The sequence below is a fragment of the Phaseolus vulgaris genome, chromosome 10 (assembly GCF_051622355.1).
Source record: "Phaseolus vulgaris cultivar YP4 chromosome 10, ASM5162235v1, whole genome shotgun sequence".
Lineage (NCBI taxonomy): Eukaryota > Viridiplantae > Streptophyta > Magnoliopsida > Fabales > Fabaceae > Phaseolus > Phaseolus vulgaris.
In genome coordinates this window covers 11,484,858-11,628,163 of record NC_143507.1, presented here as the reverse complement: position 1 = coordinate 11,628,163, position 143,306 = coordinate 11,484,858, and the positions used below count along the sequence as shown (strand labels likewise).

Sequence of the window (143,306 nt, the reverse complement as noted above, 5' to 3'; positions counted from 1 at the left end):
CGATGATAGAGATCCTGGTCAATAAGAAGAAACTGAGCGGTCTGCTGTCTCATTGTCTTTTCTGATTGTGCTCCATAATCCCCATTTGTTAAAATCTGTTTGATATGTGTCATCCAGTTTGGTTGTACATCAGTCGTCATGCATTTGTCTGAACTAATGCTGGGATTCTTCAGGGTAACATAGATGATTGAGTGATGGTTAAATGTGAAAGCATATCGGCTCGGGTATTATGCTCCCGACAGATGTGCTCGATTGTTATTATGAACAAAATAATAGTATCTATGGAGCAACGATTCCTTGACCTCGAATTTCCATTGAGCTGACCGACAACAAGTTGGGAGTCACTTATGAAAATAAGCCTTTTTACTTCCAAATCTAGGGTTAGATTGAGACCAGCTATAATGGCTTCATACTCACTTTATTGTTTGATGTTTTGAATTCAAAATTTAAGGCTTGCTCGAGGAGAACGTCACCTGGTCCTTCGAGCACCATCTCTACATCGCATGATCTATTGTTGGAGGAGCCATCAACATGCAAGATCCATTGAGAGTCCTCCTCTTCGGTCGGATGAGGGCTGAGCTTGGCTGCAAAATTGACCAAAACTTGTGATTTAGTTGCCCCCCTAGGTTGGTACTCGACGGCCCATCCGATCATCCGACCGACCAAATCTGGCTTTGCTATTATCTTTATTATCGGATAGTTGGTTTTGACTATTATGCGATGTTTCTTAAAATACACGCGCATTCTCTGTGTTGTTATCACCAAGGCCAAGGCTACCTTTTCAATCATCTGGTAACGGACCTCAGCGTCGTGAAGTTCCCGACTGATAAAGTAAACTGGTCGCTCCTCCTTTTCAACCTCTTGAACCATTGCTGCACTAATCGCGTCTTCAGAGATAACGAGGTAAATAGTTATGGGCTTCATGGCGTTTAACTTTTGAATAATCGGGTAGACACTAAAAAAAATTCAATTGAAGGAAAATCCTTTCACACTCGTCCGTCCATTGGAACTCAGCCGCCTTGTGTAGTAATTGTACGATGAGCTTGGTTTTCTCTCCTAGCCTTGGTATAAATCTAAAGAGGACTGTAAGTCGCCCAATCAGTCTTTGAATGTCCTTGACATTCTTAGGGCTCTGCAAATTGATGATTGCCCTACATTTCTCAGGGTTTGCTTTTATGCCACGGTGAGTGAGCATACCCAAAAACTTTCCTCCTTCAACCCGAACACACATTTGTTAAGGTTGAGCCGCATGCCATGGTCGCGAATGGCTTGAAACACTTCTTGTAAGTCTTTGATACGTTGTTGGCATGAGTCGGATTTGACCACAATGTCGTCGACATAGACTTCAAAGTTTCAGCCGAGCATCCCCTTGAAAATGTAATCCATCAATCGTTGATAAATGGCACCTGCATTTTTAAGGCTAAACGACATGACTTCATAATAGAAGTTATTATAGTCGGTCATGAACGCTGTTTTTTCTATGTCTCTCGGATGCATCTGAATTTGGTTATATCTAGAATATGCATCCAAAAAACTTAAAATGTTGTGGTCGGCCGCTTCGTTGACGAAGCGGTCGATGCTCAGTAGAGGATAAGAATCTCTTGGACATGCTTTATTGAGGTCAGTATATTCAGTGCACATCCTCCACTTGCCATTTTAATTTTTGACCATGACCACATTGGCCAATCATGTAGTGTAGTGTGCTTTTCTGATGAAGCCAACTTTCACCAACTTCTCGGTCTCTCGTCGTACAGCTACAAACTTTTCTTCGCACATCTTTCATTTTCTCTAGGGTACTGGTTTGGCTTCTTTGTAAATGGAGAGACGATGTGTAATAACATACGGGCTCACTCCAGGCATATCGACAGTTGTCCAAGCAAACAAATCAACATTTTCAATCAAAGTTTGGCTTACCAGCTTGCTATCGTCCAGTTTAACAAAAGTTCCCATGTGTGACGCATGCTCATCATCTCGTAGGGATAAAGGGTGAAGGTCCTCGCCTGGTTCAATACGGCTTTGTCAAGTCGAGAATCGAGATCGAAAAGGGCGACCATGTGCACTTTTGTTCTTCTCTCTCGGGATTGTTACTTGGTTATTTCCTTGCACCTTGGAGAGTGTCCCCTCCATCCTATAGACCGTCCGTGCGATGAGGTGTTGTATAACCGACTAGTCGATTCAACTTTCAAACTCGCGACATAACATTCAGGAGCTATCTTTTAATCGACAAGGATTGTTACGATGCCACCGGGTCCCGATGGGAACTTCATTGTGAGGTGGGGAATGGATAGTATTGCTTGCAGGCGATTTATGGGCGACTGTCCAAGCAATATATTATAAGAGGTATTTCCGTTTACAATAAGATACCTGATTTTTATTGTCTTGCAAAGATACCCCTCTTCCCTGAACGTAGTGTACAAATCGATGAATCCTATTATGTCCACCCGCTTCGCGAAAAATCCAACAATATGTTTGTTGCAGGGCTGAATTTTTTATTTTCTCGTTGTTTTGAAAGTCTTCTAGTATAGAATATCGACCGAGCTGCCCTAATCCACCAAAACCTTGGTGATGGAAAATTTATCTATATCCATGGTGATGACCATGGGGTCGTCACGGGTTGGGTCTGTGGTAGTGAAATTGTCATATGTGAAGGTGATTGACGATATCCTCGGTCGACTCTTGGTGGTTACCGGTGTTGAACAAGGTGCTTTGATCTCTCTAAATCCAAGTGGAAAGCTTGAAGACCCTACTGATGTGTGTGTGTTGTTTATTTGTTTGAAAGCATGAAGACCCTGCTTGAAGAATACTTAAGATGATCCAAGGTTAATTGAATCTTTACCTTTTTGAAAAGATGAGTTTCCTAGAATGGTGTAAAATTTCAACCTGTTGAAATGTCGATTCAACTTGTTGTTTGAAACTTAGTGGTTTTTAAAATGGCTTGGAAAAGCTTAGCTTTGCTTTGGCTTTGCTGTCAAACAGATTCAACCTGTTGTTTTGATAAATCATCTGGTTGTTTTTTTTTTTAAAACCTTAACAAAATTTTGTTAAAAGGTTTTAATTTGTTTTAAATGATTCCAACAACTTTTGGTTTTTGATTTAACTGCTTTGACCATTTGATTGAGGCATATAAAGATGGTTATATGCTCCTTTGCACTAACTAAGAAAGAAAGATGAATAAAAAACAATATTCAAAATTTCAAAAAGCTTTTGGACCATTTCAAGTGTGGAATAGGATTGAGTTTTGTACTTCTAAACTTTAAGCTTTGATTTACCTAGCCGTATTTTGTTCCTCTTCTTCCTTGAACATTGTATTTTTGTGTGTTCTAGTGTGGTGCAGTTTCAGAAGGTGTTTCTGGAAACTGAGTGGTTTGCCAAAACTAGTGTGTGTTCTTAAGGGGTTCAATATCATCACTTTTGGTGTGTGTTTTGTAATCTAGGTTTGATTACATAGTGAATTCCCAGTGGTTAGTTGAGGATTAGATGTTGCTATTGGTTAAGAGTGAAAGGATGTAGCACTCTATCCCTACACTCATTAAAATGTTTTAACATTTTTTTTCAAATCTGTTGGTATAAGCAACCGGTTGTTTCATGAAAATAATTGGTTGATTTTTTGGAATCAAACTTAAAAACAATTTTTTTTTGGTTGAACATAATTTTCAATTGATTGATTCTTCATAAATTTTCATTCTACCTTCAATACTTGCGAAAATCTTTCATAAACAATTCACCCTCATCTTATTTAAGACCTCTAATTCTAGCAACCGTGATGAGAATCAAATAAAGGAGGCTTTTATTAATGGAGGAAGAGGACATCCACCCTCACATTTGAAGTTCTTCCTTCTAGTCTTCTCAAAATTAAAAGAAGACATAAAATAAAGATGAGGCCCAAGCCCAAAGCCCAAGCCCAAGCCCAAGAAGGCCAAAGCCCAAAGAGCCCAAGTCCATCCCATGAGGGGCAAGGCCAAGCTTTGAAATACTCTTGTATAGTTTTAGGAGGTGTGGTTATTAAATAAAGGTGTGTGAAAATGTAAAATAAAGTCACATTGTCCATGTGACTTAGGAGAGTGGTGTAGGTGTAGTTTTTGGGAGGTGTCATAGTAGAAAAAGGTCACACCTCCCATGTGACTTGTTTTTGGTGGGAATTTCAAATGAGTTTATTTGAAATTTCCCACCTATTTTTCAGCACCTTAGGCTATAAATAGAGGTGCTTCCTTTGTAAAATTCAGATTTGAATTCATCTAAAGAAACTATACTCAAAATTGGAGTGAGCATTTGGAGAGCTTTTGAGCTTCTACTCTAGTCTTATCTTGAAGGACCATGGTTTCCTCAAGTGGCGGCTTGCACACTCATCTAGGAGCATCCATACTTCTAGTGGCGTGATCATCCAACCATTCTTCCATCTTCATGAGCATTCTCTTCTCCTTCCTTTCTTCTTCTTCAATTTGTTCATGTTGCCTTGTGTTTTGAGTTGTTGTTTCGGTTCTTCTAATTTTCCAGCACCTACATTCTGTTTGTTTCTTAATTCTGTTCGGTACATTTGATTTTAATTCAATTCTGTTCGGTCTCTTCTTTTTAAATTCCTTTGTTGATTCGATTTGACAATACTTGGTTCATCCAAATGAGTTTGGGATTTGGTACTTGTTATTGGTGAGTTCTTGACTTAGAACCATGATCCAACTTCTAAGAAAGTGCCTCTATATTTTCCAGCTCAAGGTGATTCCTCAAAGTGTCAAGAATCTTGTTCTATGTGGCTATTGGAATCACATCATGTTGAACACTTGGTGATATCTTTGGTCACGGTTATAGCTCTCTTCATGATAATGATGGTGATGCCTCCTTCTTCTATGTTCTTCTTCACCAAGGACTGAAGCTTTGGAAGGAGAATGCTGTTTGTAAGATGCACCACTTGAATAGCCAGCCATTTTGCAAATAAAAAAACAGCAAACACACAAAAACAGCAAACAAGTTAAGAAACAAAATTAGCAAAAACAGTGAGCTTGGCAATGAAACTGCCGAAGTGAAATGAGGCTGAAAAAAGAGATCACTCTCAAAGAAATAATGTTCTTGCACCAATCTGATCTTGAGGCCTTGGAATCCTCAAATGAAATATGTCAAAGCAAGCACACCAATCTCAAAAGCAACCACCACAAAACCAATGAAACAATAAAGACACACAAGAAAAGGTATAAGCAAGGAAAGGTAATTGCAAAAGGAATACTATATGTAAGACAAACTCAAAGAGTAAGAATGAAAGACAATCAAGAAAATAAAGAACTCAATGAGAAAAGTAGGCACACAAAAGAATACTTAAGGAAAAGCACTAGAGTAGATGAAGAAAACAAAAAATTAGCTACTGGAATTTTTTTTTTTTAAAATGCAAACTGTGCTTGATATTCACTGATTTAACTGGAACGTTGTAGAGCGAACTGGATTATGAAATTTATACCACAGAAACTTCAAGATGTTAACTCAAAAATGGCACTGGAATCAATTGAAAACAGTAAGCCAATTGAGAGAAATAAATTTTTTAAAATCACTGCCAGATTACCGTATTTTTTTCGGCAGGAATGTACACTTTTTTTATTTTATTTATCATTTTTTGTGTACTTCATATTTTTGAATGATTCTTTTTTCTATTCTTTTCTAACACTTTGAATATCTCAAATCCAGAATTTCAGAATTTTACAGTACGTAAATCAGTTGCAATAAGGAAAAACAGTAAGCACTTTTTTTCAGAAACAGAGGAATCCTAATAGGAATAAAAAACAGGATGATGAACTAGCAAAGACATAATAGAAAATGATGTATTGGAACTTGTATAGGTCTAGAATACAAGTATGAACTCAATTCTAAAAAGAAAATGCACAAAGGATCAACATCAATTCAGAAAATTATATGACACCAAAGCAAGAAACAATCAAAACAATAAAAGTACTACTAGAAGTAATGACATATATGGAATAACATGACTAAGACAAACCTTGACATGATTCAAAAATTAAAAGACACAACACAAATTGTAACAAGTGAAAGGAAGCTTAAGGTAAACTCTAGGAAGGATAATGCCATTCCAAAAGAGCAACCATACTCATAAGAATTATGAGTGCCATAAACCTTTCCTCAAACACTTGGAGCAAAAGAAAAAAAAAACAGCAAGAATACTCAAATAAAATTCTAAAACAGAAACTTAAATTGCAAGAAATTAAAGAGCTCTTGAAATTAAAGTGCACACAACTCAACAATTAAACAAGAATGAACCTAAGACTCATGATACCACATGATGTGATTCCAATAGCCACATAGAACAAGATTCTTGACACTTTGAGGAATCACCTTGAGCTGGAAAATATAGAGGCACTTTCTTAGAAGTTGGATCATGGTTCTAAGTCAAGAACTCACCAATAACAAGTACCAAATCCCAAACTCATTTGGATGAACCAAGTATTGTCAAATTGAATCAACAAAGGAATTTAAAAAGAAGAGACCGAACAGAATTGAATTAAAATCAAATGTACCGAACAGAATTAAGAAACAAACAGAATGTAGGTGCTGGAAAATTAGAAGAACCGAAACAACAACTCAAAACACAAGGCAACATGAACAAATTGAAGAAGAAGAAAGGAAGGAGAAGAGAATGCTCATGAAGATGGAAGAATGGTTGGATGATCACGCCACTAGAAGTATGGATGCTCCTAGATGAGTGTGCAAGCCGCCACTTGAGGAAACCATGGTCCTTCAAGATAAGACTAGAGTAGAAGCTCAAAAGCTCTCCAAATGCTCACTCCAATTTTGAGTATAGTTTCTTTAGATGAATTCAAATCTGAATTTTACAAAGGAAGCACCTCTATTTATAGCCTAAGGTGCTGAAAAATAGGTGGGAAATTTCAAATAAACTCATTTGAAATTCCCACCAAAAACAAGTCACATGGGAGGTGTGACCTTTTTCTACTATGACACCTCCCAAAAACTACACCTACACCACTCTCCTAAGTCACATGGACAATGTGACTTTATTTTACATTTTCACACACCTTTATTTAATAACCACACCTCCTAAAACTATACAAGAGTATTTCAAAGCTTGGCCTTGCCCCTCATGGGATGGACTTGAGCTCTTTGGGCTTTGGCCTTCTTGGGCTTGGGCTTGGGCTTTGGGCTTGGGCCTCATCTTTATTTTATGTCTTCTTTTAATTTTGAGAAGACTAGAAGGAAGAACTTCAAATGTGAGGGTGGATGTCCTCTTCCTCCATTAATAAAAGCCTCCTTTATTTGATTCTCATCAAACCGAGTGGACCGATTGAATGGCTCGAAGATGCTTTTTGTGTGGGGAGCTGGAATATCTGCCTCCCGCGAATCTTCCAGCGATAGTATTTACTTGGCCCACGGTGTATTTGTGGTCTCGGTTCTCCAGGGAAGGAGTGCTCCGACCGACGTTTTCGAGTGGAATCGAACCGACAATGGTGTTGTTGACCTCCCAGGTGCTATGTCTTGATCGATCGTTCCTTTGAGGACTCTCGCTTCATGGTCGAGTCCTATGCACAGAACTTTCAGTCCTTCTTCTCTGCTTAGCTGGATGTTGGTTATCGTCAAAACGACATGATCTCGTCCACGCTCTGTGTACTGCTCTTTCTGATCCTTAGCAAGGTACCTCTCCCTTTGTGGGGATCAGTATGAGTTAGCGTTTGATTGGACAAACTTGCACAGATGACCGACTTGGACAAGTTCGTCTATTATGCCCTTCAGCGCTTGACACCTCTCGATTGTATGGCCAAAGTTGCGGTGGTACTGACAATGCTTGGACATATCGACATTTCTTGGAATTTGTAGCTGTTTTAGGGTTGGGATCAGTTTGGCTTGTAGTGCCTCGTCCAGAATTTTATCCCTTGCAGCATTCAATGGGGTGTAATTAAGAAACCTTGGTCCTTGATTTTATCTAAATTTGTTCGATCCACCAGATGTAGGTGGACTTCCTCTGTCCTTTTCCTTCCCTTTATCTCCTCCATTCTCGGATCAAACACTTTTGTGGAAGTCGCTTAACTCCTTTATCGGCATGAATTTTGTTGCTCGGTTCCTCAATTCATCAAGATCGTTGGCTGGTCTCCTGATCAAACTTTCGGTGATCGACCTAGTCAGATTCCCGAGACCAGGTGATGCATGGCTATTTCTGGCATGAAATTTCTGATAATCATACAAACTTTACTGAACCTTTCCATGAATGCCCGTAAAGATTCCTCCTTCTCATGCTTTACGTTAAGGAGGGCCAATCGACGACGTATGATGCGGTCGACTCGTTGCGTATTGCGTAGTAAATTTAGCCGCCAAGGCTTTGAATCTATCCACCGAATTAGGTAGGAGCCGGGTGAACCAACTAAGCGACCATTCTTTAATAGAGTTGGGGAAAACCTTACACAACATGACCTTGTTCGTTGTGTAGAGGTTCATCTGTGTCTTAAAAACATTCAAGTGCTCGTCAGGGTTTGTGGAACTGTCATAAATCCTGATAGTCAGTCCCTTCCATTTGGAGGGGAGTTGTGCTTCCATTATTTCATACGTAAAAGGATGTCCTTTCGGATCGTCATCGGCACGGTGGGACTGCTCGGTTTGCCTGGAGCTTTGATGAGTACGCGTTTGCGCAATTGTCTTTTTGGTGTGAGTGTGATCACACGATCGGGATTTCTCCTCTTGTCTGAATTTGTTGAGTCAGTGTTTTAACTCTTTATTCTACTCCTTGAGAAGGCACACTTCCTGAAATTGACACCATTGTTGCTAGTTTGGAGTTGATTTGAAATTGACTACTCTCTCGGCACCACGATGGGTGCCAATTGTACCTGTATAGGCAAAGAGGGCCTAGATAGTATACGAGATTGTTGTTTCTTATTCCTTCCTTCGAGTCTCCTTCCTCAAATGCTGATGCTCGGTCGGGGGTTACCTGAAAAAAGGTACTTTGACGATCAAGTAAGTATTCTATATAAAGAGTGTATATTTGTAATTGATAAAAGCGTCCCTTACACCTCTATAAAGGGTTCATTTATAGTGTTGATTATGGACCCTTGTTGTGATGGGTTGAACATCATTTATTCACTAATATTCATTGTTATCCCTGATTTGGAGGGAGATATGTTACTATATAAATATGTTGGGATATATGAAGACTATTTGTACCATCTTTCAGTTAATTAGTATTTAGCTTATTTGTCAAAGATATTTTCTGCATATTTCAAGATATGAATGTGACTCATTCAGTGTTATTGTAACTGTCGTTACTATTATTTATTGCATACCTTAAAATATTCTTTGACTCGATCTGTCATCATATTCAAGACTAATTCGTCCGGTATGATATATATTAAACACTTATAATAAAAATGGCACGTAAATATAGTATTAAGAATAGGAAAGTTTTTTTATATAAAAAATTCATACCTTTAATAGACTGAGTGACATATCTAAATTATAAAGAGAAAGTTTAATTTGGAATATTATGAGAGAACTTTTTAGAAACTATTTACTGCAAATAATTTTAATTTAAAAATTCAATATAAATTAACTGATACAAGTATATGTAATATGGAAAACTGTTATAAAAATAATTTTATATTAACCAAACACATAACAGAAGAAATAGTATTGGAAACTCCCTTTCTCCCAAAATTACTTGACATTATTAATATTAATAATAATTAGAAATTACCTGACATTATTAATATTAATAGTAATTGGATAAGTTAAGGAAGACAACTTCGCACACCCACTCCAGATAAATATTTCTTTAAAGAATTATGAAGATAAAAATTCTGATAAAAGAGAATTTCCAAAAGACATACAACAAAGATGCTCATAAGAAAAGAAGAAAATAATTGTAGGGAACTATGTGTTTTTTTCCCTTACTTCTTCCATTAGTTATTTTATTTACTTGTTCGTCTTGAATATTATTTATTTTTAATATTTTTAAAGAGCTTAATTCTTTATTCATTTTCTTTTAAGGCTGAATTAACACCTCAACCTATTTTTAAATTTTTTGTTTTGAAAATTTAAGAGTTTTAGTAAATATTTTTTAAAGATTTTTGAGAAACTTTCTTAGTATTCTTTTCTTTCTTATTATAGGTTATAAATATTTTATGTACCTGTATAGGCAAAGAGATGAGATTGGTTATACAAATGCTGACATGTCGATGATCCTCTTATTCTTTCCTTTGAGTCTCCTTCCTTTAATGTTGATGCTCGGTCAGGGGTGACCTGAAAAAGGTACTACGAAGATCAAGTTAGTACTTTGTGTAAAAAGTGTATTTTGTAATTGGTAAAAACGTACCTCATACCTCCACAAATGATTTTATTTATAGTATTGGTTATGGGTCCTTGTCATGATGGTCGGATATCAGTTATTGACTGATATGCATCATGTCCCTAATTAATAGGGAGATACAATGGTATATAGGAATATCTGTAACATCTTTTAGTTAATCAATATTTAGCTGATTTGTGAGAGATATTTTCTGCATATTTTGGGATACGAATTATGAATCATTAAGTTTCGCTGTAACTGTCGTTAATATCATGTATTGCGTGCCTTGATGTATTCTTTGACTCGGGCGGTCAGTCACCGAGGCTAAGACTGGCTCATTCGGTATCGGTACACTAGCCCCCAGGTTCAAAGAAATTCATTTCTGAAGAGTCAGGAAATGACCATTGGAGTTCCCGAGGCGAGATGTTACTGTTGAATGCATTAAATGCTTAGCAGAGATGTGACGTTTGCTTTTTTAAAAAAAGTTGTCATTTGGTGGGTACTGTTCAATTGGAGAGATCTAATGGTTGAAATTTTGTGTCGTTTCACATGTCGAGTGATACGAGCCATTGGATGAGTGCTGATCCAACGATGTCGAGCGATTCACATGATAATCTCTTTCCTCTTTGGTTTTCTATAAATAGAGCCTCATTTGAACGAGGCAAGGTTTATGTCTTCATCACCGCTTAGCTTGCTCCAAGTGATGAGTCTACCATCTTTCTTTTGCTTTCCTTGCACCAAGGTTAGTAATGGCTTCCTCTACCAATTTTTTCGATAGTATATTAAATATTCAGCCTTCTGCGCTGACTCGCACAATATTTGGTGGTGCAAGAGACGTGAGTAACTCGGACGACAGGATCGGTCCTATGTCAGACGGTCCGAGCTACAAGTGGGTTGATCCACGCGTCTTGGATATCCCTACTTACTTTAGAGGTCCGAATGATTTGGATAAGTTTTTATCCAAAGTATCCTTCTTGAAACCTGATTCGCCCTTAGACGCGGTGGTTGTCGATATTTGCGGCTACACCGACCGAGTGTGCCACGGTTTGGATAGCGCACCCCAAGACTTCTCTTTTGTCTGTAACACATTTTTTACCGACTTACATGTTACACTTCCCCTCGATGAATTTACCATGGGAGTCCTTCGGATCCTAAATAAGGAACCGACCCAGTTGCATATCAACTCGTGGGCAACCCTTCAAGCTTTTAGGATTTTGTGATATTTTCAAGCTACTGCCCACTCCTCAATTTTTTTTTATTCTATTATAACTCTCGTTTGATTACTCTAGTGAGTTGGCTGTCTTTGTCAAGTTGACCAGGGAGTATTCAATTTGCGCCCTACACCTCGTCATATAAAAATTTCAAAGAAAAGTATTTCAAATTTTTTGTAGAGATAGACGGCAGACCCTATTTTTATGACGCGAAAGAAATTTTTATGTTCCTGACCAGCTCCAAAATAAGTTACCTACTCGGGAGTTGGTAGTGTTGTATGCATCGTCCAAGAGGTGGACGAATTTTACTGGTATGTAGACTTTTTATGTACCTGGTTGTACTCATTATGTTGACGAGGTGTTTAATTTGTTTGAGTTTTGTAGCCATCATTTCTCGTGTGGACCCATAGTCGGCACACTACTTGAAACAGTTGAGGAGGCAAGCGACCACCAAAAAATTAAGTAGCTTTGATGGGTTGACGTTGTGCCGCCGAAAACAACCGTGCCGCCGATGAACCTACACAACAAAGGTCAGAGGCAGGGTCACCTTCTCGTCACCCAAGTATGTTGGTCTATATCTGTAGCTGGTCCAAGGTGTTCAAATTGCTTTGACTCTAGAAGAAGAAAGCATCTTGGCGACTGTCCCAATGCAGGACTTAGTGACAAAGCCGACTGAGCTTCATAGTCGTGGCATGGTTATTGACCAGACACTTGGGGAAGAATTAGATAGGAACTCGGCCACTTTGGTGGCGAAACTAAAGGCGGACCCTAACGAATTGTCTAATTCCCTCAAGACTACCCTTGATGTCATGGGGGAGTTGGATGAAAAAATGTGCCAAGTCACCAAGGAGGCCGACGAGGCGAAAAGGGAGGCAGCTATGTGGAAGGCCGAGGCTGAGATGGGGAAGACTATGCTTGCTCAACACCAAAACGATGTCGCGGAGAAGGAGAAGGCATTATCCAACGAGTTGGAAAAATGTCAATCTTTTATCTTGCGTATAAGCAAGAACTACTTCTATCAAGGCCTTCCTCACGCGGCCTTTTTTCATGGAACTCCTCTGGAAGACGATCGATATGTCATGAACAAGGATGTCGTAGATGGCTAATTACTGTTAGTCGACGAGGGTGAAGAAGATGAAGCAGAGAATGCTGAAGGCCAAGGTAATAACCTAGGTGATGATCATATGGAAGGCGAAGTCTCCGTGGCAGAAGTTACAAGACCTTTATAAATATATTTGGAATATCCTGAGCTCGGGATGTGGGTGCTGAAAAATTTACTTTCTGCACTTTTACTTTAAACACTATATTATTTTTTCGTTTGCCGATAAAATCTTTAAATCTCAATTGCGCATATCTTCGTAATGATGTCTGATCGAGCTGTTTTATAATCTATCTTCAAAAACTTATAATGATCCGATCGGTCATTGGTAGTCGATGACGTCAGCAGCAGAGGACCACGTGGACCACTCGCAGGGTGACACGTGGACCAGGTGACAGAGAGATCAGGGAGACGATCGCCCAGAGCGGTGATCGGGGGGTCCGTAACCAAGTGACCACAGACAGATCAGGCGGCAGAGAGGTCAGGGGACAGATCACCCAGAACGGTGATCGGTGGTCAGTAACCAAGTGGCCACCAACAGACCAGTTCCCATACGAACGCCTGGGGGCAGAACGCGAGAAGCAATAGAGCACTGATCAGTCATCGGGGTCTTGTGTTACACGCAGTTAAGCTGGGACTGAGGTTCCCAGCGAGAGCGTTACACATGGACCTCGCATGAGCACATCTCAGGGAATCACGCACGAGAGTGGCCTGAGGGAGCTAGTAAACCGATCAGTGATTGGTGACTCCCTCAACCCATTACGTGCGTGAAGGGTAAGTCGTCTACGCAGAGAGCAACGCTTGGTGAGTGTGCCTAGACCAGCCACACCTGGCGTTCTCCTGAGAGCATGCGATTTGCCCAGATGGAAGAAATATGCTAAGTTACTCCGCAAGGGAGTAACTTAGTACACAAAGAGAAGCGCTAGAGCCCTTCAAGTAGTGACACGTGTAGGGTCAGATGTGAGTCGCATGCCTCCACGTGTCATCATCTGAGAAGGGCGCGGTCCAGACAAAGGTGCACTCCGTACCGCTAAAGGTACAGACAAGCGCAGCCAAGCGCAGAGACGCGCGGACACGCACAGACACCCACACTCTACTGATTCTGGAGGTACATTGTCTCAGAAAAGCATAACAGGGTTCTGACACATGCCAGAAAAGCATAACAGAATTTTGTTAGGCCCAGAAACAGAGAGAGACATAAAATAGAATCAGGGAGAGATTGAAGGGGGAAAAAAGAAGAAGGAGAGAGAGCAAGAGTTTTTTCACACACACTACTAGTTTTTCTCATTTGGTGGTTCTGTGGTCTAACTTGATCGTCGGAGTGCAAACGGCCGCTAGAGGCGCCGTCTGTGTGTTTTGCAGGTCGCGTTTGGAGATCCAAGAGAAGGTTCTGAGGGTGACTTTGCAGAAAACACAGTCGCGTAGACGGGACAGAGAGTGCTACAAAGCGATTCCTCCACGTTCGAGTTGTCGGCAGGATCATATAACAAAAGCTATCAATGCTTTAAAATCATTAGTAGTGGCTAACCGAGCCTTTATTTTTTCTGAAACAACTTATTGTTGTAAACACCTCTCGTTAAGCCAAGACTCAAGAGTAAAATAACTTGAATTATTATAATCCAAATAGTTTTAGCTTATCGTTAAGGTTAATGCCAATCCAATTGCATGATGAATGCTAGACTTGACCAACTAGGTTTGAAAATTGATCGATGCCATATAACTTCTAACGATGAGAATTTATTTAATAACCTGGCCAAATCCGAAGTGAGGACTTCGATTTTATTGTGATCGTGATAGATATTCGTTCTAATCGCGTTAAAGATAAATTATCTTGGTCGACAAGTTCAGGTGCAGTTCTTAGTGTATTCTGATCGCGTTCGGCGATAGTTTGTGAAATCGTATTGGTCAAGAAAACATTCTTCATAAGTGCAGAGGAATTCTAGATAATATACTTCACCGAACGCTGTGTCTGAAATACGTAAAGGTCCTTCCCAATTACTTTAGAATTTGTTTTCATTATTTTGAGCATCACTACGCATCACCTATACCAAATCTCCCTTTTGGAAGCTCCTTGGTTTCACCTTCGAATTATACCTTCTTGCCGCCCGAACCTTGCATGTTTTTTCTCTTATTCTAATTTTGTCCCTAAATTCATTGATCAGGTCAAGTCCGACCAACAAACTTTCCTTGTTAACATTCAGATCCAGAATTTGTCGTCGTGCAAAGGGCTCTCTGACTTTAACTGGGATTATGGCTTCCGTCTCATAAGTCAGGCTGTATGGGGTTTCCTGCGTAGTTGATTGTGGTGAACACCGGTAAGCCCACAAGACTTGACCAAGTGGGTTTGCAGGTGCTCCACTGAACTTGTGATATGTTTGATATCAAGCTTTTCGTAAAACTCAACCAGTCCTGGTTGGTAAATTCTCTACCATTGTTAGTGATGATGGCATGTGGTATTCCAAAACAACATACAATGCTTTTCCAAACAAAGTTTTGGACATTCTGTGTTGTGATGGCCGCCAGGGGTTCGACCTTTATCCACTTGATAAAATAGTCTATTCCCATCAATAGATGAAGTCTGATGATGTCCATTCCCCATTTCACAAATGGCCATGGAGAGAGAATATAGTGAAGATTCTCAGGCCTTTGAAGAGTAGAGCTATCATATTCTTGACACTTAATGCATTTTCGCACAAAATCTGTATAGTCACCATGGACGGTCGACCAATAATAACTTGCCCGTAATACTTTAGCAGTCATTGTTCTTGCTCCTGATTGCGTATCACATACTCCCTAGTGTATTTCCTGCATGACATAGTCGGCTTGGTCAGAGGTGATACATTTTAAGAGTGGTCGAGTGTATCCTTGGCAGTAGAGATCCTGGTCGATAAGAAGAAATCGAGCAGTGATGGCAGAGCCCCCAGCTACACCCAAGCACATAATAATGAGGAAGAAGACCTAGAGGTTGTTTATGGATTTATTTGCACATATGGGTCTAATTGGGCATTTTTTTTTGTAGGCCCAATCAAGAGGAAAACTCTAGGGTGAAGGAAGGTACAAACATATCCAAGAAGACCTCCAAGTCATCAAAACATAAACTACAGCTTTGACCATAAGAACACAGGAAAATTGAGTTTTTGTTGACTAGTCAACATTATTTTTAGGCCAAGCTTAAGCTTAAATAAATTGTATAAAGTTTTTTAGGATTTCATGGGCCATGTATTGGGCCTAGTAGCATAAAATAATTGGACCAAATATTTGGGCCTAGTAGCATAGGGTTTTGGGCTTGTATTTGACTTTAAAATTGGTGACGTAACATTCGCGGGTTGTCTTTTGATCGACATAGACTATTACAATATCATCGGCTACTGATGGAAACTTCATCGCTAGGTGGGGAGTAGAAGCTATTTGCTTTTACCAGTAAATACCTGATCCTTGTCGTTTTACTAAGGTATCCTTCCTCCCCAAACATAGTATATAGATCGATGAATCCCCTTGTGTTTACCCACTCTCTTGAAAATCCGACAATCTGTTCATCATAAGGCTGAATTTTTGACTCCAGAATCCTCATTTTCTTGAAGGTCTTCCAATACAAAATATCAACCGAGCTGCCCTGGTCCACCAAAACCTTTGGAATGGCGAACTTATCTATCTCCACAGTGATTACCATGGGGTCGTCCTAAGTTGGGTCGATTGCGGTAAAATTGTCGTTAGTGAACGTGATCAGAGGCATCCTCGGTCGGGTTCTGGTGGTTACAAAATGGACCGACTAGACAACCCGAAGGTGCTTCTTTCTACCATAATTAGAGCAACCGCCTCCAGCGATTGTAGTCACTTGTTTTGCTGTGTTTTTGAGGTCTCGGTCGGGGCTTCCGAATGGGATCAGACCAACTATAGTATTGATAACCTCCCAGGGGTCGCGTCTCGTCCGATCGTTTCTCCTAGGACTCCTGCTTCGTGGTCGAGTCCTTCATACTGGGCTCTCACTCCTTCTTCTCTTGGTTAGACGTCGGTTATCCTCCAAACGACGTTAGCTTTCTCGGCCTCGCTAATCGTATTGTTCCTTACGATTCCTGGGTGGGTACCTTTCCCTTTGTGGAGATCGGAATGAGTTAGTGTCGGTCTTGAGAAATTTGTGCAAGTGGCCTGCTGATACAAACCAAGTAGCTATGAAGATGACCAAAGAAGAAAAAGACAAAGCATGTGGCGAGCAGTCATCTCAGCAAACAATTCAAGACCCCACCAAGGATCTTATGGACCCGACCAGAGGAGATGGGCATAAACCAAAGCACCAACTATTTTTCCTTTTGGTCTTCTTAAGAGATAGAATATGTTGTAAATAATTTTGGGCTCACTTTAGGGGTCAAAATAGCAAAGATAGACTAGAATAATGTGCCTTTAGCATAAAAGGGATGAGGTATCATTTTAGCTTGTTCCTAGCCCTTTACGAAAGGCAATTTGACCCAGTCTCTAGAAGGACAAGCCTAGGATGCGGGTTTGACTTAGTCAAACCCTAAGGCTGCCCATTTTTTCCCTTTTCCCATCCTACCCCTCTTGCTTGTTTTCCAAGGCTCTTTCACCTATAAATAGGAGGCCTACCCATTGTATTTTACATGTTGAAATTGAATAGAAAAGTTACTCTGCACAAATATTGTGAGAGCTTGAGTGAGTATTGTCTCCTTTTCCTTTTGGTTTTATCTTGAAGAGAATGAAACTCTCAAGTGGCGGCCTAACTCTTATCTTGATGGTTTTCACCCACCAAGTGGCGTGACCACCCACCACTATCTCCATAAGTTTTTTCTTCCATTTCCTTCATGTTTCCTTTCCATTGATTTTTCCTAACTTTCTTCTTTATTTTCGCAATTTGCATACATTCTCACCATACATTGTCTTTTTATCTTTGCCTTTGGGAAATGCACCTTCACACCTACTTAACCACTTGGTTAAGTTAGTGTCCAGTGAGAATTTTCCTTAGGTCTTTACATCTAATTTCTAAAATCTCAATCTTAAAGTAAAGTTTCACCTAAATGAAAACATCTAAAAATCAACTCACATCACCTGCTTGAATGAGTTCTTTTATCATGTCCTTCAGTTCCCGACAACCCTAGGTCGTATGGTCATAATTGCGGTGGTACTGACAGTGTTTAGGCATGTCAGCATTCCTCAAACTCTGTGACTGCCTTAGAGCCAAGAATAATTCGGCTTATAGTGCCTTTTCCAGAACCTTACCCCTTGGAGCATTCAATGGGGTGTAACTAAGAAACCAGGGTCCCCAATTTTCTCTGACGCAGTCGGATTGACTTGATATAGGTCGACTCTTTTTGTCTTCCCCTTCTTCTCTTTATCTCCATTCATGGACTGAATGCTTCTATGATAGTTTGTGTGTTCCTCTATCTGCATGAACTTGGTTGCACGATTTCTCAACTCATCAAGATTTTTGGCCGGTCTCTTAATCAAACTTTTGATGAACTGACCATGTCAAATTGCCGAGATCAGGTGATGCATGGCTATTTCTGGCATGAGGTTTCTAATGCTCATGCAGACCTTACTGAATCTATCCATGAATGCCCACAAAGACTCCTTCTTTTCTTGCTTTATGTTAAGGAGGGACATGGATGAAGTGTGATGCGGTCGGCTTGTTGAATACTGAGTGGTGAACTTAGCCGTCAAAACTTTAAAGCTACCCACAAAATTAGGAGGGAGCTAGGTGAACCAGATGAGTGTCCCTTCTTGGAGAGAGGTGGGAAAAACCTTACACCATACTACTTTGTTGGTTGTGTAAATGGTCATCTGTGTCTTGAAGACATTGAGGTGCTCGTCCGGGTCGGTTGAGCCATCATAGAGTTTAATGGTCAGTCCCTTCCACTTGGAGGGGAGTTGTGCTTCAATTATCTCATCCGTAAAAGGATGTCCTCTCGGGTCTTCATCGTCGTTAGGCAGAGGGGTGTGTTTGAAACTTTGATGAGTTTGTGTTCGAGACTGTTTTTCTCGTTCACACCCATCAAGTTGTTGCTTTAACTCTTTATTCTGCTCCTAAAAAGGAGTACTTTCTCCTCATTCTGATGTCATTCCTCTTCATTTCACAACTGATCTTCAATGCCTTTTTGTCGTATCTCCTCCATTTGTGCCTAAAGGGCTTGGATTAGTGCAATCTGTTCATCCGCCATTTGATCGTTGTTAGTGTTGTTCCTTGTTGACAACATTGTTGTTGGTCTATTCTTGTTGCTGAAATTGACTACTACCTCGACCCCACGGTGGGCGCCAATTGTACCTGTATAGGAAAAGAGGACCTAGATAGTACCTGAGATTGGATGTACAATTGCTGAAGTGTCGGTGATCCTCTAATTCCTTCCTTCGAGTCTCCTTCCTTTAATGCTGATGTTCGGTCGGGGGTGACCTGAAAAAGGTACTTTGATGATCAAGTTAGTACTCGGTGTAAAAAGTGTATTTTTGTAATTGGTAAAAACGTACCTCATACCTTTGCAAAGAGTTTTATTTATAGTATTGATTATGGACTCTTGCCATGATGAGTCGGATATTAGTTATTGAATGATATGCATCGTGTCCCTAATTAATTGGGAGGTACATTGGTATATAGGAATATATGTAACATCTTTTAGTTAATCAATATTTAGATGATCTATCAGAGATATTTTCCGCATATTTTGGGATACGAATTATGAATCATTAAGTTCCATTGTAAATGTCATTACTATCATCTATTGGATGCCTTGATATATTCTTTGACTCGAACGATCGGTTATCGAGGCCGAGACTAACTCGTCTGGTACCGACCAATACATTTTGAATATGTTTTATATTTATTTTTGAATTGATCCTATGAAGTTATTTATATTCTTTTATGTGTTCAGTAATTCATTATTTTGAAATTAACAGAATATATTATTGGCTTAATTTGATATGAATTTATTTTTCTACTGTTTTAACTGTGTAATTTTCTTTAAATACATCCATGATAGTTGTTTTTCTGTCTTATAATTATGCTTGTTTAAGGATTTCGCAAAATCTTATCCTACAATTTTACTACTACTATTAAACTACTTTTCTTCTTGGTTTCATTTTTTCTACCATTTCTAATGCTAACTTGGTTTTGGCTTTTATGATATTTATTCTATATATACAGTCACAGTTTTCTCTTCCATCGTGGTTTACCTTTTCTTCATCGGAGCTTATTAACTCTTCATTAGTTGCTTTTGTTAAGATTCTAAGAGTAAATTAGCTCACTCGTCTTCATATTTTATTTCTTCACTGAGGCTTAATTCATTAATCGTTTTTTGTACCTTTCAGTTTCGTTTTACGTGTCCTACAAAATGTTGATGCTAAATTATTAGTGTTTATGCTTTTTTGTGTATATTTTTTGGAATGGGAAGTATTCTTAGTTAGCATCGACTTTTTTTTTTAGACTTTTGGTTCACTTTAATTGTGCGTTTTCTTGTGACAAACTAACAAAACCTAAAGTACCTATCATGAGTTACTTGAAACTAATTTTCTCACTTTCCGGAGGAGATACGTGAAAATTTGAGAGAATGAATTGTTGGAGATCCCACATCGACTAGAGATAAGGACATTTCATAATATATAAATGGGTGCAGACTTTAAGCCTAACTCAACCCCATAAAACCGGCTCATAGGGTTGAGGTCTGCACCCATTTATATATTATGAAATGTCCTTATCTCTAGTCGATGTGGGATCTCCAACACACCCCCCTCACGCCGAGAGTGATAGATAGAAGCTCGTGCGTGGGACTATATATTTTGGGTGGTCCGATAGCGGCTCGATAGCGGGTGGCACGATAGGCCCAACAAATACTCGCTAGGATAGGCTCGAAATGGCTCTGATACCATGTTACAAAGTGGACTTTAAGCCTAACTCAACCCCATAAAACCGGCTCATGAGGTTGAGGTCTGCACCCATTTATATATTATGAAATGTCCTTATCTCTAGTCGATGTGGGATCTCCAACATGAATTTAGAATGATTTGAAAGAAAATGTGAAGAAAGTGGAGTTGTTTGAATTAAGGTACTAAAGTGTATTTGTAGATATTTATTGAAGTCTTGTGAGTGATGTGATGATTATGATTTTTTTAATTTATTTAAAATATTTAAATATAAATTTATAAATTTGTCATTTTCTTTAAAAACATTTGTATAATGAAATATGATATTTTTGTGTAGATTTAACTTAATTAAAACTTTCTAAATTATATTTTTTTTTTAAAAACTAAGAGTTACTTATAATTGTCGATAGAAAGTTTTCATTAAAATAATTTTTTTCATTATAAATTGAATTGTAATATTAAAAATTTTAAAAACAACATTTGAAAAATAATACATAATAATGGATTACCTCATAAAAGTAAGTCAAGATCAATTATTTAATCATTATTAATTATTTAATTTATATTTATTATTATTATTAATTTAAAAGTTTATTTAAATTTTATTATTATTTTATAATTAATATTTATATTAATAATACTAATAATTTTCTTATTGTGTATATACATTATTATATAAATATATTTATATTATTTATATTATATTATTATATATTTAATTATATAGTTAATTACATATTATAACGCATAATTGATTATGTTAATTTTTTTAATAATTAATTTTTTTTTGGTAATTATTACAGAAGAGTGGACTTTAAGCCTAACTCAACCCCATAAAACCGGCTCAATAAGGTGAGGTTTGCACCCACTTATATACTATGAAAGACTCTCATCTCTAGTCGATGTGGGATCTCCAACAGTAATTAATATTTTTAATATTTTTTTTCATAATTTTTATTATATTTTTTATATCTAGATTCTGATTTGACGATTTTTTTATTAAAGTTTGTTGTAATTGTAGTTATATTTTGTTAAATGTAAATGTGGCTTTCTAGTTTTTGTTTGCATTGATGTTGTCAACAATACTACTTCACGTTCACCCATTCACTCGCTCTTATTTCTTATAAAATTAATATATTCAAACGTATTTTTATCGTTTTATATTGTCATCGATTAAAGTAAATATGCTTAACCAAACACCGTGTAAATTACCTATCATGAGTTACTTGAAACCAACTTTCTCACCCTCTGAGGACACAAAACCATCTCATATGAACCAATCTCAAATCACTATGTGAAACATATAATCTATATACTTATGCTCATCGGTTGACTCGAACGACAATCTCTGCCCCCGTCTCTGCCTCAGAATCGAACTTTCTTAGTTGAAGAATCTCTCACCTGCAAAGACGAAGGGCGCCTTTGTTAGAATATATGGCCTTAAATGAGAGAGGAGAGGGGGGCGGGTGAATTGTTTAAGAGAGGTTTTTGAAAACTTTTTCAGCTTGAACAAAATCCTTTGTGTGAATCCAGATCAGAATTTCAATTAGCCAAGAATTTAACCACAAAACAACAAAACACCAGAAAAACAATCGGTTGTTTATACCAGTAAAACAATAACAACTGAATTTAAAGGAGTTCAAGGGAAGAAAGAGATACACAAACAGTTTATACTGATTCACTCTTAAACAAAGAGCTACATCCAGTCCCTAGAAGCCACTGGGCAATCCACTAAGCAATCAAAACAAATTACACACAAACCACCAAAGTAGTAACCTTGAACCCTTCAAGAAACACACTCACTTTGGCACAACACACACCAAGAATGTTGATCTTGACCACCTCAAGAGCACACAACACTTCTTGGCAACAACACCAGAAATTACAGAAGATTCAAAATGAATTACACTTGTTTACAGAACAATCTGAAATCAATATAGATGCAATCCTATTCAACTCTTTCTTGAGAAAATCCAAAGCTTGATGTGAATGTTCAAAAACTTGAAAGCAATCTTTTTCAAAACTGAAAACTCAAATCTATTTCTCTTGTTTGTTTTAAAACATAAACAAACCATTTATACTTTTCAAAGATTGGTCAAAGCATTTAATAGAGGAGCGTATTCAGTTGGAAAACATTTAAAGCACATTCAACCACCAAAACAGAATTCTGTTAGGATTTTCAAAGAAACAATCGATTGAAACCACGAAACAATCGATTGTTTTGGTTTGACAGCAAGTCAACCAACCAAAACAGTTTTCAACCTTTTCAAAAACACCTAAGAGTAAAACAATCGGTTGTTTCGACAAAACAACAAGTTGTTCTTCACTTAGTTTGAAAAACACTTAATTTCAAAAAGGTTTTAAAAACACATTAGCTTTAGATTCAGCAAAGAGTGGATTACACTTTTAAACTACCCAGATACTACCCTAAACACAGCAGCAACTCCAGCCTTGCATCAAACACATTGGATTTGGATTCTTCAAAGCCCTTGATCACTCTTGATCAATAATCTTCCCCTATTTGATGAAGACAAATCCCTGGTTGCTTGTGTTGGACTTTGTTTGAATCTGAAGCAGTTCCTGCAAAACAAAACTTATGCAATACAAAACATCTATAGCAGTAGGTTAGAATATCACATTTACTAAACATTGTATCAGACAAACAACCGGTTGTTTCCTCGATTCAATCGGTTGTTTCTGTCAGCAAAAGCAGGAAAACAGTTCCAATTTCAGAAATTAGAGAGATTTAACAGTTTGAAACATTTTATAGAGAGCAGGCAACACAAAAACCAACTAATTCTCCCCTATTTGTCTTCAGAAATAGACTTTAAGTATAAAAAATAGTTTAAGAGAGATTTTGAGAGTCAAGAATGCCTAACTCATTTCTTAAGAAGAAAAACCTTTCTTTTTGTAGAGGTTTTGTTAATATATCAGCTAGTTGCAATTTTGTTTCAATGAATTTTACTTCACAATTGTTCACATGATCCCTTATGAAATGATGACGAATCTCAATGTGCTTAGTTCTTGAGTGCTGAATCTGATTTTTGGTGAGATTTATAGCACTTGTGTTGTCACAAAGCAAAGGAACCTTGTTGATCTTCAATTCAAAATCTGCAAGTTGTTGTTTAAGCCAAAGTATTTGTGCACAATAGCTCCCAGCAGAAATGTATCCAGCCTCTGCAGTAGAAAGAGCTACACAAGCTTGCTTCTTACTATGCCAAGAAATGAGACTTGATCCAAGAAGATGACAAATGCCACTTGTGCTTTTTTCTGTCCAGCTTACACCCTGGAAAATCAGAATCTGAATAACCAATTAAGTGTATAGGAGAGTGAGAAGGATACCATAGACCAACATTGGTTGTTCCTTTGAGATATTTAAGAATTCTCTTTGCAGTTTTGAAGTGAGATTCCTTTGGATTTACTTGATATCTTGCACAAAGACATACGACAAACATGATATCTGGTCTACTTGATGTGAGATAGAGTAAGGAACCAATTAAACCTCTGTATTTTGTTTGATCTACCTCTTTTCCAGCAGCATCTGCATCCATATAACAACTTGAAAGCATAAGTGTGCTAGCTTCCTTGCAACTTTCCATTTCAAATTTCTTGAGAATTTCTTTGCAATATTTTGATTGGCATAGAAAAATTCCATCCTTTGTTTGCTTGACCTGCAATTCTGGAAAGCTCCCCCATCATAGACATCTCAAACTCACCTTGCATAGCAGCCACAAATTCTTCACACAAATTATCTTTGGTACCACAAAAAATGATGTCATCAACATAGATTTGCACCAAGATAATTTCAGAATTTGACTTCTTGATGAAAAGAGTTTTGTCAATCATTCCTCTTTCATAACCATGAGATAAAAGGAAGTTGCTAAGCCTCTCATACCACTGCCTTGGAGCTTGCTTAAGCCCATACAAATCCTTTTTCAACTTAAAAACATGATTGGGATGTTATGATCCTCAAAACCCGGTGGTTGCTCAACATACACTTCTTCATTGATAAAGCCATTATGAAAAGCACTCTTCACATCCATTTGAAAGAGTTTGAATCCACTCATACAAGCAAAAGCCAGCAGCAACCTCACAACTTCCAATCTTGCAACAGGGGCAAATGTTTCACCATAGTCAATTCCTTCCTCTTGATTATAGCCTTTGGCAACTAGCCTTGCCTTGTTTCTAGTAATTACTCCAGCTTCATCTAGCTTGTTTCTGAAAACCCATTTAGATCCAATGATGTTCATCTCATCTGTCTTGGGAACCAGAAACCACACATCATTCCTAGCAAACTGATTCAGCTCTTGATGCATAGCTTCCACCCATTTTTCATCTTTAAGGGCTCTTCAATAGACTTTGGTTCAACTTGAGAGACAAAAGTAGTGTGCCTACAAAAGTTTGAGATAGAGCTACGTGTAGAAACACTCTCCTTTATCTGCCCAATGATGTTCTCCACTAACAAATCTCTTGGTATTCTCCACTCTTTAGGCAACTCACTCTGCTGTAGAATTTCAATTGGTTGTTTCGATGAATCAACCAGTTGTTTTAATGCACAGCAGTCCAATTTCTGCAAATTGATGTTCTCCTCATCCTCTTTTGTGTTGTTCTTTGAGGCTTGAATGTTTTTGTGATCAACTTCATCAAACACCACAGGAACAGATTCTTCTACAATCATGAGCCTCTTGTTGTAGACCCTATAGGCACGACTATTTAATGAATAACCAATAAAGATGCCATGATCAGCTTTTTCATCAAACTTTCTCATATTTTCTTTCGCATTGTTCATAACAAAACAACTGCATCCAAACACTATTAGGTGACAAATGTTTGGCTTCCTTCAATTGAAGAGTTCATAGGGAGTTTTCTTCAAGATTGACCTTATTAGCACTCTATTCATCACATAGCAAGAGGTGCTAACAGCATCAACCCAAAAGTACTTGGGTAGGGAGGATTCACTTAGCATGGTTCTTGCTAACTCTTCAAGAGATATTTTCTTTCTTTCAACTACACCATTCTATTGAGGAGTTCTTGGTGTAGAGAAGTTGTGCAAGATCCCCATCTTCTCACAGAATTTGCTGAATTTCTCATTTTGAAATTCCCCTCCATGATCACTCCTTATAGAACCAATGTTGCTGTTTTTTGTGTTTTGTAACCTTCAAGCAAGCTTTTTGAAGGCAGAGAAGGCATCACTCTTTAATTCCAATAAGAGTGTCCATGTGTACCTAGAGAAATCATCCACAATAACAAGAGCATAATAGTTGCCACCAAGACTCATGGTTCTTGAAGGTCCAAATAAATCCATGTGGAGTAGCTCAAGGGGTTTTAAAGATGAAACAACATTTTTTATTTTGAAGAAATTTTTAACTTGTTTTCCCTTTTGACATGCTTCACATATGTGGTCCTTCTCAAACTTAAGCTTGGGCAACCCAATCACAAGATCTTTTGATATTAATTTGTTTAACTGATTCATATGAATGTTCTTCTATGCCATAACCAAGATTCATCATACTTAGAAAGAAGACAACCAATAGAACAAGGAGAAGAAATATCCAAGAGATAGACATTGTTGATTCTCTTACCAATCAACATTACCTCTTTTGAGTTTGGAAGGCAGATTTCACAAGAGTTTGTCTTGAAGATTACTTGATAGCCTTTGTCACATAGTTGGCTAATGCTAAGTAAGTTGTGTTTTAGTCCTTCTACATACAAGACATCATGAATAAGCAAGATACTCTTGTCTCCTATAGAGCCTCTTCCAAGAATTCTTCTTTTGTTGTTGTCTCCATATGTTACATGGCCTTCTTGTTTGAAGATGATGCTCATAAACTTAGATTTATCTCATGTCATGTGTTTTGAGCAGCCATTGTCCAGATACCACTGCTGCATGCTTTCCATCAATTTTCCACTGCTTGCATCATCTTCCTTTTTTACCATGAAACACAAATTGAGACATTTTTTATTTTGCCTCCTTTTTCTTCTTCCTTGACTTCTTGTCTTTGCTTTCTTTATTTCAATGGTACTCTCATGAGTTGCTTTAAGTGTATCCCACATTTCTTTAGCAGATTCACATTCTGAGATCCTGAAAAATTCTTTAGAATCCAAGGCAGAAGTTATTATATTCTTGGCAATGCAATCAAACTTGGCATTCTCACTTTCTTCATTAGTCCATTGGGACCAAGGATTTTTAATAAAAGATCCATTTTTTTTAATTTTAGGAATGAAAGGGCCATTTTCAATTGCATCCCAAATTCCTTGATCAATGGATTCAACAAAGATTTTCATTCTAGCTTCCCAATACTTATAATTCAAACCACAAAACAGAGGTGGTTTGTTAATTGAAACACCCTCCTCAAAAGGTAGTTTTCCAGCCATAGAAAAAAGGTTTTAGGATCACACTTGAGTATTTTTCAAGTACCACGAAACAATCGATTGTTTTGTTTGATAGCAAGTCAAACAACCAAAATAGTTTTCAACCTTTTGAAAAACACCTAACAACCTTTCGAAAAACACTTAATTTCAAAACGTTTTTAAAAACACATTAGCTTTAGATTCAACAAAGAGTGGATTACACTTTTAAACTACCCAGATCCTACCCTAAACACAACAACAACTCCAGCCTTGCATCAAACACATTGGATTTGGATTCTTCAAAGCCCTTGATCACTCTTGATCAACAGCCTTGATGAACGTTTGCACTCCGACGCTCAAGTCTGTACTGGGGCAAAGAAACAATAAGTGTATAAAGTAGTTTCAGTCTCAGTTTTGATTTGGGTATGGTCAGCTCGACTTTGGGCCCAAAAGCGGGTCATGGGCTCGACCCAGTTTCGTTGGTAAGCCCGATAGAAAATAATATAAAGTTTTGTCATATATTAATAAGTTTTGTCTATAATTAAAATAGAGAAAATAATAAGTTTTGTCATATATTAATATAAAGTTGTTAGTTAAATATAAATGTTGATATACACAGAGCTGTTAGTTAAATAAATATATGCATAAAGTTGTTAGTTGAATATATAAAACTATTAAATAAGTACATAGCACCTGAGAATAATGGTGCACAAGATTCTCTTCTGTTGTTAGCACCGTGACTAAAGGTGTTAGTGAACAAAATATTTTCCTGTTGTTAGCACCCAAACATGAAAGGTTCACGTGAGTAGGTGGTTTTTTGTTATTATTTTATACTTTCAGTAGAGATTATATTCTCGTGCGTGAAAGCTGTTAGAGGAATAACTATAAAAGGGGCTTGAGAGCCCCGATAAAGAGAGGTTGTTTTCTAAGTACTAGAGACTAAAACTTATTATTATTTTGTATGTTCTCACTGACTTGATTGTCAGAGTGTCATCAACAGGCAGAGTCTCCTTTGTCTCAACGGAGTGTTGTTCCAGTGCACCAAGAAGAGATAGATTATAAGCGAAGCTTGCCCATCCAGTCAACCCGAAGGTCAACCGCGATAACATGTCTTAACTATCACATAATGAATTTAGTAAAATTAAAATATAACTATTTTTAAATAGTCAATTTTACAATAAAAATATTCATTAAGTATGATATTTATGACATATGATAACATATATTGACACAACCCACAATTGCTAAAATATTAACAACTATAAAATCTACTATTCATGCAAGCTTACCATATCACACTACCCGTTTAAAAATTCTTGACATCAGAAGTAGAAACCTATATCAATTCTACTAATTTTATTTTTTTTGACATACAAACTCTTAATATTAAGTGTTATTTTTTGACATACAAACCTTAGTGATTTTTCGATGTCGTTGGAGGAGATCTCAGAAGTGTACCGAAGACTGGATCTGCTTCGAGATTGACGTGCGACGTTGCCTTCTTCACTCAGAATCATGGTCGCACGACCGGGAAGGTTCACGCCCTTCATTTTCTTTGTGTTCCTTCTTCTTCGCGATCTTCCCCACAGTTCCGACGGTTGCTCCGTTTCCAGCGGCTAGTTAATGGAACGTGCCACTAATCTAGGTTGTGAATATGCAACGGATGTGGATTCTTCTCCCTATATAAAGAGGGGTTTCGTTCTTTCATCTCACTCACAACTTCATTGCCTTATTTACTACAATCATAAGAACTTATGGTTAACAATACGAACAACAACAACTTTACTCAGGAAACATCAACATTGTTTCCACAATGCAAACCATTTTTGCGAAACCATTTTCGGACGTCTCGAAAATTGAAGTCTTCATTCGTCAGAATTTTCGACGCTGGTAAGAACATGTGTCTACCCTGTTGGACATGTACGGAGTCGCTTTTACACTTAGAATTTCTAAACCCGAATCAAGCACGACTGTGAAACAAATTGATGCTTGGACCCATGGAAATAAGTTATGTCGTCACACCTTCCTCGATGCATTATCTAACAATCTGTTATATGTTTATTGCTCTTACAAGGAAGGAAAATATATTTTGTATTCCCTTATCCTTAAATACACTGCCGAAGACGTTGTTAGATAAAAGTTTGGGATCAGAAACTATTATTGCAGGGAGATGATCGAAGACAAAGACATAAAAATTCATATAAACGAATAGCACAAGTTGCTTAAAGATATCAAAGCTGAGAGTATAGCCTTGCATGATGAATTTGTGTCCAAACTGTTGATCGAAAAGCTTATGTAATCTTCGACTGGTTACAAAAAACAACTAAAGCATAGGCACAAACAAATGTCACTATCAGATCTGATCACCGACATCATTATTGAAGACACAAATAAGAAGGAGTGTGCAGCTACAAGGGCCAAAACTTTGATTGCCAAAGCAAACATGGTAGAAGACAAACTATCAACAAAAAGGTACGAGAAAAAATCTGATTATAAAAATAAATATAATAATAAATTATCTCGTCCCAATGGAACTAACCCCACCTTTAAGAAAAGGAGAAATTGCTTTGTATGTGGAAAACCAGGTCATCATGCACCTCAGTGCAGACATAGGGCCAAACATGACTATCCTTCTAAGGCAAATCTAGCTAAAGAGGAAGATGCCATTGTGGCAGTCATTTCACAAGTAAATCTTGTGAACGATGTGAGCAAATGGGTTGTAGACTCTGGGGCTACCAAACACATATGTGCAAACATAAATGGGTTTACCTCCTACACAAGTGTGGGGGATGGAGAAGAACAAGTTTATCTTGGTGACTCTAGGACAACTCCTGTCCTAGGAAAAGGAAAGGCTTTTTTAAAGCTCAAATCAGGTAAAACTCTAGCTTTAAGTGATGTGCTACATGTGCCATCAATTAGAGTTAATTTGATTTGTGTAGCATTGCTATGCAAAGTAGGGGTTAAAGTATCATTTGAATCTGACAAGATTCTTATGACAAAAAATAAATTTTTTTGGTAGGAAAGGGATATTGTGATCAAGGTCTTTTTGTATTCAACATTTATGAAGTTATTAATGAATCTAGATCTTTTGTTTATATTGTTGATTCGTATGATGTGTGGCATGCTAGATTATGACATGTGAGTTATTTGTATGTTATGAAATTGCAATGACTAGGATTAATCAACATGAATGACAAACAAAATAGTAAATGTGATATATGCGTCGAATCTAAAATAACGAAGAAAACATGTCATTTTGTAGAACGTCAAACTGAACTTCTTGGTTTAATTTATATCAATCTTGCCGATTTAAAACAAACCATGTCTAGAGCTGGTAAAAATTATTTTGTAACATTTATTGATGATTTTTCTAGATACACCAAAGTGTATTTAATCAAACATAAGGATGAAGCTTTTGACATGTTCTTAACTTATAAGGCGGAAGTAGAAAACCAAATGAATAAGAAAACTAAAAGAATTAGATCAGATATAGGTGGTGAATATGTTTTATTTAATGATTATTTTGTTGAAGAATGTATTATTCATGAAGTAACCCCACCGTATTCATCTGAATCTAATGGAATAGCTGAAAGGAAAAATAGGACTCTTAAAGAAATGACAAATGCCATGATTATTTGTTCTAATGCTACTGATAATCTGCAGGGTGAATCTCTACTTACCGCGTGTTTTTTACAAAATAGGATACCACATAAGAAAACTGGTAAAACACCTTATGAGTTGTGGAAAGGATATCAACCTAATCTGAAATACCTAAGAGTGTGGGGGTGCTTAGCTAAAGTGATGTTACTTGATCTTAAGAAAAGGAAAATATCCTCTAAAACATCTGATTGCATGTTCTTAGGATATGCAGAACATAGTGTTTCCTATAGGTTTCTAGTTCTTAATAGTGTTATAATAGAACGTAACATTATAGTAGAGACGAAAAATGTTGAGTTCTTTGAACATATCTTTCCTTTGAAGAGTAGTGGTACTTTTTAACAACCTATAGATAGTGCTAGTGATGTCATGGGTAAGGATGTTAGGAGAAGTAAAAGACAAAGAAAGGAAACCTCATTAGGATATGTTTTTTACACTTATCTAGTTGAAAATGATCCAATAAGTTTTTTGGAAGCTACTAGTGTGATAAATGCCAAATTTCAGTAATATTTCATATTAAAATATAGGCACTTATGGGTATTAATTGCTAAAATAAGTATAAAATAACCCCTAATTTATGAAATTATACCTGTTTACATATTTTGTGATTTTAATTTAAATAAGAACGATTTATTCCCAAATTTGTGTTAATTTCAGGATTTTAGGGAATAATGAAGATAATTGGGTAAAAAGAGAATATACAAAGCTAAAAAGGGAAAGTTGGAATGCACCAGCATCACCAAAGTTGCCCCAAATCGCTCAAGCGAGATCATTCTCACTTGAGCGAGATTGCTCCAGTAACATTGGGCTTTTTTACATTTTACTCACCTAAGTTAGCCCATTAGCGCCCAAGCGAGAAGTCACTTAAGCCCAAGAAAATTAGGTTAAATATGAGGCTTAAGGCACAACCCTAGACGTGCAAGATTGAGAAGGAAACACCATTGAGTGAATTGTAACCCAATTGGGAGAATAGGAGGTGTGAGAAACATTAGAGGAGGAAATCGCCAAGGAGAAACATCCTAGATCTTCTTTTCTTGCTCTCCCTGCTTGTAATAGCCATCATGTGTAACTAATTCTACCCTTTAGGATTGAGAGTAATATGTTCAAACTCTTATGTATTGAGATGATATCTAAACATAATATTTTGTTCTTGATTAATGATTGATATTATTGTTTTGTTTGTAATGCTTGGTTTACCATGATCTAGAATCTTAAATTTGACTGGAAAGTACTTCTAAGGTTCTGACCTAAATGATAATACTTAACATATTTGAATGTTATGTTAGAATGTATGGCTTTAAATGAGAGGGGGTGAATTGTTTAAAGGGGTTTTCGCAAACTTTTTAGTCTAGAATGAAATTCCTTTGAGAAAACTTGATTCAGAATCGAGTTAGCCAAAAACACAGCAATTTAATACAGCACCAGAAAAACAATCGGTTATTTCGCAGAAACAATCGATTGAGCAATAGATTGAGCAATTAACTGCATAAATGGCTAAATTGCCCTAACAATTGCATGCTATTCATTCATCTCAAAGCCAAAGCCAACCAATTAGGTGTGATTTTTGTGGAGGTGATCATCCTAATGGTCGTTATTCTTATCAGAACAATTCACCTAAAGTTGAGGTAAATTACATGGGTAATCAGGGAAGGTAAAGTGGTTTCTCCAACATCAATAATTATTCTCAAGATTAGAGAAGCAATCAGAATCAAAATTTTGGGTGGAATCAAGATAGTGGTTCATCCAATAATCAAGGTCCTTTCCAACAACAACAACAACCCTTATATCCTTCAGCTCCTGAAAGACTGGACAAATTTGAAGATACATTGGAAAAATTCATGAAAGCTATTATGGCCAATCAAGAGAATAATATGATGGCAATCAGAAATATAGAAATTCATGTGGGACAAATTGCCAAACAATTAGCAGAGAGACAAAGTGACCAATTTTCAGCCAACGCCCAAACCAACCCAAAAGAGCATTGCAATAACATTGCCTCTGAAAGTGGTAGAATAGTAGGATAAAGGGATGGTAATAATGTAGTGGTTGAAAAAGAAAGAAAAAAATGAGACTAAGGGGGGAGAAAGATGAGAAATAAAGAGCGCAGAAAAAAAGTGAAGAGGAAAAAAGTGAAAATAAGGAGAGAGGTTTATGGCAGAGCCCCCAGCCACACACAACCACATAATAAGAAGGATGAAGACCTAGAGGTTGTTGATGGATTTATTTTGCAAATATAGGCCTAATTGGGATTTTGTTTATTTTTGTAGGCCCAATAAAGAGGACAACTCTAGGATGAAGGAATGTACAAACATATCCAAGAAGACCTCTAACTCAATAAAACATAAACTAGAGCTTTGGTCAGAAGAACACAAGAATACTGAGTTTCGACTAACCAGTCAACTTTATTTTTGGGCGAAGCTTTAGCTTAAATAAATTGTATAAATTTGTTTAGGACTTCATGGGCCATGTATTAGGCCTAGTGGCATAAAACAATTGGATCAAGTATTTGAGCCAAGTAGCATAGGTTTTTGGGCTTGTATTTGGGCCAATAGTAAAATAGGTCTAATTAGGGTTAAAAGTGACTAGTTAGGATAACGATTGGGCTTCTTTGAGACCAATGTAACCCTAAAACGTATAGGGTATTTTAGAGGACGAAAATTACCTTGGCATGGAGCACATGAACGTCCACATGGAAGCCTAGGAGTGGAAAGAATTTAGCATGGAAGATGTGAAATAAACATGGAAAGCATGACTCCACATGGCACCTTCTAATTGGAGAGTTTTATTTTGAATTTTCAAATTTTGACTCTAAAATGTTTAGCCCTCTCCCCTATAAATTGAGGTGTTTGGCTCTCATTTCTCTAATATCAATATATGAGTGAATTGCTGCCCAAATTTGCAAGTTTCTCACTCCCTTGCCTAGACTCTCTAGGATAGACACCTTGATCTTCTTCTTCACCTCTACAATATGTCCTAACCAATCACTCTCCCTACCTCTCATGAACCTTCAAGGAAACCATAGCTCCATTGAAGTCATCCTTGTTCCATTCCTTCCATTGAGTTTCTGCAAACCACATCAAAAATTCAAGGAAACCAATCGGTCATAAAGGCAACACCATCAGAGGTGTTCTTGAAAAAGATTTATCATGCTCCTTCAAAAAAAAAGAAGGAGGGAAAGTTTTTTGATAATTTGTTCCCTAAAAATTATTTTGCAGGAAATCTAAAGCAAGATTCAACATTTGAGAGATTCGTGAAGAATATGAGTTATATTGAAGAGATAAATAGAAAGCTAGATGCAATGCCGTAACTTAAAAAGGCTTGCCTAAAAAATCCAAGGACCCAGGAAGTTTTAATCTTCCTGTGTCTATAGGTTCTTTATTTGTTGACAATGCCTTACTGGATTTGGGGGCAAGCATAAATCTAATTCCTTTGGCAAAGATGGAGAAAATAAGTGATTTGGAGATCAAACCCACCAAGATGGAATTAGAGTTAGCAGATAGAGTAACCAAATATCCTTATGGTGTTGTTGAAGATGTTCTTGGGAAGGTGGATAAGTTCATATTCCCTATGGATTTTGTTATAATGGACATGAAAGAAGATGAAGAGGTTCCCTTGATACTTGGCAGACCCTTTATGAAGACTACTGGAATCATAGTTATGTTGACGAATGAGAACTTCAAGTTAGAACTAAAAATGATGAGGTAAATTTTAATCTTTTTTATGGTCTAAAAAAATTTAATGTAGGGGAGAAATGCATACAAAAGGATAAAACAAAGGGATTGGTCCATCTTGAGATAAGCAGGCGTCAAGCTAGATGACGTGAAACGAGCGCTTATTGGAAGGCAACCCAATATACATTTAAGTTTTATGTTGATTTGTTATCTTTGTTTTGATTTATCTTTTAAAAAACCATAGTTTTATGCAGAGGAACTCGCCCAGGCGTCATATGTCTTGCCTAGGTGAGGTTGGACGACGTAAAAGTGAGTTTTCTTGCAGGGAATCTCGCCCAAGCGAGTTGGAGAACGAAAAATTGATTTTTCTTGCAGGGAATCTTGCTAAAGCGAGACAAATCTCGCCTGGGCGAGATTTAAAAAAAGAAATTCCTCAAAGGCAACCCAATCCATTTATGCCTCTCGACCATTTTGAAGCTTATGTATTTTGGCCTAGGGACATGTTCTATTATTCAGGGGGCAGATCCAACAAATGAAGCAAGGCCATCTATAATTATAGATAAAGATTTTAAAACAGAGTTGGATAACTTCTTGGGAAGAGAGGATTGAGCAAAAATATTATTTTATCTTTCTAATTTCCTTTTCTTTTCAGTTATTTGAATTTTGTTTTAATTTTCTATTTATTTATATTATTCTTCAGTTGTTTTGTTTTATGGTTATTTGCTTATTTTGTATCTTGAATAAATTTGTTGTAATTGCTTATTTTGTTATTTTTTATGTTTGGATTATTACTCTTTAATAAATTCCATATTTAATTAGTTTTCTAGTTTTTTTTTAATAAAAAAAAAACTAGAATATTAAACTTGAATTGTAGGAAAAAGAACTTTGTGTTTAAATATTAAATAGTGGCATGAATTAAATAAAGGTTAGAAAAGAAAATAAGATTGAATTCCTATTCAAATGTAGTTGAAATTGTGATACATGAAAATTTAACATGATGACAGATTAGAACAGAGAATGAAAAAACAAAAAGGAATGAGATGAATTAAACCATGTGAATGTGTGAACCTCAAATAGTTTTGAGAGTTTTACTAATGAATTGACGGTTGTGGTTGCTTAATTTTTATTTTTTGTTACATTATAAAATAGTCTGAAGATGATTGAGGCATTTGTGTTAATTAGGAACCCATAGCCAAATAGCCAACCTTTATCTTATTAGAATTCCTTTTTTATATATATCCCCTTTGAGCCAAGAATTTTTGTTATATTTGCACCATAAACCTTTAATGATATTTTCCTACCCTTTATCATGTTTAAGGAAGGAGAACATGTTGAACAAGATTCTTTTATGCCTCCAAATCTATGTGGAAAGCTTGACGACCCTACTAATGTGTGTGTGTTATCTAGTAGTTTTTAACTTGTTAGTTCACTTCTTGAAATGATTCAAGCTCATTTGATCTTTATCTCTTTTGAAAGAAGTGTTTTCTTAAAAAATGAGAAATTTTTAATAGTTATTTTTCAAATCAACTAGTTGAAAAAGTTGCTACTCAAGGGATTGAGGATAAGACAATTTTTTGAACCTATTTCTGAGATGTTTGGATTTTTCAAAACTCCATGGACATGCAGAAGAGAAATGCTATTCCCACTCCGACCAAGACATAACTTTACTTGTTCAAATAACAATTAAGGTGAAGCAGAGTCAGGAACAACGAATCCCTTTATGATAAACAGATTCATTGTTGTGTTCCTGTCGGTTGACCAAATAAGTCTACATGCGTCTACGTCACTTTCACGCCCAAAATCCCTGCACTCGCACATGCTTTCCCTTTGATTGAATGCCTGAAAATACAAAGACAAAGGGCGCCCTAGAGGTCGTTTGCACTCCGACACTCAAGTCAATCTTAGGGCTAGGAAACTCCAAAACTCTTTATGTAAAACTATAACTGTGTGTGTTAAGCGGCGCAAATGAATAGGGAATCTTACTAAGTTTGTTACTTCCCTTTATACAGGCTGAAACTAGGGTTTCCACTTTACCCAAAATGGCATTTCTGAGGGGGTGGACCCAACACCGTCGTTACCCACTCTTAGGATAACCTAACGCGTGGGGTTCCCTTACTGGAGTGCAACCTCTGACGGGACGACCACCTGGATGCCTCCTCGTGCACCTGATCTCTGGGGTCGCCCGTCCTAGGAGCATCATAGCTGTTCGCGTGCCATGCATGCATCTCAACCCCTGGAACGTGACCCTCACAGGTCGTATCTTCGAGTGGAGCCATACTTGTGTTAGCCTGAACGCGTCATCCACTCCACACGCATGGACTCTCGTGACCTAGGCTTCTCCCCACTGATAATTGATACGCAGCTTGGGATCCACCTCTCGTGGCCCAGCTCTGCTGTTTGAGTCTCGATGTCCGACCTCTCCACACTGCTCAGTGGCACGTCGGTACATCCTGGTGACTGATGTCTGACCACTCTTTGTTTGCTTGACCACTCTTACATGGTCGCAACCTCACTAGCGGTCAACGACGCCCGAGGACTGGTCGGTACACAAACCCCTCAGTCTCGAGCTGTAACCTGTTCAGCGAAGAGACTAAGTTCTTGCCCTTGGTGACCTATGTGGCTCTGTATGACAAGACGTGAATAGTGTAGCAAAGTGACATCTCTCTGAGCCTGTCTTAATTGTGCACACCTGTTCAGCTGATCGCACTTTTTGGATGAATTGTCATTTTATTGTTTTGATTTGATCCTGGAAGTTGATTGTATATATATATTTCTATATTTGAATTTCGAAGCATCACAAGATTCTAATTTAATTTGTTGTTTAATGAATTAAGTTGTTTTGATATTTGAATTCAAATATATTCATTTACTTTGCTTGAGGTCAAGCAAGATTCTAAGTTGGGGGGAGTTGATAAGTGTCAAATTTTAGTAATATTTCATATTAAAATATAAGCAATTATTGTAAGAATGTATGGCTTTAAACTAGAAGGGGGTGAATGGTTTAAAGAGGGTTTTCGCAAACTTTTAAGTCTAGAATGAAATTACTTCTAGAAATACTTGATTAAGAAATCAGTTTCCCAAAACACAAAGCAAATAAGCACAGCACCAGAAAAACAATCAGTTGTTTCGCAGAAACAATCTGTTGTTTATACCATTTCACAAATATAAAACTCAATTTAAAGAGTTTAAGGATAGAGAGAATGCACACAGAGGTTTATACTGGTTCACTCTTAACCAAGAGCTACATCCAATCTTCCCAGAAACCATTGGGGAATCCACTAAGCAATCAACCCTAGATTACTTACAACACCACCAAAGAAGTGACTTTAATCCCCTTAAGACACACACTTCCTTTGGCTTAGCACAACACCACTAAGAATGCTGATCTTGACAACCTCAAGAACACATAGCACTTCTCAGCTTCACACAAAGAGTTTCTTCAAAGTACAAAGGATTACACTTGTTACAGAAAAGATCTGAAATCAATACAAGATTAAAATCCTATATCACACTATCTTTGATCCAAGCAATCTCCAACTCTTCAAAAGCAAAATCAGTGAAAAACTTAAATATGTTTTTCTTTGATTAAATATCAGTTGTTGTTTGTGTTGGGTCTATTAGTGTCTAAGTTCAAGAGGGGAGGGGTGAATTGAGCTTATAAAATTTTCGCAAGAACACACAATTTACAGTATACCAGAGGCAAAAAGAACAGATTGTTTTTACACAAAACAGATTGATTCTTCAGAGCAGTCTAGCACAATTTGACTTTGTTCAAATTAGAATTGTAATCAACTGAGGATTATAACAGAATCAGATTAGTTGGATTTTATGAGTATGAAGAATACAGCTATGCCAAGAAATCAATCAACTTCATTCAACACAAGGTCTTAATGAGAATAAATCTTTCTCATGTTTTAATGAATAGACAATTTGTTTTCAGATCAATTAAAACAGCATATACAACTGCCTTGATTATGATTAGAGAGCTTTAACAGATCAGGAAGAACAGTTTTTATTAAACCCAGAATTAACAGATTCAATTTCAAAAGAACAGATTTAGTTCTTGACAGAAATAAGCAAAACCAGAAATGAGTGCAGGGATGAGAAGAAAAGGCACACAAGTTTTTATACTGGTTCACTCATACAGAGCTACATCCAGTCTCACCTTACCCCAAGGTGGAATCCACTAAAAACAGTACCAATTACTTACAAACACAGCAGTTCTTGAACACTACAAGAACAACACAATCAATGCTGAAAAACCCTATTTCAGCACACCTTGCACTCCAAGAAACCCTATCAAGGAGTGACTAACACTTACACCTTTACAAACCAGAATAAAGGAAAGATTACACCTGAAAAGAAGATGCAAGAACTCAAAACCAGTAGTTCAATTTGCTGCAAAACTGCACCAGCACCTTCACCAAGATCAAAGGTTTCCTAGAACAAGCACACTTGAAAATCTCTTTGGAAAACCTTTCAAAAATCTTTCAATCTTTCTTCTCACATGGAAATTGTTTGATCTCTGTCAAAAACGTAATTGCTCAGCACTTTTTCATGTGAGAGAGACTCTTCTTTATATAGAAATCAGTTTCTAACTTCTTTTAAAAAAAAACAGTTGAAAAGCAGTTATGAAAACAACAGATTCATTTTTGAACTTAACAGCTTTATTTTGTGAAAACCGCCAACTCAGCTAACTGAAATAACTGTCTGAGTTGTACCTTTGGTGCCCTAACTAACTTGTGAAAAACCTTTCAACTGACCAAAGAGCAAACCGATTCTTTCACAGTGAAACAAATTAAATGATAGCAAATAGGCCAGCTCAGCTTTAACTGAAATAACAAACTAAGCTTTGCCTGTAGTGCCCTCACAGAATTTTAGAAAAGCCTTTTAACAGAGAAGAAATAAATCGATTCTTTCTCCATAAAACAGATTTATTTGTGTACTGATTTAAAACTTTTAAAAATACTTTAAAAAGCTTTTCAAAAACCATTTAACCACATCATGTGCTTGATCTAGACTTGGTTAGGCATCTAGGATAGGTCACATAGCAAAAGGCAACCATACACAATTACAAGCCTAATTACAAACGAATCTAAAAGCCTATTACAATCTTCAAAGCACTCAAGCTATTTTCTTCATCAAACACACATCAAGCCTTGGTAGGGAAGAAGCTTCCTCCAGCTTCAACAGTTTGTTCCAAAATCTGAACAAACTATTTATTGCATTCAAAGACTGGTCAAAGCATATAAAACTGAAGCGTATTCAGTTATAAAATCATTTAATGCTCAGTCAAAGCACAAAACAGTTTTCTGTTATGGTCCCAAAACAAACAATCGGTTGAATGCTCGAATTAATCGGTTGTTTTGGTTTAACGGCAAGTAAACCATCAAAAACAGTTTTCAACCTTTCTAAAAACACCTAAGTATAAAACAATCGGTTGTTTCGACAAACAACAGGTTGTTTTTCACTTAGTTTGAAAAACACTTTTCAATTAAAAAGTTTGAGAATGCTTAAGCTTTAGATTCAATCAAGAGTGGATTTAACACATATAATCTACCTCATATCCTATATAAAGACAGCTCAGCAACAACAAACACATCTAGCCTTCCATCAACCTTCAAAGGGTTTGGATTCTTCAAAGCTTGAACAGACTTGATTCAACAATCTCCCCCTATTTGATGAAGACAAATCCCTGGTTGCTTGTGTTGGATTTGATTGAATCTGAAGCAATTCCTGCAAGACAAAGTTTAAGCAAAGCACCATATATTTGATATAGAGTTAGAGCAAAAAGCAGAAGCAGTATATCAACAGTTTAAAAACCAGCAGAAATAAGGTTTACTTAAACACTTATAAACCACATAGAGTTTTGCAGAAATAAAAGATAACGAAAGACAACACAACATAAATCTCCCCCTATTTGTCTTCACAAATAGACAAAAAGAAGAGATAAAAAGATAATTGTTCCACATCATACAGAAATTTAAAACAGAAGCAATTAAACTGATACAAGACCAAAAACAATCGATTATTTCATGAATTCAACCGGTTGTTTTTCCTTTAATCATCTTTGTCATACTGAAGTGCAAAAATATGATTCTGAACAACTTCTATCTGTTCATCCAAGGTCATGAACCGTGTATCCATGTTGTTGAACCTGTTGTCTATACTCTGGAAGTTGCTTACACACAAATCATGAAGATTTCTTTGATTCTCGGCAAATCCATCAAGCCTATTCACCATGTATCTTTCAAAAGAAGACATGGATGGCATTTCATCTCCTTGATTCTCTGCACTGGTTCCAGCACCTTGATTGGTTTCAGGTTGCTCTTCATGGTGAAAATCCATGTCAGCAGCGTGATCTTCTTAATCAAAATCAGCAGCTGCAACACTTAATGAGGCACCATGATCACCATTTTTACTCACCCATTTGCCGTTTATTTTGGTGAATCCCATCTTGCTTAGAGAGCCATTGTTCATCTCTTGAGTTGACTTAACCTACTCAGATGTCTCATCTTCAAGATTCACTTCAAAATAAAGCAAGAATTTAGATATTAAAACAACATAGGGATAGTGATAATCACTTAACCTCATGGCTTTTTGCCTGTGTTCTTTGATGATGTGGATCCAATTGATTTTGATCTTCTTCATGATGCAGTAGATGTACACTAGAGCTACAAGATTCATCATCTCCTTCAGCAATCAAGCATATGTTTGCCTTTTCTTCTTCACTTGATGATGAACTTAATGAGGAGACTTCATTCTCATCCCAAGCTATGTAGGCCCTTTTTTACTTTCCCTTCTTTTCTTTGTAGCTTGACTTCTTCTCCTTGCTTTCTTTATTTGGGCAATCTGCCTTTATGTGCCCTTGCTCACCACAATCAAAACAGGTATAGTTATTGGAATTAAAATCATTGGATTTTTTGTTTCCATACCTTTCTTTGTTGGTGTCTTTGTTGCGATTCCTTTTCAAGAATTTGCTAAACTTTCTAGATAGCAAACTAAGGTTCTCTTCATTACTTTCATCACTGGATTTTTGCTTGCTTTTGTGCTTGACAGCTTTTAAGGCAATACTCCTTACATGCTTGTCTTCGCTTTCTTGAACATTGAGTCGATTCATTTCTAACTCATGTTCCCTAAGCTTGCCAAACAAAGAAGCCATACTCAATGATGTTAGATCTTTTAATTCAGATATAGCAGTTACCTTAGGTTGCCAAGACCTATCAAGACACTTGAGGATCTTGATGTTTAGCTTTTCTTTTTCAAAGGTTTTCTCAAGGCTCATGAGGTGATTGATGATATGCGTGAACGTTTTCTGAACTTCAGCAATTGTCTTAGATTGAGTATTCAGAACATTTCATGCTCTTAGATTGAGTATGTTTTCTGACTCTTTTCACCTCATTAGTACCTTCATGAGTTACCTCCAAGGTGTCCCACATTTCCTTTGCTGATTTGCATTGAGAGACCCTGAAAAATTCATCTGAATTCAAGGCAGAAGTTATTATGTTTTTAGCAATGCAATCAAATTTGGCCTTCTTGCTTTCAAAATCAGTCCATTGAGACCAAGGTTTTTCAATGGAAGATCCATCTTTTTCAAATTTTGGAACAAAGGGGTCATTTTCAATTGCATCCCAAATACCTTTGTCAAGTGATTTCACAAAGATTTTCACTCTGACTTTCCAAAATTGGTAGTTCAAACCACAAAACAAAGGTGGTCTGTTGATGAAGCACCTTCCCCAAAAGGTAGTCTATCAGCCATTTAAAAATAGTTTTAGGATCACACTTGAATAAATTTCAAGAACCAAACTCTTGATGTCAATTGTAAGAATGTATGGCTTTAAACTAGAGGGGGGGTGAATGGTTTAAAGAGGGTTTTCGCAAACTTTTCAGTCTATAATGAAATTACTTTGAGAAAACTTGATGAAGAAATCAGTTTGCCAAAAACACAAAGCAAATTAGCACAGCACCAGAAAAACAATCAGTTGTTTTGTAGAAACAATCGGTTGTTTATACCAATTCACAAATATAAAACTGAAATTAAAGAGTTCAAGGGATAGAGAGATTGAACACACAGGTTTATACTATATCACACTCTCTTTGATCCAAGCAATCTCAAAGCAATCTCCAACTCTTCAAAAGCCAAATCAGTGAAAAACTCAAATCTGTTTTTCTTTGATTAAATCTCAGTTGTTGTTTGTTACAAAATCTGAACAAACTATTTATTGCATTCAAAGACTGGTCAAAGCATTTAAAACTGGAGCGTATTCAGTTACAAAATCATTTAATGCTCAGTCAAAGCACAAAACAGTTTTCTATTATGGTCCCAAAACAAACAATCGGTTGAATGCTCGAATCAATCGGTTGTTTTGGTTTGACAGCAAGTAAACCATCAAAAACAATTTTCAACCTTTCTAAAAACACCTAAGTATAAAACAATCGGTTGTTTCCACAAAACAAGAGGTTGTTTTTCACTTAGTTTGAAAAACACTTTTCAATTAAAAAGTTTGAGAATGCTTAAGCTTTGGATTCAATCAAGAGTGGATTTAACACATATAATCTACCCTAGATCCTATCTAAAGACAGCTCAGCAACAACAAGCACATCCAGTCTTCCATCAACCTTCAAAGGGTTTGGATTCTTCAAAGCTTAAACACACTTGATTCAACAAGTTTGTTATACTAGCTTTGATGCATTACATCTTAGATGAACCCATGATTTTCTTCTTTCTTTCTTTGTCTTTATGTTTTATCTTTTGCAATATGTGGGGGATTATTGTAAAACCATATGAACAAATATTGCAAAACGAAAAAAGGTTATGCGCAGAAAACCCTAGCGATTTTTCGGTGCCATTGGAGGAGATCTCAGAAGTGCAACTGAGACTCAATCTGCTCCGAGATTGACGCACGATGTTTCTCTCTCCACCCAGAATCGTGGTCGCACGACCGGGAAGGTTCACATCCTTCATTTTCTCTGCAATCTTCCCCACAGTTCCAGCGGTTGCTCTGTTTCCGACGGTCAGATAATGGAACATGTCACTAATCTAGGTTGTGAAGATGCAACAGATTTGGATTTTTCTCCCTATATAAAGAAGGGTTGTGTTCTCTCATCTCACTCACAACTTCATTGCCTCTTCATCTTCCTCATCTCACTCACACTTTTCATCTTCCTCTCTTTCTATCTTCCTCTTCACTCATTTATTCTTTTCTTTATAATTTTTCTGGGTTTGTTGGGTTCTTACTCTTTTAAAAGTAGCTTGCTAGTTCTGATCCTCGAAAATTTTGGACTTGCACAATACACCGCAGATAAGTCTTTACGAACAGTGATTATCCACGTCTCATAAAACCCACGTTTCATAAAATCAACTTTGGTCATGTTTTAAATCCTTATTTACTACACATTTCACATGGTCTTAACTATCACTTATTGAATTTAGTAAAATTAAAATCTAACTATTTTGAATAGTCAATTTTACAATAATAATATTCATTAAGTATGATATTTATGAAATATGATAACACATATTCACACAACCCAACCCATCTAAAATATGAACAACTCTAAAAGCTACTCTTGACATCAAAAAGTAGAAACCCCTTATATCAATTCTACTATTTTTTTTATTTTTTGACATACAAACTCTTAATGATTAAGTGTTAATGCAAGGGATGTTAAATAATAATATATTTATTTATTTATATCCTTTGTATCTTTATATACTCCGATTAGAATTAATATGAGAAACTCTATTCCTCTTCCTTTTGATGAGTTTTATCCTTTGTTTCATTATTTCATGGTTAACTAACATGTGTTGTTTTCATAAGAGGCATGAAGACTGAAATAAGACGAGATAAAACCATTAAGTAGGCAAACACTAGTTTCTTGATTACAAGTTGAAAATAGTCATTAATTAAGGTGCATGGTGCTGACATTGTGAAGGTGGTAGAACGTAGGAGGTGGGAAGTACAAGGTAAAAATACTAACGAAGGTGTCTTTGTTTTGAAATCTTCTTTGAGATAGTAACAAAGCAAAGAGAAGGTAAATAGATGGATGATCAAGATATGAAATACATGGGATTGGGGAGTTTGAAAGTGCGTTTGCCCAAACATTCTCCTTCAAGATCACTCCACTGGTCTCCAACATTTCCCCATATTCTGTACCCTTCTGCTTCTATCTCCTTACGAATTGCTGACTTGTATTTCACTGCACTTTGCCCTTTGTATTCACCACTCCTACACAAACCAAACTACAATCATATTAATATTTGGATGATCCAAGTTCACATCATCACCAATCCAAAAAGTTGTTTTGGTTAACTTTTGTTTCACTGATACTAATCAACCTTTGCACAATTGAGCCAAGTCACATATTTTATTAAAATTCTTCATTGACTAATGATTAAATATTAAGAGCAGTTTGAGCTAGACTTTTCCATTGACGAGGACAAGTCGACCAAAAGTGATGGTGAATCTCTTTTGTTCGTTTGGCCTGGACTGCCTTCTACAGCACACCAAGACGAAAAGTAAATGAAGAGGAAGCTTTCTTTATGGATTTTGCGTGCACGGACGTTGACCAGGACAATACGGAGAAAAATGTTTTAGCTGACCAAGTCTTTTGCCCTTTTTTTTCTTCATCAAATCCATTCACTTCAACCAAAAGCTACCATCATTTTCTCCTCTTTACTTTTAAACATTACAATACTAACTGTATCACTGATTAGATGTTGAACTGATATACCAAACATAGTTTTCTTACCTTTAAATCAACAACTACAATTAACTTTTCACTCTCCTTTTCTAATTATCAACCACTTTTAAGCACAGGGTCACTTAGACCAGGTATTTGACAGCTACACCCACATAACAGAGGGTTTGTATTGTTCAAAGATTAAAAGAAAACACGATATTAATGCGTTTTATTATATATATATATATATATATATATATATAGAGAGAGAGAGAGAGAGAGAGAGGGAGGGAGAGAGCAATAACATAAATTCATCTGTTTTTTTAAGATAATAAAATTTATCAGTAAATAATCAAGTCCACCTTAAATCATAATGATTCTAGTAAATAACCTTAAATGAATTGGTGGGTAGACATTCCAGAAGCACTCGAACACAGATATTAATTTTAATGTGCTATTTTCTTTCCTAATGGCATGACATTACATGCACTTTGATATAATATATTTGGTGTCATCACATATGTATATATCATGGTCAAATTTTTTGTTCATTTAATAAAAACCACCTATGAAATTAATATTTTTCATTTATTGGCTTGGTGTCTGTGCTTAAGTGCTGGTTGCATGATGATGTGATATGATTGTGAAATTTAGTAATTATACGAATTATGCAGATGGGATTAATTATGTGGAAGGTGGCAATGGAAGAGTTTGGATATATATGAAAAGAATCCTATGCCAGTGGAAAAAATGGACTCAGAAATGCACCATCTCTGCACATTTTCCATGTCCTTTTTTCTTTCTCATTATTGAATGCAGTGTCATGTATCACTAGCTGTAAATAACAGAAAAGATGAAAGTTTCAATGCTAGGACAATGGACTTTGTCAACCACCACGCTAGACATGTGTTTGCAATCCTCGTCATCCTATCCTTAAATTAACTGTCTATTTGTGCTGTAAATAAATAAAAAAACATGTTTTTTGCTTATTTTTTAAAACAAAATCACTCTATCATAAGATTTCTTGTTACGACTCAATATGCAGATTAGATACCTAACTCCTCCCGTTTTTCAGTTGCCGACCTGATGTGCATGCACCAAATATTTTGTATAACTAATTATCCTCAGACTTCGCCGACCTAGTTGTTCGGTGAGTCTATAAATAGACATTTTCCTTAATTAAAAGTACAAAAAAGAGTTAAGGTTGGAAATTAATAAAGACTAAACATAGGTAGTTAAAATGATAGATATAATTAGTATTATTAAGTGTATCTAAGTTAATAAAACTGGAAACAGCATGCATGTGGTGGGGTACTATTGGAGGAAGAAAGTTTGACCAAAGAACATGTTTTTGGGAAAGGAAGAGAGGAGTGTTTCTAGGAAGTTACGCAGAGGTCAACAAATAATTGGAATCCTCGTCACGCCATCAATTACGCCATCTCTTTTATCCTCTCTCTGTCTTCACCCATTTAATATAATTGGAAAACTATGTTTTCTATCGTAAGTTTAATAAAAAAAAGGATCATACGAGTGAGACATTTATCAGTTAATAGATTACACACACATGCATCATGTCATCATGTCTATCCATAAACAAGTACATGAAATAAATTGTAACCAACGTGCTATGTCAGTGTTTTGACTGTGTTTCCATAAATTTGTTAGAAGAAGCGTGTGAAATTGTTTCATAGATTATGCTCTTCTTGCAAGTATATGACAGTGAAATACATGTGAACATGACGATTGATGAAAGAATACCTCAGAATGAGACGCTGATAGCCAACAAAGCCTTGATTGTGCAAGTTGTGAGTGGTGATTGCAGAGAGAGTTGCTTGGTCTCTTCCGGTTAGCAAGAAGAGTTTGAAGCCTCTCTCTTTCAAGGCGTTAAACAATAATCTGACAGCAGGATTTGCAGGGCACATTTCCTTCATAATCCATGCCTTGAATGTGGAAGACTCAAAAGGGTCGCAGCTGCAGGTTTTATTCATCATTATGAGTCCACCATTAATGATTAGTTAGTGGTGTAAATGGAAGAACAAAAGACAGTGAGTTACGTACCCAAATCGCTTGGTTTTGTAGTAAGAAACATTGGAGATGCAAGTGTCATCAACATCAAGAATCCAAGCGTCCATGCCGTCAGGGGAAAGAGGAATCTGAGAGGCATAGAGGAGGATGTGTTCCACGGCGAGGCTTAGGTCACGCTCGTACTGTCCTGCACACATGTAGTTCTGAAGGTGGTGGTAGCACTGAGGTGGCACCGTTCGCCATCGACGCACATTGTTTGCTTCCACCGCCACCCTCCAACTCAGACCAAACCTCTCATTCGCCTCCCTCTCTGACTTCTCCGCACTCTTCTGCTGAGGAGGACCACCCTTTTGGCTCTCCACCACTTTGGTTAACAAGGCCAGCAAGTACGTTAGTCCTGCAACTACTGCTTGCAGAATTCTTATCTTCCACATCATCTTTGTCAACTCGTTAATGGTGGATGAGTTGGTTAGAAAGTGTTTGAAGGTCTGGTTTGGTTGGCATGTGGAGAGAATAGGAGTGAGGAAGAAGAAGAAGAAGAAGAGGCATGGGTTTTGTGGGATGAGACAGTCACTTTTAATCACAAATTTGCTGGGTCCCTCATCGAAAGTTCATGGAAATGAGAACGAAAACCTCTTTCTGCTTCCCTTCTCTCTTTCCACAACAAGAATAATTTGTTTTTACCTTTATCCCTATATTCTGATGCTCTTTCATCACACCTTCTCATTTTCTCAGTAGGTGTGGTTAGAATGAAAATGTCTGTGAATTATTTTTGCATTCTTAAAAGTTTCAAATTAACAACACAAACTTTAAATAAACATTTCTTTTTGTACCATTAGGGGAATGTCAAAGATACAAATATATATATTAAGATAGTTTGAATATTAATAAAGAAAATTAGGGTATCACGTGCAATGTCATCTTTTAGTTTTTGTCACCCTATCACGACTTATATATATAATACATCTTTAATATGGATTTCATGTATTTAATTATAATATTACTTTAGAACTTTTGTTAGGAAAATTAATTAGGACTCAATGAATACGGTTAAAGAGTTTAATTTTTTTTATTAAATAGTTTTAAAGAAAATTTGATTGCGCCTTGTCCCTGCCGACTAAATTTTATTATATTATTATGAATTGTGTTTTATTCATCGCGTGAGTGTTTTTCATATGAAATTACGTGTAATTCTAAAACATCAAAGAAAACTTTTTTCACGTTAAATATGATGATTCTTTCGCATTTGTTCCTTTAAACAGAAAATAAATATCTTACTCTATAATTGTTGTCGTCTTTTATCTCAATTTTTAATATTATAGTTTATATTCTACATGCATTTTTAATCATCATTCATTTTTTTCCAATTAGTAGAATGTCTGAGAAAAGTTTTTCTTATCTTCATCGAAAATTATCATTGCTCTACTTTTCTCATTGCCAAAACTAGACTTTATAGTTTTCTTACATATATTATTAATTACTTATAAACTTGTATAATATAATTTAACTAACAATGAATGATATTTACTTTATGATTATGTAATTAATCAATACTAATTAATGTACGGAATACACTATTATCTTCTATGTCGTACAAAATACAAAATTAACTTGTAATTAATATATTTCAATAAAATTTCATTTGTTTACGACAAGTTTATAACATTTAAACATACCGTAATTGATTATGTAAACGTTTTTTGGCATTGGACTTGGTCAAGATGCACTATTAGTAGTCACACATAGATTATTTAAAACAAAACAATAAAAAAAATTCCATAAGGAAATAAACATTTTACATTACAAATGCTACAAACAAATATATATGATATAAGTTTTGGTCGGAGAAGGAAGACAGAAAAGAAAAGAATTAAGCGAGAGAAACGTGCTTCGTATTGATTTTGGTTAGGAAGAAAAAAAGGTAGAACACGACATATTTTTTAATTACTTTTATTTTCAAGTAATTTTTTATGTAACATAAAAATATTAAAACTAAAACATAAGTTTTAGTAAAAATTATTAGTATTATTAAATGTTACATGTAATTTATTTATTAATTAATATTTTCTTTCACGTTTATTATAGTAAATAATGAAAACCTTGTTTTATTATTTTGTGTAATAATTATCTCTAAATCATATTAATCATACGCTTTGTTCAAAAGTTCAATTAGATGATATCAACATCTGATTGAAGGGAATAGAAAATTGTATACTAGAGGCAATCTAATAGTGTTAAGACTAATTAGACCGTATGTCTAGTGCATTTTGTTGTAACGGTCTTAATGATTTTTCTTTAACAATTTTTTGTTTGTTTTGACTTTTAGGTTCTATATATGGAGGTCATTGTGTATATAAACATTATATTGCATCTTGTGAAGTTTTTTGTGCCTTAAACCTTTTAGTGTTAATAAAAGTATTTTCTTTCAATCTTATTGTTGTGTTTCTTGTTTTATTATTGTTCTAAACCCAACAATTGTCGTTGTTTGTGGGAACAAAGAAAAGAAAATCCATAAGTTGAAGATATGACTAACAAGTTTTACATTGAAAAGTTTTTCGAGGAGAACGAATTTGGATTGTTGAGAATTAAGATGAATCTCATCTTGATATAGTAAGGTTCTACTGATGCTTTAAGGGATGAGACGAATATGTTAGCATTGATGTCTTGAAGGAATAAGATTGACATGATCAACAAAGACAAAAATGTCATAATTTTGTGTCTTAGGTGAAGGAAGTCGTTATGGAAAAAATTGTCGCGTCGATATGGGTGAAACTTGAGTCATTGTTAATGATTAAGTCTTCGACACAAACTTTATATAAATCAAGAACTATATTCATTCATGATGACTATGTTAAGAATGATGATGGAGCAGCAAGTGGATTTTAACAAAATTAAGGACTATCTGAATAACATTGAGGTAAAACTTAAGGATGAGGATAAAACTTTACTTCTCCTTAATGTTTTGTCTAAGATGTATATGAACATTTTGAAGATGTTTTGCTATTTGGTATGGAACATACCATTACTCTTGAGGAGATGCGAACCGCAATAAAGACTGAGGCGCTTCAAAAGTTTCAATAGTTTAAAGGAAATGATAATGGATTGAGTTTGATTGTATCAAAGTTGATGGGAAAGAAAAAGAAGGAGTTTAAAGGGAGGAAGTCAAAGCAATATTTGTTAGATGATATGGTAGAAGTTGAGTTTTGGAACTGCCACGAGAAAGGTAACTTCAAGTCGAGTTTTCTAGAAAATGAGAGAAATGAGAAATGTAAGGAGACTCATTTCATGAAGAAATTTGTTGATGTTGTGGTAGTGTTTGATAGCTACGATTTTGTATGGGTGTTGGAGGAATTTGCATATGATACACAAAGAAGTTCCATCACGGACTCAAGATGCACTAATCACATGTGTTATGTGAAGGAGATTTTTATGACCTAAAAACTAAAAGAATATGGAGTAGTCCTTCTTGAGAACAATAAAACACGGAGGTATTGAGAACAATAAGGTAAAAGGCATATAGTCTATCAAAATTAAAGATGTTTGATAACACGGAGGTATTGTTACAAGAATTGAGGTTGTTCTAAAGCTTAAGAGGAATTTTTTGTTAATAAGCATGTTTGATAAAATGGGTTTGTTAACCAAGATTAAATAAGGAACGATAAAATTTCTAAGGGAAACATCTACATTTGCTAAGGGGTGAAAAAGAATGACCTTTACATATAAGATGGTTCAACAGAGATCGCACATGTTTTTGTGATTAGTCAGAAGATGTAAGCTAAGATAATCCTCTAACACTAAAAGAAAATTTGTTCTTACCTACTCATAATTATCTATGGATTTAAATTTGTAGATAAATTTGAACTTAATATTAATATTATTATTAATTTTGATTTTAATTTTATTAAAATTATTAATTATTAATTATTATTAATATTAATATTAACAATATTAATATTATTATTAATATTAATATTAATATTATTTTTATTTTTATTTTTATTTTTATTTTTATTATTATTATAAATATTATTATTATTAACATCATTAATAATATTAATATGATTTTTATTAATAATAATTATATCAATAATAATAATAATAAATATTTTGTTAATAATATTATGATTGTTAATTATTATTATTAATATTATTTTCCTATTGATAAAAATAATAATAAGAAAAATAATAATAATAATAATAAAGTAATTATAATAATAAAGTAATTATAATAATAATAATAAAAATCAAATAACAATTATATGATCAAAATACTTTTTTACATGTAATGATTAAATATTTTATGCCTACTTATATCCTACACCCAAATATTAATAATAATTTTTAGATTAATAATAATAATAAAATTAATTTTAAAACAAACTCACTTTATCATATGATTTCTTTGTTACGACTCAATAATATGCAGATTAGATACCTAACTCCTCCCGTTTTTTCGGTGCCGACCTAATGTGCATGCACCATATTAGTCGGACCAAAAGGAAAATTAACCAAAATATTTTTTATGATTAATTAGCCTCATAGACTTCACCGACCTAGTTCTTCAGTAAGTCCATAAATAGACATTTTCCTTAATTAAAGTACAAAAAAGAGTTAAGGCTGGAAATTAATAAATACTAAACAAAAGTAGTTAAAATGATACATAAATTAGTATCACTTTATTAAGTAGATCAAATTAATAAAATTCGTAACATATTGTTGAATGAATTGGGCTTGTTGATAATTAAGTTTTTTTAATTATATTTTTTTATTAGTTTGTTTAGTTCTAATTAATCTTTTATTCACTTAGTTTGAGAGATAGAAGATAAATATTTCACAAATATATGTTTAGAATTAGTGAGATACTTAATACATCAGCAGACACTTGTTTTTGTTGATAAGATTCTTTTGAGTTTAATTGACATTTGTTTGATTAAGTTTGACATTTGTGTGAGAATTGAAGGATGATAATCTTAGGAAAATTAATGAGGAATTTGTGGTGAATAAACTTGAGAGTCAATATGCATTCTCTACTGTTTTTAATAATCTTTTATAATTTCCTATTGAACAATCACAGTCGCCCTTCCTTTACTGTTATTGTTAACTTTCGTTACTTGCAGATAGGTTTTGAACATTTGGATTCACAATTGGATTCATTGGGAGACGACTTAGGGTCATTTGACCTTGTCTATACTATCATCTCTAAGTTAGACAGTCTATCACTATGTTTGACGGTCTATGATGGAATCTTTTAATTTGATTGCAAAACGACGGTTATCAAATACTCATTAGACGATAGGACAAAAGTTAAATGTTACAACTGCCACGAGAAAGGTAAGTTCAAGTCGAGTTGCCTAGAAAATGAGAGAAATGAGGAGATCGTCTACATGTAACAACTTGAAGGATTTGTTGAAGAAGAAGGGAAAGGCGTGTCTCTTGAAGAAATCATTGTATAACTTGAAATAGAGTCTGAGACAATGGTACAAGATTTGATGATTTCCTAAGGCAAACGAGGTTCCAGATGAGCAATTATGTTAGTTTAGTCTACATCCTCAAAACATAAAAAAAAGGTCTTTGTTATTTTTTCTCTTATATGTAAATGGTACCCTTATAACCGACCAATATAAAAATTTATTTGAGGAGCTCAAAGTTTGTAATAAAGGATCTTGGTCTCACAAAGCAAATATTGAGGATGGACATATATTGAGGGATCATATGGTTGGGATACTATGTTTATCTCAACAAGGATATTTGCTGAAGGTGATTGAGAGGTTTAAGATGCATGAATCTAAACCTATGGGAACACCTTTAGGACATCACAGAAAGTTCTCAATTATCTAAGCTCCTAGTTTGTAGGAAAGGAAAGGGAAGATGAAAGTTATTTCATATGTTAATGCACTACAAGAAAAATTGACTTTAGAAACCAATTTATTAGTCTCTAAAATGATAAAATTAGTCTTTAATTTAATTAGAGACTAATTTAGAATAAAAAGTAGTAAGTAGGTAAAGTATTGGTAGCTAATGTTAGATACCAATTTAGAAATTACTTTAGATACCAATAATTTTTTAATTTATAAAATAGTATCCAACATAGTTAATATAATGATTAATTGTTTTTTTTGTCTCTAAATTAATTGATATTTAATTATTTTCTTGTAGTGATGAAGTAGAGCATCATGTATAGGATGACATGAAATAGACCAGATTTTACTCATGTTAGTGCGGTTAGCAAGTTCATGGCATATCCAAGACGTGCTCATTGGGAGGCTTTGAAGTGGGTGTTGAGATATCAAAATGAAACAATATCATCTAGTTTAATACAAAAATGATTTACCCGTAATGGAGTTGCTATAGAGGGATTTGTAAATACTGGTTATGCAGGTAATATCGATACCAAAAAGTCTATTTCTTGGTATGTGTTTACCTTGTTTGGAATTGCAATATGTTGTGACCTTATCTACTACCCATGTAAAATATATTGCATTCACAAAGGGGATGAATGAGGCATTGTGGTTGAAGAGGATGATACGAGAGTTGAGTATTGTGCAGAATGTGTGACTATTAACTGTAATAGTCAAAGTGTTATTCATCTAGTTGATCGTCATATCTACCACAAGATGATCAAAGACATAGATCTTGGACTGCACTTTTTTGAGTTTGGAGGAGGTTAAAATTGAGAAAACAACCTCGGAAGAGAATCTCACATATGTGTTTACAAAGTCTTTGTCAAGATCGAGATTCAAATAATGTTATTTATTTTTTGTTTGAAGAAAAAGGAAGATGATGAAGGGAGCTCTTCCATGATTTAGAGTCAAGTTGGAGAATTATGATTATTGGTTCTAAATCATGTTCATCAAATGTTATGTTGAAGAATTCAATTAAACGATGGCATCATCTGATAGAAGAAACAAAAGATCATCTACCAAAAACATTATAGTAATATTAAAACTAATTAGATGGTATCTTGTAATTATCTTAACTTCTATTTAACAGTTTTATGTTATTCCATTCCTTAAGTTGTATATATAGATATCGTTGTATTGACTATACATTGTATTTGTGAGTATGTGTATAGGTATAAGTAAACATGTTTTCTTTCAATCGTGTTATTCTATTTCTTACTTTTTTATTATCTTGAATATAATATTTTCTTTTTTCTTTTTCATCCAGCCAGTATATTTTATAAAATTATTTAATAAAAATTATACTTATAATCCAGTATAGAAAAACGGAGAAAATATATTATACATCTTGGCCTATGGAGTAGAAGACCATTTCAATAAAATTAAATAAAAAAATGTTAAATTTTATTTCATTAAATTAATTTAAATGAAAAAATTATTTAAAAAAATAATTTATTATTAATTTAGTATAAATTTCATTTTAATACTAACTTTATTAGTATTAGAGAATTTAAATTTATAAAATAAATTAATGATAATAGCAAACATATTTTTTTATTTTTAAGAGCATTAAATTTAAAAAAAAAAATATTTAAAACTTTAAATTTTAATTTTAATAATATAATATTTTTTAACTTCATTTTCGCTTCACCCGTAGATTGTTTGTTGATTAACTAGATAAAAAAACACCACAAAATGTTGATAAGTTAAATAATCTTAAGTGGCTTATCGAACTAACCACTTTGTCACTCTCAACTCACTTTCTCACCCCACTTTTATTCAATTAATGTGCAATTTTCATTTATATAAAAAATTAATCATATTTATTCTTTTAATTACTTAAAATTATACAATTATAAATCATCATTCATATGCCTCCTAATTGCTAAAAATAATATTGAAGCATCATAAATTAAAATAATTTTAATTATCTGTCAATATAAATTATTATTACCAATGTTTTTGTGACAAATTTCAACTCATAACGAGTTTGCTTGCACGGACTTCTTTTTTATAAGATTTTTTTAAATTAAATTTTATATAAGGTAAAATAATTTTTTTAAGAAAAGTAAATCTAAATGTAAAGACCTTATTTCTATTATAATACACAACACTTTTTAAAAAAAATCTTAATTTACAGAAATTGTTTTTATTAATGTATAACTATTAATCTCTTACCCTTCTTAATCTTTCCACTCAACTATTGTTTTGAAGAATATGAAAAGGACAATTTGCTTAGTTTTTCATTATAATGGAGATTACCTAACTTTTGAAGGCAAGACTATACTTCTATATTTCTCCTCCTTTTTCTAAGTCACTAAATTTGGTACATTGGTGGTATTATTTTTAAAAATCAACTAAATTAATTATTCTTATTAATATATGTGATTATGTTAGAAGTGTGTGTATTAAGGAACATAGTCTAATAAATTATCAGATTTAATTAAAAAAAATATGACTAAAAATTTGTTAATTAATTGAATACTAATTTAAAAATTATTTATTAATAATAAAAGTTAATTTAAATATCAATATTTTTTTTAGTTTTTAAAATAGTATTTAATTTAATCAATATAATAATTGATTTTTTTTCTTCTAAAATTAGTTTCTATTTAATTATTTTTTATATAAATTAAAAGAAAATAAAAATAAAAATTGTCTTAAATAATAATAAAATAGACACACAAACATGTAAGAAAATGAGGCACAAAAATAGAAAACTAAGGTAGGTAGAGATAAACAACATTAAGCTCATGACTCGCAATAATTAGTCAATTATTGGTTATAATAATAATTGTTTGTCTATAATTGATCGTCCACGTCATCCCAATTATTTAATTCATATTTTACTTTTTTGTGAAGAAAAAATTTATTGTTAGACAAAGAAAAAGTCTCATATCCAATAAATCATATTTTGATTTATGGTTATTTGTAAGTTATTTTATTATTGTTTTTGAATAATTGTAGTAATTGATTATCCTTCGAATTATTCTATTTCAATTCTGAAAATTTAAAGCCCTTGACGTGTAAGAGCACCAATCGAATAAAGATCAATAATAATTTGAATTTTAAAAATTTAAAATACTGGATCTAATAGTTGTGGGTGAGGGATGAATTTGAACTTGGGACCAAAATGTAGAGATTTTTTTCATCAATCCATTATAACTCAAAATAAAATTGATTTGGTTGATGGAGTTTGTATCCACGGTTAGTATATTGAAGCAAAAAATAACAAGTAGATATCTTCATATATACATAATAATATAAAATCTAATTAAGTCATATACAATTTAATTAAATTAAATATAATGACATAATTTAGATATTTATATAATAATTGATTGAAGAATAATCATATTTATTATTTATTTTAATACATTTTCAATACATAATTCTATATTAAAAAAAAATCTATTACAAAAGAATACTTACTCAATTCTTACATTCACTTGTATAATTTTCTTTCATTATTATTATTTTTAGCACAGAAAAATATTCTACCTAAATCTTCCCTTATTTTGTTCAACAAAGTCGATTATCGATTTTCGAAGAACTTTTCAAGAATGTACTTAAGAAAAACCACGAACACAAATAAAAATTGTGTTTGTTTCAAATCATAAAAGAAGAAACGTAATGAGAAATTTGGGATGATTCTCGCTTTTTGACCTCTCTCGTTGAGATGAAAATGATGATAACGGAATATGTTAACATTATGATGATAAATATTGCCGATAAAAAAATGATAATAAAATATTAATAGTAATATATAAAGAAAATAGCAATAATAATACTAAAAACTATTCAACAACAATAATAATAATCACAAAAGTATAATTAATATTGAATTAAAATGAATTTATATTAACAAATGATTTGACCATTTTATAAATATATATATATATATATTGTATAATTTGTTTTAGATTTATTTATATGAATAAAATCAGTAACAAATATTCTCTTTATTTTTCTTGGGTTTTTAGTTTTCAATTGGTGGTCCTTAATCCAACCATCTCAATCTATCTTCACTCTCTTCCAATTCCTTTATATCTTTTTACTGTTGGTGGTCCGAGCACACCCAAATGAAATGACGAGGAGAGACAGGCGTGCAAGTAAGACTTGGCCCAAGCATATCCTAAAATGGAAAATAGATTCTGGATAAGCCCTCCCCTTCCTTCCACCTTCTTTTCTATGAAGTTCATGTTCATGTTCATCACACCAAAACCACTTCTACTTTCCTCGTTCCTTCCCAACAGATTCCTCACCCTAATGCTTTTCTCATAAAACTCTTTCATTTCCTTCTGCTATTTACTACCATAATGTCCTACTTTTATCAGATAGATCAAAACCCACAATTGGGGTGAATACAAACTGTGCATGTGCAGAGTGATCTAGTGACAGCAAGTTTCTTTTATTTTTTCATTCTTGTTTAAAAAAAAAGTGTCAGCGTTTAGCCTAACTCTCTACAAGAAAATGTGGGGATTTGGACTTCCATGTTTCTGAAAATTGAAAATATAGAAACAGTGTTTAGAGTGCACAACCAGTGTTACCAACTGCAGATAGGGTTCTAACAAATTTAATTAGGTTGTCTTCTCTGCCTCAAGTCGCTGCAACTCAACCAGTCTTTCTGCCCACTCCCTTTCCCTTGCAACTGCAGCCATTTTACGTTCTACCCTCTGAATACTTTTCTTGCGATTAGCCTCTTGCAGCTGAGCTTTCCTTTTCTTCCTTTCCGCCTGTATGCAAGAGTCAACATTGAACAATTAGTCCAATACAAATATTAGGACTGATACCATAACATTGGTATGTTACTACTAAGTTCTAAGAAAATCACTCTAACCTCCTTAATAGCTAAAATAAATAAGCACCTCCTGACAGATAAAAACGGTCATAACCAACTCCATTTAGCATTGACAAATTTTGAAGTGGATACATAATAGACCTCTGATTGACACTTGATAGTCAATTATTTGCACAGAATGCCGATAAATTCCAGAGTTGTTTTCAATGAACAAGCACATAATGGTCTAATATAGTTAAACATAGACAAAAGTTCACCTCATTTACAAAATTTGAATTTGTAAAAAAAATGGTGATTATTATGGCTATATTTTTTGTCTATGGAACTCGTTTGACTTTAAATAGCATATATACTTGCCACCAAAGATAGTTGTACTCTAGCAAAATATAATAGTACTTTTCATATCCGATGTTGATGAAGGTTACAAGATAAATGAAAAAATGGAGTCCTTAAAAAGAACTAAAGGGATATAGTTAAAAAAATGCGCTGTCCATGATTAAAAAAGAAGACAAATGCTTTCAAGGGCTAACAGTTAGTGCATTCACACGGACTTGTTAGAGCTTTTGCGACACATTACTAGATCCTATATATCTCCCCAATTGTTTAAAACACACTCACCTAACAATACTATACACATTTACGAAGTTCTAACACAGACTTTTAGAAATACGTTGTTAGAAATCCATCCAACTTATTGTTGAATATTGAGACTACATATCAATTTGTTGTCGTCAATTAAAGAGTCCTCTTCACCAATAAATAAGATGACTCTCATAACAACAAACATAGTAGCTTTATCCAACTAGGTTTATCCTCTTCACCATTAAATAAGATGACTCTCATAACAACAAACACAATAGCCTTTCCAACTAGCTGTATCCTCTTCAGCATTAAATAAGATGACTCCCATAACATGAAATCAAACTAATTCAGAATAACAATTTATTTTGTAACCATCATTTATTCTAGCACAATCAGCAAGTACAATGAATTTTCCTCTCCTGTTTCATTTCCAATTGCCCGCCCCCCTTCCCTCTTTTCAAAGCATAATTACATTTAGAAAAGGGTTGTCATTTTCTTTAAATGTAAACAAAGGACACACTCAACACTCACAAAGACTCCAAAGTTCAATTTGCACAAGGTAAAAGGAGAGCGCACCAATATAAAGGCACGGCGTTGCCTCATGCGTTTCTTCTCATTTCTCCTTTTGACACTCCCCTCATTGGGATTATTTGGAAGTATGGGTTGGCCAGGTGTATATTGAACCCAAGCATAAGGCCCTGAACGACATAAATTGTTTCAAAATTCGAGTCAAATTCAAAATCAAAAGTACAAAAATGGACGCACCAGAGGGTCTCAAGCTGGCCCTCTTTCGACGAGATTTATCAGAGGGTCGTCTCTTTGGGAAGCGAGTGTCTGTCAAGCTGTGGAAGTGATTCCAGAGGGGAAGAGTCCACTGGGGAGGTTTGCAGGGAGATGGAAAAACAGGACAAAATGATGCCAACGAAGCATTGGTGGAGATTCGTGAAGTCAAGGTTCTCGATGATGCAAGTGATAGAGGGCGAACAATGTTCCTTAGAACTCCTGCAAATCCCATTTTTACCTGCATTTAATAGAAAGGATAAATTCATGTGCAGCGCAAAGGAACATATGTACTTTTCTTCGTAATAGATACACATTTCAAATAAATATATCCATAGGAAGCACCACAGATAGAGAGCTTCTGAGTTATCACTATGCAGACTGCAATCATAATTGGAGAAAACAAGATTTTTCCCAGCTATACTCAGAATTTTAGTACGAAATTTTACAGGATAGTAAACAACACAAATACAAGAAAGCCAAAATTCAGCACTAAATACGCTAATTTGATAGGACAATCGAAAATATAATATTGCACCGAAACTATTTAAGACCAAATTAGAATAACTACAATGCTTTCTAAGTTTTTAACATGAAGCATCAAACTGTAATAACCAATAATGACACACAGGGCATGCAACAACTTCACACCAAATAATCATAGTTTCAAAATTTGTTAAAGTGTTAGAAATGTTCATTATAAGTCAAATAATATGGAAAATGCCTACAATTTTCATGGGGGCCAGACAGAGGTTCAGGTATACATAGCTTCAGATAAAACTGACGATGCCAATTTGCTTGAGGTAAAGAAAGAACCAAACAGTTAGATTTTCAGCTTTCGCAATAACTGGGTAGTAGTTACAAATAAAAATACACATGGTATACTGGTATAAAAAGAAGGAGAAAGGATAACCAAGTAAAAAATAAGGGTGTCCTGATATTAATGCACGAAACAACTGGAAAACATCTAAAAAAATCTAAAAACCAGAAACCATGAGCAGAAAACAACTAAATTGAAACAGTCAACAAGCTGGCATTTAATCAAACAGTTTATGAGCAATCAAATAAGCATGGGAAGTGTAAACAAAAAAGTGATAAAAGAGGTCGCGAAAGCAGAAGGTGAAATCGGGAGAGAAGGGGAAGTATGAAAGTAACAGTAAGGCCATGGATTCGTGACATTGGAATTTAGAACGAAATTAGAACAAACAGAGCTTTACACGTTTGAGTAATTTCACAGTGCACTTGGCATCCAACAACAGCAAAGTGAAATGGAGAATGTACCTGGTGGTTTAGGGTGAAGGATCAGGTAGCTGCAATGCAAGAATCAAATTAACGAAATGGTAAAAGCAAAACAGAAAAAAATAGCCAAATGAAATTGAAGAACAAAATGAGTAACAGAGAAATTATAACTGTGAATCTGTGAGGAATGAATGTAACGCTAATGCTAAGAAAGAAGGAACCAACAAGAGAATTGAATAGAAAAAGTTGGCTTTAGGTAAAGGGTTCTTTGCTTCTCCTTCTCCTTCTTATTTTTTTTCTGTAGAACTTAGAACTGTGGGATCTATTCACTTCAATCTCTTTGTCAAAAATATTTTCAAAATTGGTTTCTTAACCTTTTTTTTTCTCTATAATCTAAATTTATATTTCATAAATATTTTTAAAATACAATTATAACTTATCATAGAACAATTTAAAATATAATACAAGATTATATTTAAAAAAAATATTGAAATTCATTAAAAATTTGAGTTTGAAATTATATATTCTAACTATTTGAGTAGATAGTAACTGTTCATTTCATAGTTGGATAAAAGTAAAATAATGTAATAACATTATAAATTCTTATGGTATAATGTTTTAAAGTTCTTTTAGTAAATTCAATTTAAACGTATGATATATATTTTTAAATATAAGTAATTACACAAAATTATAATTTATCACTAAAATGTGATTTACATTACTTTTAAGTTAATATTAAAATATTAAACGATTTAATTACTAAAATTTAGCATGTAAGAAGAGTTATAAAAAAGAGTAATTTTATAAGGTCAATTTTCTGGACATTATAACAGGTTCAATAAAATAGAAAAAAACAAATTCTCCCTTTTTCTTTATATATAAAATATTCACATATAAATGTAAATTGTAATGATGATTAAAGCATAAATTTTTATTATTATTTAAAATATTAATTTTACAAAATCCATACAGCTTATTTATTATTTCAATAAAAGTAACTATATAAATTAAATAAAATTTTATATGATTTTGTTAATAATAATTTACATCACAATATATATCATAGGTTTTTATTTGGTATATTATGCTATATGGATTTATGTTTATAATTATTGTGACACAAAAATTTAAATTATATTATTTATTATAATATTAAAAATAAACGATAATTAATTAAATATTTTTTAAAATATTAATCATATTTTTAAATATTATATATATTTATAGTATAAAAGTAGTTATAAAAATAAAATATAATTTAGTAAAAATTATACTTTTTAATAATTTTCGTAAATTATAAAAAAATTAAATTAAAAGTCAATTGTTGAAAAGTATACATAATGTTAGGTAAAAATTAGTCATTTAAATATAATTTGTATTATATACTATTATATATATTCTCTTTTCTTTCTATATCATAGACATCAAAAGAAATTATTAATTGCAGTTTGGTTCTGGATAAAGATGACATGTTTCACTTCTCATGGAGTGTTAACACTGTGTTATGTCTAACTGAGAGGTGATGCAAGATAGAAGAAGTAGGTGGAAGTGGTGCAGAGGAAACTCCATTAAGGTTTGTTGTTAAGGACTGCTAAGTATATTTATCTTGAACAATAGTTATATATTTTAAGTTTAACTCAACTTTATAAACCGGTTTATTTGACGAGGTCAGTCCGATAACGAGTGACCTGATAAGTTAAAAAAAAAACTTGCTAGAATAAGTTTGAAATGACTTTTATACTATATTAAAAAAAATTTAAGTCTAACTCAATCCCATAAAATCATTTCTGATCGATGTGGATCTACGTGTAAAATAACTCAATCCCATGAAATCATTTCTAAATCCCGTAAAATCATTTCTAATCGATGTGTAAAGTGTAGTCTGTTGTTGTTGATGGAGATGTTGAAGCAAATAGTTGTGAAACTATCTCATTCACCATTCACCAGCTGAAAGCATATGAATTCTCATTGGTGGATATGAAAGATAAATGTGAAAAACTAGAAAAGAATAATAAACACTTTGTTCCATAGATATTAATTATTAATTGATACATAAGACTTGATGTAATCACAAACATGAACAAAGAGGGTGCTCTTACACATCTTTCCCATAATGTCTCTAAATTTTCACATATGTAAAAACTAACTATGATAAGATTAGGGAACAAAGTACATGGGATTTGGTAGCTTGAAAGTTCTGTTCCCCAAATAATCTCCCTTAATATCACTCCACTGGTCTCCCACATTCCCCCATATCCTGTAACCTTCCTCTTCTAACTGCTTTCTCACATCAGATTTGTATTTCATTGCACTTTTCCCTTTGTATGCTGCATTCCTGCAATTTGTTCCACATGCTTCTCAGTTAGTCTCAACATTTCAATTTTCAATGCATGTAATTCAATTATCTTACCTCAAAACAAGCCGTTCATAGCCAATAAATCCTTGATTGTGCAAGTTGTTCTTGGTAACTTCACCAAGAGTCTCTTCATCTCTTCCAGTGAGTAAAAATACTTTGAACCCTTTGTCTACTAAAATGCTAAATAACCTTAGTACAGAAGGAATTGCAGGGCACCCTCCTATCTTGGCCCACTTCCTAAAGGCAGATGGGTCATATGGATCACACCTGCACATAGACCAACTTTTGTTTTACTAGCCTTGAATTAATAAAAATTCATGCTTTCATGATGGGTGGTTAATCACAAAGTTAAGACTGAAGGAAATAATCTGGTTTCATAGACCAATGTTGGAAAAAGAAAACAAAAGTTGTGATGGAAGTCTAAGCAGAGAAGCAAATACAAGTACAAACACAAATTTGAATCAAATTAATAGAAGAATTACTATGCATACCCATAGTTCTTGCTTTTGTAATAGTAGATGTTGGAGATGCAAGTGTCATCAACATCCAAAATCCAAGCATCCATGGCATCTGGAGGGAGCAATGTTTGGTTGACATATCCCAATATTTCCTCCACTATCAAATCCAGGTCCCGTTCGTACTGTCCATTCATCATGTAAGTCTCCACATATCGGGAACACTGAGGTGGCACTGTTGGCCATGCAACCACATTGTTTGCCTCCACTGCCAATCTCCAACTCAAACAAAAGCTCATTGCATCCCCTTCACCAGACCCAGATGACTCATCTTTACCCCTTTTTTGGCCCCTTCTGCTGCTCATTGCCTTTGTCTTTGGTGCCAACATCAGTAACATCAACACCATCACCACCCTCAACAACTCTCTCACTGCTCTCTCAGCCATTCACCCACCTCACTGCGCTTTTTCCTCAGTCACTATACCTGCAACATTCACCACATTCTTCTCAGTTTTTCCACTACAAAATCAAACACCACTTGTGCCCTCACAAGATAATATTATTCACTATCATGGCTTGCATCAGAAGCACCACCAATACCATATATATATATAGAGAGAGAGAAGTTTCTTTTTTTATAATACTTCAAAATAACTAATTACTCAAAAATGAGATTATCTTTTAGAAGAGAATATATGCCATGTCAATTCACCAAACATGACCATATCTCGAGGAAATAAAATTAGATTCTTTGATGTTGGGAGGGGGAATTTGTCTAGGCATAGAACAGGTGTGTCAGTATTCCAACATTAGATGAAGGGGAGAAGTGCAAGATGATACACACATAAATACATGCACATAGATGCAATGTGACCCCTTGTTATAGGTTGTAGAACAAGTGCAAGGAACATCATGGATCTACTTCACAAGGAAATAATATATAATAGTAGTAATAATAATTGAAGTTGAAGAAAGCAATAACAGATATTGGTAGCATTGGAGGTAAAGAAATAAAGTAAAGAATGAGCTGAAAATAGAATGGATGGATATGTGTGTGGCCAAATATTAGTCACACCTGAGTCAAAAGGAAGGCACTGAGAGTGATGAGAAAAAGAAAAAGAAAAAGAAGTAAAGATTCTTGCAATTGCAGAGTATGAAGAAAAGATAAACCTGTATTAGGTATTTATATAGAAAGGAGAAAGATGTAGAAAAATATTATGCATGCATTATGCATATGCTGCAGCAAGTTCACACTAATATATGTTTCCATTTGATTGGGTGGGGTTGGCGTCAGAGAGCAAAAATGTTGTTGAGCATGCATGGTGGAGAGGGAAAGGTAAAATGTGAGAGGTGTTGGGTTCCTAGGACCCACCATAGTTGAGGAATGAATGTCTTCAACTTTCATATCTCCAAGGTTTATATATATATTGAGAAGAAGAAGCAATACAAAAGTCCTTTTCTTCTTTTTGGTATCGTCTTCAACAACCAACTAAACTTGGTATTGGAATATTAGTGCTGTATTTGGAAGCTTTGACATTGGTTTAGGATAAAAATAGTGGAGATTTATATCACTAGTGGGTAACGGATTCACTCTATGCCAATGAGGGTGGAGAATATAGAGGGACACGACACCTAAAAAGTTCCTAAGAAATAAAGTGTTTGACATTTTTACATTTTGTGTGCCACCATCTTCTTGGATATTCGACCCAATTCTTTCTTATTTTCCTTTTTAATAACACCTTCATGTAACCATATCACACTACAAGGTCAAAACCAAATTATCACTGCTACAAACGAAACCTAAGACACTCCTTTTAAATGGCGTCGTATTGGACACGATACTCGTATAACACTTATAAGATAAGTATCCGTGAAGTGTTCAATTCAAAAAGTATTTGTTGGATTTCTGACAATTCTAGTACGTTTCTAACACAATTTTAAAAAGAAAAAATACATTAATTTTCTAAAAACCCAAACTTATTGTATAAATTTTTATTATGATTATAAAATTAAGAAACAAATTCTTTTGAACCAGTCATAAAAAAATATTTTTCTGCTTCAAAAAATAATCTGGAACATATTTATGCACATAAATATTTATTGTCAATTTATATAATTCATAATTATATAATATATAGATTCGTGTCCCTGTGTCCTACATTTTAGATATTATATGTATATCTGTGTCCATGTTGTATTAGTGTCCGTGTCAAACATTAAACAATTATTTTAATTTATCAAAATGATTTATTTCACTGAATAAAATAATTCAATGCGTATTGTAGAGTTTAATTTATCACATATATTATTATTTGATTATAGGGTAACGAATAGATACTTAATCAAAATCATTAATCGCCTAAACATATTCGAAAAAAGTTTTTAAGTTTCATAATCAAAATACTCAAGTAATAAATTTGATAATTTTACAATCACAATTAGGAATATCATCGGTTTCTAACCTGCTTAAACTTCACTCAAGGCTAAGTAGTTTAATTAGATGAAGAAACATGCCCAAGAAGTTTGGTTATAACTACAAGCTTTACACAACTATGTAAATAAATATATCTTTAAAACATTTTTAATCATACATTTTAATAGTTTACGTTATCTTTTCCATTTTTAAAATGTTCTATTTTTTGTGTTCGATTTCAACGATTTAACGAATAGGCAATAACACCTATAACATAATAAAGAAAACCTTTTTATTCGTATAAGGTTTAGAAACAATTAACTTTTTCTCTTCTCGACTTCTCGATTTCTTGTTGTTGACTTGGGCTTTTAATTACCGAATCAACTAGCTTGTACTCTATTATATGAACTTGGACTTGTTCTCAGCTACTAGATGTGGACCATCACTCAGCTATTGGATCTGGTTCAACTCTCGGCTTCTAGGTCCAAGATCACTTTCGGGTAGGTGTGTGTATGGCAATGGGCTCCGATGATAAAATCAGAATCACTTTGTTTGATTATCAGATAAAATCACTCCCCCTTACATATTATGCAGATCGCCTATTTATAGTGGTTGTTGTTGGACTTTAAATTGATTAAGCTTTTACTTTTCACACCTTGCAGCTACTAAATATATTTTAGTATTTTGGACTTATTTATTGAATTTTGATAGAGTGATCTTTTATTCTATTATTTATATTATTTTAGCTTTCAATATTTTGACGGTCTTTCGGCTTCTCACCCTAGTCAATACACTTTTTAATTATATATCAATGTTTTACTTTAGATAAGTTTATTGATGGAAAGTGATATCTCTATTTTATCTTAAATACAATTTAAATAAAATTATATCAGAAAATATTAGTATAAATAAAATAAAATATTAAAAAATAAGCCTTGTAAAACATAAATTTAGATAATTTAATATCTTTATAAGTAATTTTAATTTCATAAATTTATATAAAATTTATAAATATATAAAATCAAATTATCTATATTTTATATTGATGTAGGATCTTGAACCTTAACTCAACTGATATATTATAAGTTTTTCATATGAAATATCCAACAAAAATACTATTTTATATCTATGGTGGATACCAAAACACTAATATTTTTTATATCTCTTGTAATCTAAGTATTGAAATGCCCCAAATGACATTTGGATACGTGGTAATCATTGTTGGTTTCTATTTATCACATGTTTTAAATTAAAATGAAGTATAATGATTTTTATTCCAAAGAGTGATTTGACATTTGGGTTGAATGTTTGATGAAATCGATGTCTAAATCTGGTTGGAAGTTATTTTTCCAAAGAATCTAGATTTCCTTTCTCTCTTTAGACACAACACTACCATTTGAATTATTGTTGATTTTTTGGTATGAATCCATGGAATTGTATCTAAGTTCAAAGGGGACTAGGTTCCAAGTATACACACATAACTTCACTTTCAAAGGTCTTAGATTCTTGTTCCATTATCACCTTACTACCATGTGCTATCTTCCATACTTGCTTTTCTCCACCTTAACTTCAGCCATTGAAGCTTGATGGTGTTATCCCAACACCTTTTATGCCAACAAAGAAATATATAAGTTTTAAAGAAAAAATTTCTCTACCTTGAAAATTTGCATTATTTAATTGGAAACCACATATATATATATAACACTACTAAAAAAAACATGAAATAGAAATCAATTTTAGAAACAAAAAATAATGAGTTGTTATATTAATTAAATTAGAAACCATTTTCGAAACTAAAAGAAAATTGGTTTCTAAATTAGTTTCTATTATTGTTAAATGGTTTCTAAATTGGTATTTAATTAGCAACCAAAGTTTTAACTACCAATATTCTAGATTTGGTAGCAAAAATCTTAATAGCTAATTAATTAGATACCAATTTAGAAATTATTTATAATAATAAAAACTAATTTAGAACCAAAAAAATAGTCTCTAAAATGATCTCTAATTTAATCAATGTAACCACTAAAATATATTTTTGTGGTTTGCAAAAGTTTGTTTCTATTTAATGATTTTCTTGTAATATATATTTTGAAAAAAAAATCTTTATTTAAGTATTATAACTAATACTTACTACTAATTAGCCATAACAAAACACCCACCTCTCATCCGTTACTTTTTTTCAATATTTTTTTTTCATTTACATATATACTAAAAAATTATTCGTATACTTTATTTTTTTTATATTATCTGAACAAAATTGACCAGTATGTTGGAATTTCAGTCTAGTTAATTTGTATACTATATATAGATTATGTTTTTCTTCTTAAATAAGACAATTTTTTAGATTTTTTTTATTTTCTTGCATTTTTTTTTAATATTGATCATATAACTTTCTCTTATAATTATTTTTTTTTCATTCTAATAAATTTAAGTAACTTTAATTCGATTTAAATTTCCAGTGGTAATTCATTTATCAAATTAAATATATATTTCTATACAGAAATTTTTAAGATTATTATATAATTCAGTTAATCTAAATTTTAAACTTTGGCATACAATATCAATAAAAAAAAAAACCATCACCATAATTTAAAGTTAAATTTTGTGTGGAACTAAAACCAATTTTATTAGCATGATCATGTAATAATGTTTGAATGGTTGAGAGAAGGTGTAATCAATTAACACCCAAACAATGACAATAATAATAACACAATGCCTTGGAAGTGCCTTAAAAGTCTCCTTCACTTCACATAAACAAATACTAGACTTCAAGAAACTATGGTTGGAAAAAGGTAACTCATGTCATCACTACAGAGGTGGAATCATGTCTAATGAGTACTACAAAACTTTTTAACACATTATGTATCATATGTTATGCTTTAATTTTAAAACTACAAATTATTTTTAATTTATTATTATGATTTTTAATTTTATGATATATATATATATATTGATAAATTATGCAATTTTTTTTATAAAACTTATGTTAATTATTAGTGTGAAACTTGACATCTCAAACCCACACAAAACTCTATCAATCATATGAATCACATGGAAAAACAAAAATAAAAGAAAAAAAAAATCAAACAGACATACAATACAAGAAAATCATGAAATAAAAATCAATTTGTTGGAGATCCCACATCGACTAGAGATTAGAGCTTTTCATTGTATATAAGTGGGTGCAAACCTCAACCCTATGAGCCGGTTTTATGGGGTTGAGTTAGGCTTAAAGTTCACTTCGTAAAATCAATTTGTTGGAGATCCCACATCGACTTTTCTTGTTTCTAAATTAGTTTCTATTATTATTAAATGGTTTCTAAAGTGGTATCTAATTAGCTACCAAGTTTTTTTGCTACCAAATTTAGAATATAAATAATTGGTAGTTAAAACTTTGATAGCTAATTAGATATCAATTTAGAAACTATTTAACAATAATAGAAATTAATTTAGAAACCAAAAATTTGTTTAGTCAATGGTCTCTAATTTAGTTTTTATAACAACTAATTGTTTTTTTATCTAAAATTAGTTTTTATCTCATGATTTTCTTGTAGTGATAAGAGATTTCACCCAACATACAATAAGAGATTTGAACGAACATATGCAAATAAATATAAAGAAAACTCCTTAAAAAAAATACAGAGATCTATACCTATTATGAATAAAATATAAAAAAAATACTAGATAACATTTGTTATATCGAACATGTTCAGAAATATGACTCGATCATGCAAAGTAATTTGTTTAGAGTAGTAATTACATCCCATAAATTTAAAGAAAATAATTACTTATACTTATTCTTTTTAAGAAGTGACTGAACTAAAATTATTTAAAATAATAGAATGAAATAAAAAAGAAAACATAGTAATAATGAAAAAAAAAACCTAGACCTAATAGCATAAAATTGTAAAAGGTGGGTGGAAGATGTTGAAGAGTGTGGTTCTTGAGCAATGAATAAGGTCCTAAACAAACTCCAAAAAGAAGCCCTTTAATGATAGGGTAGCATGTGCGATGGGGGCATTTGTTTGTCTCAAACTCATTTCAAAGCTGCCATGAGTGAATGAAGTGGACACGTGGGCCAGTAGGAAGTGACCACGTGACAATGTCCATGGCTTTATGATTTGTAATTCAACATTTTCTGACACACCCTATCCAACCCAATGGAGAAGCAGTGAATGAAAGTGTGATGAAACAAAAGTTAAGAAACTGAATGACTAAGTTAGAGCATTGAATTGTACCCTCCCACACTCTCAGTTTTTGTGTTTCTGTTTCTGTTTTGTGTGTTGACGTACAAACAAGTGAATGCTTTTGCTTGCCATCTACAACACTGCAATGCACTCACTCCATCCATTCCAACCAGCACAACTCATCATACCCTATTATATCAACACATATGAGTTTGGTGTTGAGGACATGATCAATGAAATGCAATCTTGAGTTCTTGGCATCATGAACAACACCAGGAATGTCACTCACCATCATCACACCAGAGGTCACAGCTTCAATGGCTTTGCCAACATCCGTCCCTTCTCCTACACAATTTCTTCCCAAGGTCCTACCTAACTCCTCATATTGCTACCCTCCTTCATTCACTCAACGTTTTCTCTTCCATTTCTTAATTATGTTTTTGTTTATTGCAATCATAAACTCAACTTTGCTAATGTGACTTTGTAATTCAATGTCATTAATCACTTCTTTGATTGTTTCTGGATAGGGAAACCGGGGAAACTTTCATTTGAATCAGCAAAACTGGCCACCATCGGGATTGATGATCTACTGTCATCCACCGAAGGAGGAAAGCATGACTATGATTGGTAACACTGCATTTCATTCTCTGTCACCTTTTATCATACTAGACACTGTATTCTTCCACTGGATAATGTGAGTATTCAGCTAGCTATGTTTTTGGCTCTATGTTACCATTGTAATTGTTGTGAGTTGCAATTCAATTTCAATGCCATAGATCAATAATCAAAAGCATACAAAAGCCAAAGCATGACTCCCAATTGCCCTGAATCTTGCTACACGCATTAGTAAAACAAACTGATGCAACACACACTTTCAATGTCATGTCAACTCATACATATATTGTTTGATCTGTTTCTGTGGTTGGCTTCATGTTTCCTCACCTTTTGAAATGACAGACTGCAGCTTCAAATAGTTCCCAATGTTGGCACATGCATTTGTGATACTCGATTTTTAACCACTGCTATTGTGTGTTGTAGGCTCCTTACTCCCCCGGAGACCCCTCATTTACCATCATCAGAAGGTTTATCCCAACCAACTTTGGTGCCTCCAAGAAGCAGTTTGGGTCGACCAATGTCATACAGTCATGCCTCAACGGTATGCTCCAGCATAGGCATAAGCACTGTGATGCTCAATTATTTTAGACCTTTTTTTTGCTTACAAGTTTATTAGTGCTTTATCAATAAGATGAAGTAATTGCAGCAAGATATATTAGTTGTCAAGCTTAAGTGAAGAAGTATTGGCTTTTTGTTAATGCCATGCTTATTACTTAGTGCAGCTTCTTTACATGCCTTTCACCGGTCCCTTTGAGTAACTTCAACTGCACTCCAATGTGCTATCATTAAATTTATGTTTGCTTTCAACTCATAAAAATTAAACTCAAGCATACTCAACCTCTCAGAAGAGCTAGACGATGCATCTTTTCTGATAATTACTCATACTTGTTTGGATAACCATTCCAACAAACATTTATAGGAGAAGACAAGAAACTAAAGTTGGCTCCTTCTGAATTCTATATCTTGTTTCTTTCCATAACAACAAATTGGTATTCTGATATTATATGAACACAGCATAAAAGAATAATTCACTCTGTTGTTATGCATAAATTCTTAAAACATTACATATCTTTCAGCTTTCTGCCTCACAATCAGAGAACAACAACACTCACTCTCACTCAAGACCAGCAAGAAGTGGTTCAGTGACTCGCAGTCCAAACAGATCCTCCTCCATCCATAACACAAGGCCATCCTCTCCCATAACTCGCTCTCCATCTGCAGCAAGGTCTTCCACTCCAACCTCACGCCAAACAACAACACCAACACCCCCAAGAGCACTTTTACCACGCTCATTTCCCAGTTCTACCACTGACACCAACAAAACTAGAACATCACAAGTCTCAAGACCCTCCACTCCAAGCTCAACTCCAAGGCCATCCATTCCTGCCAACTTGCATTCACCATCTGCCACTTCAAGGTCTCCTTCGCGGCCCTCTACTCCCTCTCGCCGCCATTCTCTGCCATCTCCATTACCATCAGCCACGCGTGTTGCACGCAGTTCTGCTACTCCTCGTCCCCAGCTAATCGTGCCACCTGATTTTTCTCTTGAAACACCACCAAACCTCAGAACAACATTGCCTTCTGATAGACCTGTTTCTGCAGGCAGGTCTCGTCCTGGTGCTGTTGCTACTCTTCCTTTGAAGCCCAACTCAGAAATGCAAACCCCAGTTGTCACCGTGTCAAGGAGACAGCCATCTCCTATTGCCAACAGGGGGAGGCTCTCTGAGTACACATCAAAAACCCGTGTCCATGGAAATGCCGGTGATGCCTCTGAGCTAGTTGCTAGGAAATCTGTGAAGTCTTCGACTACAGCCTCAGACAACAATGGTCTGGGAAGGACCATCTCAAAGAAATCATTGGATATGGCTATCAGACACATGGTAAGTCCATTTCTGCAATCACAATTTACTCCTTAAAGATCTTGTGTCATAATGGTGCAATGAAAATGAACCCTTTTCATTTAGGATGTGAGGAACGGGTCAGGAACTCTTCGTTCACTTTCAAGTGCCACACTCTACCCTCAGAGTGTTCGAACTTCAACTCCCAAGACACACCACACTCGAGGTTTGAGTGTTGCATCGTCAATGAACATCAACGGAAGCCTCCAAAGCAGAAACAATGGAAACAACACTAACAGGAAAAATGGAAGAGAGAAAGGTGAAAGGCAAAAACAGTACTTGGGAAAATTGAATGCAGTGGTAGATGTGTATCCTTATGATTCAGTATTGCTTAAAGAAGATTTGAACAACACAAACTGGCTGCATAGTGTTGATGGAAAGTGTGATGAAGGAGCTATCTTTGACAATGGATTTGAATCCCTGCCAGAACCCTTTGGATTCTACTAGCATTCTCCTTCTCACAGTAATTTGTAATATGCTATTTACTGCTTCATTATCGTGTCTCAGAGCTGGGGAAATGAACTTGTTACATGAAATGCATGGATTAACTTCGATCTTACAGTAATACCATGCAAAAAATTATCAATTATGCATAGTCAGAAATAAAAGAAGACACCTCAAAATCAAATATATTATTATTTTATTCTAAAATTTTGTTTATATTCATTTTAATTAAAAAAAAACATAATATTTTATTATTAAAAGGGGTTGTAAAGTAGAATTGAAAGAAAAAAAACATAGTGTCAAATAATTTAAAATATAAATTACTGATATGTTGATAATCCTGTGATAGAATTTATTTTGTCTTTGGGCTTGATTTGGGCCTTTTTACCTTCTGTAACCCATCATGTACTTAGGCCCAGTTTACGCTTTTCTTTCCTTTTATATTGCACACCCTTGTATTGCTTTACGTACCTGTTTTCAATATCAGAATTCTTTCTTTACGTTCTTTTCATTCTTCATCACTTTCCCTTTTCCCTTTCTTTTAGGGTTTCGTTTTTGTTTGCTTTCTCTGTATTACAGAGTGTGGGTTATGGTGTTGTGTGTGTTGTTTTCATGATTGCAGAGAGTGCTCAACTTTATCTTCGTCTTGGAATATTCTCAGGAATCGTATCACCTTGCACGAGATTACAGCTCTGAAAAGAAAAATCATTTTTTGTTGGAACATGAACCCCACGTGAAGAAATAGAACAAATTATAATTGTAAATTAATGCATTTTTACTCTTTTTTTCAAAGTAACATTAGGAAGGCATGGTTGGATTAAACAAATTTAAAAGCTATTTTTTATAAAAAAAAATATCTTATTTGTAATTCAAAAGTAAAAAATACTTTCAAATAAAAAAAAGGCTTCAAATTTTACAATCTGATAATCAAAATGACTTATTGTTCCCGTATCCCAATATACTCCAACATCGCTCAGGAATCGAGTCAATGACAGTTTATATACTTTCTCCTCTTTCAACCCACTGAGACGCCTTTTCAGGACAAAACTGTGACGGAGCACCGAACTCCAAAGCGAACAATACCTCGAATGCGGTGATTGACCCTAGCGATGTTGTCCAACGGACATGAGGTCGGAACATTAATAGGGAGTTCAGTGGTATGCAGTGGATTAAAGCAGCAAGCAGAGAGGCAAACGATGCATACCTGAAAGCGTGGTTGAGAAAAAAAGAGAGATTGTTTTACAGGTGAAATTTTCCTGTGCCACAATCTTAAATAAGAAAAATGAGGGGAAATAGACGAAACACGGAGGAAAACGACGGAGGGACACCCGAGATGCTGATGAAGATGATGGAAGTTATGAGAAAGCAAAACGAAGAACGAGCAAAGGAGTTTAGAAGGGCTCAGAAGGAGATGAGGTGGGAAGGTGAGCGAGCGAGGGAGATGTTGGAGGAATCATTACAAATTTAAAATCAGTTGCAGCGAAGGAATGAAGAGCTCGAGCTGCAATTGGATCAGCACGTGATGGGTCGGTTTGAGGAGGGTAACGAGGATGATCGAGATTTTCAACCATTTACGGAGGAAATCTTAAGAGAACCAATCCCAGCGGGCTATGTTTTTCCAAAAATGGGAACTTTCGTTGGAAAGCAAGATCCGGGTGTTCATTTAAAAAATTTCCGAACCCAAATGTTGATCTGTGGGGGTTCGGAGGCGACAAAGTGCAAGATGTTTGCGGGTACTTTGGTGGGTACGATGTTGGATTGGTTTAGCAGCTTGCCAGAAGGATCGGTAATGTCGTTTGAAGTATTCACCAGATTATTCATGGCTCATTTTTCGGCCAATAAGGTGAAACCCTTGGGATTGGCAGATTTGTTCAAGTTAAAACAAGCAAAGAAAGAATCCATAAAGCAGTTCTTGTGTCGATTTAGTGATTTAGTGAAGTAATGGTACAAATCCCGGAGCCTAATGAGAGAATGTTTGTGGAGGCTTTCACGAGAGGTCTGAGAGCGGGAACTTTTGGCGAGTCTTTGATAGAAAGAAGACCAAAAAGCATGGAAGCAGTGAAAGTTAGAGCTATCTCACACATCAAAGTAGAGGAGTTTATTGAAAAGGGAAGATGAAAAGAAGGACGAAGGCGGAGAAGCAAAGGGAGTTGATAACAGGGGGGACCCATTAGGGTCAACCGAAAGGAAGAAAAGAGGTATGAAGGCCTTTACGGGGGTTTTAGATTCAATGAGGGAAGAGGGCGAAGTGAATGGGGAGGAGGGCGACAGGGTTGGACAGGAAGGCAGGATACATTCAGAGGATGAAGTGAGTGGTTGTCGTCAAGGTTAATGGTCTCTCAGATAGAGATTGTCAAGGATGTGAACACAACAAGGTTATTACGCTTTCCAGAGAAAACGAGTCGAAACTTGGGGCCTAGTAGATATGCATGATGTCATTTCCATAAAACGAATGGGCATGATACAGAGGATTGTGTAAAACAAATCGACGCGCTTATTAGAGAAGGAGCGTTGCAGATTTTCAAAGCAAGGAGTGAAGATGATCGGGACCCGAAAAAAGGGAGATCGGGAGAAGGATTTTCGGGGGAGGATCAAACGGTCATGAACAACCCACGATGGGGGAGCTACATACCATCGTCGGTGGATTTTTTGGTGACGGTTTATCCAGTGCAAATCGTAAAAAATATGCACGTGTTGTGATGCTTTTGGAGGAACGTTCGGAAGAGGAACCTTGTATAACCTTCTCGAATGAGGACCTAGTCGATGTCTTCCCCCATGACAACGACCCGGTAGTAATTTCGTTGGTGATGAAAAGTATGAGGGTTTATCGTGTTTTGCTTTATCAGGGCAGTTCGACGGATGTATTATTTTGGGATGCGTTTGTTTTGAGTATCCCAATATAGGAGTTGGAGCCTTTCGATGGAGTGTTAGTGAGATTCTCAGAGGAACCTATTCAGGTACGAGGTTTCTTGGAGACCAGAACAACCTTTGGAGAGGGTGATTTTGCACGAACTATCGATGTCAGGTATATAGTTGTTAATGTGCCATCATCCTATAATATTTTGTTAGGTAGCCCAACTATAAACAAGCTGAGAGCTGTAGTATCTTCAATGCATATGAAGGTGAAATATCTGTGTGAAAACGGTACAGTAGGAATGTTAATGGTGGACCAAAGGGAAGCAAGAAAGTGTTATGAGGGAAGTCTAAAGAATAAAAGATGTTTATATATAGGAAAGGAGGAAGGAAAGTAGGAAAGGAATCTGAATTAGATCCGAGAGTATGTTATGAGCCAGAAGAATCACAACCAATGGAGGATGTGAAGATAATCATGCTGAGGGAAGGGAAGGGTATCAGAATAGGTTGCAATTTGAAACCAGAGTTGGAGGAAGGTATTGTTAGATGTTTGTAGGAGAACTTTGAAGCCTTTGCATGGTCAGTGGACGACATGCCAGGAATTAATCCTGATGTCATATGCCACAAACTGTTTGTCGACAATAGGAGGAAGCCAGTGGTGCAATAGAGGAGGAAATTGGTAGGCGAAAGAAGGGAGGTAGTGAATCAGGAGGTAGAAAAGCTGCGAAAGGTGGGGCATGTGAGGGAAATTCAGTATCCCACGTGGTTGTCTACTGTGGTGTTGGTTAAGAAGTCTAATGGAAAATGCAGAATATGTATAGACTTTACAGATTTAAATAAAGTCTGCCCAAAAGATGCATACCCATTACCGAACATCGATTCCTTGGTGGATGGGGTGGCGGGGTGTGAGCTGTTGAGTTTCATGGATGCTTATTCGGGGTACAATCAAATCAAAATGCACCCGAATGATGAATAGAAAACTGCATTCAGGGGAAGTTTGTCAAATTTCTGTTATACAGTCATGCCTTTTGGATTGAAAAACACAGGAGCCACGTATCAACGATTAATGGATCGTATTTTGAGTGGTTTAATTGGGAGAAATGTGGAGGCATGCGTAGATGATATGGTGGTCAAATCTAAGCATGAGGCTTCACATGTGGAAGACTTAAAAGAGTTGTTCCAAGCATTGGATAAATATAAATTGAAGCTTAATCCGGAAAAATGTGTTTTTGGCGTAAGGGCGGGCAAGTTCTTGAGTTTTATGTTGACTCAGAGAGGGATAGAAATGAATCCAGAGAAATGTTCGACAATCATCAACATGCGAAGTCCGTAATTAGTGAAGGAGGTGCAACAGTTGACGGGACGTTTAACTTCGTTATCCATATTTCTCTCAAAAGCTAGTGATAAAGCATACCCCTTTACTCAGTGTTTAAAGAGTAATACCCATTTCCAATGGACGAAGGAATGTGAGCAGGCATTCTTAAAGTTGAACGAGACCTTAGCAGCTCCATTAATTTTAATCAAGCCATCAGAAGGGAGGTCGATCCTATTATATTTATGTGTGACGGACAAGGCGATCAGTGCGGTACTAGTGCAAGAGGCGGGGATGGAACAACGAACGATCTACTTTATTAGCAAAATGCTGCAAGGAGCGGAGCTGGGATACCAGAAGTTGAAGAAAGTAGCTTTGGCGATCGTTGTAGCTGCCAGGAGATTAAGGTACTATTTTCAGAATTTCCAAGTTATTGTTAAAACATATTTACCTGTTAAGCAAGTTTTACAAAAAATAGATTTAGCGAAAAAAAATGATGAAATGGGTAATAGAACTGTCAGAACATGGATTAATATATGAGTTAAGGGGTCTGGTTCAGACCCAAATGTTGGCCAATTTCGTGGCTGAGTTAACGTCATCAGAAGATGAACATCAAGACAAACATGATAAATGGATGTTATCAGTAGATGGTGCATCAAATATTAAAGGTAGCAGAGCAAGAGTAATATTGGAGGACTCAGATGGGGTGTTGGTTGAGCAGTCAGTAAAATTTGCCTTTAAGGCCAACAATAATCAAGCGGAGTATGAGGCTCTCTTAGCAGGAATGCGGTTAGCTGTTCACATGGGAGTAAAAAGTTTGATGGTGTGGAGTGATTCACAGCTGGTAACCGAGCAGGTAGCTGGAAACTTTCAAGCGAAGGACCCGCATTTGACAAAATATATGGCCCAGGTACGTGTGATGACTAAAGAATTTGCGGATTTTGAATTGGTATATGTACCTAAAGATCAGAACGCAAGGGCAGATTTACTGTCAAAACTAGCAAGTACCAAGAGGCCCGACAGTCACAGGTCGGTGATTCAAGAAAATCTCGAGTTTCCTAGTGTCTCGGTGGACGACGTAATGCAAGTCACGACGGGAAAGCTAGGGAAAGAAGAGGGGTGGACGAACATGTATAAGAAATGGTTGTGTGATGGGGAGGAACTTATGGATAAGCAAGAATTGGTAATATTGCGCAAGAACAAGGGTCGGTACGTACTGGTTAACGATAAATTGTACAGTATAGGATACTCGATGCCTTTACTGAGATGTGTGGAGAGTCCGCAAAAGGAAAGGATTGTGTAGGAAGTTCATAAAGGGATGTGTGAGAGCCACATCGGTGGCCAAGCTCTCTCTATTAAGATATTGAGAGCAGGTTTCTTTTGGTCAATGCTATGAGAGGATTGCATGTTATATGTCAAAAAGTGTGATGAATGTCAACAACACGACAATCTAATACAGGAGCCAGTAGAATATTTGTTTTCAATGGTAACACCATGGCCTTTCTTTAGGTGGGGAATAGATATTTTAGGACCCTTTCCAATCACAGTTGGGCAGTTTAAATTTATTGTGGTCGTCATCGAGTATTTTACGAAATGGATAGAAGTAGAGCCATTAACCACGATAACAACTGAGAAAATGGTGAAATTTATTTGGAAATCTATAATATGCAGGTTTGGTGTGCCCAAGGAGTTGGTATCAAACAACGACACTTAGTTTATGAGCAGCAGGGTTCGGGACATGTGCAAGGAAATAGGAATCAAACAGATATTCACATCAGTAGAACATCCCCAAACAAATGAGCAGGTAGAAGCTGTGAACAAGATAATTTTGCAGGGATTAAAGAAGAAGGTAGAACATGCTAAGGCACGATGGGTAGAGTTGTTACCAGAGATTGTATGGTCTTATCATACTACGGTACAATCAACAATGAGAGAAATCTTGTTTAGCTTGGTGAACGGGACGAATGCAGTGATACCTGTGGAATTGAGTGTGCCTTCAAGAAGAGTGGAAGATTTTAGGGAGCCAGAGTCACAAGTAGGAAGATTGTTGCATCTCGATATGGTTGATGAGTTAAGAGAAACAGTCAGAATCAGAGAAGTTGCCGCTAAACGGATGATTGAAACCAAGTTCTTGAGTCGAGTTAATCACAAGGGATTCCGTAAAGGAGATTTGGTGCTGAGGAAGGCAAGAGAAAATAAGAAGGATAGTAAGTTGGCGGCAAGATGGACAGAACCATATCGGGTCCGAGAGATACTGGGAAAAGGAGCATACTGCTTGGAAACTCTGGATGGTGGGATAATACCAAGGACATGAAATATAACTAGCCTTCGTTTTTATTATAGTTAGTGTGTTCTTATGATATGATGAAATAAAGGCATGGGTATGCCAAGCTTTTGATTTTTGTTTGAAATAAGTGTTGATGGTTTATATTAGCATGAATTATGAACAACATTATATTCTTGTTTTGAGATAAAATAGTGGTGACTCATATACGTTCTTCAATATGATTAATTGTGATAAGATGTGAGATAATACATAGCCAAAGGATTAGGTAGCTTGGTAGGATGCCAACCTTGCTATGACCTAATCCAGTAGAGTTACTGTACCGGGCGTTGACTATGGTCAACACATGGTGGGACCCATCAGGGGCACAATGAGGTAAGAAAGGGGGTTGATCAGGTATCGAGTGTTGACCGGTCTCGGACCAAGAAGTGCTCATATCTGAGTGGTGCCACCCCCCGATACCCACGGGCAGGAACAACCGTGGAGAGGGCGACACGGTAGGGGAGTGGAAGCCTCGGGCCTCGGTACCCTGAAGAGTAGTAATAGACAAGAAAGGTGGTTTCCAAGCCACACCCTCAGTCCTAGCAGGGAGAGACTCAACTCACGGCGTATCTGTGCATGAGGTGTGGGGATGCGACAGTACACGCCACCGTTAGAGAACCACTGGGATAGAGACGACCCATGAGAGGGCCACGTCCCAGGAGGTAATCTACATGCATGGCACGTGGGGGAGGTAGAGACACTCATAGGGCGAGTGACCAGGATCTGGGTGCATGAGTTGGCACCCAAGCAGTCACCCCCCGCAGGATGCACTCTGAGAGGGGAAGCTTTACACGCTGGGATTTCTCTAAGGTAGGGGCTACAGTGTTGTAAGGCTGCACCTACAAATAGGCTTAATGTCAGAGGGAAACATGTGGCAGAAGCACCAGAAAGGTATATAAGCTCTCGCAGCTGACAAATTAAGGAGTCCTTGTTACGCAGTTCGTAGCTACGCACGAAGGCAATCTCGTCAACCGGCAAGAACAGTTACCAAAGTAATCAATGTAATAGTTGTAAAATTAAGAAGTCCATGCTTAGCATGATGAGTAATCTCGTCAGTTTTAACTGAATGAGTGCCAGCAACGTCGACTAGAAATTTATACAATTAAGAAGACCATGCATAGCATGAGAATAATTTCCTTAGTGCAACTAAAGGAAATTCCGACGTTGTTTGTTTTTTAATATCTGTTAAGAAGATCGTGCAAGACATGGAGTGTGATCTCCTCATCGTGAGCTGTGTGAGGTACCAGCGACATTTTGTTTTGAAAATAATAATATAAAGAAGACCATGTATTGCATGGAACGAACCTTTTTCAGTTTAGCTAAAAGTGGTATTAACGTCGTTGGTTGATTAGTTTATATGTTACGAAGACCATACATGACATGAAGCTTAATATAGTAGAATAAATATGCACATATAGAGTTTGGCAAAAGCAGATAAATACAAGGAGTTCACCAGAAAATAACATGCTTATAATATAGTTACTCCTAGACTATCTTCCCATTCACCACAATTTTGAATGGGTCGAATTCTGATTGGTTGAGGTCAGGATAGAGAGCTCGGAATTGTTCCAAGGCGACGCTAAAACCATCCACGAAGCCACGAGCGATCTCATCTTTGGCAGCTTCAAGGGCGGTGTCAAGGGTCTGCACTTTGGTTTGGAGAAGATTCTCAGTGGTAGCAAACTCCTTTTGTTTCAAAGACATCTCAGTCAAAGTTTGTTGCAGTTTGAAGTGGGGATCGTCTCTATCCCGAGAACTGTCGTGAAGTTGAGTTTCCAAAAGAGCAACGTTCTTTTGTGTTGTGGCCAAATCTTCTTCAAGTTGTTTCCTTTGAGAGTCAAAGAGGGTGACTTGAGTTTCATGTGACCGAGCAAGGTTGTTCAGGTGTTGCAGGAAATCTGTCCAAGTGGTCAGTGTGGGAATGAAGGCAGTACTGGGGGGATTTTTGCTCTGGTATGATTGGCTGCCAGAGGTCGAGTGTTGGTGGGAAGAGTGTTCTGTTTCAGGTATCGGTCGAGAGGTCTTGGTGTGTGTATTCCCCATGCCTGTTCGCTTCAGAGGAAGGGTGTCGGTCTTCTCCGAATCAGCTGAAGGGGCGATGGAGGAGGCCTTTTCCTTCTTCTTTAGGCTAAGCCTCATGTCAGCTCTGCTTAGTGACATGGTGTTTTATGCATGAAAATTATGGTTAGTTGTAAATACAAAGAAGGAATAAATGGAAAAGTAGTGAAGGAGTAAAACACCAATGCAAACTTTAACATCGGTAGGTCAGGGTTCGAGATTTAAGAGTATAGAGGTTTCAAATATGGTGTCCAATTGGTCAAGTGTTGTGCAACCATTTAATTCGTTGTTTTCTAAATCATCAACAGAACGGGGAGTTTGGCTTTGGGGTCGGGGAGACCAATATAAAGGCAAACTGGTTAATAGGTCAAAATCGAGACAATCAGTTTGAATTTTGAGAAACTTTCCTTTAGATGTTTTATAGGAAGACTGAAATAGTGATAAGAGACCTCGGCCGGAGACGCCATAGAGAGAAGCCCAGGAGGTTCGTTTGGAGGGTTTGAATTCAAAAAAGTAAAACAACATGTCGGGTCTAGGAGTAATGTCAAAGTGAGTGTAGAGAATTTGGAAGACCGTGATGAAGGCCCAACTATTGGGGTGGAGTTGAGCGGGAGCAACGTTCATGATAGTCAAAACACCCTTTTCGAAGGATGATAGTGGAAGACGAACGCTGAGTTTAGTAAAGAGAGTTTCGTAAAAGAAGCAGAAAGGTTGTTCGTTCTGGCGGTCTTTGCAAACAGGTTCATCAGGGATGTTAGGAACAACGAGAATGTGGTATTCAAGATCAGAACGACTCAAGGTTTGGGCATGACGGAAGTTTTCAATCTTGGTGGAAGAGGTAAAGACAGAGAATTCGCGAAAAATGTCGTGTCTAGCCCAGGAGTAAATGAAGTTGTAATCCATTAAGAGAGAAAGGACAAGTACAATAGTAGAGGATGCAAATAAAGAGTTCAGTAGTATGCAATGGATTAAGGCAGCAAGTCAGAGAGGCAAACGATGTGTACCTAAAAGCACGATTGAGACAAAAAAAAGAGATTGTTCTGATGTTATCTTTTATGCTCTAACTAAGGGTCATCTGTCTTGGCTAGAACACTTACAAATTGAATAATAAAAAAAAATTATATAAAAAATATTTTTAAACGATATAATACATACGTAAAAAAATATCTTCTAGATTACACAATTTAGAAACTTTTAATTATGTAAGAAAGTAACTTTTTAAACTTTGTGATCTCAAAAACATTTTTGACATCGAATTAAATAATTAAAAAAATGATATTGTAAAATTCAAAAGAAACCTTTAAATAAAAGAAGAAAGTGAAGATTTTTAATTTTTTTTTTTTGAGAAGAAAATTATAAACGTTTAATCACTTTTTTTTTTCTCACACATCACTCTATCCAAACAAAAATAGCTCTCACAAGACTTGTATTTTGTATTTAATATTTGGGATAAAAATAATCTATTTGGGATCCAATTTTTAGTAAATATTTAGTTAAATACATTAGTTATTTTCAATAAAATAATCCATGTATTTTTGAAATATTAAATCATTCAATTTTTAAATATAAATATAATTGAAAAAATCTAAGGAAAAATATTTTGAAAAAAAATATGATTTAATTAACTCTTGAAAAAGAGAAAAAAGACAATAATAAAAGAAAGGACAATAGACAGTTATGATTATGGATAACCTGGAAAACTTGGTACTGATTCGTCTTCAAAGGTCAGAGGTCAAAATTGAATCACCGCATTCATATTTCATATTCCACATTCCATTTTCCTTCACTTCTCTTTAAGGAAGCATCTGGTTTTTATCATTAATAACTTCCATTTCACACCTGAGAAATGTGAATTTCTTAACTTTTCAAAGTCTTTGTCTTCATTCTTTATTCAATGAATTGATTAGTAGGTATTATATTACTTATCAATTATTAATTAACTGCTGTAAATAAAATAACCATGTCTGAACACCAAATACAAATCTTCTGTGTTGGGAACCAAAAAGACATTTATTTATTAACCTGGCCACCATCCAAACGCTTTATCTTCTCTTAGCTATATTCCTCAACTCACTGTCCCAAATCACGGATTCAATTCAAGGAGCGGTTCCTTTTTTGCCCCGAATCTGCAAACTAGGTTTTTTCCCCCAAAGGTCTGTTTTTTATTTTCATTTCGTTTTTTCCTCTGATATTGAACTTTTGGGGTTTCTTTCAATCTGATTCCTAATCCAATTTCACAATTTCTCCCTTCAGTTTTGGTTGTTTTTTCATGGGTTTCTTTTTCTGTTGTGAATGGATGGAAAGTTGGCAGCTTTAAATCCCAGATATAGAACTTGTGCTATTAGAGGCAATAAATCTTGTGTTTTTATCTTCTAAATGAGTTTTCTGAATGAATGATGGGACCCCACTTGCATCGTCATCACCATCACCACCACCCCTGTCATATCATTTAATATCCTTACTTTGCATTTTGGTAATGAAAACTTGGAACAGTTTTTAGAAATCTAAGTAGGAAAATCGTGTCTAACTAGGCTTTGCAATTCTCATGCTGTCTACCTTCATTCTTTTTATTGGAATTCTTACTCTCCTGTGATTGCCATACTAATCCCCTTCTTCAGTCTCTGACTTCCCTGTTGTTTGTTGTTCTTTCTTCGAGTTTTATGGATTTTTGAGAGATTTGTTGTGCCGAAATTCTGTTTGCAGGGTCCTTTTATTGAAGATTTGCAGTGTCGTGGCTTTGAAACAATTACATGGGCAATTGTTTGCATAGGGTGAGAATATTTGGATGCTTCAATTGAAATTTTTTAGTTATTTCTTCTCATATGAACTTGAAAGCCCAATGTTTTCCTGATGTTCTCTGATAAACTGTTATCTTAAAACTGCGTAGGTCATAATTTTGAATGTGTCTGTAGCAATTTTTCTCCCCTCTGGTGTAGTTTATGACTTATGAGGATAGTAGTGTAAGGAAGCCTTGCTGTTGCAACTTTTACTGGTGCTATTTTTCTATGGATTATTTTTTTCTGGGACAAAAACAGAGTTGTTTTCTTGCCACTTGCAGACCTAAATTGTTGCATCTTCAGACAGTCTAAGAACCATTGATAGTACGTCAACACAACTCCAATTGATATAACATAACCAAAGTTCCTCACAGTGAAGTCATAAATTTGTTGTTTATCTGGTCAATCTATGTCGAATTGACATAACTTGTGAATACGGATAGATACAAGAATAAAAATGGTATTAACATTAGGTAACAAGCAACAATTGGATAAAAAAGAACATGTTCAATTGAAAGAGAATTTTGTTACATCTTGTCAAAGACCAACAAAGTTAAAGCTATTAGGTTGAAGTCCCTGAATGGTTTTAGATTCTAGCACACCTTTTCATGTAAAATCCCATTGTAGTTTAAGTTTGTGCTGTTCTTATACTAGTGATATTCATGTAATGTAGAAGAATGGAGGTGACAAGGTTTGAACTTTTGTCCATTTGATTAGAGGCTCTAATACTCTGTAGAAGACCTACTTTGCTAAGAGCTTAAGCTATTTGGTAGAAGCCTATAATTGGAGGAAGTGTTGTGGAAGGGAAAATATTTTATTTCTTTAATAGTTCTGCAAGCCTCATAACACCTCAATGCTTCTAAAACAATTTTGTATATACCAGCTCATGTCTTTCATTAATTCTTAGACTGACTGTAGTTTCATGTTTCTAATGTTTGCAGGAAAATAATACTGACGATGGTGATTCTGATCATCATGTGGATTTTGCTTCTGGGAATGTGCAACTTATTACTACCAAAGAATCTTGGGACCAACATTTGAAACAAGCAAGTAGGGATAGTAAAATTGTAAGTTTTACTTGTTTACACTTGAACTTTGTGTAGGACAATTTTCCTTTGGGTGCAACAGTTAATTCTAAAGCTTCATGTTTAACAGGTTATTGCAAATTTCAGTGCAACATGGTGTGGTCCTTGTAAGATGATTGCTCCATATTACTGCGACTTGTCCGAGAAACACTCGTCTATCATGTTCTTATTAGTCGACGTGGATGAACTGGCAGTAAGTAGAGAAGTTGCATATGTTATTTATTTGGAAGTGAAGTTCCTCCATTGATCAATTTATTACTTCCACACACAGCACTCTAGGCAACAGAGAACTCTTTATATGGAAACCAATGATCAAGGATGAAAATTTGTTGGATGTTATGGGACTAAATTATTGTCTTCTCCTTGTGTGACAGCAATAAACATGGTTTTGTTGTATTTTGCAGGACTTCAGCACTTCCTTGGACATCAAAGCCACACCAACTTTCTTCTTTTTTAAAGATGGAAAAGAGTTTGACAAACTTGTAGGAGCCAACAAGCCAGAGCTGGAGAAGAAGATTGCTGCGATTACTGATGGAGTTCCTCAATTTCAACCGTAATTGTTGTTGTATGTCAATTTGTAGAACCTGTGTTCTTCCCTTCTCTCTTCAGAACCAGTGGCAGTGTGTATTCTGCATGTTTTCCTGTGACATTGTCATTGTATTTATTTTCACTGTAAATATATGTGTGCTTTATGCTTTACAGAATATTGATTTGAGTGATTATATATTTTCACAAGTTACTGTTGCTATTTAATCTTCGTGAAACATACACAAATTATGTTGGTAGTATTGACAAAGTAAAATGTTTTTCACAATACCAATGGAAACACACGAGTTTCTGTATCCATTTTTTTAGTGATAATAATAAATTAAAAAATTAGATATTATAATAATTATTCTAAAATAATTTTTTTTATTAATTGTTATGATTGTAATTATAAAAGATTGTAAAATGAGTTGTATTGATAAAAGTAAAATAGAAATCTCCTTACAATATTTTTCTCAAAAATGTATTTTTATCTTTCATGAACTAGTGGAGAAAATATGTTGAAAAAAAAGAGATGGTTGTAACTATCTATATATATATATATATATATAAAGGTAATAAAATTATAAATAATGATAGTAACTAAAATAATAATAATAAATATAAATTACATACTTAATAATAATTAAAATAAAATTATTAAATAATAAAATTATTTTTTTAATTTTTATTTGATTTGATTTGATTTTTTAAAAATATATTTTATAGATATTTATTAAATTTTAATTAACTAAAATTTATAAAAAAAATATCTCATATTTTATTGTTTAAATATTTTTTAGAGAAATAATAAATTTGTAACTTATATTTTACATATTTAAAAAAAAAAAATCTTCTTATAACTTATAACTCTTAAATCACTCTAAATCCTATCTGAAAAAGTTCTCTCACTGATCCAAACAAGCGTGTTCCGGAATGAAGCAATCGAAGGATCCGTTCGAAGCAGCGTTCGAGGAATCACCGCCTGAATCTCCGACGGAGACAGAGGCAGATTCAATCCATAACCATAGCCATAACCATAATCATAATCAAAACCCTATTCCTTCTCCTTCTCTTCTACCCCTCAATCCAGGGCCTCCACAGAAGGCGAGTGCGGTCGTCAAGAACAAAGACAAAGACAAGGACAAGGACGATGAAGAGGAGGAGGAAGAAGACAACATGGACGTTGAGCTTTCCAAGCTCCCTTCCACCGGCGACCCTCACAAAATGGCCAAGATGCAGTTCGTAACTCACTTCACTTCAATTCAAATTCGTTACCTTTTTTTACCTTATTTACCAATTTCATCCCTTTTCTTTTTCAGGGCTATTTTGTCGCAATTCAGCAATGAGCAGATGAGTAGATACGAGTCCTTTCGGAGGGCTGGGTTTCAGAGAGCTAACATGAAAAGGGTGTGTCTTCTTCTCTTCTTATATTATCCCAGTTGGGTTTCATTGCTTTGCTTTGCCAAATTTAACACTTTCTCAAGATGCATGTTTGTATTCACCTTGTATCATTTAAAATCACGTTGAAATACCAGTTAATGTGATTTTAGGTATATATTCACATTTTTTATTTGTCACTTTAGCTGTATATTCACATGTTTGATTTAATCCAGTTAATGTGATTAGAGGAAAATGTTCCCTTGTTTGACTTTGCTTTAAGGAACTGTGACATGGATTAATTTCGAGTTGAAGCAACTTTAATGGTTTTTGTGTTGGGTAAAACACGTTATACTGATTTATACTGTTAACGTGCTTTTGGATTTGGATTTCATTTGTTTTGATAGGAGATTGAAACATGAGAAAATTACAATGACACTCCCGATATTTCTTGTTTGAAATTGTACATGACCCCTCTGTTTTTTTTTAATGTTTACAGTAACCTTTCTTACAGTGTTGCATGGGGTAATTGTTACTTAGTGATCTTTATTACAGAGTTGCACCATGTAATGTGTTTCCTGAGTATTGTATGGATGATGTGTTTTTGACGTTTGTTGTTTCTTCCGTACAGGGTTGCTCTGTGTAATGTGTTTTATTGGTATTGTATAGAGGAAGTAACTGTAATGTATTTTAAACATTTATATACAAGAGGAGTTAGTGTAGGGTAGGGATTAAAAAGGCAGAGGGTAGATTTGATGAAATCTCAGGACTGTGTAATTTATGGAAATAAAAACAAGTATGGTTTTGGATTGGTGGCTTGTTGATGTTAAGGAAATTTTACCCGGGAAGTTAATAGGTGTAAGTAAAATATGATGGAGAAAAAAGAATAAGGGCATCACAGATATGTTATCAATGTCATTGCATCAAACAATCATAGAGAGATCAATAAGCTGCTGTATTTAATGAAATTGATCATCTGTCAGAATTGAAGCTTTATGGATTAGACGAGTAGAATGGTTTATTTCTTGATTGATGAAAAAATAATTTTAATGTCAAGACTCGTAGAGGATTAAATTATACCACCACCACCTTACAGTTGGACTTTGTCCAATTTTTAGCTGATTGAGGTAACCTTTTGCATTTTCTCCTGGGTTATTAGCTTGGTGTGTGCATGCTGCTTCTTTTGGATTTAACTCATAATTTTGCAGTTGTTTTTACGAATTATCATTCTTTATATCCAAATTTGAACTAGTAATTTATATAACAATATTTTATGAAATTTTCTCCTCTCCCTCCCTCCCTCTATCAGTTATTGGCTAGCATCACTGGGACCCAGAAGATTTCAGTGCCAATTACGATTGTAGTATCAGGCATTGCAAAAATGTTTGTTGGTGAAGTTGTTGAAACAGGTAAGGCTAGTTTTCCTTTGTAAGTTTGAGCACTTCCTTCTAAAATTATTGCAAAATGCAAACAAATATCACAGTAATAATTTCAAGGATATGCACAGATTTTGCATAATTCCAATTGTTTATATTAATCAATTGTAGTATTTTTTGCAGCTAGAATAGTTATGAAAGAAAGGAAGGAATCTGGACCAATTCGGCCTTGTCATCTGCGAGAAGCGTATAGACGACTAAAACTTGAAGGAAAAGTATTTAAGAGATCAGCCTCCAGACTCTTCCGGTAGATGGCCAAATATGAATATTGTGCATGATATCACTACTTTGCAAAAGGAAGATTTAATTTTGCAGTCAGTATCTGTTTATCATTTACAATATAAATTATATCTACCAAATATGAATACTGTGCATGATATCACTACTTTGCAAAAGGAAGATTCAATTTTGCAGTCTGTATCTATTTATGATTTACAATATAAAAAGATTCACATTTCTGTGACTCAGCTAGCATTTTATCTTTTTCTCATATATTCTCACGAGTCAGCTTTCTTGATCATAATTCTTTCCACTATGTTTGCATTCTGATGAGTAATATGTTTACATTCTGATGAGTAATATGTTTACATTCGGATGAGTACTGTTCACGGGCAGGGTGGAGTGAAAATAAGAACTTAGGTTTCACTTTACATTGCATGCAAAGATTCATGTGAAAATGCACAATGAACTTATCCTTCACTTTACATTGCATGCAAGGATTCATGTGAAAATGCACAATGAACTTATCTTTCACTTTACATTGCATGCAAAGATTCATGTGAAAATGCACAATGGTGATGCATGCATGTGAGCTTGTTCGTGAAGTGGTGTTGTTGAGTAAAGAGGTGGTTTTGTGGAGCTATCACGGGTGATTGTTAGAGTTCTTGAACATTTTCAAGTGTAAATGTAAGATGCCATGGAGATAATTGATTATGCAGAGGGGATAACTGAAGTGTGAAGAGAAAATCGATTGTCATGTTTTAATATATAAGGTAATTGGTTATAATATAAGAATAATATAATAATAGTTTAAATAATAATAATTATAGAATATAATAATAAAAAATTAGTAATAATAATATATAAATATAATAAAATCGTAAATAATTATTATAATAATAAAAGTCATGATAATAAAGTTAATAATAATAATAAATTGATAAACTTATAATAATAATAGTTTTTGTGAATTTTTTTATACTGTTGACGGTATTAGATATCATATAATTATTTTTCTATGATATTGTATTGTAAAACTTTATCTTCAATATTAATTGCATTCTGAATCTTTACACCAATTTCAATTATGTTTTACAAAATTTATAATTTTACTTCAATTTTTATAATTATTTATATTTTAATTTTATCAAAAATTATTTTCCACAATTTTATGTCTGGCTAAACTTTCAGCGTATTTACTTCAATTGACTTTACAAATAGTAATTATTTCAATTATTATTTTAAATTAATTGTAACCACATGGACACAATTCTAATCTTATAAAAAATTAAATTTCTTTTATTAATCACGCCCACACTTTTATATCTTTATTTTATACTCTTTTTAATGAATTCAAATAATTTTACTTTTTATTCTGTTTTCCTTCAAATCCAAACAATTAGTTATTGTGAGTTGCCAAAAGCAATTTTATATATTTTTACAGGTTCAATAATAGCACATCGTTTTCACTACATTAAAATCTCAACTAATTCCTCAAACTTACCTAATCAATTTTTTTCTTTTTTCTTTTTTTAAAATATATATATATATATATATATATATATATATTATCCCACATTTTATATATCAATTTATCCCACATTTTATTATTCATCTTTATTTCAATGTAATATGTTTGTACAAATTTTAAAACAAAATAGGTATTGAACTTCTTAAAATGGTTTGATAGTATAAAAAAATTACCATGATAATAACTAACCAGATAAATAGAAGTGGTTATAAACATGAACCATATATGATAAGTGAATATTATAACTAAACAATAATCAGTTTTCCACAAGTTTTGGCTTGACAGTTACATCTCTTAGATCAATAATTTGATTTGAGTCCTTATTTTGACCTTTAAAATGAATTTTTTAATTAAATATAAGATAATTATTATCAAAGCATAAAACAGGTTGTTAAGTATTATATTTGTCGTTATCTTCTTTTTAAATAAATGTAAAATAGGTTGTTAAAGTTCAATAAAAACTATAAAATGAATTTTATATTTTCAGAATCTATTCTGATTACTATAATTGTTGTAACTCATTTTAGTTATAATGGATTAAGTGACTGATTTTTAGAAAAAAATTAAAATCAGTTTCATCAAACCAAAAGTATGATTTGATTGTAGAATCCACATTTCCTTGGTTTAGTTTGTCATAAAAAAATTCACCTTTTTTTTTTCCACATACACCAATATACTGACACTACAACTCCTAATATTATTACTTTAATTATTTTTTACATAATTTAATTACAAATTTATTTTTTATTATATCTTTTTTAAACTGTTACATCAGAAACTATACACAACTCCCAGAATTATCAAAAGTATAATCTTTCTAAAAATGGTTAAGGATTATCCTAACCATGAGGAATCAAGATATAATCAAAGAAACACATACACTGACACAAAATACTGCATAAATATTCATAACTAGGGAAACATGAATCCAACATCATGTTTTGAAACTCAAGCTATTGGCTTCAACACATACATTTTGCAAGAGTGTGGTTCAACAGTGACAGTCAATTTGCCCACGAATTGTCTTTTCAATATCTCGTGCTGCATCCATTACGACATAACATATGTTACAGCATCACTATCCAAGAAAAACAATGTATAATTTGAGATCAAAATCATTGTCTTACCTCCCAAAGGTCTCTTGCTTCAACAACAGTTGAAGGGTCAAGCCCAATATCATCCCATTCAGCACTAATCACTGCATGCCGATCACCGTATTTATTGAGTATGAGAACAGCCACCCTGTATTCTGATAGAGGACCTGCCCAAATCTGATCAAAAAACACATTTCAATTTTCATTGTTCTTTCCTTTCCTTCTTCTTCAACTGCATGCATGTCTACATTACATGGTATAATAGCAAGAACAATTTACCTCTAAAGCACCTTCCATCCTAACCTTTTTACCTTGTATACCAAGTGGATCTAAAATTGGAACACAACCATATTAAAAACCACACACAAAAACACCATCAGCTTAATGCACAATGCAGAATTGTTAGTATCTCTTCACCTTGGTTAACAGCAATAACCTCTGCATTTGATAGTATCTCTAGAGTGTCATCTGTCATATTTCCAGGATCACAGCCAACAAGAAGAGGAGCCTGCAATATGTAATATCTCTATAGTGTCAATAGTTCTTAAGGGATTCAAGAAACTTATATCTATTTTTAGTTAGAAGACAATGTAATTATACACACTATTTGCAATGTCAGTTCATAGACAATTTAATCCAAAGTATATATATATGTCTTCATAGAAGTTAGATACTAGCAGCATGAGATTTGAGATGGATGGTACCTTGGAAATGGCCCATAAACTGAAGTGAACAATGTATTCATGTTTCTTCATCCCTCCATTTCCTACCTCCAGCATGTCAGGATCTATTGATTTTAAGGATTGTTTAGAATGTCAGATGAACATAAAAGAGAAACTCACATGAGTCATTAGTGAAATTCATACCATTCCAACCACCAGGTTTTGCAAAATCAGCATAAACATCATTGGTGTCTATCCTTGAAAGCATTCTGCCAAAAAGTGAATCATTTTACAGATATTTTCTACAACCACTAAAGCATAAACCAAACTTTGTTAGAATTTCTTATGCTTTGATTTTACCTTTCCCAGTTATCAGTAATGTCATCAGTAGTTCTCCAGCTATTTCCCACTGGATAACCCCATAATGCAGGGTGCATGTCTCCCCTATGGCCAAAGAACATGCAATTAGAGGGAAAAATTTGAAGACAATCAACATTCTAAAAATAAAAGAAACTACCATTCACATATTGAGAAGTAGATTGGACGGCCTGCCTTCATCAAAGCTCGAGTCATAATAGGATATCTATGTATAACAAAAGAAGACAACAATTTTCACTTTTAAATACCAAGACAGAATTGGAAAATAACCATAACAATGCCATGAAACTGTAACTAGCTTTTGCTACCTATCAAGAGGCTTTATTCCACCATTGTTACAATTATCATACTTGAGATAATCAACACCCTGCAAGAAAAAACAATGATAATGATACCAGTTTGTTCAGTTGCAACTAACATGATAGAGTCAAGCAAATTAAATAGAGGAATGCTAGCAGCATACTTTCTAACACTCTTTACTGCTAACTGAAATTGAAAAAAATTACAAATTTTAGAAAGTCTTGCCTTTGCCTCTAAATCGAGAGGGGAATCGTTAAATGAACAGTAGAACATACCAAATTTTGTAATTTCTAATTAAATTTAGCTAGTAATAGCAAAATTGTTAAGAAAAGTGTTGAAAAAATGTTGTTGGCATTCCTCATTTAGTAAATAAGAAGTGCCATATATATATGCACCCATGATGCAAAAGTCTTGGCATCTTGCTCTTCATAACCAAGTGAACCAGGCATACGTTTTGCACAAGTATAATACCTGCAAAATACACTCAATCAGATAGTTCTGCATAAACCTAAAATTTGAAAGAGTTGAAGAACATGTATTTTTTTTTATTAAGAGAAACATGTGTTTTGGTTATATCTTGTGCCCTGCATCTGAATAAATGCCAAGCTTCAGACCATTCTCATGAACATAATCTGCTAGAGCTTTGATACCAGAAGGAAATTTTGTTTTATCAGCTACCAAATTACCCTGTCACATACATTTTGGATCAAATGCTTTAATAATTTCAATGAAATAATTTTAACTTGGTTTCAAGAGATGCAGAAACAAAACATACAAGAACAATACAATTCATACATCGAGATCTCGACTCATTTCACCCCAGCCATCATCTGCCAAGAATTGTGGATCAAGGTTACTTGCAGTTCTTATGTCATTTTGCAATGAAAAATAAAAATAAACTTTCAACACTGGAAAAAAAAAGTTGTTTTCTCATGTACCTATGTTAACATAAGTGTATCCAAGCTCAGAAAGACCAGAAGAAACAAGAGCATCAGCTGTAAAAGTATGAATATTTTTGCAATTAGACTGTGATGTTGAATTGAATATACTAGATAAACAGAACAATCATGTATCTTATATCCATGCATGCTACATTTTACCACAATTCTTCAGTGTTTTTAGTAAAAAGGAGTACAGATGAAAATAAAAAAATTATGACTCATTCCACTAAAAATCCTTTCTTTAAAATATTATCTTTTTTGTTCTTAATTTGTCCCAGATCAACAACACCAATGTTTGTAGTTATGGTACCTGAAAGTAACATGCTTTATTGAGAGAGTGTTCATACATATAACAAATAGTATAAATGGTTAATACCTGCTTCTCTGATGATTGTCTCATTAATATGTTCGTGGAAATGATTCCAGCTATTCCACCTGTATCATAAATGTTTTGATGCATGAATCAAAAAGTGATTTATTGTTTGTGTTGTGATGTGATTTTTTTTTTTTTTATCAGCAATAAATAAATAAAATTAAGAGGGATACTTCAGGGGTATCCCAACCCGTATACATCAACCACATAGTTACACTCCCCTTTATGACTAAGGGGAGACAACCGTTGTGTGGCAAAACCTGCTTAAAAAACTGTAAGCACAGAACAACAAACCAATTACGACATCATGACAGAGGACCTACACGGTTATGACAGCAACCTAAATAATTGCTACACAAAAGCAACAGTACACTATACACCTTGGCATCCAAACACCGCTACACCACCTTGGCCTCACCTACACCCTTACCTACATCCACACCTATACTTCCTACCTTTCACCTTTATTCCATTACCCTTCACAAAAAGACCTCCACGCCTCACTTTATCAACTAATGTACTTGTCAACAAAGAGAGCACCAAAGAAAGACCAGCAAAGGACCACCAAACAACATAGAGTCTTCCACTTATAACTCCAGCTCTACGTAACCTCTCTATCCATCTCCAACCAGCAGCCACACAAGCCCTTATGTTCATAGCCATCCACTTCAAACCAGCCAAGAGCATGTTGTATCACTAGGTTAAACGCCACACTTTCACACTAATAGCAGGACCGTGTCTTGCACTCCCTGCACGACAGCATCGCTCTACTGCTTCAAACTGTTTTTGTACATCCTGCTAGAAGTCTCACTTCCAATCTGTTTTTGTACACCCTACTAAAAGCCATACTTCAGCTGCTGCCACACCTGGTGTGCGTGACACGACTCCAGCAGCAGCTGCCACCTCCACAACACTTTCATCGACCATAACTTAACATCTTCAACTAGAGCTGACTGGGTAAGCAGCTACTACCCGGGACTACACTGCAGCATTGTACATCTTCTTTGACTGCTGGGGCGCCACAACCATACCAACAACTTGCTTTCCTTACCTAGATGCTTTCCATTTCCAGCAAGCAACATGCTCCTGCATTCACCACAAAAAACCACCCCGAAACGGGTTACATCACTACATATTCCCGCTATCCAGACATACTCTCTCATACCCCAGGGAACTCAATCCTGCTCCATAACAGGGTCCTACCAAACCAAATACTTCACATGGAGAGCCTAACAGTCTAAGTTCTCCAAATCCAGCACCTCTGAACAGAACAAGAAAAAAGAGTGCGTCCTCCTTCCAATTAGCAGCTTTTAATGCAGATTGTTGGATTAAGAACCCAATCAACAAAGGAATAAGAAAACGAATGCGCTTTATGCTTCATCCACAGCCAAGACTTGAGTTGAGCCCTCTGAAAAATTTCCTCTGCATCTACTACCCCTTGCTGGAAGGTAATCAGGTTCCTTTGATCCCAGATACATCTAATGATGTTTGCCCATACCCCTTTCCAGATTTTATTTTGCTTGTTGCTAGCTTGAAACAAGTGGAAACTTTGGAAATGCAGCCTTAAATCATTATGCTGGACGAAGGAGATATCTACCCAACGCAAACATAGAGACCATACGCGTTGGGCATGATGACACTCCAAAAAGAGATGTTGACAAGTCTCCTCCTCTAGCTGACACAAAGGGCACACCGTTGAGTTCAACATCACCCCTCTCCTACTCAAACTCGCTCTTGTAGGAAGTTTACCCAACAAAACCCTCCAGGCTGTCACTACCACGTTTGGGAACGCCTTCACCTTCCACAAGAGCTTATACACTTCACTTTGGTTGCCTCTATCATGCTTAGCTAAACACTCATAAGCAGAGTTCACCGAAAACAACCCCGGTACCTCCTTCCCCCACACTTGGATGTCCTGGACATTCTTTTTCAGAGTGACCCCAGATAGGAGTGCAGTAAGATCCCTCTCCAGAGATGACTCCCACTCAAATCTATCTCTCCTCCACCTCATTCTCCATCTCCACTCCGATTCAATCCATTCTCCTAACTCGCCCACTGTTTGGCCTTGGTTTAGAGATAGTGAGTATAGACGCGGAAATAGGGATTTAAGGTCAACATTTCCTACCCACACTTCCTCCCAGAATTTGACTTTGTCACCACAGCCTATTACCCAGCCTAGCTCTTCTTGAAACCACCCTTTTCCTTCTCCCTCCTTACACATCTTGGAAAGGTCTCTCCACCACCAAGATTGGGACTTAACAGGTGTTTGACTACTATCAATTCCCAGATTGTACTTAGATTCCAACAACTTCTTCCACCTTCCTTTTTCTTCCGAAACACACCTCCATCTCCATTTAGCTAGGAGAGCTTGATTAAACAAGCGTATATCCTTACACCCCAACCCTCCCTCCTCTTTTGGTCTGCATACGTCCTTCCAACTAGCCCAAGCAATTGGCTTAGACAGTTTCCCCCAACCCCACAAGAATCTTGTTTGAATGCTTATAATCCTTTTACACACTGAAACCGGTGCTCTGAACAAGGAGAGGTAGTACAATGGGACGGCAGTTAGAACAGAGTTAATTAGACAAATCCTCCCTGCCAAGGATAAGAACCTCCCCTTCCAAGCACTGAGCCTTGCTTTAAGCTTGTTTAGAACTGGTTCCCAGAACTGCTTCTTCCTTGGGTTCCCTCCCACCTCCAGTCCCAAGTACTTGAAGGGTACCTCCATCTGAATGCAGTTCAAAATCTTAGTGAAGCATACTATAACATTGCTTTGTACATTAATACCTGCTAGCCTTGATTTATGGAAGTTAATCTTCAGTCCTGAGGCTAGCTCAAAGCCCCTCAGAATGGCCTTCAAGGTTACCACATTGTCAATGGTATCTTCACATAGAAAGAGAGTGTCGTCTGCAAACTGGAGAATACACATCTCCACCTCCTGCCTTCCAATCTTGAGGCCCGTCAACATATTAGCCTTCAAGGCTTGTCTTACTAGCCCTGCAAGGCCTTCTGCTACCACTATGAAAAGGAAAGGTGCTAGGGGGTCGCCCTGCCGCAACCCTCTAGATGGCTTAAACTCTTCCGTAGGGCTCCCGTTGACTAGCACAGACACAGTGGCTGATTCAAGGCATCCTCTAATCCAAGAGATCCATACATTATGGAACCCCATCCTGTGTAACATATCGTAGAGGAAATCCCATCTGACCGAGTTGTACGCTTTCTCAAAGTCCACCTTTAAACAAATGCCGCTTCTCCCTTTCTTCCTAAGATCTTCTACCATTTCATTGGCCATGAGCACACTATCTAAGATCCCTCTGCCCTTCAGGAAAGCTGATTGACTTTCATCTATTATTGTAGGCAACACCTTCTTCATTCTACCTGCCAGTACCTTTGTAATGATTTTATAAATGACACCTACCAGAGAGATTGGTCTATATTGCTCAAGCTTAGAGGGGTCCCTCACCTTCGGGATTAGCGCAATAAACGAAGCGTTACAGCCCTTCGGGATGTACCCAGTCGCATGAAACAAAACCATTGCTTCCATTAACTCCTCTTTAATTAGGTCCCAGCTTTTCCTGATAAAGTTGAAATTGAATCCATCTGGACCAGGACTCTTAGAACCTTCGCATTGCCACACAGCGTCCTTAATCTCTTTCTCAGTGAAACCAGCCACCAGCCCCTCATTATCCACCGTGGTTAGGGTCTTAAACTCTACCTCATCCAACCTTACCCCTAAATCTTTCGTAGCATTGAACCTAGCTTCAAACAACTTCTTTGCCTCTAATCGAACAGTGCCTGGTTCCTCACACCACCGGTCCCCCACCTGAACGCCCTTCACTTCATTCCTTAGCCTTCTCCATCTCAAAGATGAATGAAAGAATCTAGTACACGCATCCCCACTCTTAAACCAACTTGCTCTAGCCTTTTGGCATAAAAGGGATTCAAGTTTTTTATCGTTTTCTACTAAGCGGCTAGTCAGCTCCATTCTGGTTAACATTTCGCTTTCCTCAAGGTCCCCATTACAATCTCTGTTGTCAAGATCCTCCAATTCCTGTAGGATCCTTCTCTTTGTGGTATGAAGGTTGCCAAACACCTCCCTGTTCCACACTTTCAGATCTGACTTGAGAAGTTTCATTTTCTCCTTCAGTTTTGCTATTCCGTTCCCCTGGACTGAGAAAGACTTCCATTTATCCTTAACCATGATCTTGAACCCCTTCTCCTGGAACCAAGCATCAATCGATCTAAAGGGTTTGGGTCCCCAGTCCTTCTCCACGGATTTAATCACCAGTGCGCAGTGATCAGAAACCTCCCTTCGAAGAACATATTGTTTGCACAAGGGCCACTTCTGCAACCATTCTTCCGTGACTAACGCTCTATCAATTCTGCTCTTAGCTGTTCCATCAGGTTTAAACCACGTGAACTTCTTACCAACCAAAGGCAGGTCAAGAAGGAATTGGATTCAATGAAATTGTTGAAGCCAAATATCTCTCTTGACTGATCTCTCCTATCCCTGATACCTTTCCTTTCACTTCTACTTCTCACAGCATTAAAGTCACCACAAAAGCACCAGACTGAATCTTGTGAAGCCAGTTTGACATTGGAGAGCTCCTCCCATAGGGTCTTCTTTGCATTCAATGCACAGGGGGAGTAAACATTGGCCACAACACACCTAGAAGACGATTTTAGATGTAGACCGATGACCACAATAAAACCTTTCCCCATCAGGTGATTTTCATAGCTAAAGACTTCTTTATGCCACAAGGACAACAAGCTTCCACTCCCCTCGTCTCCTTTATTGTGAATCCAACCTACTTTATTATCACCCCACCAAGAGAAGCACCTAGCATCCGAGATTTCCTTAGCTTTTGTTTCTTGTACACACACAAAATCTGCCTCCTCCTTACCTATTAAATGCCTTATATACCTTGTTTTGGTACCTCCCCCCATACCTCTTATGTTTAGATTAACAATAATCATAAACAACCTCCCTTCTTCCCGTCCTCTATACTTCTCCTAAACTTCAAATCTCTTTCCTCCATACAAGAGTACTCGTGAACAACCTCCTGTTCGTCCTTACGACAGATTATCCCTACTTTCCTACTTATCCCCCATAACTTGGCCGATTCCACTGGCGATTCAGGACCGCACAACCTTAGATTACAGTTATCAATATCTCCGTCCGAAAGCGAAACTGCTGGCATACATTGTCTAGAGTGAGAAGAAATGGCACCCTGCGGGTATTTGTTGCGTATTCGAACTGATCGCCTTGGATGCGATTTCGAGTCTTCCAATTCAACAAGGCCTTTGATCTTGCGGCGCCACTGGTAGGATTTTAAAAATCTTCCTGCTGGCCCAACATCTTCTCCTCCGCAAAGTGGCTGCTCAATACCAATTCCGTGAGTTCCGAGACCATTTACGTCGCCCTGTGGTTCGGCTATGGTGTGACGAAACTGCTCCCCTTGTTGCTCCAGCACCTTCTTCATCGACCCACTCTCCAATTCCAGGAGTTTGATGTTGCAGGCTTCCATTTCAGCACACATGGTGTTCCGCTGCTCCTGCAAAGAAATCATCTCCAAACCCCGTGGACACCCATGGCTTCCTTTGGGACGATTTCTCGCCTCACACTCGGACCCAGGACCCGCTACCGCTTGTCCAGGGCCTGACCCGAGATTGTCCACTCCCACATCCGCCTTCACCACTTCTTCTTGGGCTTCCTTTCTAACTTGGCCCAAACCTAGCATATTCACGTTTTGGGTGCCCATACTTTCAATATTCACTACTAAACTAGCCAGCTCAGCATGTGCATTAATACTCAAGCGGGAAAATGCACAGGCCTGGACAGAGTCGTTGCCAAAATCAGGTTCCACATATATCTTCTGCCTTTGACTTGCCTCCTTGGTGAAAGAATTTCCACCTTTTCCCTGACACCCACTATTCTCAGCAGAGAGCTCCCCAAAACGAGCATTTGATCGTTGCGCCTGACCTCCTTCTTCCGTTCCACCTCCGACCACTCTAACCTTCGCCTGACGCTCTTCTTTGGCCCTAAGGTCGCACTCCTCCTCGCCGCTTTTCACCGAGAAGGATGATTCTTCCACGTAGGTTTCAGTTGAAGAGATACTATCTGAAGAATCATAGTTGCAGTGTGAGCCTTTGCATTGGCCTGCCACGGCCACAGGGTGTTCCTCCTCGATAGAGATGCTTATAGATTGGTCATTTATCCTTATCTTCCTTGCCACCCTAATGTACCGATTATTCTCGATTCTAACTTTAAGACGAGCAAACTCAATGTTTTCCCACATCAGTGTGGCGTCGTCAATATCGATCAGAATAGCTAAGTCTCCAACCACTCTAGCGAAGCACTCCCTGTTCCAAAGAGAAATTGGTAGGCCAAAGCACCTTACCCAAACAGCCCTATGGCTCACTGTGAATGCTTCAGACCATGGCTGGATGCTATCAAAGACACTATCAAACCAATCTCTGTTTAACCTTATCAATTCCTCCATATTCTCCCCTCCTCTTGGCGTTAGGAGAGCGAAGTTGTCCCCCATCTGTCTCACCCTGACCATACTCATACCTCCTCTAACAAATTCTTCACCCAACTGTTGATAGTCCATCTCCGCCTTGTAACGACCGACCACACTTTCCTCCATCCACGGCAAGGATTGTTTTTTCGCATTGAGAACTGGTCCCTTCCATTCCCACCGCTCATGTCCTCTAACGGCATCTGCAAAAGATTTTTTCCCCCCTTCTCCACCCAGACCTCCTTCCCTTTGTTTAGCATTCTGACCTCCGATTCCACTCGCTCCGTCACCCCGTTCATATGCCTTCCCTTAGCCAGAGAACTTTTGTTATTACCTTCCGCCCTAGGCGATTCCACTCGACTTCGGTGATACTTCGGAAGATTCACAAAGAGCTTCCTACTACCAATATAAATTTGGTCAAGTTCCTTCTCCAGATTCCCCACATTCTTCACATCAAACAACCTCACAAACCCAAATCTTTTTCCCCACTTGTTAAGCCTTCTAGAAATAAAGACTTCTTTCGCCCTTGCCCATCTTTGGAAGATTTTGAACATGTCCATCTCACCAAACCCATTGGGGAAATTCGAAAAGAAAAACGTTGTAGAGTTACTAGGTTGGAGAGATGGTTTCCGTCGGGATCTCTGGCCACCCTGCCTATCTGAAGGGTACACTTTGCTACTCCCCTCTACTCCCCGTACTCGCACTCTGCTGCTCCCCGCTCCCTCCATAGGTTGAGGTCGTGTTGTGATGTGATAATTGCAGGAAGTGATTACAGAACTTGAAATAATTGACATATACAGATAAATGATAGATGCCATACCCCATTGGAGGAGTGGCACCAAGGCCATTGCTAAGAAGATTTCTACCATGTTGGCTTTCAACATTCTTCAACAACCTAAGAATCACCAACAGAACAAAACATAAATGTCACCACCACAAACATCAACATTTCCCCTCTCTCCATTCCCAATAACTCTATCACCACTTTCTGTAACTGTCATTTCAAACACTCATCATATTTATAATAATCACTATATACTTTCATATCTGTTAACACACTTAAGTTACTTAAATTTTAGTAGTTGAAAAAGATAACAGAAAAATAGTGGTTGCAAAGGTTTCTGTTGTTTTAATTATTTGTTTAAGTATCTGGTTATACTTTCATCTATTATACTATCCTATTAAACTGAAACACGTGTCATGTAATCTAAAATATTAAAAATTAATATTTATTACATGATTGCTAAAATAAAACTGAAAGTTCTTATGATAAAAACAGAAGTTGAGAGATCAAAAGAGAATTTGAAAATATTTTATAATAACAATAAAATATAAATGAAAATTTTCTTTAAGAAAATTAAACCTATTAGATATTTGAGAAAATAAAATTATTTAGTACTCAAAATAAAACTCCGATATATATTGGGACTTGAATAAAAAATTTGTATTTCTTAGCTTATAACATTTTGATATTTGAAAATATTTGTAACTAAAGTCTAGATGGGTAGTTAAACGAAAATGATGATAATGCATACAATTTTAACTCACTAAAAATAAGTACGTGGAATGAAAGCACAAAACTAATGAGAAACAAATCACACAGATAAATCAAAAACAAATTTCCAGTTTTTTTTCCGAAAAAGAAAAAAACTACTTTGACACTCCATATTTTCTCTTATATTTATTTAACAATTATATAATAATAAATATTAAATTAAGTTATTAAATTTCAATATAAATTAAATTATTAAATAAAAGGTAATAAAAACAGTTGTTAAATGAGAGCATAAATTTGGAAGAGAGTCAAACTCTCATATCCATTTGGCTGGTTCAAGATTTTTGTCAGAGTGCTTCTTCCTGCACCTCCATCCCTTCTTCAGCCACCTCCATACACTTTTAAAATTTCAAAATTGTCTATTAGTAAAAAAAGATAAAAATAGAAAATTTGTTTTACCTTTCTTCGCATAGTGAAAACGAAGGTGTTTGGTCCTTGGTGTTTGGTGCTTGGTGCTTGGTGCTTGCGGCTTGCCGTAGTCGTGGTGATAGTGGTGATAGTGGTGCTTGTGGTGGTAGTGCTAGTGGTAACCGTGGTGGTGGTGTTGCTGTGGTGGGTGGTCTTCACGACTTGTATTCTCAGTTCGTCATTGTAAGGTAAGTCTTCGGTGCTTTAAACACTTATTTCCTCGGATTGGGTTAATCCGCTAGATCACTGGATTGTATAATCCGTGCAATGAACTTCATGTTATCCCCCTTATAATCCGGAATGTTTTTACAATTCGTAAGACAACATTAAAGTGATCCGGATTAGTTAAACTGGAGGTAAACCAAATCCGGAACAAACGTACTCACTTTTCCAAATTGTGTAATCCGATACAAAATGAACTATGGATTACATAATCCGGAAGTCATTTTAGAACTTTAAATATGACTTATGGATTATGTAATCCAGAATGCAATTTGCTGTTTTAATTTGACTTATGGATTAAACAATCCAGAAGTCACTTTGAAGTTGTGAAATGCATGACGGATTATCTAATCTGGAAGGTACTATTTTACTTATGGATTACACAATTCGGAAGGGTAATTGAATGTTGTTTTTGTTTTGCATACTTGTGTGAATTTATGAAAATTAGAATAAAATAGAAATTTATGTTTTATGAATGAAGGTGTAAGTATGGACATGGAGGTTTGATTGATTACAAAAAGATCAGATGAAGTAGAAATGATATATATGGAAGAATTAATGAATTTTGTGCATCAACATGAATTAGTTGAAGAGGATTATGGTACTCATTTTACAACAGATGAGGTGAATAAAATTTCGTTCTATTTATGTTTATTGCTTTATAATTTGAAGAAGTGATTTTGTAATATTGTTGGAATAACTTTGTGTAGGTTTTTCCTTCGCGAGAAGACTTACTTGAATGGGTCTGTAGGGTTGCTTATAGACTTGGTTTTGTTATTGTCATTATTAGGTCTGACATAGCAAATGGAAAGCAAGGGAGAAAAACATATGTTTTGTTGGTGTGACTTGTACAAGTTTGTCCTTTTCTGCTGGTTTTGCATTCTTATCTAGCTAGAAGAAAAAGAACTTCATATGGGCACTACAAAAATTTAGAGGGTCACTTTTGACATCGCATGTAGGGCCTGAAGTCATTGTTTGTGATAGAGATCTTGCTTTGATGAATGCCATCAATATTGTGTTTCCTAAAGCAAGAAACCTTCTTTGTCGGTTTCATATCAATAAGAATGTTAAAGCAAAGTGTAAAATGTTGGTTGATTCTTACGAGGCTTCGGAAGTTGTGATGGATTCATGGAGGACTATCATTGACTGTACAGATATCGCTAAATTTGATGAGTTTGTTAAAAGTTTTGAAACTATTTGTTCACCGTGGCCATTACTTGTTGAATATGTGAAGAACACATGGATTATTCCGCACAAAGAAAAATTTGTAAAGTGTTGGACAAATTCATTAATGCATTTGGAAAATACAACATCAAACAGGTATATCAATGCCTTTACTTTGTTTAGAACATGTATAACGTCTAATTGTTTTATGTTTTATACTTATACAGGGTTGAATAAACTCATTGGTCTTTGAAACGAATATTACAAAATAGCATGGGAGACTTGTGCTCATGTTGGGATGTTGTACCGATCAGGTCATCGGGTGTGATGACGTGAACAGTAAGTGACTACGTGGGGCGTGCTTGGCGGGACACGTGGACGAGAGAAAGATGAGTGGTCAAGAAGTTAACATAGTCGTCGTTTGTGGAAGTGGCATTCTTCAGTGTACATAGTCGGTTGTCGCCAGGTTTTCGTATCATCGCCGTGTTAGATAATGGAAGATCAGGTGGTCAAGAATCGCCACAAGAGGCACATCGCCGGATTTCCCAGTAAACTTAGTTGAAGCTGTTGGAAGTTCAGGCGAGTAAGTTCAGGCGTGTAAGTTCAGTAAAGATGATTGTTACGTCATCATGAAGCATAAAGGTTAAGTGAGTTGGAGGAAACAACTTGCTCATCGATGACGGGATTCCCAGAGTGGACATTCGTCGATGGGGAGGTTTCCTTAGCTAGAACATGCATGGCGTGGCAACGAGGAAGGTGGCACCTACGACAAGCGATATCACAGAGATGATGTACTTTGTTGCATCCGATACTCGCTTTGTCGGGTGGCGTTCCAGAGCGTGTTACGTGCTAGGTTACACCTTGAATAGGAGACTTGGCCGCGTAACGGGATGCCACATAGAAATGACGCTTAAGTTACCCTGGCCCAGATGATGACACGTGTAGAGTTGGATGCTACATAGAAATGACGCTTAAGTTACCCCAGCCCAGATGATGACACGTGTAGAGTTGGATGCTACATAGAAATGACGCTTAAGTTACCCCGACCCAGATGATGACACGTGTAGAGTTGGATGCTACATAGAAATGACGCTTAAGTTACCCTAGCCCAGATGATGACGCGTGTAGAGTTGGATGCGAGCCACGCGTCCAAAGTGTAACTGTCTGGAGAGAGAAAATACCCAGGTATAAAAGGTAAACTTAACAGAATTTGGGGGGTACGTTCATTACGACTCATTTTTCTTGTTGAGAACACTTGAGCACGGTTCTACAACACCTAGTTTTCTCTCAGTTTTTGGGTGTTCCTGTTGCTGACTTGAGCGTTGGAGCGCCACCGGCCGCAGAGGCGCCATACTGTGTTTTCAGGTTCTCAGAGAGACAATTTGTAGCGTGGACTTGAAGCGCACGCGGTGTTAAAGTTGGTGAGGAAAGATCGTGACGAGGCATCGTTCTTGCGCTTGGTCAACCGGCAGGATCATATGCTATCAAACATGTTATTATACTTCAACATAACGAAATCAAGGCATCCTTTGAAATGAGTCTACATGTGATAGGACATACATTCAATGTGCAGTTGTACAAAATGTTGGTTGGCTTTGTATCTAAACATGCTTTGATTCTCATTGCTGAAGAGTTTGATCGGATCAATGATGTGGGGTTTGATAGTGAATGTTGTGGATGTGTACTTAGACGGACTCACGGATTACCATGTGCTTGTCAATTACCCAGATATGCTATGGGTGTTATTCCTCTTATTGAAGTTCATGTTATGTGGACGAGACTAAGCTTTTCAAATTTATCTGAATGTGTTGGGCAACAATGTATCGTGCTGCACGTGGATGTACCTCGTCATATGAGGGATTAATATCCCTTCTTCCCATGCCTGAGAAGTGCTCATAAATCCATGCCTGTGTAATTCGATCATATTAATTATAAAATATTTAATACAAAAAATTATGGAATGTAACATGTGATTGCTAATTATTTGTATGGTTTCATACCTGAACAAGTGTCACATAACTGCCCAACTGCTTTGTGTTAAAGTAGGAGGCATCCCTCAACTGCTCATATAGATGTGTAAGTGCTGCTGCTCCCCATGCGTATCCACCACACATACGAAGATTGTTGAATAACAACAAGTACGAAACAGATACAGATTTGACACTTTTATCTGCAAAAAAAGTGCATCCAACCACATGCAACAAGTAAGCTCTAGCAGCACACTCCCAAACCTCTTAAGCGCAACATTCCGCATATATATCTCGAAGTCAACTCAATCGTACGTGGACGCCTCGACACTGCCTCATCTCAGCCTTCCCACGAGCCTCCTCCACCCCTAATAACTCAGTTAAAATAGTTGCAGCTCCGTTGTACTCTAAGGGCACATACGTAGGGAATTGACCCAAAATGGGGAAGAGATGACACATCATCAAGTGTGATGGTCATCTCACCTATGGGAAGGTGGAAGGAGTTTGTCTCAGCATGCCACCTTTCAACAAAGGCTGAAATCAACTCCTTGTCCCCCACCCCATAGCTTATATTGCACAGACTAAATAATCCAGAATTTTGTATAAGAACTTCAATCTCAGCATGAGGCATCCCAAATTTATGTAATTTCCTATCGTGGGATACCAATTTAAGTTCTCCCCGATCCTAATACAAAATTTGTATATATTTAATATAATTAAATCAATTTAAACAATAATTAACAAAAATAATTTAATTGAAGTTTTTTTCGTTCTTACCTAATTAAACACTACTGGATTATTTAATCCGAAAACCTATGTAATCCGGAACTATTCAAAAAAACTACCGGATTTGGAACTATTGAAAAAGACTATCGGATTATTAAATATGGAACCTAACTACACACTACCGGATTTAAAAATCTATGTGATGCGGAACAAAGACAATGCATGCTTTAAAACAATTCCTCTACAAAGAATCCGGAACTAACCTTTTCAGTGTTGGATGAAGAGGCTCAATGCTTGAACAGTGATTTGGAGTTACAATGGAAGTGAATGATGCTCCTTTGAAGGCGAGGATGGGGGCTGCTGGGAGAGGATGAAGGTCTGTTGGTCGTTTGAAGAAAAGGAGGTGAACTGTTGGTTCTTTGAAGGAGAGGGGTGGGTGCTGCCGCGCTTCTGCTGCTGGTGAAAGGAAGCAAAGTGCTAAAACAAAGTGAAAAGGGGTAAAATTAGGTTTACTTTTAAATTTTTAATATTATTTTACTGAGGGGCATAATAGTAAAATCAAGTTTACTATGGGGGTGGCTGAAGAAGGGATGGAGGTGCAGGAAGAAGCACTGTTTTTGTCATGGTTAATTCTCCCTATCAATTCAAATTTGCACCCAACACATTCATATAAAATATTCGTTTTGTTTTTAATGGTTTAAAAGTTTTTTCCTTTTGGATATTCATATCCCTAAGTTAAATGACAAAGTTCTGGATATATAAGTCTGGAACTAATATGTCACTTCTAAATTTGGCTATCTGGAAGTTTATTTCGACAACATAAATGACCTTCTTGATACCAAGTTCCGTAAGCAAATATAAATGAGTTCTGGATCTTAACTCTCAACATCATTTACAACATATCATTCTAGACATGAAAATTCGAAACTCATAACTCACTTCAAGATATAACCATCTGGAAGCTTAAATGAACCACAAAAATGACCTTATTGATATATAAATCTGGAGTATATAATAACCACTTCTGGCTTTCTATATCCGTAAGCAAATATGAAGTCAAGGGCAATGTTAAATTTTAAATTTTACATTGAGTGCATGTCTTAATAGATATGGTGCATGGAGAAATTGCCTTTGGTTATTTGCCATTCGTTTTTTTATATTTTCACCATCAGTTTTTAATATGGGCCCTTTGTTAGGCCCAATATTTCTACTATTTGCCACCTGTTTTTACATATACATTCAGCAATGTTCTTTTTTAAATTTAAAATTGAAATTTATTTTTTTGGGTACTATGCCCTAATAAATTCTAAATATCGTTATGACTGTATGCGTAATATGATATTTAATAAAATTAATTGTTTGAGTATTTATATAATTATACACATCATCTTCTACTTAATACATTTTTCTGCAAAATTTAAAAAAATGTGTTTTCTCTAAATAAAATACAAGCAAACCCTCAACAATATTAGTATATAGTTTACATTATCTCCACTTAAGCATAACTCCTAATTTTTTCATTGTAAATAAAAATACATTAGAACAAGGTTAATTGATGGACTCAAATAAAAAATTTCTTTATTTTCATGTGCATTTGTGTTTTTCTTGTGGGGAAAATAAAGTTTTACATATTTAATGAAAAAAGTACCATTTTATTATCGATATTAGGTTACTAACACCTTCGCTACACTTGACCAACTTTAGATCTAATTTAGGTTTTATACATTTTCTTTTTAATTTTATCGTAATTTTTTTAAATAAACTATGTGGCTACTTGTCTGTTTTTTTCTCTCATTTTTTTCCCGTTACCCTAGTTGGACAACACCCAAAACATTTTTCAGGGACACTTCTTAGAATGTGGCAAAGGATGATAATAATAATCCTAAACCTTGAACCATATAAACTTGTCCTTTATTTATGAATGCAAATATAGAAATTTGATATCCATGCAAACCAAAATGTGTGGCTTCATGGATTTTCTGAATCTGGGACAGATTCTAAGTCTTGTAATCAAAATGCTGTAAGGAAAAAAGTGTAAGAACATGTGGTGCACAGCCAAACACAAATGCTTGTTCATAAGTTGGGAACAAGGACAATTAGCAAGCTCAAGTACCAACAGTAGCCAAAAAAAGATGAGGTTTGACTTTGGAGGCAGACATTAATATATCTAATCGGCATCCCCACAAAACATCAAATGTTGCTGGTAAAGTACAAATATCACAAACAATGGAAGAAGTGTCAGTTCCAACCGATACCCTCTTCTTCTTTTGCCAAATGCTTCTGATCTCCATCTATCTTTTCTTTTTCTCCCCATCAAGGGATCAAACTCCTTTTTAGCAGCTACATGGACTCAACACACAGAAACAGGTATATCTGGTTTTTTTCTTTAATTTTTCTTCTGGATAAATTCTTCTCGTCAACTCCTTCACCATATATGCCATCTGACAGAATTGACTATGAAGACCTTATTTTAAAAAGGTGAAGAAGTAATAAGAACAAACTTGGTGGTGTTATACTTTGATATGTTTGTGTTGAGAAGTGGCTGCATTTGTCATCACTTCTAGTCTTAATTGTAGTTTATCAAAAGAATAAAGTGTCAAACACCAATAATTATTCAAGTCTAAGAGTTATTTATTCAAGTATAATGATCTTCAATCATATATGGGGTTATTTATATTTTTATTTAACAAACTTTACATAATATCAATTGATTTTAAGATTCATGTATCCTTAGTTCTGGTTTGTGGAGCCCACTTGACATGAGCGTACCTTGGGAGTTAGGACACACATTTTTTTGCTACTTTACTCCTACCTGACTTTGCTACACATTGCTAAGCAATGGAAGAGAATATAATAGAGTAAAAGCTTTTCTTGGCTTTAAAGCTAGAGCAGTGACATGGTCTCAACTTACACACTACTCTTCTCTCTTTGATCCACTTCTATGTAAGAAAATTTAAGATGATCACTTATATAATGTTGTCCAAAACACCATATGATATCGTGGCTAGGTAACAAACACTATGGAAACACACAAGAGATTTGGATTATGTACCATTTCCTTGGTCCTTTTTCTGACTCTTAGTAAAAGTTTAAGCTCAACTGCATTTGATGTCAGTGAATATGAAGATGGGGAAAGCGTTGATATAGCAGATTCTTTCTTAAGTTATGGGTATGTATTAGAAAACCCTCTTGTTAATTGTTCAAAAATTCTTACTTTTGTCCTTTTTAACTTTTGGTACTTAATTATATTTTTTTCCTCCCTTTTTTGGGGTTAAGAAATGAAATGGAAGACATGGAAGAAAATGAATGGCAGATGGTGCAAACTAAAGGAAACCAATTTGTGGTGAATGACCAACCTTTCTATGTTAATGGATTCAACACGTACTGGTTGATGGTATTTGCTGCAGATGAGTCTACCAGAGGAAAGGTCACTGAGGTGTTCAAACATGCATCGTCTGTGGGCATGTCAGTTTGTAGGACTTGGGCCTTCAATGATGGCCAATGGCGCGCTCTTCAGAAATCTCCATCAGTATATGATGAAGACGTGTTCAAGGTCAGTGTTTCTGAATTATCTGCTTGTTATTTTCAGTACTTTTTTATGTTCAACTAAAAACAGTATTATGATTTTGACTTCTCTTGTATAATCAATATTTTCTTCACCATTGTATTATGGCTAGTAGTTGTTAATGTTTTAAATTATGATAGTGTCAAATTTCTAGTTATATCTGTGCAGTTAAATAGCAATCCTCATGCAATTCCATTTTATTGTTGGAACCGTAGGCCTTGGATTTTGTGGTAAGTGAAGCAAAGAAATATAAAATTAGGCTCATATTATCACTGGTTAACAACTGGGAGGCTTATGGGGGCAAAGCACAGTATGTGAAATGGGGCAATGCAGCTGGCCTTAACTTGACCTCTGATGATGACTTTTTTTCACATCCAACTCTCAGAAGCTATTACCAGGCTCATGTTAAGGCAAGTAGTTCCTTACAATCTAACAGATCAAAAACCACCTTTTGTTGCTTGGGAATTGGACACTGGAATTGAAGCCTGTTTTGTTATTTGCTGCAATGCTCAACTACCTAATAACTAATTGGGTTGAGTACTATTTTTCACTGTGTAGACGGTGCTCAATAGAGTTAATACATTCACAAATATCACTTACAAGGAAGATCCAACCATTTTTGCTTGGGAACTGATGAATGAGCCTCGGTGCACCTCAGACTCCTCAGGTGATGTGTTACAGGTTTGCCCCTTCAGAACTTTTGCTTTCCATTAAAAAGAAGGTCCAGTGGAGCTATTCTTACAGTTTGTAATATCATATAATCATTGCATTCAATTAATAAGTTCCTTCCATGATATCACATCTTGTGCTCAACTGACATTGTAGGATTGGATAAAAGAAATGGCATTCTATGTGAAAAGCATTGATACAAAACATCTAGTGGAGATTGGACTGGAAGGATTTTATGGCCCGTCAACACCTCAGAGATATCAGTTAAACCCAAATGCATTTGCTCAACAGGTCGGAACTGATTTTATCAGGAACCACCAGGTTCTAGGTGTTGACTTCGCTTCTGTTCACATATATCCAGACTCTTGGTAAGTTACTAAGTTTATTCATTCAATGATGACTTTTACTATAGTATGTACAGTATCATAAAACTGAACTGCTGCAAACTCTTAGCATTCATCTTAATATCATAATCCTATTCAAGTGCATACAGATTATAAACTACATTATTGTACTATGACATAAGTGTTTCTTCTTTGCTTTTACCATTCATCCAAAAATTATCTGAAATCCAGCATGAGTATGAGAGTTTCTGACTATGAATTAATTACCTTGCCAAAGGATTTCACAATCAATTGCTGATTCCCACCTCCCATTTATAAAGTCTTGGATGGAAGCTCACATAGAGGATGCAGAAAAGTATCTTGGAATGCCTGTTGTTTTTGGTGAGTTTGGTGTGTCTGCAAAAGCTCCTGGCTTCAATTCATCATACAGAGACAACCTTGTAAACACTGTGTACAAGACAATCCTAAACTCTACCAAGAAAGGAGGTAGTGGTGCTGGAAGCCTTGTGTGGCAGCTCTTTCCCGATGGAACGGATTACATGGATGATGGGTATGCAATTGTTCTCTCAAAATCACCTTCCACATCAAGCATTATATCCCTTCAATCCACAAGGCTAGCCCTCTTCAATTCCTTGTGCTCTAAGAAATGCCGTTGGGGTTGTAAGAAGCGAAATGTGTTGGAAAAAGTACTCTATCATGACGAACTCTAATACCATATGTGGAAAGTTGCAAACTTCTCGTGATGCATCCAAGATAATAGCTTCAGTATGAAAACGATACTCCAGAAAAAAGTGAAGAGAAGAGATAAACATGGGTATGCAGCATACAATTCTGTTTGTATTGATGCCAATAGTTATACTTTTGTATGTTCTGATAGTTGTGTGGCAATTTGTAAAATAAGCTAGTAATTTTGGTGTGGAGAACTATGTTATTATATCAGTGACAACTCTTACAAGAAGCACAATTTCGTACAAGAATACTATTAAGATGAAAGAACTATATGGAACTAAATACATAATATCATCCTGGATGTAAGTATGTAACTTCGTCTGGTATGTGTCAATAGACTGCAGCTCTACTTGGCTGTATGTCCCGTTTCAAGCATTGAACTCAAAGTTATGGTCTTACAGACAAGGTCCACCAATCTTCAAGCATTCACCTTTTGTAGAAAGAAACCTCTTACAACCACTATGTGCTCCCGTTTGAAATTGTTGTCAAATAGGTTACAATGAAAGATATAAATGTATATTGCAGCAATAATTTTTCCCTCTGTATGCTTTGATGTCCCCAGGCTTATCAAATGCCTGAAATTGAGTAGAAAATTTCCCCTTAAACTTAGGGAGGAAAATCCGAACACAAAAAATGGAACAAAGTCTTATAATTGATGGTGTTGAATTCACATGTTAGGCACGCTGGCTGTGGAACACCTCTGAATTCAAATGTGCTCCTCCTCCTCCTCCTCCTGATGAAAGAAATTTCTTAAAATAACATTCCCTTAGAGGACTTCAATCAAAAGTGATATGATTCCTATTTCTATTATAAAAAAAGAACTGGGATAAACAAAAGAGAAAAAGAAGGCAAAGGATATGGGAAAAAATATTTCTTCTATTTTATTTTCCTTAATTAAATCAAAACAAAAAGTCTCAATATATATACAAGCAATACACTCATTCTAGATAGCTAAAGAGATAGAATGTAAAATAAAGAGTCAATAAAGACTAGAATAAGAAAAGACAAAACAAAGACTAGACATATGTAGAAAGAGAAACAACTAAGAATTAGAAAAGACAAAATTAATATTAGTTTCCTTCTAGAAGCCTTGTATCCATATCCTTTGTTAAGTTCTTACACCAAAAACAAATGAGTGATCCCTCCTGTCATATTACCAGTAACCCAAAAACTAAACAAACCTGTTGTTTGTACACTGAGAAACTACCTTTCGGGTTAACTAGCAATTTTTACATCACCTTGTGAGGCAAAAGAGAATGCCCAGATACAGGTAGCTCACAAAAGTGATTTTCATTCATTCTAAATTATCTTGCTTGGTTTCTTGCCAAGGAAACAGTAGATAACTCTAGATACAATTTCGGAAGACAGCATAAGGGCAGCATGAGGAAATAGAAATCTTATCTATCAAACTTGACTAGACAAATTTGAAAGATAACCAGTGATTAAAAAAATGAATGAATTAAAAATGAAACAGTATACCCACATTGCTAAGCAGCTCACTTTCTGCTCAAGCTTAGTTTTGAAAGTACTGCAGCTGCCTGATCACCACCCAGAAGAAAATAGGGATGTCTCAGAGCTGCGGCAGCAGATAAACGTCCTCTTCTTAGGGAACCTCTCTCAGATACAAGCTTTGTAGCTAAGTCCCACCCTCTACCAGATTCACTATCTAGAATTTGGAAGTCAGGCCTGCTGCGAGTATAGTCCCTCCATTTTTTCAAATCAAATCCACAGTTTTTTAGTTCCAAGTTGAAATTCTTCAAAGCAGCTGAAGACCTTAAAGATGGTATTGCCATTTGAAGAAGTACAATCCCAGCTGAATACATATCAAACAAATCAGGGCTGTTTAACTGCAACAATAATCACATAACTCCACTTTAGCACTTCCTCAGCAAAACAAAATACAAGTGGAATAAACCAGTACGTGACTAAGACATTAACGAATCTTTTAGTTAATGTTCCTTATTAAGAAGTGAACTTTAAGCCTAACTCAATCTTATAAAACCAACTTAAGGACAAACATATTGGTACTTGAATTGGTCTATCTGATAAGTGCCAATGTATAGTTTTTATGATTGAGAAAATTGAACACTTTGGAACTTAATTGTTGCTTAATGTAAGAAAATTACCCTAATCTAAGAATTATTGAATCTGATTATATATTTTTTGAACCAAGAAACAAATGAAGAAATTTAATCTCAATTTTTGTGAAAATTGCAGATGAATATGAAGCATTGAAAGAATGTATTCAAGCTGGCATTGAAAGAGAAAAAAAGTAAAAACTTAATTGGATCACAAGAAGATTTAGCTCAAGCTAGAGGATTTAGCTCAAGCTAAAACTGTCCAGAGTTGATTAAATGTGCAGTACTGATCTAGCTCAGGCTAGAATCGCTAGCTTGAGCTAAAGTTGATTATATAAATTCTGAAACATATCTCAAAACCAGCGGTGGAAAACAGATTAGGTTTTTTAGAGAGAGACTAGTGAGAGAAAGGGAAGAAACCTCTGTTCTTAGGAGAAGAACTTGCTCTGATCAGCCCTTCTTATGCAATCCAGATCAAGAATGAAGATTGGAGGAGCTGTCATGAGTGGCTAAGTTCTTTCTATCTTGGGATTGAATGTAATTTATCTTGATCAAATGTATTCTTGGTGATATATATATAAAATTCTCTTTTCTACTTGTTCTTGGTATTTTCGTTTTATGCTTATTGCTTGATTCTGTCTGATCAATAGAGTCTTGATTTTGATCCTTAAATTTAACTGGAAAGTACCTTTAAGGATCTGAAATAGACGAAAATGCTTGATAACTTGTAATGCTAGGAATAGATTTCAGGTTATTGATTGCATGATAATTCTGTTCCTAAAGCTGGATGATTTGTTAAATATGTGAGGAATCAATGTTTAAGAAATTATCTTATGAATTTCATCTGTGAGGGATCAAGATGAATGACTTTAAATTAAGCATCAAGAATAAGTAGTTTTGAGTATTATATATTGTATTATTTCAAAATACAGATGATTGAGATAAACGCAATTCAATCCCAAGTATCTTTCTCTATATTTGATAAGTTGGTTTTGTTACATCCAGAATCAAACCCTAAATCTTTGAGTTCTTGTGAAATCTTTAATTTGGTTATGAACAAAGTCTCAAAATTATTTTCTATACTTAATGAGTTTTAAAACATAACATCTTAATTAGAATTGTTCCCTGTGGGTTCGACATTCGTACTTTAAAGAGTACTATATTACAGTTGATTCGGTACACTTGCCGAGAAAAATCAACAAGTTTTTGGCGCCGTTGCCGGGGAACAATTTCTTTTAAGAATATCTGAAGTATAACTCATTGAGTATTGTGAATATTCTGTTTTCTTTGTGAATATACACTTGTTTATATCTTATTTTTTTTATCCTGTGTTAATCCTTGCTTGAGTTGTCTTAGATACATGCTATTAAGAGGACAGGTTCTTGAAGATCAATTGGAATTTGATCCAGAAATTGAGAAGACAGCTAGAAGAAATCAGAGCAAGAAGAGAGAAGAAAAGAAGAAGCAAGGACAAGCAAAAGGAGAATCTTCCAACACTCTTAACTCACACAATCAAACAGAGTTCCAAATGGCTGAAAATAGACAAAATCCACCTAGAAGGACATTGGGAGACTATGCTATGCAACAAGGACCAAGGCATTTCTCCAGCATAGTCATACCTCCTGCCACCAAATCATTAGAAATGAAGCCAGCTTTTCTTAGCTTAATCAGCACTCATCAATTCACTGGAATGGATCATGAAGACCCTTATACTCATCTATCCACATTCTATGAGTTGGTTGGGACCATGGGCTTCAAGGAAAATGATATTGAATCTGTTTATCTGCGTCTATTTCCTTTCTCACTTGCAGGAAAAGCAGAAGAGTGGTTAAAGTCGCATCCAAACCAGAGTCTAAGTAGCTGGAATGATGTAGAAGAGAAATTCCTACACAGATTCTTCCCACTCTCTCGATACATCAAGGCTAAGTCTGATATCTCCACATTCAGGCAAGGGCCAGAAGAACCTTTTTGTGAAGTTTGGGAACGCTTTAAAGTGATGTTAAGAAGATGTCCTAATCATGGCTTTGAGGATATTGCTCAGTTGAACATATTCCACAATGGTTTGAGGCCTGATACTAAAATGATCTTGGATGCTGCAGCAGGAGGTACAATGATGAGTGTTGATGCAGAACAAGCTACAAGAATCATTGATGCCTTAGCCTCAACAGATTACCAAGCTCAACATGATAGATATTCAGTGCAAAAGAAAGGGGTGTTGGATCTTAGTACTTCAGATGCAATTTTAGCACAAAACAAGATTTTGACTCAGCAAATTGAGGCATTAACCAAGCAAATGTCAAAACTGCCTCAACAATTACATGCAGTAAATTCTCCTTCAATTCAGAATCAAGCTTTGAAGTGTGATTTTTGTGGGGGAAATCATCTTAATGGCCAATGCTCTTACCAAAATCCATCAGAGGAAGAGGTTCAGTATATGAATAATCAAGGAAGGCAAGGTGGCTTTGCATATAATTATCCAAATAACATGGCTCAAGGATGGAGGAATAATCCAAATCAAGGATTTGGGTGGAAGCAAGAGGCTGGATCATCTAACAGACAAGTCCCTTATCAGCAGCAACCACATTATCCTTCCGTTCATGAGAGAACATCCAAATTGGAGGATACTTTTGAGAAATTCATGCAAGCCTCTCTATCTAATCAGAAAAATACTGAAGCATCAATAAGAAATTTAGAGACACAGGTGGGGCAGCTGGCTAAACAGATAGCTGATAATCAAGGAAGTCAATTTTCAGCCAATACACAAACCAATCCCAAGGAGCATTGCAATTCTATCACTACCAGAAGTGGGATAGTTATAGGAAAAGGAATTGGGAAAAACTTAGTTGTTGGGGAGGAGGTTTTAAAAGATAAAGAGAGTGAAAAAGAACAGAGTGAGTGTGAGGGAGGAGAAAGAAGGAATAAGGAAGATGTTGTACATATTGGAGAGAAAATAGAAAAAAATCAAAAAAGTGAAAAACAAGAGAGGAGTGTTCCTATAAAAGATGTACCTTATCCACATGCTCCTACAAAGAAATGCAAGGAAAGACAATTTGCAAGATTTATGGATATTCTCAAAAGATTGCAAATTAACATTCCATTTACTGAAGCTTTAAAGCAAATGCCTACATATGCTAAATTCATGAAGGAATTATTGACAAAGAAAAGAAAAATCAATGATCAGGAGATAGTTGAATTGGAAGCTGGATGCAGTGCTATAATTCAAAAATCATTACCACAGAAATCCAGAGATCCTGGGAGTTTCACTTTGCCGGTTACCATAGGAAATCTCACTGTTGGAAAGGCATTATTGGATCTTGGAGCTAGCATTAATTTGATGCCTTTATCAATGCTGAAGAAAATTGGAGATGTAGAAGTGAAACCAACAAGAATGACTTTGCAGTTGGCTGATAGATCAATCAAATATCCACATGGAATAGTTGAAGATCTATTGGTAAAGGTAGATAAATTTCTATTCCCAGTAGATTTTGTTGTAATGGATATTGAAGAAGATGTTGATGTACCTTTAATACTGGGAAGACCATTCATGAAAACTGCCAAAGTTATAATTGATGTAGACAAAGGAAGATTGAAGGTTTGTGCTCAAGATGAAGAAGTAAGCTTTAATGTTTTTGAAGCAATGAAATATTCAAATGATCAGAAAGAGTGTTTCAGAGTGGATGTGATTGTTGTTGAACCTTCAATGATGTTAATCAGGCGTCAAGTTATATGACGTTAAACGAGCGCTTGCTGGGAGGCAACCCAGTGTTTTATTTTGAAATGTGTCTTTAATTTTTGTTTTGATTTAGTAGTATGTTTTAATATTTGATGTCTTTAAAACCAATTTGATATGTGAAATGGTCATGTAGGTTTTGAAATGTTTGGTGAAATGAATGGATGGAAAAAAGCTTAGAAAGGTTTGAGACTTTTGGCAAAGACAAAATGAAAATTTTCAAGAAAATTTCATTGCAGGGTAATTTTAGCTTAAGCTAGAACTTCTAGCCTAAGCTAAATATGCAGAAAAAGAAGAAAAAAAATTGTTCTGCAACTTTCGCTTGAGCTAAACTGGGCTAGCTTGAGCTAAAACAAATCTGTTGCTCTCTGCCAAATTTTAGCCTGAGCTAAAATGAGCTAGCTTAAGCTAGAACAAATTTGTTGCTCTCTGCCAAATTTTAGCCTGAGCTAAGAAGCTCTAGCCTAAGCTAGTGAGATTTCTAAAAAAAAAAAAAAAAAAAAAAAAAAAAAACTGCAGCATTTTATAAAAATCACATTTTGAAAATCCTGCACCCTAACTCAGTTTCAGAAGCACCCTCTGTTCTAAAAAAATCCCAAAGCTTCCATCTACATAATCATTCTCAAACAAACATTTCATCTACATTGTCATTATCAAGGTAAGTAATTACTCTTCTCCATAATCATTTTCATTGCCATTTCCATTCAACCAAACCCAGTCATGCATGTTTCTGCTTCCAGTTCACAGTTTCGTTTTTAAATTGAAAGATTCAATCTTTTTGAAATTTCAATGTCTTGATGTTGAATAGGATTGTGGAATAGGATAATCAATGTTAAGCACTGTCTTCCATGGATTAAATACCAAAAATTACTCATTCAATGCCATTCTATATTATGCATAACAAGTGTTTGTTAAAATGTCAATCAAATAAAACACTTTGGTTTGAGAAATGCTTATTCTTACATGTGCAGAAAAATGAGTCACACCAAATCCACATCTGGTATTAAATAATCTGTCGTTGACACCCACTGAATTTCATGATTATCTATCTTGGCCTGGGGACAGGCACAATTTTTCAGGGGAGGCAGGAACATATGGAGTTGGGACTAGAGTTGAAGATACACCAGAAATGGCAGCTGAACCAACTGGAGCAGCAACAAATGATGAACATTCAAGTTCAGAATGATGATGTTGGCACAGAGCGGAACAAAATCACAAGAGGAGATTGATACTTATCATGCACAATGAACAAAAAACTGGTTTTATCTTTTTGTTTAACTTTACTTTCAGTTTAATTTAGTAAGTTGACTTTAACAGTTTAGTTTAATATTTCTTAATTTAGCTTTTGTTGATGGCAAGCTTAAGTTAGTATAGTGGTTGATGTTTGCATATTTTGTGAAATCTTGTATATAGATGATGGTATATTTTTTTTGGAAAAAGAAATCAAACCATAATTCTAAATTAGAACAACCAAATGGATTAATCATGGTCTTAATTTAAAAAAGAATGTGTGGTTGGAACCATCACTCAAATTGAGAAAGGATAGTAATGTGTAAAAGTTGGAACAAGGTAAATAGTTGAAAGCAATGTCTGAGAACAAATGAGGAATTGAAATTAGCCAACCAAGTGAGAGTGTGAAACTTTTAAACAGTTTGAGAGACTTTCACTAGTGAAGACTTAATTGAGGTTGCCTAATTTTCTAGTCAATTTGCATCACAAAATCAAATATGGAGAGGATTGAGGCATGTTTAATAGAGTGGAGGTGAGAAAACTCAGAACCAAACAGCTAACCTTTGCAATATATGATGAAATGTGCAGAAAAATAACCCTTTTTGAGCCAAATTTGTTTTATTGCACCCTAGCTTCTGATATACATATATTGTCCTACCTTGTGGTATGCTAACAAAAGGAGAGCATAGGTGCAATTCAAATTTCTATAATTAAAAGAATTGGGTTTGGTGTGGCTGCTGGGATTTTAAGAATGAAAAAAAAAAGAGAGAAAAAAGGAATGACAAAATTATCCAAATTCTCATTCTCTTTTCTAAAAAAAAAAAGAAAAAAAAAGAAAAAGAAAAGCAAAGGGGATTACAAAAATAGAAAAAGAAGCAATCTGAATGAATCTTATGGAAGGGATAATGGATAACACAATTAGAAAGTGAATTGCAAATATGCTAATCTTTTGTTAAGTGTGCATTTTGTTATCCTGGAAAAACCAAATTTTCTTTGTAACTCAGCCTCATTACAACCTGAAAAGACCTCAAGATCTATGTTTGTGAAAGTGTTTGTAATCAACTGGAAATGAAGGGCCACCTTAAATTAACTTGGAATTCAGTGAAAAAAAGAGGGAAAACACTCACCAGTGAGGAATGAAGAGAGAAATTCCTAAGTTTGATTCTCAGTGAAGAGTAACAATTGTTTACCTTGGAAATTGAATATATTCTTATCCTGTCTTGGTTTGAATTGATAGGAAACACCATAATTTTTTGTTGAATTATCTTGTGCTCTTTCCATGAAGTTGTTCTGATATTAAACTATAGATTTGATTTCTAAGGATTTTGGGGAAGAATGAACTCATATTTTTTTTTTTGGGATTCAATTACTTTGCTTGTGGACAAGCAAGATTCTAGGTTGGGGGGAATTTGATAAGTGCCAATGTGTAGTTTTTATGATTGAGAAAATTGAACACTTTGGAACTTAATTGTTGCTTAATGTAAGAAAATTACCCTAATCTAAGAATTATTGAATCTGATTATATATTTTTTGAACCAAGAAACAAATGAAGAAATTTAATCTCAATTTTTGTGAAAATTGCAGATGAATATGAAGCATTGAAAGAATGTATTCAAGCTGGCATTGAAAGAGAAATAAAGTAAAAACTTAATTGGATCACAAGAAGATTTAGCTCAAGCTAGAGGATTTAGCTCAAGCTAAAACTATCCAGAGTTGATTAAAGGTGCAGTACTGATCTAGCTCAGGCTAGAATCGCTAGCTTGAGCTAAAGTTGATTATATAAATTCTGAAACATATCTCAAAACCAGCGGTGGAAAACAGATTAGGTTTTTTAGAGAGAGACTAGTGAGAGAAAGGGAAGAAACCTCTGTTCTTAGGAGAAGAACTTGCTCTGATCAGCCCTTCTTATGCAATCCAGATCAAGAATGAAGATTGGAGGAGCTGTCATGAGTGGCTAAGTTCTTTCTATCTTGGGATTGAATGTAATTTATCTTGATCAAATGTATTCTTGGTGATATATATATAAAATTCTCTTTTCTACTTGTTCTTGGTATTTTCGTTTTATGCTTATTGCTTGATTCTGTCTGATCAATAGAGTCTTGATTTTGATCCTTAAATTTAATTGGAAAGTACCTTTAAGGATCTGAAATAGACGAAAATGCTTGATAACTTGTAATGCTAGGAATAGATTCCAGGTTATTGATTGCATGATAATTCTGTTCCTAAAGCTGGATGATTTGTTAAATATGTGAGGAATCAATGTTTAAGAAATTATCTTATGAATTTCATCTGTGAGGGATCAAGATGAATGACTTTAAATTAAGCATCAAGAATAAGTAGTTTTGAGTATTATATATTGTATTATTTCAAAATACAGATGATTGAGATAAACGCAATTCAATCCCAAGTATCTTTCTCTATATTTGATAAGTTGGTTTTGTTACATCCAGAATCAAACCCTAAATCTTTGAGTTCTTGTGAAATCTTTAATTTGGTTATGAACAAAGTCTCAAAATTATTTTCTATACTTAATGAGTTTTAAAACATAACATCTTAATTAGAATTGTTCCCTGTGGGTTCGACATTCGTACTTTAAAGAGTACTATATTACAGTTGATTCGGTACACTTGCCGAGAAAAATCAACACTATCCAAAAACTGTTTGAGAGCCAAAAGAGCTCGACAAAAACTGTCCTTAAAGTTGAGTTAAACTTAAAGTCCACTACTTAATACTCCAAAATTAGAAGATTCTTAATTAGGAGTTCTCAAATTTTAATTTACAGAAGAATTATATTTTTGTGAACTGATCTTAGCCAATATGCTGCTTTAACCAACTCGATAAAATCAGTAATCCCTACAGAAGAACCATAATTTGACTTCACGAATAGGGTAGTAGTAGTATACCTGCCAAAGGATTGGAGAAAGGAAAGCAGCAATTGGTTCTGGTGGTGGACTTAGTGTTTCTTCTGGAAGTACATATAATTCTGGGGGGCAGTAGTCAGGATCCAAAAGGGTACGGTTGGGAACATAATTCTTTCCAATCCGCAAGTCTGTTGCTGCACCAAAATCAATGAGTTTAATCTGCCCTCGTTTAGTAACCACTAAGTTGGCTGGCTTTACATCCCTGTGAACAATGCCAGTATCATGAATTTTCCTCAGAGATGTAATGATCTGCCGCATTATTTGTTTGATGATCAATGCATTTCTTTTTGAAGAGTCCACACCTTGCAGGACACGTCCAAACATCACAGATTCTAAGTTTGAAGGGAAGTTGCGATCCTTCATGTAATCACCAAGAGTACGATCTCCCTATGACACATGGAACTCTCCAATTAATGAAGTAAATGGAGGAATAAATTAGACTAAGATGGCAATTTAATTTATATTTTCAAGAACATCATACAAATAACTTTTTTGTAAAACTCCTGACAGTTAAATAGTTATGATTAGTTCATCTAAGGCTATTGTTTATGGAATAGAAATACAAGCTAGAGCACCTCAAACTTCCAAACAAGCCATTTTCCACCTTTTGTAAACTGTGAATTTGTTTGATCAGCTACAAAACTTCCCAGGAAGTCAGCACATGTTTCGGGAGCTGCCCTAGATAGCCTGTAATTGAACCACTCCTCATAATCACCAAACTCCTCAGCGCCTTGAATTCCCACCTTAACCTGCACATCCCATTAGTCAGCTGCAAAATACTTTCTATAGACTAATAATCTAAAACCGGATGATGGATATTCAGAAAATCAAGTATCCAATTTTCTGGTTTAAACATTTGAATTATACATCTTCCCTCTCTTGATCAGAAAACAAGAATTTATAATAGAGAACAAAGACAGAATGAATAATGATCAAGGGTTGGTGGACTGCAACATTCAAATATCATCCAGCCATCAAATCAAAGAACAAAACCACAACTAAAAGTAAGGTTTTTCCAATATCTCCATATCAATTCAATGCAGGAAATACTGCTATATTCAGCATCTTGAATAGGCTATCTAGTTCCTACCCCACCCCCTTCCCACACACTAACCTAGATAACATGTTGAGAAAACAGTTCAATTGAATTCAAACAGAGCAAATAATAAAAAAGGATAAAATTTAGACAAGTTCTTTAAGCATTGCTCTCCTATCGGATGTGTTATGAATCAGTATAATTTACCGAAGGTAAAACTCTATCTAAGTTCGTGCATACAACAAACAAACACCAACATAAGATCACTGTTCTTTACTTCCTTAAAAAAGTTCCAACAACAATACCTTTTTAAGAATGACTTTATCCTTAGACTTGGCTTCCACCGGCGTTGCCTTGCCTCTCCCCCTCTTCTGCACAACATCAAGACTCCCACCATTCCCATTCCCATTCTTGGGAACCAAAACACCCGAATAGACAACACCAAAAGACCCTTCACCAAGCTTTTCTCCAACCACAAAGTCACTCCTCTTCAAGTTCCTCCTTCCAACCAAACTGTCGAACCCCAGTTGAAGAGGGGCCAAAAGGTACGCATCAATGGCACCAACAAGCACACCTGGTCTCGCAGTCAGGTAAATCCACGTCAACCCACCAAACACGAGAACCCCCCACCTCTGCATGTCAGATAAGCTTTCAGTCACTCTTTCAAACTGCACTATTCCTGATTGGATACTTTGAAACTGGTCCATGCCAACACTGTTCTCCACCAACCCTTTGGCCACCTCACCAAACAGTGCATGGCACTTTGCAGAGTTGCTCTTCACACGGTGGTTTGAGTTTGGCAAGAAAGAAGCATTGTTTGGTGTGGTGAGCTTCAAGGGAGAAGCCATTTGGCTGTGTTTGAGCGTGGAAGTAGCAGTTGGAGTTGGAGGGAGCAGAGAAGCCATTGGGTGATGATGCTTCTCAGATCAGAGGTACCACTTCTTCTTCTTCTTCTTCACTTTATCCACTGCTTCTCTTGGTCCAAATTTAAGACCTCATCCATCAAACTTGAAGCCACAGAAAAATATTAAACACGTGCAACACTTTATTTACATTTATGGAAAATCATTTTTTTATGCACAATTTTATTGAAATATTTTATAACCTCATTTCATTATAAAATATGCTCAATTTTACAATAAATTCATGTTAAGTAAAAAAAATATACATACATTATTTAAATGCGCCCTGAAATTTATAATTTTTTAAAGTAAAATGTACATTTCGCTTAAATTTTATTATCTTAAATTCTAACAAAAAGTACATTTGCCAACTATACAAAATATAGTGACAAAGAACAAGTAATAGATGTTGTATTCTTGCTATATATATTGTTCGTAAAAATGTATCTAAAATTAATAATAATGAAGAATTAAAAATATATTTTCTTGAATAAAAAAATAAGTGATTTTTGTTTGAATGTTGCGGCAGTCTGAAACGGAATTGGTGGTTGCCCCGCTTCCTTCTCAATTGCCAACTTTAATCTTACAATTTATTTATTATTATCAATTTAATTATTACATTACTGTGTTATTATTACTATATTTTTACGAATATAGTAATAACAAAGTGAGTTTTTACGAATTTTTATTACTATATTTTTACGAATATTATTATTACTATAACAAACAAAGTGTTATTTATTAGTATATTATTATTATTATTATTACACTTTTATTGTTAATTTGTTATTATATTTTTATACGATCGTTCTGTAAGTATTCTGTTCCATCTAACGGTTTTCTTTAGCCGTTCCGTTCCATTCCGCGGGGGAACGCAAATCCCATCCCATTCTCCCTGCATTACCATTTCATTTGCATTTGCATTTGCATTTTCATTACATCAACTTCTTCATCTTCACCTCCAACCAATCCCTTTCCTCTTCTCCTCGATTGCACACTGTGTTTTCTTCAAGGTCAGGTTTTCTGTTTCGGTTTCCACATTTCTTCGTTCATTTGCTTATTGTTTAATTGTTGTTGTCATCGTTCATCCAATTTAATGGTTTGTTGTTGTTGTTGTTGCAGCAGGAGGGGGAGGGGGAGGAACAATCTTCAACATGGATGCAATTTGCAGTGCAATCGGAATGAGGTGATTTTGCCGCCAATTTGGGCTCGAAGGCCCACTAGGTGCGTCATTTGTTTCGATTTCTGTTATTTGTTTGATTTTCTGATTGCGTGGAAGAGAAGATGATTGTTCGTTGTTGATGTAATGTTTTGAATCTGGTTGGAATTGCATAGCCTTGTTCAGGATAGGCTTGCCAATGTACTGAACAAGTTTTGAATTTGAGTGCACCACGTTAGGGGGGATCGTGGAGTGCTATGGAACATAATGCCCCACATGTTCCCCCTTCTGAAACTTCCCATTCTCGCCGCCACAGGGTTCGTCCCAAAAGCAGCGTCCAATTTGATGATAACATCATCATACATGATGACAATGCCAACCTCATCTATGTTAATGATCCCGTCAAGACTAATGAAAAGTATGAGTTTTCTGGGAATGCCATCCGAACCAGCAGATACACTCTTCTCACCTTCTTGCCCAAGAATCTGTTCATTCAGTTTCACCGGGTTGCTTATCTCTATTTCCTTGCCATTGCTGCCCTGAATCAGCTTCCTCCGCTAGCTGTTTTCGGCCGAACCGTCTCCCTTTTCCCCTTATTGTTTGTGCTTTGCGTCACTGCTATCAAGGATGCCTACGAGGATTGGCGCAGGCACAGGTCGGATTGCCATGAAAACAATCGTGAGTGTCTGGTTCTTCAATCGGCTCAGTTCCGTTCCAAGAGATGGAAAAATGTACAGGCCGGTGATGTGGTTAAAATCTTTGCAGATGGGATGATTCCTGCTGACGTGGTCTTGTTGGGAACAAGCGATCCGAGTGGGGTTGCCTATATTCAGACAATGAATTTGGATGGTGAATCGAATTTGAAGACACGGTTTGCCAAGCAAGAAACAGCTTCATTGGTTTTGCCAGATGCTTGTGCTGTCGATGGAGTTATTAGATGTGAGCCACCTAATCGGAATATCTATGAGTTCACTGCCAACATGGAGTTCAATGGCCATAAGATTCCCCTTAACCAGTCAAACATTGTACTGCGTGGTTGCATGCTGAAGAACACGAATTGGATAATTGGTGTTGTGGTCTATGCAGGACAGCAAACAAAAGCAATGATGAACAGCGCAGCTTCCCCTTCCAAGAGAAGCAAACTGGAAAGTTACATGAACAGAGAAACTTTGTGGTTGTCAGTTTTTCTTTTTATCATGTGCGCAGTTGTTGCCCTTGGGATGAATCTCTGGCTGATACGCCACGAGGATCAGCTTGATACCTTGCCTTACTACAGAAAAAAATTCTTCGACAATGGGCCAAATGAGGGAAGGAAATACAGGTACTATGGGATAACAATGGAAACATTCTTCTCCTTTTTGAGCTCTATTATTGTGTTTCAGATAATGATACCAATATCTCTATATATCACAATGGAGTTAGTTCGATTGGGTCAGTCGTACTTCATGATAGAGGACAAGGATATGTATGATACTAAATCTGGATCAAGGTTCCAGTGTAGATCATTAAATATAAATGAAGATTTGGGTCAAATACGCTACGTGTTTTCTGACAAGACAGGAACTCTAACAGAAAACAAAATGGAGTTTCAGAGAGCCAGTATACATGGAAAGAACTACAGGGGCTCCTTGCTTACAGATGATAAAAGTACAGGTATTTTTTTCTTTAGTTGGGCTTCACTTGGGGTCATTATGTAATTCCAGTTTGCTTAAAGATGTGGTAGCGATGCTTTTATCTCTGTCCTGCTGATATAGTTTGAAATTTTCCGAAAAGCTTTATATGTGTTGCACTGAGATCATGAGAATTTTTTTGATTTTTCATGGAAGTTTGAGTAATGCGCTATTCATTTCCCAGTAGCTCGATGTTCTCTTGGGCTTTCATTTTCTATTTGTTTACCTCAATAAATCCTGGGATTGACTTGTGGAATATGTTTCATTCATTCATATCTAAAGCTCTATAATTATGTATGACTTATTTTCAGTTTTCAAAATTTCCGCCTCATCTTAGAGTTGTCTGATGAAATATCCATACCCTCAATAAAATTTTTCTATCATCCACCATTTGATTATGTTGTATTGTATGTTTGAGCTGAATGACTACTTGATTTCTCATTAGAATCATCTATAAGCTTATGATGCGATGGAAATTTGACAGTATATGCATCACAAACCAATTTTGGTAATGTTTTGCAGAAGCGGCAGCAGCCAATAATGGTAAACGAAAATGGAACCTCAAATCTGAAATTGCTGTTGATTCTGAACTAATGGCATTGTTGCAGAAAGACTCAAATTTAGATGAAAGAATTGCTGCTCATGAGTTTTTCCTCACATTGGCTGCTTGTAATACTGTGATCCCCATTCTCAGTAGTAGTAAAGTTTCCAGTTGTGAAAAAGATGAATCAAATCAAGACATAGAAGGTATTGATTACCAGGGAGAGTCTCCTGATGAACAAGCTCTAGTTTCAGCTGCATCTGCATATGGATATACTCTATTTGAGCGAACATCTGGAAACGTTGTTATTGATGTCAATGGTGAGAAACTCAGGTAAATAGTGACCTCCATTTTGGTGGGAGACTATGTGCTTTACTTTCCAAAATGTTTTTCGGCTTTTATATTTTATGAAATTGAATTATATTTACATTGCATATACAAGTGCATCCTTTTATGCTTTGTGTGGTTTACATTCAGTTAATCATTTTTGTGTGCATTATTATAGGTTGGATGTATTGGGCCTGCACGAGTTTGATAGTGTGCGAAAGAGGATGTCTGTTATTATCCGGTTTCCTGATAATGCTGTTAAGGTGTTGGTTAAAGGCGCTGACACTTCTATGTTTAGCATTTTAGCACCTGACTCTGAAGGAAACAATCGCATACAGCATAAAACTCAGAGTCATTTAAATGAATATTCTATGCAAGGTTTACGAACTCTTGTAGTAGGCTCCAGGGATCTTTCAGATGCTGAATTTGAGGAGTGGCAAAACATGTATGAAGATGCAAGCACTTCATTGACTGATCGAGCTGCAAAACTACGTCAAACAGCGGCTCTAATAGAATGCAAGCTAAAGCTACTTGGAGCAACTGGAATTGAGGACAAGCTACAAGAGGGTGTGCCAGAAGCCATTGAGTGCATTCGGGAAGCTGGAATCAAGGTCTGGGTTCTTACTGGTGATAAGCAAGAGACTGCAATTTCAATTGGTCTTTCTTGTAAACTTCTGAATGGAGATATGCAGCAGATAATTATAAATGGCACTTCAGAGGTTGAGTGCAGAAAGCTATTGACTGATGCTATAGCTAAGTATGGGTTACAATCTTCGAGTAGAGAACATCAGAATCTGAAGCGCAAAACTGATTCTAGACATGGTTGCCCTGATATTCACAATGACACAAAATCATTGGGCTTGCCCAAGTCAAATGCAGGAAAGGAAGAAGGAACTACTTCTCAATTGGCACTCATAATTGATGGAACCAGTTTAGTTTATATTTTGGAGAAGGATCTGCAGTCAGAGGCAAGATTAACCTTGCTCACTTAAAGTTTTCATTGGGAATATTTACGTATATTGGAAAACATAAGCTTAATTTATTTAAGTGCATGCACAACTGTTTAGATTGGTATCAATAATTTCATGGCAAATATTTACTGTTTTCCCTTTTCCTTTCTACAGCTTTTCAACCTTGCAACTTCCTGTAGGGTTGTGCTATGCTGCCGTGTTGCACCCTTGCAGAAAGCAGGAATTGTTGATCTGATAAAAAGCCGCACAGATGATCTGACATTAGCTATTGGTGATGGTAAGTTCTTCACAATGATACGAAATTCGTATACTTTACATTTGTACTTTCTTGGGGTGCCTGAGTGATGATTAGTAGTTGAGGTCATCAAGATTCTTTTGCATGTAACTTGTTATTTATATGAACAGATGCACTTTTTTTAAATGAAGATTTTCAGTATCTAACTTATGACCTCTTCTGTTTTTTTTTTCTTACTTTGGACAGGGGCAAATGATGTGTCAATGATCCAAATGGCAGATGTTGGTGTTGGAATATGTGGGCAGGAAGGGCGCCAAGCTGTTATGGCATCAGATTTTGCTATGGCACAATTCCAGTTCTTGAAAAAATTGCTTCTGGTTCACGGGCACTGGAATTATCAGCGTGTTGGTTATCTAGTTCTGTACAACTTTTACCGCAATGCTGTCTTTGTGTTGATGCTATTCTGGTATGTATGGCTTTTTTTCATACCGCTGGCTGACTTCCACCAGTTTGTTTAATATAATTAGTCTTTCTTTTATCTTGTAGATTCATTCTTGTGCTCAGCATATATTTTTTTTTCTGTTATCTTCTCTTAAATGTTTTATGCATGGACTTGAACTTAAAAATTGATATTTTCATTATTTTTCCTAAATTCCTACATCTAGGTTCAACTGGGAAAAGGAATTTATCCATGTTATGTTTGTATGTTAACATTTGTCAATGAAGTAGGCCACTAAGAATAGTCTGATTCTGGCTGTATGCTATGCGATCCATGTTCAAATTTGTAATATATTGGAGGATGTATTGCCAATTCCTGGGCTTAGTGATAGAAGTCATTTAATTTACATAATGATATTTTATAAAAAATTTATTGATTCTATCACGGTATCATCGTTGTCCGTAGGTATATATTATGCACTGCTTTTTCTACAACTTCTGCATTGACAGAGTGGAGCAGTGTATTTTATTCTGTGATATACACATCTATCCCTACTATCATTATTGGTGTGTTGGACAAAGACTTGAGTCATAGTACACTCTTGCAGTATCCAAAATTATATGGTACAGGTCACAGGCATGAGGCTTACAATTTACAATTATTTTGGATTACAATGATTGACACACTATGGCAGAGTCTTGTTCTCTTCTACATTCCCCTATTCACCTATAAGGACAGCACAATTGATATATGGAGCATGGGCAGTTTATGGACAATTTCAGTTGTTATCCTTGTAAACGTACACCTGGCTATGGACATTAACCAGTGGGCACTGGTTAGTCATGTTGCTGTATGGGGATCAATAATCATTACATATGGCTGCCTGGTGATATTGGATTCTATACCTGCCTTTCCCAATTACGGGTTAGTCACAGTCTTCCTATTAGCATACTATATTCTAGATTAGTACTGTGGCACATATATAGCTAATGTTCCTCTAATAATTTCAGGACTATTTATCATTTGGCAAGTTCCCCTACATATTGGATGACAATTTTGCTTATAATAGTCGTGGCGTTGCTACCTCGCTTTTCTTGCAAAGCTTTTTATCAAGTCTTTTGTCCTTCCGATATCCAGATAGCTAGAGAAGCTGAGACAATGAGCAAACAGCATGATGATTTGCAATCAAAGTGTCTATTTTCTAAATAACTTGAGTTACTATCAATCTTGTAGTAACTACAGAATCTCATTGGAATGGTTTCCACTGTATTTGTCCATCACATTGCATTCTTGTGGCAGTTGGCTTGGCTTTATAAGTGACCAGGCAAGTGTATGCTTTCTCTGTATCTAAAACATATTTTGAATGGTGTTCTTTTATAGTTATCTAATGTTTTTTTTTTATTTAAAACTTGTTTCATTGAACGTAGTGGTTTTCTAAAGCTGAGAGTGAATTTAATAGGTTTGGATGTGTATTACTTATAGTCCAAAAGATATCTTGATGAGTAGTTAAAGGAGACAGAGATCTCTCAATGGTTTATTATAACCCTTCATACTTAATGACGTAATAGTAATGCTGTGTTACACATAGATTTTATTGAACTTAGAAGTCCCATGACCTTGATTGTGTCTACTAAAAGAGACATTGGACCTTGTGTTCTGTGGAGGACTGATTCTTATAGTTATTTAGGTACTGGTCCCTGAGGGACTAATACTCAAATGAGTGAAAATATAAGGACGAATAATTACCGATAATAATATTTGTAGGTGTTACCAAAACTCAAATTTATGGAAATTGAGGTCCAAAATCATCGTTAAATCTTGAATTTACGATTTGATTATAATATTTTGAACAAATATTAAAGCTGGATAAGGGAGTTTTTATTTTGGGGATTTTGGGAGTAAAATGAGAGCTCTCTCAACAATATGTATTTGTAGTATTAGATTTATATATTCTTTATCCAAACTTTGTACTTTACTGTCTGTCTTTTCTTTATTGGGACTTGGGCCTTCAATAATCATTGGGATCAGATAGTCTTCTGAACCTCTCTGTTTGTTGGTCAGCTATATATGCCGCTCTTTGTAAGATGCTTAAGACGTAATAATTCAGTTACACTTTCAGTTGCAATTCTTAAAATTAAGTTGCATTATCTCTCTTTTACTCTTTGATATTCAATATTCAATATGTAGTACATTTATTTTTCTTTCTATAAAGGTTTAAAAGCTCTTGTTGCGTTTGCAACTTAATTCAACTCAACCTAACTCTGTCAAATGGCACAATGTGAGTCTTTGATTTGGGCAACAGTCAGATGAGTATTTTATAATTGCCTTGGAAATAGTTTTCCCTGCAAAAACAATGATGGATTTGATGGGTGGTTCTCTCTCCTCAACATGAATCTTTAAATTTAAAATTTTCAATTATTTAATTTCTGAAGGGAGAATGGATGTCATTTGGCAGCAACAAGGATTCCTCCCTGGAATACGAGAATTTATTAATTTGGTAACCAAAAATCCAGCTTGCATTGGGTTCTGTTGGCCGGTTTTATATAGGAATCTCCCAGGGCATGGAGTTCCTACCCACTAGAAAAAGTAAACTTATGTATGTGACTGTGCAATGCTCATCCACTGTCTGCATTATTTACTGCTAAAGTGTGTCCTGTGGCAATGAAGTTTGGAATCCAATTGGTTAAGAATGGTTTTTATTGGATGCTTTCTGTGATTGTTTTTGTTTACATTTGCCAACTCCTGAGATGGTCATGGGTTTAGCAAACAGTTGAGGAAACATGTATACAGTTTGTTTTGTAACTGAGAAACGAGTTAAAAGTTCACCATTGAATGTCACCAATTGGTATTTTCTAAATTCTTATTTTCAAGTGATTTTTATGGTTATCGTACCAGGAATATATATATATATATGTGCGTGCATATATACATGGTTGAAGATGCATAAATGTTGTGCTCACCCTTCTTTTACAGAACTAAAATAAGCTTTCTCTTGTCAAGTGTTTAGATCCGTTTGTACTTGCCCCTAATCTTTTTTTATGTCAATTCTTCAGGTGAGTAGCATCAGCAAATTGCAACAATTCAAAACAGGTGCCCATCCTACACAGTAATCAAGTATGTCGTGGGGAATCACATGAATTCAAGCTTGGAGAAGGAGGATGAAAGAGGGTTAAAGAGGTACTCGGCAATTGGTTGTGGGTGAAATTTGAAAAATGGGGCACTGGCATCATGATCATGATCAGCCAATCTTGTTTAGAGGATGGTTACCATACAGAGTAATCAGATGTACAATAGTTATGTAAAAATGAAGCTTGTATTATCCTTATTATCCCCATTTTTTAAACGGGAAAGAAAAAGATTCTGTCTCAACAAAAGGATAAAATAAAATAATGCAATTTTCTGCAATCACACAGCCCTTTTGTCCAGTTTATAGTCAAACCAACAGCCAACCCTGCAAAATGCTTCAACTAAAGGCTGCAAGAGGCACCTGAGCTACAAATGGGGCTAAAAAAATGTTTTTTTCTTTCGTTCTGGAATTGAGTACACTGAAAACACCAAGCAAATTCATTTATTCTGTTTACATTCCGATGCAACACTTCTAACAAAACTAACTTAAACATTCAAATAAATGTTTATTCATAGTTCTAGAACAAACATGTACAGATATGGTTCCAAACAATGAACTCATACTTTTTTCTGATCTTTTTTATTGCATTCCTAATTGTGAGTTTCTGGTTGTTTTTCAAAATTCAAATCTGTCAGTATATAAATCCAAGATAAATTATAATTCAAAATTGAAAGCTTTGATTAAAAAACATCATTTTTTGCATTTTAGAAATTCATAATACAAAGTTTTTATTGAAAAGAACTTAAAATGCTTTGTAACAAGTTTAGATAGAATTTTTTTAATTAGAAATTTATCAGAATTTGATTGCCTGAAAGTTTAAAATTTTCAGTTCCAAAAAAGACAAGAATTTAAAAAAATTCATAATTTTTTTCCCATTTTTATTTCTCTCTTCTCTCTCTTCCTTTTTCCTCTTTAGATTAATATTTAAATTTTAATTTTAAAAAATACATATATATATATATAGTTTTTTACATATAGTAGAAGTAAAATCACCCTATCTAAATCTAGAATTTAAAATTTAATAAACATGAATTGATTTATTTGAATAAAACATTTAAAATTGAAGAAACTCTAGATCAAAACAATTAAACCATTTCAAATTCTTTTTAAAAAAATGTGATGAAAAAACAGATAGATTAGATTGGCAAAGAAGTTGAAGAGGAAAAAATTGACAAGTAGACATCTATAAATATAACAAATAGAAGGCACTTCCAGGGTAAGTTTTAAAAAAAATTCAAAAAGAAAAAAATTCAAATTTTAACTAAAAATAGCAAGCTGAAACTCATTCTGGGAGTGACAAGTGGCACTCTATATGACTTACACGTGTGCAAAATCCCATTTCTTTAAATACTCCCTTTCTTTATACACACTTTCAGCGTTTCTCTCTCCTATTACTCAACTTCCCCGATCTCTCTTCTCTTTCTCTGGTTCCCTGCACCGTTCTTCTCTTTGTTTCCTTCTCTCTCCTATTTTTCAACTTCCCCGGTTTCTCTTCTCTGGTTTCTTGCACAGTTCTTCTCTGGATTTCCCGTGGTTCTCTCCTATTTCTCCAGGTTATTATTTATTCTTTTTTGGTTTTTCTTATCAAAGTTTCGTTCTTTTCATGTTTCTGCTGGTTTTTTTTCATCTACATTTCATTTCAGTTTCTTTTTTTCATCCACATTTCATTTCAGTTTCTTCCGCAACCAGTAGTGGAAGTGAAATGGATTTTCGTTCATATCCATTGTATGTTCAAGCACCAAGGTAAAGTCTTTTCCAGGGTAAGTTTGTCTGTCCTCATGGTTTGGACTTCCACTCAAAGAGATATTTTTTTGGGTTTTGTTTATCAAAGTTTCGTTTTTTTCATGTCTCTGCTGATTCTTTTCATTTCTTTTGTTTCTTTGCTTCTTTGTTCTTGACATTGTTGATCCTGTGTTTTGTTGTTACGTTTCATAGCATAAAAATGATATTTTTTTTTTTTTTGTTTTTCTTATCAAAGTTTCATTATTTTCATGTTTCTGTTGATTATGTTCATCTCTTTTACCGTTTCTTGCTTCTTTGTTCTTCACATTGTTGATCCTGGGTTTTGTTGTTACGTTTCATAGCATAAAAATGATATTTTTTTTGGTTTTTCTTATCAAAGTTTCATTATTTTCATGTTTCTGCTTATTCTTTTCATCTCTTTTACCACCTCTTTGTTTCTTTGCTGATAAAATCGTTAATGGAGTTTTTTTTTACTTAGGATTTGGACTTCCACTCAAAGAGATCTCCTTTTTGTTGTTAAACTTTCTTTGGCAAATTTTTTACACCTTTTTTTCATCTATATTTCAGTTTGTGCAGCTTCGTGTAGTGGAAGTGGAATGAATTTTCGTTCATATCAATAGTACCTTCAAGCATCAAGGTGAAATCTTTTCTTTCCTCTTTTCTCAGAGTTGTTTTCATTGTTCATTTTTTTCTGATAAAATCGTTAATGAAGTTATTTTTGGGCTACTTAGGGTTTTGACTTCCTCTCAAATATGTGCGGCAAAATTTTGTTGGGATGGAGGAAATTTTGTCAGATCCATGCACTTTGTGAAGACCACAAATTGATCTTTCATAGTGGAATTCATATGATGGTGTTGTAAGTGCTGGGAAAATTCAAGATTGTATTCTTCTGAATTTAATTTTCCAAAGACAATGTTCTGATTATAGAGATTTCATTACTATTATAGAGTTATGTAATTTGCAAATTGTTGTAATGTCCACCGGAAAAAATTAATTGTTTACTTTATTTCAGTTATCAAGTTTTGTTTAGATACATGGTCAAATTTTGTAATTTCATATTAAATCTTATTATGGAATGTTATTTTGTATTTTTTATTTCAATATGTTACTTTATAGTTTACTTTGAAAAGAGACATGAAATGTGTGTTATTTGTTTATAATAATGTGTTGGCATAAATAAGTTAAACTTCATAAAAAGTTATTCTTCAATTTAATGTATTTAATTATATTTAATGTATTTAATTTTATTATTCGCATTAATGTATTCCTCCGAAAAACTTTAACGTTAAGATTATTCGCATTATATTATTCTTCAAAATTCAAAATTCAAATTCAAATTCAAAATTCAAATTTCAAATTCAAATTCAAATTCAAATTTCAAATTCAAATTCAAAAATTTAATGTATTTAATATTCAAAATTTACAATTCCAAGATCATTAATTATCTTTCTGACTCATATCTTCTTTCTTCTGACTCATATCTTCTTTTTTTCTGACTCATATCTTCTTTTTTCTGACTTATTCTGCTGCACACTTATTTCCAATTCCAAGATTATTATTATTATTATTATTATTAATCTTAAAATATTTTCAAATTTTACAATTCCAATATCATTAATTACCTTTCTGATTCATATCTTCTTTTTCTGACTTCTTCTGCTGCACACTTATTTCCAATTCCAAGATTATTATTAAAAATAATAATTTTAAAATATTTAATATTTCATATTTTCAAATTTTACAATTCCAAGATCATTAATTACTTTTCTGATTCATATCTTCTTTTTCTGACTTCTTCTGCTGCACACTTATTTCCAATTCCAAGATTATTATTATTATTATTATTATTATTATTATTATTATTATTATTATTATTATTAATCTTCAAATATTTAATTTTTCAGATTTTAAAATTTTAAAATTTCAACAACAATAATTACCTTTCTGACAATACTTTCATTATGTTTTCTTACTATTTCTGGTCCTATTATTTATTTTCTACTTAAATAAAAATATAAAATTTATAAGTTTTTTAACATCCTAAATAAATATAAATTCACTCAATTTTAATGTCATTCTTAAATAAAAATCGAAAATCAATAAAGTTACTAGATTATTCAAAATTCTAAATAAATACATATCTCAAATAAATAAAACATTTATAAGTTTTCAAAATACTGAATAATAAAAAAATATTAAATTATTTTATTTCCAACTTAAATAAAAAACTAAAATAAAGGAAATTTATAGGTTTTTCAAAATCAAATAAATATAAGTCCAAAAAATATTTAATGTCATTCTTAAATAAAAATTCAAAATAATACAATTCCTAAATCATTTAATCTCATTCTTAAATAAAAACTGAAAATCAATAAAATTTCTAAATTATTTAATGTCATTCTTAAATGAAAATCTAAATTAATTAAATTTTTATGTTTTTCAAATTTCTAAATGAATACAAATCCTAAATAATAAATAACATTTATAATGTTTTTAAAATCCTAAATAAATACAAAATCTAAATGATTTAATATTTTAAATAAATAATTTTTTTAAATAAATTAAATTCCTAAATTATTCAAAATCCTAAATGGAAATAAAAAATGTCATACTTAATTTAATGGAAATAAAAAAAATCCTAAATTATTTAAAATTATAAACAAATACAAATCTTAAATTAATAAATGTAGTACTTAAATAAAAAATTTGCAATAAATAAAATACATAAATTATTGAAAATTAGAAATAAATACAAATTCTAATTATTGAATGTCATACTTAAATAAAAATTTATAATACATAAAATTCTTAAATTATTTAAAAATATAAATAAACACAGATTTTAAATTATTCAATGTCATACTTGGATAAAATTTTATAATAATAATATTTTTAAATAATTTAAGAATTTTAAACACATAAAAATCCTAAATTATTTAATGTCCTACTTAAATAAATAATTTTTTTTTCATTATTCTAAATATCAAAATAATTATTATTATTATAACTGTTTACACATAACTGTTTATTGTTACTAATTTTCTAAACAAATTTTGTAAGTTTGTTATACTTTAATTATTTATCTCTCTGTATTATTTTATGTTCATGAATTGTATATATTAACGTAGCATGAAGTTGGTGAACAATACTTCATTTTCTTTGTAAATATCTTATGGGAACATAACATTAGATAATTATTTATATAATGTAATTTGTTCAAATTTTTTTTTTTATTGTAATGTATTTGTTATAGCAAAAACTTATTCATTCCTTTTTATTTATAATTAATTTGTAGACTACTAATCTATGTAGCATAGACATTGACACGGGGAAACGGGACACTGGGACACAAATCTATATATTATATAATTATGAATTATATAAATTGACAATAAAGATTTATGTGCACAAGTATTAATTTATATGACAAAATGTGACTTCATAATTTAATATCATTTTCCCCTACAATATGTTTCTGGAAGAAACAAACATTTTTTATTACTTTTATTATAACTGTAATTGGTATAATATAATCAACTAATATTTTAATTTCAATAATTATTCTGAGAGATTTTTGCATATTAACTTAGCATGAAGTTGGTGAATAGAAGTTCATTTTCTTCATAAATATCTTATGAGAACATAATATTAGATAATTCTTTATATAATTTAAATTTGTTCAAATTATTTTTTTCTATTGTGATGTATTTGTTATGGCAAAAATTTATGCATTCATTTTTATTTATAATTAATTTATGGACTACTAATCTATGTAGCATAGAAATTGACACGGGGACACGGGACACGGGGAAACAGGGAGACAGGGACACGGATATATATATTATATAATTATGAATTATATAACTTAACAATAAAGATTTATGTGCACGAGTATTAATTTATATGACTAAATGTGACTTCTTAATTTAATATGATTCTCGCCTACAATATGTACAATATGTATCTGGAAGAAATACACATTTTCTATTACTTTTACTATAACACTACCTGGTATAATATAATGAATTAATTTTTTAATTGCAATAATTATTCAGAGAGATTTTTGCATATTAAGTTAGCATGAAGTTGGGGAACAGTACTTCATTTTCTTCGTAAATATCTTATGGGAACATAATATTATATCATTATTTATATAATGTAAATTTGTTCAAATTATTTTTTTCTATTGTAATGTATTTGTTATGACCAAAATTTATTCATTACTTTTTATTTATTATTAATTTGTGCACTACTAATTTATGTAACATAGCCACGGGGACACGGGGACACATATCTATATATTATATAATTATGAATTATATAAATTGACAATAAATATTTATGTGAACAAGTATTAATTTATATGACAAAATGTGACTTCATAATTTCATATGATTTTTGCCTACAATATGTTTATGGAAGAAACACACATTTTTTATTACTTTTATTATAACTTTAATTGGTATAATATAATGAATTAATTTTTTATTTGCAATAATTATTCTAAGAGATTTTTGTGTATTAACTTAGCTTAAAGTTGGTGAAGAGTACTTCATTTTCTTCGTAAATATCTTATGGGAACAAAATATTAGATAATTATTTATATAATGTAAATTTGTTCAAATTATTTTTTTCTATTGTAATGTATTTGTTAAGGCAAAAATTTATTCATTCATTTTTATTTATAATTAATTTGTTGACTACTAATCTATGTAGCATAGACAGTGACACGGGGAAACAGATCTATAAATTAAATAATTATGAATTATAGAAATTGACAATAAAGATTTATGTGCAGAAGTATTAATTTATATGACAAAATGTGACTTCATAATTTAATATGATTTTCCCCTACAATATGATTCTGGAAGAAACACACATTTTTTTTATTACTTTTGCTATAATTGTACTTGGTATAATATAATGAATTAATTTTTTAATTGCAATAATTATTATGAGAGATATTTGCATATTAACTTAGCATGAAGTTGGTGAGCAATACTTCATTTTCTTCGTAAATATCTTATGGGAACAAAATATTATATAATTATTTATATAATGTAAATTTCTTCAAATTATTTTTTTTCTATTGTAATGTATTTTTTATGACAAAAATTTATTCATTCCTTTTTATTTATAATTAATTTTTGCACTACTAATCTATGTAGCATAGACACTGACACGGGCACACGGGACACTGGGACACGGGGACACGGGGACAAGGGGACAAGGGGACATGGGGACACAAATCTATATATTATATAATTATGAATTATATAACATCACAATAAAAATTTATGTGCACAAGTATTAATTTATATGACAAAATGTGACTTCATAATTTAATATGATTTTCCCTTACAATATGTTTCTGGAAGAAACACACATTTTTTTTATTACTTTTCCTATAACTGTACTTTGTATAATATAATGAATTAATTTTTTAATTGCAATAATTATTATGAGAGATATTTGCATATTAACTTAGCATGAAGTTGGTGAGCAATACTTCATTTTCTTCGTAAATATCTAATGGGAACATAATATTATATAATTATTTATATAATGTAAATTTGTTCAAATTATTTTTTTTCTATTGTAATGTATTTTTTATGGCAAAAATTTCTTCATTCCTTTTTATTTATAATTAATTTTTGCAATACTAATCTATGTAGCATAGACACTGACACGGGCACACGGGACACTGGGACACGGGGACACGGGGACAAGGGGACATGGGGACACAATTCTATATATTATATAATTATGAATTATATAACATCACAATAAAAATTTATGTGCACAAGTATTAATTTATATGAGAAAATGTAACTTCATAATTTAATATGATTTTCCCCTACAATATGTTTCTGGAAGAAACACACATTTTTTTTATTACTTTTGCTATAATTGTACTTGGTATAATATAATGAATTAATTTTTTAATTGCAATAATTATTATGAGAGATATTTGCATATTAACTTAGCATGAAGTTGGTGAGCAATACTTCATTTTCTTCGTCAATATCTTATGGGAACATAAGATTATATAATTATTTATATAAAGTAAATTTGTTCAAATTATTTTTTTTTTATTGTAATGTATTTTTTATGACAAAAATTTATTCATTCCTTTTTATTTATAATTAATTTTTGCACTACTAATCTATGTAGCATAACATTGACACGGGGAAACAGAGTCAGAGGGACACAGATTTATATATTATATAATTATGAATGATATAAATTGACAATAAAGATTTATGTGCACAAGTATTAATTTATATGACAAAATATGACTTCATAATTTAATATCATTTTCGCCTATAATATGTTTCTGGAAGAAATACACATTTTTTATTACTTTTACCATAACAGTACTTGGTATAATATAATGAATTAATTTTTTAATTGCAATAATTATTCTAAGAGATTTTTGCAAATTAACTTAGCATGAATTTGGTGAACAGTACTTCATTTTCTTCGTAAATATCTTATAGGAACAAAATATTAGATAATTATTTATATAATGTAAATTTGTTCAAATTATTTTTTTCTATTGTAATGTATTTGTTAAGGCAAAAATTTATTCATTCCTTTTTATTTATAATTAATTTGTGGACTACTAATCTATGTAGCATAGACAGTGACACGGGGACACAGATCTATATATTAAATAATTATGAATTATAGAAATTGACAATAAAGATTTATGTGCAGAAGTATTAATTTATATGACAAAATGTGACTTCGTAATTTAATATGATTTTCCACTACAATATGTTTATGGAAGAAACACACATTTTTTTCATTACTTTTGCTATAACTGTACTTGGTATAATATAATGAATTAATTTTTTAATTGCAATAATTATTATGATAGATATTTGCATATTAACTTAGCATGAAGTTGGTGAGCAATACTTCATTTTCTTCGTAAATATCTTATGGGAACATAATATTATATAATTATTTATATATTGTAAATTTGTTCAAATTATTTTTTTTCTATTGTAATGTATTTTTTATGACAAAAATTTATTCATTCCTTTTTATTTATAATTAATTTTTGCACTACTAATCTATGTAGCATAGACACTGACACGGGCACACGGGACACTGGGACACGGGGACAAGGGGACATGGGGACACAATTCTATATATTATATAATTATTAATTATATAACATCACAATAAAAATTTATGTGCACAAGTATTAATTTATATGACAAAATGTGACTTCATAATTTAATATGATTTTCCCTTACAATATGTTTCTGGAAGAAACACACATTTTTTTTATTACTTTTCCTATAACTGTACTTTGTATAATATAATGAATTAATTTTTTAATTGCAATAATTATTATGAGAGATATTTGCATATTAACTTAGCATGAAGTTGGTGAGCAATACTTCATTTTCTTCGTAAATATCTAATGGGAACATAATATTATATAATTATTTATATAATGTAAATTTGTTCAAATTATTTTTTTTCTATTGTAATGTATTTTTTATGGCAAAAAGTTCTTCATTCCTTTTTATTTATAATTAATTTTTGCAATACTAATCTATGTAGCATAGACACTGACACGGGCACACGGGACACTGGGACACGAGGACACGGGGACAAGGGGACATGGGGACACAATTCTATATATTATATAATTATGAATTATATAACATCACAATAAAAATTTATGTGCACAAGTATTAATTTATATGACAAAATGTGACTTCATAATTTAATATGATTTTCCCTTACAATATGTTTCTGGAAGAAACACACATTTCTTTTATTACTTTTGCTATAACTGTACTTTGTATAATATAATGATTTAATTTTTTAATTGCAATAATTATTATGAGAGATATTTGCATGTTAACTTAGCATGAAGTTGGTGAGCAATACTTCATTTTCTTCGTAAATATCTTATGGGAACATAATATTATATAATTATTTATATAATGTAAATTTGTTCAAATTATTTTTTTTCTATTGTAATGTATTTTTTATGAAAAAAATTTATTCATTCCTTTTTATTTATAATTAATTTTTGCACTACTAATCTATGTAGCATAGACACTGACACGGGCACACGGGACACGGGTACAAGGGGACATGGCGACACAAATCTATATATTATATAATTATGAATTATATAACATGACAATAAAGATTTATGTGCACAAGTATTAATTTATATGACTTCATAATTTAATATGATTTTCGCCTACAATATGTTTCTGGAAGAAACACACATTTTTTATTACTTTTATTATAACTTTAATTGGTATAATATAATGAATTATTTTTTTAATTGCAATAATTATTTTGATAGATTTTTGCATATTAACTTAGGATGAAATCGGTGAACAGTACTTCATTTTCTTCGTAAATATCTTTTGGGAACATACTATTAGATAATTATTTATATAATGTAAATTTGTTCAAATTATTTTTTTCTATTGTAATGTATTTGTTAAGGCAAAAATTCATGCATTCATTTTTATTTATAATTAATTGATGAACTACTAATCTATGTAGCATAACATTGACACGGGGAAACAGGGACACAGATTTATATATTATATAATTATGAATGATATAAATTGACAATAAAGATTTATGTGCACAAGTACTAATTTATATGACAAAATATGACTTCATAATTTAATATCATTTTCGCCTATAATATGTTTCTGGTAGAAATAAACATTTTTTATTACTCTTACCATAACAGTACTTGGTATAATATAATGAATTAATTTTTTAATTGCAATAATAATTCTGAGAAAGTTTTGCAAATTAACTTAGCATGAAGTTGGTGAACAGTACTTCATTTTCTTCGTAAATATCTTATGGGAACAAAATATTAGATAATTATTTATATAATGTAAATTTGTTCAAATTATTTTTTTCTATTGTAATGTATTTGTTAAGGCAAAAATTTATTCATTCCTTTTTATTTATAATTAATTTGTGGACTACTAATATATGTAGCATAGACAGTGACACGAGGACACAGATCTATAAATTAAATAATTATGAATTATAGAAATTGACAATAAAGATTTATGTGCAGAAGTATTAATTTATATGACAAAATGTGACTTCATAATGTAATATGATTTTCCCCTACAATATGTTTCTGGAAAAAACACACATTTTTTTATTACTTTTGCTAAAATTGTACTTGGTATAATATAATGAATTAATTTTTTAATTGCAATAATTATTATGAGAGATATTTGCATATTAACTTAGCATGAAGTTGGTGAGCAATACTTCATTTTCTTCGTAAATATCTTATGGGAACATAATATTATATAATTATTTATATAATGTAAATTTGTTCAAATTATTTTTTTTCTATTGTAATGTATTTTTTATGACAAAAATTTATTCATTCCTTTTTATTTATAATTAATTTTTGCACTACTAATCTATGTAGCATAGATACTGACACGGGCACACGGGACACTGGGACACGGGGACAAGGGGACATGGGGACATGGGGACACAAATCTATATATTATATAATTATGAATTATATAACATGACAATA

General features: G+C 34.6%; 13 protein-coding genes, 1 long non-coding RNA gene and 1 pseudogene across 25 annotated transcripts; 9 read left to right on the top strand and 6 right to left on the bottom strand.

The window, feature by feature from the left end:
- Window positions 1-43,961: 43,961 nt before the first annotated feature.
- LOC137818352 (acid phosphatase 1) lies at window positions 43,962-47,664 on the bottom strand. The gene is made up of 3 exons (XM_068621716.1): window positions 46,870-47,664; window positions 46,570-46,782; window positions 43,962-44,357 (listed from the first exon to the last, which is right to left on the bottom strand). Exons 1-3 carry the CDS (start codon window positions 47,271-47,273, stop codon window positions 44,180-44,182), a joined length of 795 nt encoding a protein of 264 aa, XP_068477817.1. The 5' UTR covers window positions 47,274-47,664; the 3' UTR covers window positions 43,962-44,179.
- A 9,467-nt stretch (window positions 47,665-57,131) lies between these two features.
- On the bottom strand, window positions 57,132-60,509 carry LOC137819035 (protein translocase subunit). Of its 3 annotated transcripts, none has more exons than XM_068622742.1 (5): window positions 60,310-60,509; window positions 60,181-60,209; window positions 58,885-59,140; window positions 58,696-58,817; window positions 57,132-57,472 (listed from the first exon to the last, which is right to left on the bottom strand). In XM_068622742.1, exons 3-5 carry the CDS (start codon window positions 59,132-59,134, stop codon window positions 57,317-57,319), a joined length of 528 nt encoding a protein of 175 aa, XP_068478843.1. In that variant the 5' UTR covers window positions 59,135-59,140; window positions 60,181-60,209; window positions 60,310-60,509; the 3' UTR covers window positions 57,132-57,316. The 3 variants fall into 3 exon arrangements, with proteins under 3 accessions (XP_068478843.1, XP_068478844.1, XP_068478845.1); XM_068622743.2 differs by having other exon boundaries at window positions 60,364-60,478; XM_068622744.2 differs by having other exon boundaries at window positions 60,117-60,209; window positions 60,310-60,450.
- A 1,635-nt stretch (window positions 60,510-62,144) lies between these two features.
- On the bottom strand, window positions 62,145-64,342 carry LOC137819383 (acid phosphatase 1). Of its 3 annotated transcripts, none has more exons than XM_090296772.1 (4): window positions 64,120-64,342; window positions 62,986-63,433; window positions 62,549-62,761; window positions 62,145-62,473 (listed from the first exon to the last, which is right to left on the bottom strand). In XM_090296772.1, the coding sequence occupies exons 2-4, from the start codon at window positions 63,393-63,395 to the stop codon at window positions 62,296-62,298; spliced, it is 801 nt and encodes a 266-aa protein (XP_090152898.1). In that variant the 5' UTR covers window positions 63,396-63,433; window positions 64,120-64,342; the 3' UTR covers window positions 62,145-62,295. The 3 variants fall into 3 exon arrangements, with proteins under 3 accessions (XP_090152898.1, XP_068479316.1, XP_068479317.1); XM_068623215.2 differs by having other exon boundaries at window positions 64,025-64,163; XM_068623216.2 differs by lacking the exon at window positions 64,120-64,342 and adding an exon at window positions 63,794-63,868.
- Window positions 64,343-69,456: 5,114 nt separating this feature from the next.
- Window positions 69,457-72,651, top strand: LOC137819298 (uncharacterized). The gene is made up of 5 exons (XM_068623099.2): window positions 69,457-69,914; window positions 70,077-70,176; window positions 70,588-70,705; window positions 71,241-72,044; window positions 72,129-72,651. Exons 1-5 carry the CDS (start codon window positions 69,812-69,814, stop codon window positions 72,507-72,509), a joined length of 1,506 nt encoding a protein of 501 aa, XP_068479200.1. The 5' UTR covers window positions 69,457-69,811; the 3' UTR covers window positions 72,510-72,651.
- A 4,513-nt stretch (window positions 72,652-77,164) lies between these two features.
- Window positions 77,165-77,974, top strand: LOC137814071 (uncharacterized). The gene has a single exon (XM_068616618.1). The coding sequence runs from the start codon at window positions 77,165-77,167 to the stop codon at window positions 77,972-77,974; it is 810 nt and encodes a 269-aa protein (XP_068472719.1).
- Window positions 77,975-78,409: 435 nt separating this feature from the next.
- LOC137814065 (uncharacterized) lies at window positions 78,410-78,985 on the top strand. The gene has a single exon (XM_068616605.1). The coding sequence runs from the start codon at window positions 78,410-78,412 to the stop codon at window positions 78,983-78,985; it is 576 nt and encodes a 191-aa protein (XP_068472706.1).
- A 3,820-nt stretch (window positions 78,986-82,805) lies between these two features.
- Window positions 82,806-85,670, top strand: LOC137819060 (thioredoxin H9). Of its 2 annotated transcripts, none has more exons than XM_068622784.2 (5): window positions 82,806-83,208; window positions 83,759-83,826; window positions 84,774-84,899; window positions 84,988-85,110; window positions 85,322-85,670. In XM_068622784.2, exons 2-5 carry the CDS (start codon window positions 83,806-83,808, stop codon window positions 85,472-85,474), a joined length of 423 nt encoding a protein of 140 aa, XP_068478885.1. In that variant the 5' UTR covers window positions 82,806-83,208; window positions 83,759-83,805; the 3' UTR covers window positions 85,475-85,670. The 2 variants fall into 2 exon arrangements, with proteins under 2 accessions (XP_068478885.1, XP_068478886.1); XM_068622785.2 differs by having other exon boundaries at window positions 82,811-82,903.
- On the top strand, window positions 83,950-84,157 carry LOC150024232 (uncharacterized). The gene is made up of 2 exons (XR_016516416.1): window positions 83,950-84,015; window positions 84,114-84,157. It is a non-coding gene; the product is annotated as an uncharacterized LOC150024232 (long non-coding RNA).
- Window positions 85,671-86,303: 633 nt separating the features above from the next.
- TAF11 (TBP-associated factor 11) lies at window positions 86,304-88,725 on the top strand. Its single transcript, XM_068622246.2, has 4 exons — window positions 86,304-86,683; window positions 86,765-86,852; window positions 88,132-88,231; window positions 88,382-88,725. Exons 1-4 carry the CDS (start codon window positions 86,379-86,381, stop codon window positions 88,507-88,509), a joined length of 621 nt encoding a protein of 206 aa, XP_068478347.1. The 5' UTR covers window positions 86,304-86,378; the 3' UTR covers window positions 88,510-88,725.
- Window positions 88,726-90,733: 2,008 nt separating this feature from the next.
- On the bottom strand, window positions 90,734-99,465 carry LOC137814057 (alpha-galactosidase 1). 5 transcript variants are annotated; one of them, XM_090296699.1, is made up of 14 exons: window positions 93,760-95,045; window positions 93,381-93,437; window positions 93,218-93,272; window positions 93,002-93,129; window positions 92,838-92,913; window positions 92,451-92,509; window positions 92,282-92,347; window positions 92,125-92,208; window positions 91,969-92,033; window positions 91,807-91,889; window positions 91,520-91,610; window positions 91,382-91,431; window positions 91,136-91,279; window positions 90,734-91,049 (listed from the first exon to the last, which is right to left on the bottom strand). In XM_090296699.1, coding segments are annotated over exons 4-14 (813 nt in total). In that variant the 5' UTR covers window positions 93,004-93,129; window positions 93,218-93,272; window positions 93,381-93,437; window positions 93,760-95,045; the 3' UTR covers window positions 90,734-90,956. The 5 variants fall into 5 exon arrangements, 3 of the variants coding, with proteins under 3 accessions (XP_090152825.1, XP_090152826.1, XP_090152827.1); XM_090296700.1 differs by having other exon boundaries at window positions 92,838-93,129; XM_090296701.1 differs by lacking the exon at window positions 93,002-93,129 and having other exon boundaries at window positions 92,838-92,914; window positions 93,238-93,272.
- Window positions 99,466-108,244: 8,779 nt separating this feature from the next.
- LOC137818301 (mannan endo-1,4-beta-mannosidase 6) lies at window positions 108,245-111,920 on the top strand. Of its 2 annotated transcripts, none has more exons than XM_068621633.2 (7): window positions 108,245-108,686; window positions 109,435-109,488; window positions 109,596-109,872; window positions 110,100-110,294; window positions 110,443-110,565; window positions 110,710-110,921; window positions 111,175-111,920. In XM_068621633.2, exons 1-7 carry the CDS (start codon window positions 108,664-108,666, stop codon window positions 111,605-111,607), a joined length of 1,317 nt encoding a protein of 438 aa, XP_068477734.1. In that variant the 5' UTR covers window positions 108,245-108,663; the 3' UTR covers window positions 111,608-111,920. The 2 variants fall into 2 exon arrangements, with proteins under 2 accessions (XP_068477734.1, XP_068477733.1); XM_068621632.2 differs by having other exon boundaries at window positions 108,551-108,686; window positions 109,328-109,488.
- Window positions 111,715-123,639, bottom strand: LOC137818300 (serine/threonine-protein kinase STN8, chloroplastic). Of its 2 annotated transcripts, none has more exons than XR_016516295.1 (5): window positions 122,927-123,639; window positions 122,161-122,334; window positions 121,568-121,972; window positions 113,110-113,439; window positions 111,715-112,359 (listed from the first exon to the last, which is right to left on the bottom strand). XR_016516295.1 is itself a non-coding variant. In XM_068621631.2 (5 exons), exons 1-4 carry the CDS (start codon window positions 123,524-123,526, stop codon window positions 113,123-113,125), a joined length of 1,530 nt encoding a protein of 509 aa, XP_068477732.1. In that variant the 5' UTR covers window positions 123,527-123,639; the 3' UTR covers window positions 111,806-112,359; window positions 113,110-113,122. The 2 variants fall into 2 exon arrangements, 1 of the variants encoding a protein (XP_068477732.1); XM_068621631.2 differs by having other exon boundaries at window positions 111,806-112,359; window positions 113,110-113,473.
- Window positions 114,331-117,911, top strand: LOC150024231 (uncharacterized). The gene has a single exon (XM_090296446.1). The coding sequence runs from the start codon at window positions 115,065-115,067 to the stop codon at window positions 117,432-117,434; it is 2,370 nt and encodes a 789-aa protein (XP_090152572.1). The 5' UTR covers window positions 114,331-115,064; the 3' UTR covers window positions 117,435-117,911.
- On the bottom strand, window positions 115,624-115,729 carry LOC137819917 (small nucleolar RNA R71; annotated as a pseudogene).
- Window positions 123,640-124,353: 714 nt separating the features above from the next.
- LOC137818697 (phospholipid-transporting ATPase 1) lies at window positions 124,354-132,270 on the top strand. The gene is made up of 10 exons (XM_068622262.1): window positions 124,354-124,536; window positions 124,649-124,747; window positions 124,859-126,335; window positions 126,875-127,226; window positions 127,399-128,188; window positions 128,345-128,468; window positions 128,673-128,892; window positions 129,331-129,789; window positions 129,876-130,189; window positions 131,919-132,270. Exons 3-9 carry the CDS (start codon window positions 124,940-124,942, stop codon window positions 130,072-130,074), a joined length of 3,540 nt encoding a protein of 1,179 aa, XP_068478363.1. The 5' UTR covers window positions 124,354-124,536; window positions 124,649-124,747; window positions 124,859-124,939; the 3' UTR covers window positions 130,075-130,189; window positions 131,919-132,270.
- The last annotated feature ends 11,036 nt before the right edge of the window (window positions 132,271-143,306 follow it).

Bases quoted from the DNA above. Each gene is read 5' to 3' on its own strand.
- LOC137818352 (XM_068621716.1), bottom strand. From the start codon at position 47,273: ATGATGTGGAAGATAAGAATTCTGCAAGCAGTAGTTGCAGGACTAACG. The intron at 46,783-46,869 runs GTACGTAACTCA...TAAAACCTGCAG, and splicing joins TACAAAACCAAGCGATTTGG to CTGCGACCCTTTTGAGTCTT. The intron at 44,358-46,569 runs GTATTCTTTCAT...TGGTTTGTGTAG, and splicing joins TATCAGCGTCTCATTCTGAG to GAGTGGTGAATACAAAGGGC.
- LOC137819035 (XM_068622742.1), bottom strand. From the start codon at position 59,134: ATGGGATTTGCAGGAGTTCTAAGGAACATTGTTCGCCCTCTATCACTT. The intron at 58,818-58,884 runs GTGCGTCCATTT...TATGTCGTTCAG, and splicing joins GGCCAGCTTGAGACCCTCTG to GGCCTTATGCTTGGGTTCAA. The intron at 57,473-58,695 runs GTGCGCTCTCCT...TCTTGCATACAG, and splicing joins AACGCCGTGCCTTTATATTG to GCGGAAAGGAAGAAAAGGAA.
- LOC137819383 (XM_090296772.1), bottom strand. From the start codon at position 63,395: ATGGCTGAGAGAGCAGTGAGAGAGTTGTTGAGGGTGGTGATGGTGTTG. The intron at 62,762-62,985 runs GTATGCATAGTA...GTCTATGTGCAG, and splicing joins TACAAAAGCAAGAACTATGG to GTGTGATCCATATGACCCAT. The intron at 62,474-62,548 runs GTAAGATAATTG...AACAAATTGCAG, and splicing joins TATGAACGGCTTGTTTTGAG to GAATGCAGCATACAAAGGGA.
- LOC137819298 (XM_068623099.2), top strand. From the start codon at position 69,812: ATGAACAACACCAGGAATGTCACTCACCATCATCACACCAGAGGTCAC. The intron at 69,915-70,076 runs GTCCTACCTAAC...GTTTCTGGATAG, and splicing joins CTACACAATTTCTTCCCAAG to GGAAACCGGGGAAACTTTCA. The intron at 70,706-71,240 runs GTATGCTCCAGC...CATATCTTTCAG, and splicing joins CATACAGTCATGCCTCAACG to CTTTCTGCCTCACAATCAGA.
- LOC137814071 (XM_068616618.1), top strand. From the start codon at position 77,165: ATGATGAAATGGGTAATAGAACTGTCAGAACATGGATTAATATATGAG.
- LOC137814065 (XM_068616605.1), top strand. From the start codon at position 78,410: ATGTGCAAGGAAATAGGAATCAAACAGATATTCACATCAGTAGAACAT.
- LOC137819060 (XM_068622784.2), top strand. From the start codon at position 83,806: ATGGGCAATTGTTTGCATAGG. The intron at 83,827-84,773 runs GTGAGAATATTT...TAATGTTTGCAG, and splicing joins TGGGCAATTGTTTGCATAGG to GAAAATAATACTGACGATGG. The intron at 84,900-84,987 runs GTAAGTTTTACT...CATGTTTAACAG, and splicing joins CAAGTAGGGATAGTAAAATT to GTTATTGCAAATTTCAGTGC.
- TAF11 (XM_068622246.2), top strand. From the start codon at position 86,379: ATGAAGCAATCGAAGGATCCGTTCGAAGCAGCGTTCGAGGAATCACCG. The intron at 86,684-86,764 runs GTTCGTAACTCA...TTTCTTTTTCAG, and splicing joins CACAAAATGGCCAAGATGCA to GGCTATTTTGTCGCAATTCA. The intron at 86,853-88,131 runs GTGTGTCTTCTT...TCCCTCTATCAG, and splicing joins AGAGAGCTAACATGAAAAGG to TTATTGGCTAGCATCACTGG.
- LOC137814057 (XM_090296699.1), bottom strand. The intron at 92,510-92,837 runs GTGCATATATAT...TTTTTCTTGCAG, and splicing joins CCAAGACTTTTGCATCATGG to GGTGTTGATTATCTCAAGTA. The intron at 91,280-91,381 runs GTAAATTGTTCT...TTTTTTGATCAG, and splicing joins GGATGGAAGGTGCTTTAGAG to ATTTGGGCAGGTCCTCTATC.
- LOC137818301 (XM_068621632.2), top strand. From the start codon at position 109,340: ATGGAAACACACAAGAGATTTGGATTATGTACCATTTCCTTGGTCCTT. The intron at 109,873-110,099 runs GTCAGTGTTTCT...TTGGAACCGTAG, and splicing joins ATGATGAAGACGTGTTCAAG to GCCTTGGATTTTGTGGTAAG. The intron at 110,295-110,442 runs GCAAGTAGTTCC...TTCACTGTGTAG, and splicing joins ATTACCAGGCTCATGTTAAG to ACGGTGCTCAATAGAGTTAA.
- LOC150024231 (XM_090296446.1), top strand. From the start codon at position 115,065: ATGCTATTAAGAGGACAGGTTCTTGAAGATCAATTGGAATTTGATCCA.
- LOC137818300 (XM_068621631.2), bottom strand. From the start codon at position 123,526: ATGGCTTCTCTGCTCCCTCCAACTCCAACTGCTACTTCCACGCTCAAA. The intron at 122,335-122,926 runs GTATTGTTGTTG...TGGGATGTGCAG, and splicing joins ATAAAGTCATTCTTAAAAAG to GTTAAGGTGGGAATTCAAGG. The intron at 121,973-122,160 runs GTGCTCTAGCTT...CATGTGTCATAG, and splicing joins GGCTTGTTTGGAAGTTTGAG to GGAGATCGTACTCTTGGTGA.
- LOC137818697 (XM_068622262.1), top strand. From the start codon at position 124,940: ATGGAACATAATGCCCCACATGTTCCCCCTTCTGAAACTTCCCATTCT. The intron at 126,336-126,874 runs GTATTTTTTTCT...AATGTTTTGCAG, and splicing joins TACAGATGATAAAAGTACAG to AAGCGGCAGCAGCCAATAAT. The intron at 128,893-129,330 runs GTATGTATGGCT...CGTTGTCCGTAG, and splicing joins TTTGTGTTGATGCTATTCTG to GTATATATTATGCACTGCTT.